This window comes from Dendrobates tinctorius, unplaced genomic scaffold (assembly GCF_039654945.1).
Source record: "Dendrobates tinctorius isolate UK_male_01 unplaced genomic scaffold, ASM3965494v1 ptg000672c, whole genome shotgun sequence".
NCBI lineage: Eukaryota > Metazoa > Chordata > Amphibia > Anura > Dendrobatidae > Dendrobates > Dendrobates tinctorius.
In genome coordinates this window covers 1-136,720 of record NW_027362320.1, presented here as the reverse complement: position 1 = coordinate 136,720, position 136,720 = coordinate 1, and the positions used below count along the sequence as shown (strand labels likewise).

Sequence of the window (136,720 nt, the reverse complement as noted above, 5' to 3'; positions counted from 1 at the left end):
TTTTTTACCCATTCAAATGAATGGTACTGTACACCGCAGCTAAAACTGCTGCGTGTCTGTAGCGGCCAATCCGCAGCGTGTGCACACAGCCTTAAAGCAAGACCTTTCATTTAGGGAGGGTAGTAGAGGGGGCGGTGTAGGAGCAGTGCTCCTCTGGCCTCTTTCCTAGTACTGAAGCGCGTTTGACCGTGAGGGGAGGGTGGCCTAACAAAAAAGGGGTTGGCCTATGCAAATTAAAAGCGCGTGGAGTGGAATCCTGGGGGGAAAAAAAAAAAAAAAAAAACAGCCGCCTGCGCTTTTGTTATGCGCCCAGACTTGGTTTGAATGTCTTCCTCAGGGTGGTGTCTGTGTCATTCTCCACAATGGGTGCCTGTCTTAAGCCCTGTGGCCTTGCAAGCGGCAAACCATTTCTGGTTATCGCTTCTCGGCCTTTTGGCTAAGATCAAGTGTAGTATCTGTTCTTATCAGTTTAATATCTGATACGTCCCCTATCTGGGGACCATATATTAAATGGATTTTTAGAACAGGGAGATGGAAAAAGAGCTTGCTCACTTCACTCCACGTATCAGCCCAGTATGGCAGTTTCTCTGGGAATGGTGCACTCACTCTCTTAAGCGGTTTCCAAAGACAGATTGAATTGAAATCGGGATAAGCAAGTAGTGTTTTCAAAGCATGATTTGAATGCTTTTTTCCAATGTCGCCGCTCTGCAATTAGTTTTTCTTGGTCCAAGTTGCACATTTCCAATTCCTTAGCCTTGATTTAACTTGACCAACTCTTCTACTACTACTACTACTACTACTACTCTTATTCACCGCTATATGGGAGGCATTGCACTGTATTCAATGTGTCCGTAAAATAACGATCTATCTTGGCCTTTGCTGTTTGGTAGGTATAGGTGTGACAAGCTGCAGTAATGTGTTTGGCTTTGGATAGCTACATTTCTGCACACCCACCTGCTACAAGGCCTGCAGCCCCTTCGCCTCAGAACTTCCCCAGTCTTAATTCAAGCATTCAATTCCTACCACATCCCTCATGCAATGATATGTCGCTTCATTTTTGAAACATTGTCCCCCTCTTGTGGCCTTCCAACTTTGAAATTTACTGTTCAATTTTGAATTAATTCATATATGAATAAAATGGAAAAGCAACGATTTATCTGGCGAGTTATTTGAATGTTCTGCCTACGTCCACCTGTCTGACAGACGGACGGTATTCTAGTGGCTTGTAGCAGCAGCAGCAGCAGCTAGGTGCGCTGCTTGCCTGCAGTAAATAGGATGTGTCCATCCATGGAACACTGTGATAGGAATCATGCCATTCATAGCACACAATGCTTGGATGTGTTCGACCACGTCTCACAATGGGACCACGTGTCACAATGGGCAGCCCACAGTCTGTAGCAGCTGCGCAGTAGTATTCAGCTTCAGTCTGCTGAGTGAGCCTGAGCAGACAGGTGGGCCATGCTCGCCTCCTGGTTACAATATCTGGCACCAGGAGAGTTAGGCCACGTTCACACGCTGCGGATTCCGCTGCGGATTAATCCGCACGGATTTAGCAAAAACCGCAGATAATCCGCAGGTCCAAAGACCTGCGGATTATCTGCGGTTTTGCCTGCGGTTTGGTCCTGCGGATTCACTATCTCCACAATGGTGGAGATAGGAACCCGCAGCGTTTTCCACAGAAAGAATTGACATGCAATTCTTTCTGCGGATTCAAAACCGCAGCAAATCCGCGCGGTTTTTTCCGCAGCGTCGGCACAGCGTTTTTTTTTACCCATTCAAATGAATGGTACTGTACACCGCAGCTAAAACTGCTGCGTGTCTGTAGCGGCCAATCCGCAGCGTGTGCACACAGCCTTAAAGCAAGACCTTTCATTTAGGGAGGGTAGTAGAGGGGGCGGTGTAGGAGCAGTGCTCCTCTGGCCTCTTTCCTAGTACTGAAGCGCGTTTGACCGTGAGGGGAGGGTGGCCTAACAAAAAAGGGGTTGGCCTATGCAAATTAAAAGCGCGTGGAGTGGAATCCTGGGGGGAAAAAAAAAAAAAAAAAAACAGCCGCCTGCGCTTTTGTTATGCGCCCAGACTTGGTTTGAATGTCTTCCTCAGGGTGGTGTCTGTGTCATTCTCCACAATGGGTGCCTGTCTTAAGCCCTGTGGCCTTGCAAGCGGCAAACCATTTCTGGTTATCGCTTCTCGGCCTTTTGGCTAAGATCAAGTGTAGTATCTGTTCTTATCAGTTTAATATCTGATACGTCCCCTATCTGGGGACCATATATTAAATGGATTTTTAGAACAGGGAGATGGAAAAAGAGCTTGCTCACTTCACTCCACGTATCAGCCCAGTATGGCAGTTTCTCTGGGAATGGTGCACTCACTCTCTTAAGCGGTTTCCAAAGACAGATTGAATTGAAATCGGGATAAGCAAGTAGTGTTTTCAAAGCATGATTTGAATGCTTTTTTCCAATGTCGCCGCTCTGCAATTAGTTTTTCTTGGTCCAAGTTGCACATTTCCAATTCCTTAGCCTTGATTTAACTTGACCAACTCTTCTACTACTACTACTACTACTACTACTCTTATTCACCGCTATATGGGAGGCATTGCACTGTATTCAATGTGTCCGTAAAATAACGATCTATCTTGGCCTTTGCTGTTTGGTAGGTATAGGTGTGACAAGCTGCAGTAATGTGTTTGGCTTTGGATAGCTACATTTCTGCACACCCACCTGCTACAAGGCCTGCAGCCCCTTCGCCTCAGAACTTCCCCAGTCTTAATTCAAGCATTCAATTCCTACCACATCCCTCATGCAATGATATGTCGCTTCATTTTTGAAACATTGTCCCCCTCTTGTGGCCTTCCAACTTTGAAATTTACTGTTCAATTTTGAATTAATTCATATATGAATAAAATGGAAAAGCAACGATTTATCTGGCGAGTTATTTGAATGTTCTGCCTACGTCCACCTGTCTGACAGACGGACGGTATTCTAGTGGCTTGTAGCAGCAGCAGCAGCAGCTAGGTGCGCTGCTTGCCTGCAGTAAATAGGATGTGTCCATCCATGGAACACTGTGATAGGAATCATGCCATTCATAGCACACAATGCTTGGATGTGTTCGACCACGTCTCACAATGGGACCACGTGTCACAATGGGCAGCCCACAGTCTGTAGCAGCTGCGCAGTAGTATTCAGCTTCAGTCTGCTGAGTGAGCCTGAGCAGACAGGTGGGCCATGCTCGCCTCCTGGTTACAATATCTGGCACCAGGAGAGTTAGGCCACGTTCACACGCTGCGGATTCCGCTGCGGATTAATCCGCACGGATTTAGCAAAAACCGCAGATAATCCGCAGGTCCAAAGACCTGCGGATTATCTGCGGTTTTGCCTGCGGTTTGGTCCTGCGGATTCACTATCTCCACAATGGTGGAGATAGGAACCCGCAGCGTTTTCCACAGAAAGAATTGACATGCAATTCTTTCTGCGGATTCAAAACCGCAGCAAATCCGCGCGGTTTTTTCCGCAGCGTCGGCACAGCGTTTTTTTTTACCCATTCAAATGAATGGTACTGTACACCGCAGCTAAAACTGCTGCGTGTCTGTAGCGGCCAATCCGCAGCGTGTGCACACAGCCTTAAAGCAAGACCTTTCATTTAGGGAGGGTAGTAGAGGGGGCGGTGTAGGAGCAGTGCTCCTCTGGCCTCTTTCCTAGTACTGAAGCGCGTTTGACCGTGAGGGGAGGGTGGCCTAACAAAAAAGGGGTTGGCCTATGCAAATTAAAAGCGCGTGGAGTGGAATCCTGGGGGGAAAAAAAAAAAAAAAAAAACAGCCGCCTGCGCTTTTGTTATGCGCCCAGACTTGGTTTGAATGTCTTCCTCAGGGTGGTGTCTGTGTCATTCTCCACAATGGGTGCCTGTCTTAAGCCCTGTGGCCTTGCAAGCGGCAAACCATTTCTGGTTATCGCTTCTCGGCCTTTTGGCTAAGATCAAGTGCTTTATTGCAGGAGATCTTGGTCGAAGGGCACTCGGGTACCCCTCTCCTTGGCCTGGCGGGATCGTCCACTTCGGTGGGCTTCACCCGCCTGTTGCTATTGGGGGGAGGGCTTAGTCCCAGGGTAACGAGTTGCGATCCCCCAGCTCCCAGTTGGTTTTTGTCTACAAAACACTGGGAGCGCAGATTGCAAACGCTTGCAATTTGCAAACCCTGTTGCGTACCATGGAGGTTGACCCCAACCTCGTGCCTCCTTATGCGAGGCTAAAAAATACCATTAGGGTCCACTTTAATGCAGGTGGCTCAGACACCAGGAATTTGGGATATGTAGTCCAGGACGTGCTCGGAACCCTCCTCCACGTCCAGAGGAAAGAGATTTTATCCATACAGGACTATCCCCGACGAGGGGATTATGATATAACATTCACGGAAGAAGGTATTTTTAGAGATGTATTGGCGAGAGTTAGACGTGTGGAGGATAGTCCTGTTCTGAAAGGAATACAAATTGTAGAGCACGTCCTGGATGAGGTAAAGCTGGTAATTGTTAAAGTTTTTTCACCATTTGTATCTGCCCCAGAAATTATGTCCTTTTTAGCAGTATACTTTAAGAGCGTAAAATGTATTGGCAAAATACTTAATGAATTCAATATATGGACATCGAAATGGAAATTCTTGGTAACATGTATCAGAGATCCAAATATTCCAGGTGGTGTGCGGCTCCCCCCAGCCCGTTTTAAAATTGGACAAACAAATGGGGATTTTTTCTTTTCTGGGATGCCGGTATACTGCAGAAATTGTGGACGCTACGGCCATTCAAAAGAGAATTGTCTTGTCTCCTGTAGGAACTGTGCTAGCGAAAACCATGAGACGAAGGAATGCCCAAAGGAAAAAAAATGTAGTTTCTGCCAGACTCCAGGTCATTTTTATTTTTCTTGCCCCCACAGGTTTCGGGAAGACGAGCAGAAGGAGAAGTCCAAGACATCCTGGCAAAAACCAAAAGATCAGACCACCCCTCAGGAGGAGGAACAACAACCTGGAGCCTCTGGAGGGACGAAGGGCGCAACACAGAGTGACAACTCTCCAGAGTCTATGACAGGTAACCCACCAGTTTCCAAATCTTGGCTGCAGGAGCAGCGGCAGTCCAAGAGGATGGCTGAGAAAGAACAGAGGGGTATGGTTGCTAAGACCAAGAGGGACAGGCCAAAGGTCGACACCGAGGCACATACCCAGCCTGGGTCTCCTAAGGCAGAGGGCGCGGAGTGGACAGTGGTGGTTTCGCAGAAAAAGAAAAAAAAGGGTGAGTCTGAGGAGGTGGCAGGTGGGGACCGGATGGACACATCTCCGGAAGGGGGTGTGGACACTGGGCCCCCAGAGGTCTTGGTCCCTGCTGTAACGGCGGTTGGGGGCCGGGATCTTGCTGCCTCTGAAGACTCAGAGGCTCTGCCTTGTGCGCAACCTCCCCCTATAAGACGACCTTCTAAAGGTCAAACAGGGGCGGCGGAGCCCCTTGGAGACCCACCTGATGAGGATTTAAATGGCCAGCCAATGGAGACCCAGCAGGTTCTGCCAGTACCCTCCCCGAGCTATGTGGCTGTAGCGTCGGGTCTTTCTAAAAGTGGTAATCTTTCCTCCTCCTCGGATACACTGCTGACGGTATCATCGGATGAAGAGGGAGGCGAAAGCCCAGTGGTCTGATCAGGTTTGTTGGATAGGTAACTCCGTTGCTCTAAAAAATTTAAACAAACTTCCTATACTTTTAATGATGGCTGAACTCAAGGGCATTTCCTTCAATGTGAGAGGCATAAAATCTAAAACAAGGAGAATTGCTCTTTTTAATTTTCTTACATGTTTTACTGCATCTGTTTTATTTTTGCAGGAATGCAATATCCCACATGAAATTTCATACAAAAAATATAAGGATGAGTGGAAGTGTGGGCCATCTGTCTGGTCCGGATCTAATGCTACGGGATCAGCAGGGGTCGCCATACTTTTTAAAGGGAACGTTTTAATAGATTTTATTCAAGAAATTTTACCAGGTCGTATTTTATTAGTTAAGGCTTTTATTAATGGTATTAAATGGCAGTTTTTAAATTTTTATGGCTCTCCAGAAAAAAATGAAAGAGCCGAAATGCTTGATCTTTTACCATTATTTATTAATAACTCTGAACCTTTTATCTTAGCAGGCGATTTTAATTGTATTTTTAAAGGTGAAAACCGGCGTTCCAGCTCTGTCAGCAGGAACTACGATAAAACCTCAGGTATGCTGCATGATATAGTGACAGATGCTAAGCTAATTGATATATATAAAGAGTGTAATAGAGGCAGCCCGGAGGAAGCCGGTTTCACCTGGAGCAATTCTAATTGTAGCTCTAGAATTGATTTTATCTTCGGTTCAGATAAAACAATACCTGCAAAATGTGAAGTTTTAACTAATTTATTTTCAGACCATAAACTTTTATCTTTTAGCATAAAAGTAAATGAAAACAAAAAATGTGGTAAGAAAAGCTGGAAAATGAACGTGTCCCTTTTAACTGACCCGCAGATTTTATCAGATTTTACCGAGTTTTATAGAAAATGTAAAAAAGAAAGAAGTCCAAATATTTCTATAAGTGTATGGTGGGACAGAATGAAAGTTAAAATAAGGAATTTTTTTATTAAAAAGAGTCTTTTTAAAGCCAAAGAAAAATATGAAGAATATAGAATTTTAAATACCCGCTTACAAATGTTATTTAAACTTAGAGATAATGGGATAGATGTGCAACATGATATTTCAACCTTAAAAGAAGAGATTTCAAAATGGCTAGAACAAAAAGGGAAAGAGATAATTTTCCGTTCTAGAATACAGCACATAGAAGAAAATGAAAAATGTTCTAGATATTTTTTTAGGAAAAATAAAAAAGAAAAAGTAATAATTGACTATATAGATGGAGAAAATAATATAAAACAGATGTTGGGGAAAGTTGAGGTTTTTTTTACTACTCTTTTCAATGAAAAAATTATAGATGAAAAACTAATGGAAGACTCCCTGCAAGAAATAACAGCTGTTTTAGATCCCTCATCACAAGAATTTTTATTACACCCATTAACAGAACAAGAGATTTTAAAAACCATAAAAAGTTTTAAAAAAGGCAAAGTCCCCGGTTCTGATGGTATCCCAATTGAATTTTATGTATGTTTTTATGATATTTTAAAAGATGATTTGTTTTATTTGTTTACTGAAGTTTTTACCAGTAAGGTTTTATTAAATTCTTGGAAGAAAGGTGAAGTCTCCCTTTTGTATAAAAAAGGCGATAAATCAAAATTAGAAAACTGGAGACCGATAACACTCCTAAATTGTGATTATAAAATAATGGCTAAAATCTGTGCAAATCGTCTAAAAGGAGTCATCAGCAATATTATACATTCTAATCAAGTGTGTGGGGTGCCGGGGCGTAGTATATGGGATAATCTGAATTTAGTGAAAGACTGTATTGAGGATGTGAAAGATCGAAAGGGGAAAATGGCGATTTTATCTATCGACTTTGAAAAAGCATTTGATCGTGTCTCACATTTTTATCTTTTTAAAGTTTTAGAAAAAATGGGCATACCGGAAGGTTTTTTATTTTCTCTTAAAGCATTTTACAAAGATTGTACAAGTAAGATTTTAGTTAATGGTTTTAAGACACAAGATATACCCTTAAAGTCTGGGGTAAAGCAGGGATGCCCCCTGTCCCCCCTACTTTTTATTTGTGCGCTGGAACCGATGTTATGTGCATTACGCCGAAATAACCAGATATGTGGAATACCTTTGCCTGGAAGCGGTGGTTTGGAGGCTAAGGTCGTAGGTTACATGGATGATGTAGCAGTTTTATGTCGTGATGCTCCATCCCTGACGAAAGCCCTTCATCAAGTGCAAACTTTCTGCTCAGCCTCTGGTTTTAAAATTAATTTTAACAAATGTAATATTTTAAGTGTTGGGGGGATGGTTTTACATGATGTACCCGTTGACATAACTGAATCCATTACCATTTTAGGTGTATTATTCACGGAAAAAAATGATGGATATAATAGTTGGGAAGCAATTACTCAGAAAATAAATACGAAAATATGTATGTGGAACATGAGAAAACTTACGATGGAGGGTAAAGTATTGATTTTAAAAATGGTGATTTTACCACTGTTACTGTATCTCAGTATGGTTTTCCCCCCACCGGTTAATGTTTTGAAAAAGATAACTAAAACTTGTTTTACTTTCTTTTGGAACTCAAAAATGGAGAAGCTGAAAAGAGAAATTGTGATGAAAGCAAAACCGAAAGGTGGTAAAGATTTCCCAGATTTTAATAGGTTTCTTTTAATCCATTTTTTCGTTTACTGTTTTAATGCCTTTTTTAAGACCCACTATTGGTCCTTTTTTATGCGTTTTAATACTGGTTTTTTTATGAGGAATCTTGGATGGTATAAAGTTAATTTATCTGCTCCCTATGCTTTTAACTTGCCAGCGCATTATATGATTTTAAGGAAAATAGTGTCGGATTTTAATTTAGGGAATAAGAAAATAGAGGAATTAAAAGACAGTAAAAAACTAATTAAAGAGATACGAAAAAATGAGGAAATATGCAATATTGAAAGATATGATGATGAAGAATCTACATCTATCTGGAAAATGATTAATGGTTTTAATCTTTTTAATGTACAGAGAGATCTGGCTTGGAGTTGCGCGCACAGCTGTCTTCCTTGCCGGGCATTCCAATACAGAAGAGGATTTGTGAGGTCTGCCATCTGCCCAAGAGTCGGATGCCAGGATGAGGAAACAGTGGAACATCTATTGTGGTCATGTAAATTTGCTAAAGACCTCTGGAGAAGACTGCTCCCCCTGCTGGAAAGAGTGGCAGACCTCAAGGACTTTAATTATAAAACGGTGCTATATGGACTTATGGAATGCCCCACCATGGACCAGCAAATAATGGCTTGGAAGACAGTCAACTGCGCCAAGTCAGCTCTCTGGAAAGCACGAAATATTGCTGTTTTTAATCAAGATGCTTTTTCAGTGGACAATGTTTTAGAACTTTGCTTATGTGATATGTACACCTACTATTTAATGGACAAAAAACAAAATGTACATGTATCCAAAAAATGGCTTGTCGACCAATGGAACCTGATAATTTGATGTGATCTCCCCTTTGAATTGTATAAGTTTCATTGATTTATTTTGAATTATATTTGTTTTAATCTTTGTAATCTGTTAAAATTTTAAATAAACGGTTTTATCCCTATGTTGGGGATAGCCAAATTAAAAAAAAAAAAATCTGTTCTTATCAGTTTAATATCTGATACGTCCCCTATCTGGGGACCATATATTAAATGGATTTTTAGAACAGGGAGATGGAAAAAGAGCTTGCTCACTTCACTCCACGTATCAGCCCAGTATGGCAGTTTCTCTGGGAATGGTGCACTCACTCTCTTAAGCGGTTTCCAAAGACAGATTGAATTGAAATCGGGATAAGCAAGTAGTGTTTTCAAAGCATGATTTGAATGCTTTTTTCCAATGTCGCCGCTCTGCAATTAGTTTTTCTTGGTCCAAGTTGCACATTTCCAATTCCTTAGCCTTGATTTAACTTGACCAACTCTTCTACTACTACTACTACTACTACTACTCTTATTCACCGCTATATGGGAGGCATTGCACTGTATTCAATGTGTCCGTAAAATAACGATCTATCTTGGCCTTTGCTGTTTGGTAGGTATAGGTGTGACAAGCTGCAGTAATGTGTTTGGCTTTGGATAGCTACATTTCTGCACACCCACCTGCTACAAGGCCTGCAGCCCCTTCGCCTCAGAACTTCCCCAGTCTTAATTCAAGCATTCAATTCCTACCACATCCCTCATGCAATGATATGTCGCTTCATTTTTGAAACATTGTCCCCCTCTTGTGGCCTTCCAACTTTGAAATTTACTGTTCAATTTTGAATTAATTCATATATGAATAAAATGGAAAAGCAACGATTTATCTGGCGAGTTATTTGAATGTTCTGCCTACGTCCACCTGTCTGACAGACGGACGGTATTCTAGTGGCTTGTAGCAGCAGCAGCAGCAGCTAGGTGCGCTGCTTGCCTGCAGTAAATAGGATGTGTCCATCCATGGAACACTGTGATAGGAATCATGCCATTCATAGCACACAATGCTTGGATGTGTTCGACCACGTCTCACAATGGGACCACGTGTCACAATGGGCAGCCCACAGTCTGTAGCAGCTGCGCAGTAGTATTCAGCTTCAGTCTGCTGAGTGAGCCTGAGCAGACAGGTGGGCCATGCTCGCCTCCTGGTTACAATATCTGGCACCAGGAGAGTTAGGCCACGTTCACACGCTGCGGATTCCGCTGCGGATTAATCCGCACGGATTTAGCAAAAACCGCAGATAATCCGCAGGTCCAAAGACCTGCGGATTATCTGCGGTTTTGCCTGCGGTTTGGTCCTGCGGATTCACTATCTCCACAATGGTGGAGATAGGAACCCGCAGCGTTTTCCACAGAAAGAATTGACATGCAATTCTTTCTGCGGATTCAAAACCGCAGCAAATCCGCGCGGTTTTTTCCGCAGCGTCGGCACAGCGTTTTTTTTTACCCATTCAAATGAATGGTACTGTACACCGCAGCTAAAACTGCTGCGTGTCTGTAGCGGCCAATCCGCAGCGTGTGCACACAGCCTTAAAGCAAGACCTTTCATTTAGGGAGGGTAGTAGAGGGGGCGGTGTAGGAGCAGTGCTCCTCTGGCCTCTTTCCTAGTACTGAAGCGCGTTTGACCGTGAGGGGAGGGTGGCCTAACAAAAAAGGGGTTGGCCTATGCAAATTAAAAGCGCGTGGAGTGGAATCCTGGGGGGAAAAAAAAAAAAAAAAAAACAGCCGCCTGCGCTTTTGTTATGCGCCCAGACTTGGTTTGAATGTCTTCCTCAGGGTGGTGTCTGTGTCATTCTCCACAATGGGTGCCTGTCTTAAGCCCTGTGGCCTTGCAAGCGGCAAACCATTTCTGGTTATCGCTTCTCGGCCTTTTGGCTAAGATCAAGTGTAGTATCTGTTCTTATCAGTTTAATATCTGATACGTCCCCTATCTGGGGACCATATATTAAATGGATTTTTAGAACAGGGAGATGGAAAAAGAGCTTGCTCACTTCACTCCACGTATCAGCCCAGTATGGCAGTTTCTCTGGGAATGGTGCACTCACTCTCTTAAGCGGTTTCCAAAGACAGATTGAATTGAAATCGGGATAAGCAAGTAGTGTTTTCAAAGCATGATTTGAATGCTTTTTTCCAATGTCGCCGCTCTGCAATTAGTTTTTCTTGGTCCAAGTTGCACATTTCCAATTCCTTAGCCTTGATTTAACTTGACCAACTCTTCTACTACTACTACTACTACTACTACTCTTATTCACCGCTATATGGGAGGCATTGCACTGTATTCAATGTGTCCGTAAAATAACGATCTATCTTGGCCTTTGCTGTTTGGTAGGTATAGGTGTGACAAGCTGCAGTAATGTGTTTGGCTTTGGATAGCTACATTTCTGCACACCCACCTGCTACAAGGCCTGCAGCCCCTTCGCCTCAGAACTTCCCCAGTCTTAATTCAAGCATTCAATTCCTACCACATCCCTCATGCAATGATATGTCGCTTCATTTTTGAAACATTGTCCCCCTCTTGTGGCCTTCCAACTTTGAAATTTACTGTTCAATTTTGAATTAATTCATATATGAATAAAATGGAAAAGCAACGATTTATCTGGCGAGTTATTTGAATGTTCTGCCTACGTCCACCTGTCTGACAGACGGACGGTATTCTAGTGGCTTGTAGCAGCAGCAGCAGCAGCTAGGTGCGCTGCTTGCCTGCAGTAAATAGGATGTGTCCATCCATGGAACACTGTGATAGGAATCATGCCATTCATAGCACACAATGCTTGGATGTGTTCGACCACGTCTCACAATGGGACCACGTGTCACAATGGGCAGCCCACAGTCTGTAGCAGCTGCGCAGTAGTATTCAGCTTCAGTCTGCTGAGTGAGCCTGAGCAGACAGGTGGGCCATGCTCGCCTCCTGGTTACAATATCTGGCACCAGGAGAGTTAGGCCACGTTCACACGCTGCGGATTCCGCTGCGGATTAATCCGCACGGATTTAGCAAAAACCGCAGATAATCCGCAGGTCCAAAGACCTGCGGATTATCTGCGGTTTTGCCTGCGGTTTGGTCCTGCGGATTCACTATCTCCACAATGGTGGAGATAGGAACCCGCAGCGTTTTCCACAGAAAGAATTGACATGCAATTCTTTCTGCGGATTCAAAACCGCAGCAAATCCGCGCGGTTTTTTCCGCAGCGTCGGCACAGCGTTTTTTTTTACCCATTCAAATGAATGGTACTGTACACCGCAGCTAAAACTGCTGCGTGTCTGTAGCGGCCAATCCGCAGCGTGTGCACACAGCCTTAAAGCAAGACCTTTCATTTAGGGAGGGTAGTAGAGGGGGCGGTGTAGGAGCAGTGCTCCTCTGGCCTCTTTCCTAGTACTGAAGCGCGTTTGACCGTGAGGGGAGGGTGGCCTAACAAAAAAGGGGTTGGCCTATGCAAATTAAAAGCGCGTGGAGTGGAATCCTGGGGGGAAAAAAAAAAAAAAAAAAACAGCCGCCTGCGCTTTTGTTATGCGCCCAGACTTGGTTTGAATGTCTTCCTCAGGGTGGTGTCTGTGTCATTCTCCACAATGGGTGCCTGTCTTAAGCCCTGTGGCCTTGCAAGCGGCAAACCATTTCTGGTTATCGCTTCTCGGCCTTTTGGCTAAGATCAAGTGTAGTATCTGTTCTTATCAGTTTAATATCTGATACGTCCCCTATCTGGGGACCATATATTAAATGGATTTTTAGAACAGGGAGATGGAAAAAGAGCTTGCTCACTTCACTCCACGTATCAGCCCAGTATGGCAGTTTCTCTGGGAATGGTGCACTCACTCTCTTAAGCGGTTTCCAAAGACAGATTGAATTGAAATCGGGATAAGCAAGTAGTGTTTTCAAAGCATGATTTGAATGCTTTTTTCCAATGTCGCCGCTCTGCAATTAGTTTTTCTTGGTCCAAGTTGCACATTTCCAATTCCTTAGCCTTGATTTAACTTGACCAACTCTTCTACTACTACTACTACTACTACTACTCTTATTCACCGCTATATGGGAGGCATTGCACTGTATTCAATGTGTCCGTAAAATAACGATCTATCTTGGCCTTTGCTGTTTGGTAGGTATAGGTGTGACAAGCTGCAGTAATGTGTTTGGCTTTGGATAGCTACATTTCTGCACACCCACCTGCTACAAGGCCTGCAGCCCCTTCGCCTCAGAACTTCCCCAGTCTTAATTCAAGCATTCAATTCCTACCACATCCCTCATGCAATGATATGTCGCTTCATTTTTGAAACATTGTCCCCCTCTTGTGGCCTTCCAACTTTGAAATTTACTGTTCAATTTTGAATTAATTCATATATGAATAAAATGGAAAAGCAACGATTTATCTGGCGAGTTATTTGAATGTTCTGCCTACGTCCACCTGTCTGACAGACGGACGGTATTCTAGTGGCTTGTAGCAGCAGCAGCAGCAGCTAGGTGCGCTGCTTGCCTGCAGTAAATAGGATGTGTCCATCCATGGAACACTGTGATAGGAATCATGCCATTCATAGCACACAATGCTTGGATGTGTTCGACCACGTCTCACAATGGGACCACGTGTCACAATGGGCAGCCCACAGTCTGTAGCAGCTGCGCAGTAGTATTCAGCTTCAGTCTGCTGAGTGAGCCTGAGCAGACAGGTGGGCCATGCTCGCCTCCTGGTTACAATATCTGGCACCAGGAGAGTTAGGCCACGTTCACACGCTGCGGATTCCGCTGCGGATTAATCCGCACGGATTTAGCAAAAACCGCAGATAATCCGCAGGTCCAAAGACCTGCGGATTATCTGCGGTTTTGCCTGCGGTTTGGTCCTGCGGATTCACTATCTCCACAATGGTGGAGATAGGAACCCGCAGCGTTTTCCACAGAAAGAATTGACATGCAATTCTTTCTGCGGATTCAAAACCGCAGCAAATCCGCGCGGTTTTTTCCGCAGCGTCGGCACAGCGTTTTTTTTTACCCATTCAAATGAATGGTACTGTACACCGCAGCTAAAACTGCTGCGTGTCTGTAGCGGCCAATCCGCAGCGTGTGCACACAGCCTTAAAGCAAGACCTTTCATTTAGGGAGGGTAGTAGAGGGGGCGGTGTAGGAGCAGTGCTCCTCTGGCCTCTTTCCTAGTACTGAAGCGCGTTTGACCGTGAGGGGAGGGTGGCCTAACAAAAAAGGGGTTGGCCTATGCAAATTAAAAGCGCGTGGAGTGGAATCCTGGGGGGAAAAAAAAAAAAAAAAAAACAGCCGCCTGCGCTTTTGTTATGCGCCCAGACTTGGTTTGAATGTCTTCCTCAGGGTGGTGTCTGTGTCATTCTCCACAATGGGTGCCTGTCTTAAGCCCTGTGGCCTTGCAAGCGGCAAACCATTTCTGGTTATCGCTTCTCGGCCTTTTGGCTAAGATCAAGTGTAGTATCTGTTCTTATCAGTTTAATATCTGATACGTCCCCTATCTGGGGACCATATATTAAATGGATTTTTAGAACAGGGAGATGGAAAAAGAGCTTGCTCACTTCACTCCACGTATCAGCCCAGTATGGCAGTTTCTCTGGGAATGGTGCACTCACTCTCTTAAGCGGTTTCCAAAGACAGATTGAATTGAAATCGGGATAAGCAAGTAGTGTTTTCAAAGCATGATTTGAATGCTTTTTTCCAATGTCGCCGCTCTGCAATTAGTTTTTCTTGGTCCAAGTTGCACATTTCCAATTCCTTAGCCTTGATTTAACTTGACCAACTCTTCTACTACTACTACTACTACTACTACTCTTATTCACCGCTATATGGGAGGCATTGCACTGTATTCAATGTGTCCGTAAAATAACGATCTATCTTGGCCTTTGCTGTTTGGTAGGTATAGGTGTGACAAGCTGCAGTAATGTGTTTGGCTTTGGATAGCTACATTTCTGCACACCCACCTGCTACAAGGCCTGCAGCCCCTTCGCCTCAGAACTTCCCCAGTCTTAATTCAAGCATTCAATTCCTACCACATCCCTCATGCAATGATATGTCGCTTCATTTTTGAAACATTGTCCCCCTCTTGTGGCCTTCCAACTTTGAAATTTACTGTTCAATTTTGAATTAATTCATATATGAATAAAATGGAAAAGCAACGATTTATCTGGCGAGTTATTTGAATGTTCTGCCTACGTCCACCTGTCTGACAGACGGACGGTATTCTAGTGGCTTGTAGCAGCAGCAGCAGCAGCTAGGTGCGCTGCTTGCCTGCAGTAAATAGGATGTGTCCATCCATGGAACACTGTGATAGGAATCATGCCATTCATAGCACACAATGCTTGGATGTGTTCGACCACGTCTCACAATGGGACCACGTGTCACAATGGGCAGCCCACAGTCTGTAGCAGCTGCGCAGTAGTATTCAGCTTCAGTCTGCTGAGTGAGCCTGAGCAGACAGGTGGGCCATGCTCGCCTCCTGGTTACAATATCTGGCACCAGGAGAGTTAGGCCACGTTCACACGCTGCGGATTCCGCTGCGGATTAATCCGCACGGATTTAGCAAAAACCGCAGATAATCCGCAGGTCCAAAGACCTGCGGATTATCTGCGGTTTTGCCTGCGGTTTGGTCCTGCGGATTCACTATCTCCACAATGGTGGAGATAGGAACCCGCAGCGTTTTCCACAGAAAGAATTGACATGCAATTCTTTCTGCGGATTCAAAACCGCAGCAAATCCGCGCGGTTTTTTCCGCAGCGTCGGCACAGCGTTTTTTTTTACCCATTCAAATGAATGGTACTGTACACCGCAGCTAAAACTGCTGCGTGTCTGTAGCGGCCAATCCGCAGCGTGTGCACACAGCCTTAAAGCAAGACCTTTCATTTAGGGAGGGTAGTAGAGGGGGCGGTGTAGGAGCAGTGCTCCTCTGGCCTCTTTCCTAGTACTGAAGCGCGTTTGACCGTGAGGGGAGGGTGGCCTAACAAAAAAGGGGTTGGCCTATGCAAATTAAAAGCGCGTGGAGTGGAATCCTGGGGGGAAAAAAAAAAAAAAAAAAACAGCCGCCTGCGCTTTTGTTATGCGCCCAGACTTGGTTTGAATGTCTTCCTCAGGGTGGTGTCTGTGTCATTCTCCACAATGGGTGCCTGTCTTAAGCCCTGTGGCCTTGCAAGCGGCAAACCATTTCTGGTTATCGCTTCTCGGCCTTTTGGCTAAGATCAAGTGTAGTATCTGTTCTTATCAGTTTAATATCTGATACGTCCCCTATCTGGGGACCATATATTAAATGGATTTTTAGAACAGGGAGATGGAAAAAGAGCTTGCTCACTTCACTCCACGTATCAGCCCAGTATGGCAGTTTCTCTGGGAATGGTGCACTCACTCTCTTAAGCGGTTTCCAAAGACAGATTGAATTGAAATCGGGATAAGCAAGTAGTGTTTTCAAAGCATGATTTGAATGCTTTTTTCCAATGTCGCCGCTCTGCAATTAGTTTTTCTTGGTCCAAGTTGCACATTTCCAATTCCTTAGCCTTGATTTAACTTGACCAACTCTTCTACTACTACTACTACTACTACTACTCTTATTCACCGCTATATGGGAGGCATTGCACTGTATTCAATGTGTCCGTAAAATAACGATCTATCTTGGCCTTTGCTGTTTGGTAGGTATAGGTGTGACAAGCTGCAGTAATGTGTTTGGCTTTGGATAGCTACATTTCTGCACACCCACCTGCTACAAGGCCTGCAGCCCCTTCGCCTCAGAACTTCCCCAGTCTTAATTCAAGCATTCAATTCCTACCACATCCCTCATGCAATGATATGTCGCTTCATTTTTGAAACATTGTCCCCCTCTTGTGGCCTTCCAACTTTGAAATTTACTGTTCAATTTTGAATTAATTCATATATGAATAAAATGGAAAAGCAACGATTTATCTGGCGAGTTATTTGAATGTTCTGCCTACGTCCACCTGTCTGACAGACGGACGGTATTCTAGTGGCTTGTAGCAGCAGCAGCAGCAGCTAGGTGCGCTGCTTGCCTGCAGTAAATAGGATGTGTCCATCCATGGAACACTGTGATAGGAATCATGCCATTCATAGCACACAATGCTTGGATGTGTTCGACCACGTCTCACAATGGGACCACGTGTCACAATGGGCAGCCCACAGTCTGTAGCAGCTGCGCAGTAGTATTCAGCTTCAGTCTGCTGAGTGAGCCTGAGCAGACAGGTGGGCCATGCTCGCCTCCTGGTTACAATATCTGGCACCAGGAGAGTTAGGCCACGTTCACACGCTGCGGATTCCGCTGCGGATTAATCCGCACGGATTTAGCAAAAACCGCAGATAATCCGCAGGTCCAAAGACCTGCGGATTATCTGCGGTTTTGCCTGCGGTTTGGTCCTGCGGATTCACTATCTCCACAATGGTGGAGATAGGAACCCGCAGCGTTTTCCACAGAAAGAATTGACATGCAATTCTTTCTGCGGATTCAAAACCGCAGCAAATCCGCGCGGTTTTTTCCGCAGCGTCGGCACAGCGTTTTTTTTTACCCATTCAAATGAATGGTACTGTACACCGCAGCTAAAACTGCTGCGTGTCTGTAGCGGCCAATCCGCAGCGTGTGCACACAGCCTTAAAGCAAGACCTTTCATTTAGGGAGGGTAGTAGAGGGGGCGGTGTAGGAGCAGTGCTCCTCTGGCCTCTTTCCTAGTACTGAAGCGCGTTTGACCGTGAGGGGAGGGTGGCCTAACAAAAAAGGGGTTGGCCTATGCAAATTAAAAGCGCGTGGAGTGGAATCCTGGGGGGAAAAAAAAAAAAAAAAAAACAGCCGCCTGCGCTTTTGTTATGCGCCCAGACTTGGTTTGAATGTCTTCCTCAGGGTGGTGTCTGTGTCATTCTCCACAATGGGTGCCTGTCTTAAGCCCTGTGGCCTTGCAAGCGGCAAACCATTTCTGGTTATCGCTTCTCGGCCTTTTGGCTAAGATCAAGTGTAGTATCTGTTCTTATCAGTTTAATATCTGATACGTCCCCTATCTGGGGACCATATATTAAATGGATTTTTAGAACAGGGAGATGGAAAAAGAGCTTGCTCACTTCACTCCACGTATCAGCCCAGTATGGCAGTTTCTCTGGGAATGGTGCACTCACTCTCTTAAGCGGTTTCCAAAGACAGATTGAATTGAAATCGGGATAAGCAAGTAGTGTTTTCAAAGCATGATTTGAATGCTTTTTTCCAATGTCGCCGCTCTGCAATTAGTTTTTCTTGGTCCAAGTTGCACATTTCCAATTCCTTAGCCTTGATTTAACTTGACCAACTCTTCTACTACTACTACTACTACTACTACTCTTATTCACCGCTATATGGGAGGCATTGCACTGTATTCAATGTGTCCGTAAAATAACGATCTATCTTGGCCTTTGCTGTTTGGTAGGTATAGGTGTGACAAGCTGCAGTAATGTGTTTGGCTTTGGATAGCTACATTTCTGCACACCCACCTGCTACAAGGCCTGCAGCCCCTTCGCCTCAGAACTTCCCCAGTCTTAATTCAAGCATTCAATTCCTACCACATCCCTCATGCAATGATATGTCGCTTCATTTTTGAAACATTGTCCCCCTCTTGTGGCCTTCCAACTTTGAAATTTACTGTTCAATTTTGAATTAATTCATATATGAATAAAATGGAAAAGCAACGATTTATCTGGCGAGTTATTTGAATGTTCTGCCTACGTCCACCTGTCTGACAGACGGACGGTATTCTAGTGGCTTGTAGCAGCAGCAGCAGCAGCTAGGTGCGCTGCTTGCCTGCAGTAAATAGGATGTGTCCATCCATGGAACACTGTGATAGGAATCATGCCATTCATAGCACACAATGCTTGGATGTGTTCGACCACGTCTCACAATGGGACCACGTGTCACAATGGGCAGCCCACAGTCTGTAGCAGCTGCGCAGTAGTATTCAGCTTCAGTCTGCTGAGTGAGCCTGAGCAGACAGGTGGGCCATGCTCGCCTCCTGGTTACAATATCTGGCACCAGGAGAGTTAGGCCACGTTCACACGCTGCGGATTCCGCTGCGGATTAATCCGCACGGATTTAGCAAAAACCGCAGATAATCCGCAGGTCCAAAGACCTGCGGATTATCTGCGGTTTTGCCTGCGGTTTGGTCCTGCGGATTCACTATCTCCACAATGGTGGAGATAGGAACCCGCAGCGTTTTCCACAGAAAGAATTGACATGCAATTCTTTCTGCGGATTCAAAACCGCAGCAAATCCGCGCGGTTTTTTCCGCAGCGTCGGCACAGCGTTTTTTTTTACCCATTCAAATGAATGGTACTGTACACCGCAGCTAAAACTGCTGCGTGTCTGTAGCGGCCAATCCGCAGCGTGTGCACACAGCCTTAAAGCAAGACCTTTCATTTAGGGAGGGTAGTAGAGGGGGCGGTGTAGGAGCAGTGCTCCTCTGGCCTCTTTCCTAGTACTGAAGCGCGTTTGACCGTGAGGGGAGGGTGGCCTAACAAAAAAGGGGTTGGCCTATGCAAATTAAAAGCGCGTGGAGTGGAATCCTGGGGGGAAAAAAAAAAAAAAAAAAACAGCCGCCTGCGCTTTTGTTATGCGCCCAGACTTGGTTTGAATGTCTTCCTCAGGGTGGTGTCTGTGTCATTCTCCACAATAGGTGCCTGTCTTAAGCCCTGTGGCCTTGCAAGCGGCAAACCATTTCTGGTTATCGCTTCTCGGCCTTTTGGCTGCGATCTTGTGTCGCAGTCAGAGGGTGCGAGTTTTCCTGGAGTGATCCAGGGGTTTTTTGGCAGCGTGCTGCTGAATTTCTACTGCGGTACCCGTATCGGCAGTCTGGACTGAGGATGTTCATCAAGAATACGATCCGTGTGGTGGTGGAAGGCGGTGAGAAGAACAATGTTGTGTTCGTCGTTCGTGACCTGCTGGAGGGAAAGGCTGGAGCCCATCGGGAGGATATCTACAGCGTCAATGAGTTCCGGAGTCAAGGTACTTATGACGTCACCTTTGTGAATGAGGGATGCTGTTTGACTGTCTTTGAATGGCTCAGGAGTCATGATGGTGATCCATGCCTGGAGGGAGTGCAGGTGGAGCCCCTGTTTGGGCTCATGGAAAAAGTGGTGACTGTGACGGTGTATAACCCCTACACAGAAGTAGGACTACTGGAGCAGTTCCTGGCACGATATTGCGAGCAGGTGAAGGGAGGGGAGAAGCAGAGAAATGTCTTGGGCATCTTCAACTGCAAGTACGTGTTTCGGGTGAAATTGAAGAAAGACCCAAGTTGTTTGGGAGGTTTCACCCACCCCCCAGCGAACTTTTCAGTGGCGGGCCATAGGGGCTTCCTGTCATACCAAGGGCAACCCCTATACTGCAGGAAGTGCTTTGAGTTCGGGCACTTGCAGAGTATGTGCTCTAAAGATCTTGTTTGCCGCAATTGTAAACAGGAGGGTCATGTGGCGGCTAGGTGCCCAATGCCACGTGAGTGTGACGGATGTGGCAGTGCAGAGCATCTGTATAAGGACTGTCCATATGGTAGGCCAAGGAGGCCAACTAGGGAGGAGGAGGAAAGGAAAAAGCGTGAGGAGGAGAGGAGGAGGGAGGAGGAAAAGAAGAGAGAGGAGGAGGTTAAGCGGGAGAAGGAGAGGAAGGAAGGCGAGACTGCTGCGCTGCAAAGCGCTGTGATGACTCCACTCTCTGCTACTGAGAGACGGAGGGAGAAGCGGCAGGAGGATAAAAAGCGTCAGGAGGAAAAGGAGGACAAAGAATTTTGGAAGGCCGCAAGGCGAGAGGAGCGTTTAATGCAAAAAAGAATGGGGGGTAAGGAAGGGGTCTCCAAATCGTCGTCAGAGTGTCTGATGGATTTTGACATCGCTGAGGCAGAGGAGGAGGCTGAGGATTTGATTCCTGATTCTGATCCGAGGAAGATTGGTGCCTTCTCCTCGGAAGAGGACTCAGGAGGAGGGTTAAAGTGTTACAGGGAGGGTGGTGGGGAAATCAGTGACATTGAGGTTATGGAAGAAGGAGTGCCCCAGAGGAAGGCTGGGCAGAAGAAGGCACGTTTGGAGGAGTATATGGAGGCCAGCGGCTCTGAGAGCTGCTCGGCGCAGATGGTGGAGGAGGACACTGGCGGTACTGGTTAAGTACGTTTTACTTTTCCAGTGACCATTGTGTTTTTTCTTTTTCTGTGAATATTTAGTATTGCTTTAAGCAATGGCTAGCTGTTTTTTTTGTTTGTTTTATGTAATGTGTGTAAAGTTATATCTGTATTTTGTTTTTCTGTATAAGGTTTTTTCTTGCTTATCTGTCCTTTTTGGATAAGTGATTTTTTTTATGTTTCTTGGTTGGCGTTTATTATGGGTTTTGTAATCCTGTCACAAAATGTGAGGGTTTTCAAAAATAAGTTGCGGCGTGCGGCCATCTTTGATTTTTTTGCAGCACAAAATGCAGACATTTATTGTTTGCAGGAGTGTGGGATTGTGGATGGTGTGAATGGGAGTGAATGGCCTCATGGTGCGTCTGTGTGGTCGGGGAGTGCATGTAATAAAAATGACGGTGTTGGTTTTTTGGTGAAGGGGCGTAATGTGAGTTTGTGTGACTATATGGTGATTGAGGTAGGAAGATGTGTATTAGCAAACTTTGAGTTTAAGAATACTCGTTTTTGTGTTATTAATGTGTATGCTCCTGTGGAAAAGCAGGAACGCAAAGCTTTATTTGAAAAAATTAAGTTTTTTATTCCAGGAAGAGTGCCTGTTGTGATTGTGGGTGATATGAATTGTGATGTGGGAAGTGTGAATGTGGATGTGTCAGGGAAAGTGTTAATGGATATGGTGAGTGATTTTGGTTTGAGGGATATGCAACATGAGTGTAAAATATCCCCATTGTTAAATACGTTTTTTTCTGAGAGTGGGAGGGTAGCGTCCAGACTGGATTATTGTTTTGTTTCAAAAAACCTGATTCCAGGTAGTTACACACAGGAGAGGGTGCTTTTCTCTGATCATGTGTGTATGAAGTGTGGAGTGGATTTGCATACTAATGAGGTGGCTGGGAAAGGTGTGTGGAAGCTGAATGTGAGCTTGCTGGAGGGGGTGGAGGTGAGAGAGGAGTATGAGAGGCATTATAAGCAGTGGTGTGAGTGCAGGGGTGAATTCAGTACTGTGTGTGAATGGTGGGATTGGGTTAAATGGAAAACCAAGGCGTTTTTTAAAAAACTTGGTTACAAGTGTGCAGCTGCTAAGAGGAAAAGATTTGCTGGTTTGAATGCAAGATTGGGTGTGTTATATAAGTTAAGAGAGGCAGGGATGGATGTGAGTGAAGATTTGTTGAGAGTGAGAAAAGAAGTGAATGAGTTTTTGTTAGAGAGAGGGAGGAGTATTGTGTATAGGGCCAAAATAGAGAACTTGGAGAAGGATGAGAAGTGTTCTCGGTTTTTTTTCAAGAAAGTTTTTGGAAAAAGACAGAGCATGAGTGTTTTGAATGGAGTGGATGGAAATGAAGTGAGTGGTGCAGACTTGTGTGAGGAAGTGGCAAAATTTTATGATGACTTGTACTCAGTGAAATGGAGGGATGAAGGTTTGGAGAGTGATGTGCTGAGTGTTTTGGAAAATAGTTTGAATGAGATAGAAAGGGAGAGTTTGATGGGTGATGTGACGTGTGAAGAAATATGGAAGGTGGTGTGTAGTATGGCGCTGAATAAAACGCCGGGGGAGGATGGGCTCCCAGTGGAATTTTATCGTGGGATGTGGGATGTGATTGGGAAGGATTTTGTGGATGTATGTAAGTATATGTGGGCAAATGCAGAGGTGGCGAATGGCATGCGTGCAGGAGTGGTCGTGTTGCTACCAAAAAAAGGTGATCTGAAAAACCTAAGAAATTGGAGGCCAATCACTTTGCTTAATTGTGATTATAAGATCTATGCGAAGCTTTTGGCCAGCAGGATGCGTGATGTGGTTGGGAGTGTGGTGGGTGAGGAGCAGTGTTGTGCGGTGCCTGGAAGACGGATACATGAGGGTGTGTGCATGCTGAGAGATTGTTTGTGGGACTGCATGAGCCGTAAGAAGGGGGTGTATGTGTTGAGTTTGGATTTTGAAAAGGCGTATGATAGGTTAGCGCATGGATTTCTTTTTAGAGTGTTAGTGAAGATGGGTTTTCCAGCTGAGTTTGTTGAGAGAGTGAGAAGCTTGTATAAAAATATTTATAGTTGTGTTTTGTTGAATGGGAATGTGGGGAGGAGAGTGAATGTGTTTTCTGGTGTACGGCAGGGGTGTCCATTGTCCCCTGTCGTGTTCATTTGCGCGATTGAGCCGCTGTTGTGTATGTTAAGGAAAGATAAGGTGATTAGGGGGGTGCAAGTGCCGGGGGGTGGGGGGAGGGAATGGAAGGTGAGTGGCTACATGGACGATGTGTGTGTATTGTGTGATTCAGAGTGTTCGGTGCGGCGTGTGAAGTTGTTGGTATCCTTTTTTTGTGGAGCATCTGCTTTTAAAGTGAATTGGGAGAAGAGTGAGTGTAAAAATTTTGGGGGGAGGATTTTGAGCAATGATGTTGGGGTGAATGTGGTGAGTGGACCAATAAAAGTGCTTGGTGTGAAATTCTCTGAGAAGTTGGATGGAGAAGAAAGCTGGGTGGATGTGAGAGAAAGAGTGGAGTGTAAGTTAAATTTTTGGAGAATGAGAGATCTTACGTTTTTTGGTAAAATTTTAGTTATTAAGAGTGTTGTGTTACCAATTTTTTTGTATGTTGCGGTGGTTTTTCCACCAGGGTATATGTGTGTTAGAAGATTAAATAGGATTTTGTTTGTGTTTTTTTGGGGGTCAAGTATGGAGCGTGCAAGGAGAGAGATTGTGATGAAGAGAATGGATAAGGGGGGGCTGGGTTTCCCCAATTTGAATGTATTTTTTGGTGTTAATATTATGGTGTTTGTATTGGGTCTGATTAGGATGGATGGGAAGTATGCATGTATGTGCAGGTATTTGTTTGGAAGTTTTTTGTTTCGTTTGAAGTGGCGGGAGAGGGATTTAAGGTGCCCAGTGGCTTTTGAGGTGCCTGTGTGGTATGTGTGGGTTTACAAATTTTTGGTGACGTATGAGCTGTGTGATGTGGATGTGAGGTTGCTAGAGAAAAAGAAATCTGTATATAGGATGATTGAGTGTAGAGAGGTGGAATGTGGTATCAATATGGTGAGAGGACGTGATGTGCAGAAAGTATGGAAGAAGGTACGTACAAATGGAATGACAAATAGACAGAGTGAGATTGTGTGGCAGTCATTGCATGGGGTGTTACCGGTGAGAGAGTTCCAGAGAAATAGGGGTTTGGTGAGAAGTGAGGTGTGTCCAAGGAGTGGATGTGGTGGGAGAGAGAGTGTGGTGCATTTGTTTTGGAATTGTCAGTATGCTAGAAATGTGATTGCAGGTATTGGCCCATTGTGTAAAGAGTTGTGTGATGTGAGTTTTTTGAGTTTTGAGCTTTTCATGTTTGGTTTGGGTTTGTGTGGGGAGAAGGAGAGAGTGTTGTGGTTGATGCTTGCATGTATAAAAGAGGTGTTGTGGGATGTGCGGAATGTGTATGTGTTTAAGAGGAAGGAGATTGAGGTTAAAAATTGCTTAAAAATTGTTTTGGGAAAAATGTATTTTTGTTTTGTGTGTGATAAGAGGAAGAGGGGGGAGGAGGACGCAGAAGGAATTTGGAAAGTCAAAAAGTGGAAACATCTTGTTAATGTGTCTTGAGTTTTTGTTTTATGGTTGTAAATAAAGTTTGTTTTTCCAATGATGATGGGAACAGCTGCTGCACGAAGTAAGTGGAGAAATGCTGTTGGGGAGTCGAGTTCTTCATAGTTTGGGTTTCCTGACTGTGGAACTTCCCATCTGAGGGAAAAAAAAAAAAAAAAAAAAAAAAAAAAAAATCTGTTCTTATCAGTTTAATATCTGATACGTCCCCTATCTGGGGACCATATATTAAATGGATTTTTAGAACAGGGAGATGGAAAAAGAGCTTGCTCACTTCACTCCACGTATCAGCCCAGTATGGCAGTTTCTCTGGGAATGGTGCACTCACTCTCTTAAGCGGTTTCCAAAGACAGATTGAATTGAAATCGGGATAAGCAAGTAGTGTTTTCAAAGCATGATTTGAATGCTTTTTTCCAATGTCGCCGCTCTGCAATTAGTTTTTCTTGGTCCAAGTTGCACATTTCCAATTCCTTAGCCTTGATTTAACTTGACCAACTCTTCTACTACTACTACTACTACTACTACTCTTATTCACCGCTATATGGGAGGCATTGCACTGTATTCAATGTGTCCGTAAAATAACGATCTATCTTGGCCTTTGCTGTTTGGTAGGTATAGGTGTGACAAGCTGCAGTAATGTGTTTGGCTTTGGATAGCTACATTTCTGCACACCCACCTGCTACAAGGCCTGCAGCCCCTTCGCCTCAGAACTTCCCCAGTCTTAATTCAAGCATTCAATTCCTACCACATCCCTCATGCAATGATATGTCGCTTCATTTTTGAAACATTGTCCCCCTCTTGTGGCCTTCCAACTTTGAAATTTACTGTTCAATTTTGAATTAATTCATATATGAATAAAATGGAAAAGCAACGATTTATCTGGCGAGTTATTTGAATGTTCTGCCTACGTCCACCTGTCTGACAGACGGACGGTATTCTAGTGGCTTGTAGCAGCAGCAGCAGCAGCTAGGTGCGCTGCTTGCCTGCAGTAAATAGGATGTGTCCATCCATGGAACACTGTGATAGGAATCATGCCATTCATAGCACACAATGCTTGGATGTGTTCGACCACGTCTCACAATGGGACCACGTGTCACAATGGGCAGCCCACAGTCTGTAGCAGCTGCGCAGTAGTATTCAGCTTCAGTCTGCTGAGTGAGCCTGAGCAGACAGGTGGGCCATGCTCGCCTCCTGGTTACAATATCTGGCACCAGGAGAGTTAGGCCACGTTCACACGCTGCGGATTCCGCTGCGGATTAATCCGCACGGATTTAGCAAAAACCGCAGATAATCCGCAGGTCCAAAGACCTGCGGATTATCTGCGGTTTTGCCTGCGGTTTGGTCCTGCGGATTCACTATCTCCACAATGGTGGAGATAGGAACCCGCAGCGTTTTCCACAGAAAGAATTGACATGCAATTCTTTCTGCGGATTCAAAACCGCAGCAAATCCGCGCGGTTTTTTCCGCAGCGTCGGCACAGCGTTTTTTTTTACCCATTCAAATGAATGGTACTGTACACCGCAGCTAAAACTGCTGCGTGTCTGTAGCGGCCAATCCGCAGCGTGTGCACACAGCCTTAAAGCAAGACCTTTCATTTAGGGAGGGTAGTAGAGGGGGCGGTGTAGGAGCAGTGCTCCTCTGGCCTCTTTCCTAGTACTGAAGCGCGTTTGACCGTGAGGGGAGGGTGGCCTAACAAAAAAGGGGTTGGCCTATGCAAATTAAAAGCGCGTGGAGTGGAATCCTGGGGGGAAAAAAAAAAAAAAAAAAACAGCCGCCTGCGCTTTTGTTATGCGCCCAGACTTGGTTTGAATGTCTTCCTCAGGGTGGTGTCTGTGTCATTCTCCACAATGGGTGCCTGTCTTAAGCCCTGTGGCCTTGCAAGCGGCAAACCATTTCTGGTTATCGCTTCTCGGCCTTTTGGCTAAGATCAAGTGTAGTATCTGTTCTTATCAGTTTAATATCTGATACGTCCCCTATCTGGGGACCATATATTAAATGGATTTTTAGAACAGGGAGATGGAAAAAGAGCTTGCTCACTTCACTCCACGTATCAGCCCAGTATGGCAGTTTCTCTGGGAATGGTGCACTCACTCTCTTAAGCGGTTTCCAAAGACAGATTGAATTGAAATCGGGATAAGCAAGTAGTGTTTTCAAAGCATGATTTGAATGCTTTTTTCCAATGTCGCCGCTCTGCAATTAGTTTTTCTTGGTCCAAGTTGCACATTTCCAATTCCTTAGCCTTGATTTAACTTGACCAACTCTTCTACTACTACTACTACTACTACTACTCTTATTCACCGCTATATGGGAGGCATTGCACTGTATTCAATGTGTCCGTAAAATAACGATCTATCTTGGCCTTTGCTGTTTGGTAGGTATAGGTGTGACAAGCTGCAGTAATGTGTTTGGCTTTGGATAGCTACATTTCTGCACACCCACCTGCTACAAGGCCTGCAGCCCCTTCGCCTCAGAACTTCCCCAGTCTTAATTCAAGCATTCAATTCCTACCACATCCCTCATGCAATGATATGTCGCTTCATTTTTGAAACATTGTCCCCCTCTTGTGGCCTTCCAACTTTGAAATTTACTGTTCAATTTTGAATTAATTCATATATGAATAAAATGGAAAAGCAACGATTTATCTGGCGAGTTATTTGAATGTTCTGCCTACGTCCACCTGTCTGACAGACGGACGGTATTCTAGTGGCTTGTAGCAGCAGCAGCAGCAGCTAGGTGCGCTGCTTGCCTGCAGTAAATAGGATGTGTCCATCCATGGAACACTGTGATAGGAATCATGCCATTCATAGCACACAATGCTTGGATGTGTTCGACCACGTCTCACAATGGGACCACGTGTCACAATGGGCAGCCCACAGTCTGTAGCAGCTGCGCAGTAGTATTCAGCTTCAGTCTGCTGAGTGAGCCTGAGCAGACAGGTGGGCCATGCTCGCCTCCTGGTTACAATATCTGGCACCAGGAGAGTTAGGCCACGTTCACACGCTGCGGATTCCGCTGCGGATTAATCCGCACGGATTTAGCAAAAACCGCAGATAATCCGCAGGTCCAAAGACCTGCGGATTATCTGCGGTTTTGCCTGCGGTTTGGTCCTGCGGATTCACTATCTCCACAATGGTGGAGATAGGAACCCGCAGCGTTTTCCACAGAAAGAATTGACATGCAATTCTTTCTGCGGATTCAAAACCGCAGCAAATCCGCGCGGTTTTTTCCGCAGCGTCGGCACAGCGTTTTTTTTTACCCATTCAAATGAATGGTACTGTACACCGCAGCTAAAACTGCTGCGTGTCTGTAGCGGCCAATCCGCAGCGTGTGCACACAGCCTTAAAGCAAGACCTTTCATTTAGGGAGGGTAGTAGAGGGGGCGGTGTAGGAGCAGTGCTCCTCTGGCCTCTTTCCTAGTACTGAAGCGCGTTTGACCGTGAGGGGAGGGTGGCCTAACAAAAAAGGGGTTGGCCTATGCAAATTAAAAGCGCGTGGAGTGGAATCCTGGGGGGAAAAAAAAAAAAAAAAAAACAGCCGCCTGCGCTTTTGTTATGCGCCCAGACTTGGTTTGAATGTCTTCCTCAGGGTGGTGTCTGTGTCATTCTCCACAATGGGTGCCTGTCTTAAGCCCTGTGGCCTTGCAAGCGGCAAACCATTTCTGGTTATCGCTTCTCGGCCTTTTGGCTAAGATCAAGTGTAGTATCTGTTCTTATCAGTTTAATATCTGATACGTCCCCTATCTGGGGACCATATATTAAATGGATTTTTAGAACAGGGAGATGGAAAAAGAGCTTGCTCACTTCACTCCACGTATCAGCCCAGTATGGCAGTTTCTCTGGGAATGGTGCACTCACTCTCTTAAGCGGTTTCCAAAGACAGATTGAATTGAAATCGGGATAAGCAAGTAGTGTTTTCAAAGCATGATTTGAATGCTTTTTTCCAATGTCGCCGCTCTGCAATTAGTTTTTCTTGGTCCAAGTTGCACATTTCCAATTCCTTAGCCTTGATTTAACTTGACCAACTCTTCTACTACTACTACTACTACTACTACTCTTATTCACCGCTATATGGGAGGCATTGCACTGTATTCAATGTGTCCGTAAAATAACGATCTATCTTGGCCTTTGCTGTTTGGTAGGTATAGGTGTGACAAGCTGCAGTAATGTGTTTGGCTTTGGATAGCTACATTTCTGCACACCCACCTGCTACAAGGCCTGCAGCCCCTTCGCCTCAGAACTTCCCCAGTCTTAATTCAAGCATTCAATTCCTACCACATCCCTCATGCAATGATATGTCGCTTCATTTTTGAAACATTGTCCCCCTCTTGTGGCCTTCCAACTTTGAAATTTACTGTTCAATTTTGAATTAATTCATATATGAATAAAATGGAAAAGCAACGATTTATCTGGCGAGTTATTTGAATGTTCTGCCTACGTCCACCTGTCTGACAGACGGACGGTATTCTAGTGGCTTGTAGCAGCAGCAGCAGCAGCTAGGTGCGCTGCTTGCCTGCAGTAAATAGGATGTGTCCATCCATGGAACACTGTGATAGGAATCATGCCATTCATAGCACACAATGCTTGGATGTGTTCGACCACGTCTCACAATGGGACCACGTGTCACAATGGGCAGCCCACAGTCTGTAGCAGCTGCGCAGTAGTATTCAGCTTCAGTCTGCTGAGTGAGCCTGAGCAGACAGGTGGGCCATGCTCGCCTCCTGGTTACAATATCTGGCACCAGGAGAGTTAGGCCACGTTCACACGCTGCGGATTCCGCTGCGGATTAATCCGCACGGATTTAGCAAAAACCGCAGATAATCCGCAGGTCCAAAGACCTGCGGATTATCTGCGGTTTTGCCTGCGGTTTGGTCCTGCGGATTCACTATCTCCACAATGGTGGAGATAGGAACCCGCAGCGTTTTCCACAGAAAGAATTGACATGCAATTCTTTCTGCGGATTCAAAACCGCAGCAAATCCGCGCGGTTTTTTCCGCAGCGTCGGCACAGCGTTTTTTTTTACCCATTCAAATGAATGGTACTGTACACCGCAGCTAAAACTGCTGCGTGTCTGTAGCGGCCAATCCGCAGCGTGTGCACACAGCCTTAAAGCAAGACCTTTCATTTAGGGAGGGTAGTAGAGGGGGCGGTGTAGGAGCAGTGCTCCTCTGGCCTCTTTCCTAGTACTGAAGCGCGTTTGACCGTGAGGGGAGGGTGGCCTAACAAAAAAGGGGTTGGCCTATGCAAATTAAAAGCGCGTGGAGTGGAATCCTGGGGGGAAAAAAAAAAAAAAAAAAACAGCCGCCTGCGCTTTTGTTATGCGCCCAGACTTGGTTTGAATGTCTTCCTCAGGGTGGTGTCTGTGTCATTCTCCACAATGGGTGCCTGTCTTAAGCCCTGTGGCCTTGCAAGCGGCAAACCATTTCTGGTTATCGCTTCTCGGCCTTTTGGCTAAGATCAAGTGTAGTATCTGTTCTTATCAGTTTAATATCTGATACGTCCCCTATCTGGGGACCATATATTAAATGGATTTTTAGAACAGGGAGATGGAAAAAGAGCTTGCTCACTTCACTCCACGTATCAGCCCAGTATGGCAGTTTCTCTGGGAATGGTGCACTCACTCTCTTAAGCGGTTTCCAAAGACAGATTGAATTGAAATCGGGATAAGCAAGTAGTGTTTTCAAAGCATGATTTGAATGCTTTTTTCCAATGTCGCCGCTCTGCAATTAGTTTTTCTTGGTCCAAGTTGCACATTTCCAATTCCTTAGCCTTGATTTAACTTGACCAACTCTTCTACTACTACTACTACTACTACTACTCTTATTCACCGCTATATGGGAGGCATTGCACTGTATTCAATGTGTCCGTAAAATAACGATCTATCTTGGCCTTTGCTGTTTGGTAGGTATAGGTGTGACAAGCTGCAGTAATGTGTTTGGCTTTGGATAGCTACATTTCTGCACACCCACCTGCTACAAGGCCTGCAGCCCCTTCGCCTCAGAACTTCCCCAGTCTTAATTCAAGCATTCAATTCCTACCACATCCCTCATGCAATGATATGTCGCTTCATTTTTGAAACATTGTCCCCCTCTTGTGGCCTTCCAACTTTGAAATTTACTGTTCAATTTTGAATTAATTCATATATGAATAAAATGGAAAAGCAACGATTTATCTGGCGAGTTATTTGAATGTTCTGCCTACGTCCACCTGTCTGACAGACGGACGGTATTCTAGTGGCTTGTAGCAGCAGCAGCAGCAGCTAGGTGCGCTGCTTGCCTGCAGTAAATAGGATGTGTCCATCCATGGAACACTGTGATAGGAATCATGCCATTCATAGCACACAATGCTTGGATGTGTTCGACCACGTCTCACAATGGGACCACGTGTCACAATGGGCAGCCCACAGTCTGTAGCAGCTGCGCAGTAGTATTCAGCTTCAGTCTGCTGAGTGAGCCTGAGCAGACAGGTGGGCCATGCTCGCCTCCTGGTTACAATATCTGGCACCAGGAGAGTTAGGCCACGTTCACACGCTGCGGATTCCGCTGCGGATTAATCCGCACGGATTTAGCAAAAACCGCAGATAATCCGCAGGTCCAAAGACCTGCGGATTATCTGCGGTTTTGCCTGCGGTTTGGTCCTGCGGATTCACTATCTCCACAATGGTGGAGATAGGAACCCGCAGCGTTTTCCACAGAAAGAATTGACATGCAATTCTTTCTGCGGATTCAAAACCGCAGCAAATCCGCGCGGTTTTTTCCGCAGCGTCGGCACAGCGTTTTTTTTTACCCATTCAAATGAATGGTACTGTACACCGCAGCTAAAACTGCTGCGTGTCTGTAGCGGCCAATCCGCAGCGTGTGCACACAGCCTTAAAGCAAGACCTTTCATTTAGGGAGGGTAGTAGAGGGGGCGGTGTAGGAGCAGTGCTCCTCTGGCCTCTTTCCTAGTACTGAAGCGCGTTTGACCGTGAGGGGAGGGTGGCCTAACAAAAAAGGGGTTGGCCTATGCAAATTAAAAGCGCGTGGAGTGGAATCCTGGGGGGAAAAAAAAAAAAAAAAAAACAGCCGCCTGCGCTTTTGTTATGCGCCCAGACTTGGTTTGAATGTCTTCCTCAGGGTGGTGTCTGTGTCATTCTCCACAATGGGTGCCTGTCTTAAGCCCTGTGGCCTTGCAAGCGGCAAACCATTTCTGGTTATCGCTTCTCGGCCTTTTGGCTAAGATCAAGTGTAGTATCTGTTCTTATCAGTTTAATATCTGATACGTCCCCTATCTGGGGACCATATATTAAATGGATTTTTAGAACAGGGAGATGGAAAAAGAGCTTGCTCACTTCACTCCACGTATCAGCCCAGTATGGCAGTTTCTCTGGGAATGGTGCACTCACTCTCTTAAGCGGTTTCCAAAGACAGATTGAATTGAAATCGGGATAAGCAAGTAGTGTTTTCAAAGCATGATTTGAATGCTTTTTTCCAATGTCGCCGCTCTGCAATTAGTTTTTCTTGGTCCAAGTTGCACATTTCCAATTCCTTAGCCTTGATTTAACTTGACCAACTCTTCTACTACTACTACTACTACTACTACTCTTATTCACCGCTATATGGGAGGCATTGCACTGTATTCAATGTGTCCGTAAAATAACGATCTATCTTGGCCTTTGCTGTTTGGTAGGTATAGGTGTGACAAGCTGCAGTAATGTGTTTGGCTTTGGATAGCTACATTTCTGCACACCCACCTGCTACAAGGCCTGCAGCCCCTTCGCCTCAGAACTTCCCCAGTCTTAATTCAAGCATTCAATTCCTACCACATCCCTCATGCAATGATATGTCGCTTCATTTTTGAAACATTGTCCCCCTCTTGTGGCCTTCCAACTTTGAAATTTACTGTTCAATTTTGAATTAATTCATATATGAATAAAATGGAAAAGCAACGATTTATCTGGCGAGTTATTTGAATGTTCTGCCTACGTCCACCTGTCTGACAGACGGACGGTATTCTAGTGGCTTGTAGCAGCAGCAGCAGCAGCTAGGTGCGCTGCTTGCCTGCAGTAAATAGGATGTGTCCATCCATGGAACACTGTGATAGGAATCATGCCATTCATAGCACACAATGCTTGGATGTGTTCGACCACGTCTCACAATGGGACCACGTGTCACAATGGGCAGCCCACAGTCTGTAGCAGCTGCGCAGTAGTATTCAGCTTCAGTCTGCTGAGTGAGCCTGAGCAGACAGGTGGGCCATGCTCGCCTCCTGGTTACAATATCTGGCACCAGGAGAGTTAGGCCACGTTCACACGCTGCGGATTCCGCTGCGGATTAATCCGCACGGATTTAGCAAAAACCGCAGATAATCCGCAGGTCCAAAGACCTGCGGATTATCTGCGGTTTTGCCTGCGGTTTGGTCCTGCGGATTCACTATCTCCACAATGGTGGAGATAGGAACCCGCAGCGTTTTCCACAGAAAGAATTGACATGCAATTCTTTCTGCGGATTCAAAACCGCAGCAAATCCGCGCGGTTTTTTCCGCAGCGTCGGCACAGCGTTTTTTTTTACCCATTCAAATGAATGGTACTGTACACCGCAGCTAAAACTGCTGCGTGTCTGTAGCGGCCAATCCGCAGCGTGTGCACACAGCCTTAAAGCAAGACCTTTCATTTAGGGAGGGTAGTAGAGGGGGCGGTGTAGGAGCAGTGCTCCTCTGGCCTCTTTCCTAGTACTGAAGCGCGTTTGACCGTGAGGGGAGGGTGGCCTAACAAAAAAGGGGTTGGCCTATGCAAATTAAAAGCGCGTGGAGTGGAATCCTGGGGGGAAAAAAAAAAAAAAAAAAACAGCCGCCTGCGCTTTTGTTATGCGCCCAGACTTGGTTTGAATGTCTTCCTCAGGGTGGTGTCTGTGTCATTCTCCACAATGGGTGCCTGTCTTAAGCCCTGTGGCCTTGCAAGCGGCAAACCATTTCTGGTTATCGCTTCTCGGCCTTTTGGCTAAGATCAAGTGCTTTATTGCAGGAGATCTTGGTCGAAGGGCACTCGGGTACCCCTCTCCTTGGCCTGGCGGGATCGTCCACTTCGGTGGGCTTCACCCGCCTGTTGCTATTGGGGGGAGGGCTTAGTCCCAGGGTAACGAGTTGCGATCCCCCAGCTCCCAGTTGGTTTTTGTCTACAAAACACTGGGAGCGCAGATTGCAAACGCTTGCAATTTGCAAACCCTGTTGCGTACCATGGAGGTTGACCCCAACCTCGTGCCTCCTTATGCGAGGCTAAAAAATACCATTAGGGTCCACTTTAATGCAGGTGGCTCAGACACCAGGAATTTGGGATATGTAGTCCAGGACGTGCTCGGAACCCTCCTCCACGTCCAGAGGAAAGAGATTTTATCCATACAGGACTATCCCCGACGAGGGGATTATGATATAACATTCACGGAAGAAGGTATTTTTAGAGATGTATTGGCGAGAGTTAGACGTGTGGAGGATAGTTCTGTTCTGAAAGGAATACAAATTGTAGAGCACGTCCTGGATGAGGTAAAGCTGGTAATTGTTAAAGTTTTTTCACCATTTGTATCTGCCCCAGAAATTATGTCTTTTTTAGCAGTATACTTTAAGAGCGTAAAATGTATTGGCAAAATACTTAATGAATTCAATATATGGACATCGAAATGGAAATTCTTGGTAACATGTATCAGAGATCCAAATATTCCAGGTGGTGTGCGGCTCCCCCCAGCCCGTTTTAAAATTGGACAAACAAATGGGGATTTTTTCTTTTCTGGGATGCCGGTATACTGCAGAAATTGTGGACGCTACGGCCATTCAAAAGAGAATTGTCTTGTCTCCTGTAGGAACTGTGCTAGCGAAAACCATGAGACGAAGGAATGCCCAAAGGAAAAAAAATGTAGTTTCTGCCAGACTCCAGGTCATTTTTATTTTTCTTGCCCCCACAGGTTTCGGGAAGACGAGCAGAAGGAGAAGTCCAAGACATCCTGGCAAAAACCAAAAGATCAGACCACCCCTCAGGAGGAGGAACAACAACCTGGAGCCTCTGGAGGGACGAAGGGCGCAACACAGAGTGACAACTCTCCAGAGTCTATGACAGGTAACCCACCAGTTTCCAAATCTTGGCTGCAGGAGCAGCGGCAGTCCAAGAGGATGGCTGAGAAAGAACAGAGGGGTATGGTTGCTAAGACCAAGAGGGACAGGCCAAAGGTCGACACCGAGGCACATACCCAGCCTGGGTCTCCTAAGGCAGAGGGCGCGGAGTGGACAGTGGTGGTTTCGCAGAAAAAGAAAAAAAAGGGTGAGTCTGAGGAGGTGGCAGGTGGGGACCGGATGGACACATCTCCGGAAGGGGGTGTGGACACTGGGCCCCCAGAGGTCTTGGTCCCTGCTGTAACGGCGGTTGGGGGCCGGGATCTTGCTGCCTCTGAAGACTCAGAGGCTCTGCCTTGTGCGCAACCTCCCCCTATAAGACGACCTTCTAAAGGTCAAACAGGGGCGGCGGAGCCCCTTGGAGACCCACCTGATGAGGATTTAAATGGCCAGCCAATGGAGACCCAGCAGGTTCTGCCAGTACCCTCCCCGAGCTATGTGGCTGTAGCGTCGGGTCTTTCTAAAAGTGGTAATCTTTCCTCCTCCTCGGATACACTGCTGACGGTATCATCGGATGAAGAGGGAGGCGAAAGCCCAGTGGTCTGATCAGGTTTGTTGGATAGGTAACTCCGTTGCTCTAGAAAATTTAAACAAACTTCCTATACTTTTAATGATGGCTGAACTCAAAGGCATTTCCTTCAATGTGAGAGGCATAAAATCTAAAACAAGGAGAATTGCTCTTTTTAATTTTCTTACATGTTTTACTGCATCTGTTTTATTTTTGCAGGAATGCAATATCCCACACGAAATTTCATACAAAAAATATAAGGATGAGTGGAAGTGTGGGCCATCTGTCTGGTCCGGATCTAATGCTACGGGATCAGCAGGGGTCGCCATACTTTTTAAAGGGAACGTTTTAATAGATTTTATTCAAGAAATTTTACCAGGTCGTATTTTATTAGTTAAGGCTTTTATTAATGGTATTAAATGGCAGTTTTTAAATTTTTATGGCTCTCCAGAAAAAAATGAAAGAGCCGAAATGCTTGATCTTTTACCATTATTTATTAATAACTCTGAACCTTTTATCTTAGCAGGCGATTTTAATTGTATTTTTAAAGGTGAAAACCGGCGTTCCAGCTCTGTCAGCAGGAACTACGATAAAACCTCAGGTATGCTGCATGATATAGTGACAGATGCTAAGCTAATTGATATATATAAAGAGTGTAATAGAGGCAGCCCGGAGGAAGCCGGTTTCACCTGGAGCAATTCTAATTGTAGCTCTAGAATTGATTTTATCTTCGGTTCAGATAAAACAATACCTGCAAAATGTGAAGTTTTAACTAATTTATTTTCAGACCATAAACTTTTATCTTTTAGCATAAAAGTAAATGAAAACAAAAAATGTGGTAAGAAAAGCTGGAAAATGAACGTGTCCCTTTTAACTGACCCGCAGATTTTATCAGATTTTACCGAGTTTTATAGAAAATGTAAAAAAGAAAGAAGTCCAAATATTTCTATAAGTGTATGGTGGGACAGAATGAAAGTTAAAATAAGGAATTTTTTTATTAAAAAGGGTCTTTTTAAAGCCAAAGAAAAATATGAAGAATATAGAATTTTAAATACCCGCTTACAAATGTTATTTAAACTTAGAGATAATGGGATAGATGTGCAACATGATGTTTCAACCTTAAAAGAAGAGATTTCAAAATGGCTAGAACAAAAAGGGAAAGAGATAATTTTCCGTTCTAGAATACAGCACATAGAAGAAAATGAAAAATGTTCTAGATATTTTTTTAGGAAAAATAAAAAAGAAAAAGTAATAATTGACTATATAGATGGAGAAAATAATATAAAACAGATGTTGGGGAAAGTTGAGGTTTTTTTTACTACTCTTTTTAATGAAAAAATTATAGATGAAAAACTAATGGAAGACTCCCTGCAAGAAATAACAGCTGTTTTAGATCCCTCATCACAAGAGTTTTTATTACACCCATTAACAGAACAAGAGATTTTAAAAACCATAAAAAGTTTTAAAAAAGGCAAAGTCCCCGGTTCTGATGGTATCCCAATTGAATTTTATGTATGTTTTTATGATATTTTAAAAGATGATTTGTTTTATTTGTTTACTGAAGTTTTTACCAGTAAGGTTTTATTAAATTCTTGGAAGAAAGGTGAAGTCTCCCTTTTGTATAAAAAAGGCGATAAATCAAAATTAGAAAACTGGAGACCGATAACACTCCTAAATTGTGATTATAAAATAATGGCTAAAATCTGTGCAAATCGTCTAAAAGGAGTCATCAGTAACATTATACATTCTAATCAAGTGTGTGGGGTGCCGGGGCGTAGTATATGGGATAATCTGAATTTAGTGAAAGACTGTATTGAGGATGTGAAAGATCGAAAGGGGAAAATGGCGATTTTATCTATCGACTTTGAAAAAGCATTTGATCGTGTCTCACATTTTTATCTTTTTAAAGTTTTAGAAAAAATGGGCATACCGGAAGGTTTTTTATTTTCTCTTAAAGCATTTTACAAAGATTGTACAAGTAAGATTTTAGTTAATGGTTTTAAGACACAAGATATACCCTTAAAGTCTGGGGTAAAGCAGGGATGCCCCCTGTCCCCCCTACTTTTTATTTGTGCGCTGGAACCGATGTTATGTGCATTACGCCGAAATAACCAGATATGTGGAATACCTTTGCCTGGAAGCGGTGGTTTGGAGGCTAAGGTCGTAGGTTACATGGATGATGTAGCAGTTTTATGTCGTGATGCTCCATCCCTGACGAAAGCCCTCCATCAAGTGCAAACTTTCTGCTCAGCCTCTGGTTTTAAAATTAATTTTAACAAATGTAATATTTTAAGTGTTGGGGGGATGGTTTTACATGATGTACCCGTTGACATAACTGAATCCATTACCATTTTAGGTGTATTATTCACGGAAAAAAATGATGGATATAATAGTTGGGAAGCAATTACACAGAAAGTAAATACGAAAATATGTATGTGGAACATGAGAAAACTTACGATGGAGGGTAAAGTATTGATTTTAAAAATGGTGATTTTACCACTGTTACTGTATCTCAGTATGGTTTTCCCCCCACCGGTTAATGTTTTGAAAAAGATAACTAAAACTTGTTTTACTTTCTTTTGGAACTCAAAAATGGAGAAGCTGAAAAGAGAAATTGTGATGAAAGCAAAACCGAAAGGTGGTAAAGATTTCCCAGATTTTAATAGGTTTCTTTTAATCCATTTTTTCGTTTACTGTTTTAATGCCTTTTTTAAGACCCACTATTGGTCCTTTTTTATGCGTTTTAATACTGGTTTTTTTATGAGGAATCTTGGATGGTATAAAGTTAATTTATCTGCTCCCTATGCTTTTAACTTGCCAGCGCATTATATGATTTTAAGGAAAATAGTGTCGGATTTTAATTTAGGGAATAAGAAAATAGAGGAATTAAAAGACAGTAAAAAACTAATTAAAGAGATACGAAAAAATGAGGAAATATGCAATATTGAAAGATATGATGATGAAGAATCTACATCTATCTGGAAAATGATTAATGGTTTTAATCTTTTTAATATACAGAGAGATCTGGCTTGGAGTTGCGCGCACAGCTGTCTTCCTTGCCGGGCATTCCAATACAGAAGAGGATTTGTGAGGTCTGCCATCTGCCCAAGAGTCGGATGCCAGGATGAGGAAACAGTGGAACATCTATTGTGGTCATGTAAATTTGCTAAAGACCTCTGGAGAAGACTGCTCCCCCTGCTGGAAAGAGTGGCAGACCTCAAGGACTTTAATTATAAAACGGTGCTATATGGACTTATGGAATGCCCCACCATGGACCAGCAAATAATGGCTTGGAAGACAGTCAACTGCGCCAAGTCAGCTCTCTGGAAAGCACGAAATATTGCTGTTTTTAATCAAGATGCTTTTTCAGTGGACAATGTTTTAGAACTTTGCTTATGTGATATGTACACCTACTATTTAATGGACAAAAAACAAAATGTACATGTATCCAAAAAATGGCTTGTCGACCAATGGAACCTGATAATTTGATATGATCTCCTTTTTGAATTGTATAAGTTTCATTGATTTATTTTGAATTATATTTGTTTTAATCTTTGTAATCTGTTAAAATTTTAAATAAACGGTTTTATCCCTATGTTGGGGATAGCCAAATTAAAAAAAATCTGTTCTTATCAGTTTAATATCTGATACGTCCCCTATCTGGGGACCATATATTAAATGGATTTTTAGAACAGGGAGATGGAAAAAGAGCTTGCTCACTTCACTCCACGTATCAGCCCAGTATGGCAGTTTCTCTGGGAATGGTGCACTCACTCTCTTAAGCGGTTTCCAAAGACAGATTGAATTGAAATCGGGATAAGCAAGTAGTGTTTTCAAAGCATGATTTGAATGCTTTTTTCCAATGTCGCCGCTCTGCAATTAGTTTTTCTTGGTCCAAGTTGCACATTTCCAATTCCTTAGCCTTGATTTAACTTGACCAACTCTTCTACTACTACTACTACTACTACTACTACTCTTATTCACCGCTATATGGGAGGCATTGCACTGTATTCAATGTGTCCGTAAAATAACGATCTATCTTGGCCTTTGCTGTTTGGTAGGTATAGGTGTGACAAGCTGCAGTAATGTGTTTGGCTTTGGATAGCTACATTTCTGCACACCCACCTGCTACAAGGCCTGCAGCCCCTTCGCCTCAGAACTTCCCCAGTCTTAATTCAAGCATTCAATTCCTACCACATCCCTCATGCAATGATATGTCGCTTCATTTTTGAAACATTGTCCCCCTCTTGTGGCCTTCCAACTTTGAAATTTACTGTTCAATTTTGAATTAATTCATATATGAATAAAATGGAAAAGCAACGATTTATCTGGCGAGTTATTTGAATGTTCTGCCTACGTCCACCTGTCTGACAGACGGACGGTATTCTAGTGGCTTGTAGCAGCAGCAGCAGCAGCTAGGTGCGCTGCTTGCCTGCAGTAAATAGGATGTGTCCATCCATGGAACACTGTGATAGGAATCATGCCATTCATAGCACACAATGCTTGGATGTGTTCGACCACGTCTCACAATGGGACCACGTGTCACAATGGGCAGCCCACAGTCTGTAGCAGCTGCGCAGTAGTATTCAGCTTCAGTCTGCTGAGTGAGCCTGAGCAGACAGGTGGGCCATGCTCGCCTCCTGGTTACAATATCTGGCACCAGGAGAGTTAGGCCACGTTCACACGCTGCGGATTCCGCTGCGGATTAATCCGCACGGATTTAGCAAAAACCGCAGATAATCCGCAGGTCCAAAGACCTGCGGATTATCTGCGGTTTTGCCTGCGGTTTGGTCCTGCGGATTCACTATCTCCACAATGGTGGAGATAGGAACCCGCAGCGTTTTCCACAGAAAGAATTGACATGCAATTCTTTCTGCGGATTCAAAACCGCAGCAAATCCGCGCGGTTTTTTCCGCAGCGTCGGCACAGCGTTTTTTTTTACCCATTCAAATGAATGGTACTGTACACCGCAGCTAAAACTGCTGCGTGTCTGTAGCGGCCAATCCGCAGCGTGTGCACACAGCCTTAAAGCAAGACCTTTCATTTAGGGAGGGTAGTAGAGGGGGCGGTGTAGGAGCAGTGCTCCTCTGGCCTCTTTCCTAGTACTGAAGCGCGTTTGACCGTGAGGGGAGGGTGGCCTAACAAAAAAGGGGTTGGCCTATGCAAATTAAAAGCGCGTGGAGTGGAATCCTGGGGGGAAAAAAAAAAAAAAAAAAACAGCCGCCTGCGCTTTTGTTATGCGCCCAGACTTGGTTTGAATGTCTTCCTCAGGGTGGTGTCTGTGTCATTCTCCACAATGGGTGCCTGTCTTAAGCCCTGTGGCCTTGCAAGCGGCAAACCATTTCTGGTTATCGCTTCTCGGCCTTTTGGCTAAGATCAAGTGTAGTATCTGTTCTTATCAGTTTAATATCTGATACGTCCCCTATCTGGGGACCATATATTAAATGGATTTTTAGAACAGGGAGATGGAAAAAGAGCTTGCTCACTTCACTCCACGTATCAGCCCAGTATGGCAGTTTCTCTGGGAATGGTGCACTCACTCTCTTAAGCGGTTTCCAAAGACAGATTGAATTGAAATCGGGATAAGCAAGTAGTGTTTTCAAAGCATGATTTGAATGCTTTTTTCCAATGTCGCCGCTCTGCAATTAGTTTTTCTTGGTCCAAGTTGCACATTTCCAATTCCTTAGCCTTGATTTAACTTGACCAACTCTTCTACTACTACTACTACTACTACTACTCTTATTCACCGCTATATGGGAGGCATTGCACTGTATTCAATGTGTCCGTAAAATAACGATCTATCTTGGCCTTTGCTGTTTGGTAGGTATAGGTGTGACAAGCTGCAGTAATGTGTTTGGCTTTGGATAGCTACATTTCTGCACACCCACCTGCTACAAGGCCTGCAGCCCCTTCGCCTCAGAACTTCCCCAGTCTTAATTCAAGCATTCAATTCCTACCACATCCCTCATGCAATGATATGTCGCTTCATTTTTGAAACATTGTCCCCCTCTTGTGGCCTTCCAACTTTGAAATTTACTGTTCAATTTTGAATTAATTCATATATGAATAAAATGGAAAAGCAACGATTTATCTGGCGAGTTATTTGAATGTTCTGCCTACGTCCACCTGTCTGACAGACGGACGGTATTCTAGTGGCTTGTAGCAGCAGCAGCAGCAGCTAGGTGCGCTGCTTGCCTGCAGTAAATAGGATGTGTCCATCCATGGAACACTGTGATAGGAATCATGCCATTCATAGCACACAATGCTTGGATGTGTTCGACCACGTCTCACAATGGGACCACGTGTCACAATGGGCAGCCCACAGTCTGTAGCAGCTGCGCAGTAGTATTCAGCTTCAGTCTGCTGAGTGAGCCTGAGCAGACAGGTGGGCCATGCTCGCCTCCTGGTTACAATATCTGGCACCAGGAGAGTTAGGCCACGTTCACACGCTGCGGATTCCGCTGCGGATTAATCCGCACGGATTTAGCAAAAACCGCAGATAATCCGCAGGTCCAAAGACCTGCGGATTATCTGCGGTTTTGCCTGCGGTTTGGTCCTGCGGATTCACTATCTCCACAATGGTGGAGATAGGAACCCGCAGCGTTTTCCACAGAAAGAATTGACATGCAATTCTTTCTGCGGATTCAAAACCGCAGCAAATCCGCGCGGTTTTTTCCGCAGCGTCGGCACAGCGTTTTTTTTTACCCATTCAAATGAATGGTACTGTACACCGCAGCTAAAACTGCTGCGTGTCTGTAGCGGCCAATCCGCAGCGTGTGCACACAGCCTTAAAGCAAGACCTTTCATTTAGGGAGGGTAGTAGAGGGGGCGGTGTAGGAGCAGTGCTCCTCTGGCCTCTTTCCTAGTACTGAAGCGCGTTTGACCGTGAGGGGAGGGTGGCCTAACAAAAAAGGGGTTGGCCTATGCAAATTAAAAGCGCGTGGAGTGGAATCCTGGGGGGAAAAAAAAAAAAAAAAAAACAGCCGCCTGCGCTTTTGTTATGCGCCCAGACTTGGTTTGAATGTCTTCCTCAGGGTGGTGTCTGTGTCATTCTCCACAATGGGTGCCTGTCTTAAGCCCTGTGGCCTTGCAAGCGGCAAACCATTTCTGGTTATCGCTTCTCGGCCTTTTGGCTAAGATCAAGTGTAGTATCTGTTCTTATCAGTTTAATATCTGATACGTCCCCTATCTGGGGACCATATATTAAATGGATTTTTAGAACAGGGAGATGGAAAAAGAGCTTGCTCACTTCACTCCACGTATCAGCCCAGTATGGCAGTTTCTCTGGGAATGGTGCACTCACTCTCTTAAGCGGTTTCCAAAGACAGATTGAATTGAAATCGGGATAAGCAAGTAGTGTTTTCAAAGCATGATTTGAATGCTTTTTTCCAATGTCGCCGCTCTGCAATTAGTTTTTCTTGGTCCAAGTTGCACATTTCCAATTCCTTAGCCTTGATTTAACTTGACCAACTCTTCTACTACTACTACTACTACTACTACTCTTATTCACCGCTATATGGGAGGCATTGCACTGTATTCAATGTGTCCGTAAAATAACGATCTATCTTGGCCTTTGCTGTTTGGTAGGTATAGGTGTGACAAGCTGCAGTAATGTGTTTGGCTTTGGATAGCTACATTTCTGCACACCCACCTGCTACAAGGCCTGCAGCCCCTTCGCCTCAGAACTTCCCCAGTCTTAATTCAAGCATTCAATTCCTACCACATCCCTCATGCAATGATATGTCGCTTCATTTTTGAAACATTGTCCCCCTCTTGTGGCCTTCCAACTTTGAAATTTACTGTTCAATTTTGAATTAATTCATATATGAATAAAATGGAAAAGCAACGATTTATCTGGCGAGTTATTTGAATGTTCTGCCTACGTCCACCTGTCTGACAGACGGACGGTATTCTAGTGGCTTGTAGCAGCAGCAGCAGCAGCTAGGTGCGCTGCTTGCCTGCAGTAAATAGGATGTGTCCATCCATGGAACACTGTGATAGGAATCATGCCATTCATAGCACACAATGCTTGGATGTGTTCGACCACGTCTCACAATGGGACCACGTGTCACAATGGGCAGCCCACAGTCTGTAGCAGCTGCGCAGTAGTATTCAGCTTCAGTCTGCTGAGTGAGCCTGAGCAGACAGGTGGGCCATGCTCGCCTCCTGGTTACAATATCTGGCACCAGGAGAGTTAGGCCACGTTCACACGCTGCGGATTCCGCTGCGGATTAATCCGCACGGATTTAGCAAAAACCGCAGATAATCCGCAGGTCCAAAGACCTGCGGATTATCTGCGGTTTTGCCTGCGGTTTGGTCCTGCGGATTCACTATCTCCACAATGGTGGAGATAGGAACCCGCAGCGTTTTCCACAGAAAGAATTGACATGCAATTCTTTCTGCGGATTCAAAACCGCAGCAAATCCGCGCGGTTTTTTCCGCAGCGTCGGCACAGCGTTTTTTTTTACCCATTCAAATGAATGGTACTGTACACCGCAGCTAAAACTGCTGCGTGTCTGTAGCGGCCAATCCGCAGCGTGTGCACACAGCCTTAAAGCAAGACCTTTCATTTAGGGAGGGTAGTAGAGGGGGCGGTGTAGGAGCAGTGCTCCTCTGGCCTCTTTCCTAGTACTGAAGCGCGTTTGACCGTGAGGGGAGGGTGGCCTAACAAAAAAGGGGTTGGCCTATGCAAATTAAAAGCGCGTGGAGTGGAATCCTGGGGGGAAAAAAAAAAAAAAAAAAACAGCCGCCTGCGCTTTTGTTATGCGCCCAGACTTGGTTTGAATGTCTTCCTCAGGGTGGTGTCTGTGTCATTCTCCACAATGGGTGCCTGTCTTAAGCCCTGTGGCCTTGCAAGCGGCAAACCATTTCTGGTTATCGCTTCTCGGCCTTTTGGCTAAGATCAAGTGTAGTATCTGTTCTTATCAGTTTAATATCTGATACGTCCCCTATCTGGGGACCATATATTAAATGGATTTTTAGAACAGGGAGATGGAAAAAGAGCTTGCTCACTTCACTCCACGTATCAGCCCAGTATGGCAGTTTCTCTGGGAATGGTGCACTCACTCTCTTAAGCGGTTTCCAAAGACAGATTGAATTGAAATCGGGATAAGCAAGTAGTGTTTTCAAAGCATGATTTGAATGCTTTTTTCCAATGTCGCCGCTCTGCAATTAGTTTTTCTTGGTCCAAGTTGCACATTTCCAATTCCTTAGCCTTGATTTAACTTGACCAACTCTTCTACTACTACTACTACTACTACTACTCTTATTCACCGCTATATGGGAGGCATTGCACTGTATTCAATGTGTCCGTAAAATAACGATCTATCTTGGCCTTTGCTGTTTGGTAGGTATAGGTGTGACAAGCTGCAGTAATGTGTTTGGCTTTGGATAGCTACATTTCTGCACACCCACCTGCTACAAGGCCTGCAGCCCCTTCGCCTCAGAACTTCCCCAGTCTTAATTCAAGCATTCAATTCCTACCACATCCCTCATGCAATGATATGTCGCTTCATTTTTGAAACATTGTCCCCCTCTTGTGGCCTTCCAACTTTGAAATTTACTGTTCAATTTTGAATTAATTCATATATGAATAAAATGGAAAAGCAACGATTTATCTGGCGAGTTATTTGAATGTTCTGCCTACGTCCACCTGTCTGACAGACGGACGGTATTCTAGTGGCTTGTAGCAGCAGCAGCAGCAGCTAGGTGCGCTGCTTGCCTGCAGTAAATAGGATGTGTCCATCCATGGAACACTGTGATAGGAATCATGCCATTCATAGCACACAATGCTTGGATGTGTTCGACCACGTCTCACAATGGGACCACGTGTCACAATGGGCAGCCCACAGTCTGTAGCAGCTGCGCAGTAGTATTCAGCTTCAGTCTGCTGAGTGAGCCTGAGCAGACAGGTGGGCCATGCTCGCCTCCTGGTTACAATATCTGGCACCAGGAGAGTTAGGCCACGTTCACACGCTGCGGATTCCGCTGCGGATTAATCCGCACGGATTTAGCAAAAACCGCAGATAATCCGCAGGTCCAAAGACCTGCGGATTATCTGCGGTTTTGCCTGCGGTTTGGTCCTGCGGATTCACTATCTCCACAATGGTGGAGATAGGAACCCGCAGCGTTTTCCACAGAAAGAATTGACATGCAATTCTTTCTGCGGATTCAAAACCGCAGCAAATCCGCGCGGTTTTTTCCGCAGCGTCGGCACAGCGTTTTTTTTTACCCATTCAAATGAATGGTACTGTACACCGCAGCTAAAACTGCTGCGTGTCTGTAGCGGCCAATCCGCAGCGTGTGCACACAGCCTTAAAGCAAGACCTTTCATTTAGGGAGGGTAGTAGAGGGGGCGGTGTAGGAGCAGTGCTCCTCTGGCCTCTTTCCTAGTACTGAAGCGCGTTTGACCGTGAGGGGAGGGTGGCCTAACAAAAAAGGGGTTGGCCTATGCAAATTAAAAGCGCGTGGAGTGGAATCCTGGGGGGAAAAAAAAAAAAAAAAAAACAGCCGCCTGCGCTTTTGTTATGCGCCCAGACTTGGTTTGAATGTCTTCCTCAGGGTGGTGTCTGTGTCATTCTCCACAATGGGTGCCTGTCTTAAGCCCTGTGGCCTTGCAAGCGGCAAACCATTTCTGGTTATCGCTTCTCGGCCTTTTGGCTAAGATCAAGTGTAGTATCTGTTCTTATCAGTTTAATATCTGATACGTCCCCTATCTGGGGACCATATATTAAATGGATTTTTAGAACAGGGAGATGGAAAAAGAGCTTGCTCACTTCACTCCACGTATCAGCCCAGTATGGCAGTTTCTCTGGGAATGGTGCACTCACTCTCTTAAGCGGTTTCCAAAGACAGATTGAATTGAAATCGGGATAAGCAAGTAGTGTTTTCAAAGCATGATTTGAATGCTTTTTTCCAATGTCGCCGCTCTGCAATTAGTTTTTCTTGGTCCAAGTTGCACATTTCCAATTCCTTAGCCTTGATTTAACTTGACCAACTCTTCTACTACTACTACTACTACTACTACTCTTATTCACCGCTATATGGGAGGCATTGCACTGTATTCAATGTGTCCGTAAAATAACGATCTATCTTGGCCTTTGCTGTTTGGTAGGTATAGGTGTGACAAGCTGCAGTAATGTGTTTGGCTTTGGATAGCTACATTTCTGCACACCCACCTGCTACAAGGCCTGCAGCCCCTTCGCCTCAGAACTTCCCCAGTCTTAATTCAAGCATTCAATTCCTACCACATCCCTCATGCAATGATATGTCGCTTCATTTTTGAAACATTGTCCCCCTCTTGTGGCCTTCCAACTTTGAAATTTACTGTTCAATTTTGAATTAATTCATATATGAATAAAATGGAAAAGCAACGATTTATCTGGCGAGTTATTTGAATGTTCTGCCTACGTCCACCTGTCTGACAGACGGACGGTATTCTAGTGGCTTGTAGCAGCAGCAGCAGCAGCTAGGTGCGCTGCTTGCCTGCAGTAAATAGGATGTGTCCATCCATGGAACACTGTGATAGGAATCATGCCATTCATAGCACACAATGCTTGGATGTGTTCGACCACGTCTCACAATGGGACCACGTGTCACAATGGGCAGCCCACAGTCTGTAGCAGCTGCGCAGTAGTATTCAGCTTCAGTCTGCTGAGTGAGCCTGAGCAGACAGGTGGGCCATGCTCGCCTCCTGGTTACAATATCTGGCACCAGGAGAGTTAGGCCACGTTCACACGCTGCGGATTCCGCTGCGGATTAATCCGCACGGATTTAGCAAAAACCGCAGATAATCCGCAGGTCCAAAGACCTGCGGATTATCTGCGGTTTTGCCTGCGGTTTGGTCCTGCGGATTCACTATCTCCACAATGGTGGAGATAGGAACCCGCAGCGTTTTCCACAGAAAGAATTGACATGCAATTCTTTCTGCGGATTCAAAACCGCAGCAAATCCGCGCGGTTTTTTCCGCAGCGTCGGCACAGCGTTTTTTTTTACCCATTCAAATGAATGGTACTGTACACCGCAGCTAAAACTGCTGCGTGTCTGTAGCGGCCAATCCGCAGCGTGTGCACACAGCCTTAAAGCAAGACCTTTCATTTAGGGAGGGTAGTAGAGGGGGCGGTGTAGGAGCAGTGCTCCTCTGGCCTCTTTCCTAGTACTGAAGCGCGTTTGACCGTGAGGGGAGGGTGGCCTAACAAAAAAGGGGTTGGCCTATGCAAATTAAAAGCGCGTGGAGTGGAATCCTGGGGGGAAAAAAAAAAAAAAAAAAACAGCCGCCTGCGCTTTTGTTATGCGCCCAGACTTGGTTTGAATGTCTTCCTCAGGGTGGTGTCTGTGTCATTCTCCACAATGGGTGCCTGTCTTAAGCCCTGTGGCCTTGCAAGCGGCAAACCATTTCTGGTTATCGCTTCTCGGCCTTTTGGCTAAGATCAAGTGTAGTATCTGTTCTTATCAGTTTAATATCTGATACGTCCCCTATCTGGGGACCATATATTAAATGGATTTTTAGAACAGGGAGATGGAAAAAGAGCTTGCTCACTTCACTCCACGTATCAGCCCAGTATGGCAGTTTCTCTGGGAATGGTGCACTCACTCTCTTAAGCGGTTTCCAAAGACAGATTGAATTGAAATCGGGATAAGCAAGTAGTGTTTTCAAAGCATGATTTGAATGCTTTTTTCCAATGTCGCCGCTCTGCAATTAGTTTTTCTTGGTCCAAGTTGCACATTTCCAATTCCTTAGCCTTGATTTAACTTGACCAACTCTTCTACTACTACTACTACTACTACTACTCTTATTCACCGCTATATGGGAGGCATTGCACTGTATTCAATGTGTCCGTAAAATAACGATCTATCTTGGCCTTTGCTGTTTGGTAGGTATAGGTGTGACAAGCTGCAGTAATGTGTTTGGCTTTGGATAGCTACATTTCTGCACACCCACCTGCTACAAGGCCTGCAGCCCCTTCGCCTCAGAACTTCCCCAGTCTTAATTCAAGCATTCAATTCCTACCACATCCCTCATGCAATGATATGTCGCTTCATTTTTGAAACATTGTCCCCCTCTTGTGGCCTTCCAACTTTGAAATTTACTGTTCAATTTTGAATTAATTCATATATGAATAAAATGGAAAAGCAACGATTTATCTGGCGAGTTATTTGAATGTTCTGCCTACGTCCACCTGTCTGACAGACGGACGGTATTCTAGTGGCTTGTAGCAGCAGCAGCAGCAGCTAGGTGCGCTGCTTGCCTGCAGTAAATAGGATGTGTCCATCCATGGAACACTGTGATAGGAATCATGCCATTCATAGCACACAATGCTTGGATGTGTTCGACCACGTCTCACAATGGGACCACGTGTCACAATGGGCAGCCCACAGTCTGTAGCAGCTGCGCAGTAGTATTCAGCTTCAGTCTGCTGAGTGAGCCTGAGCAGACAGGTGGGCCATGCTCGCCTCCTGGTTACAATATCTGGCACCAGGAGAGTTAGGCCACGTTCACACGCTGCGGATTCCGCTGCGGATTAATCCGCACGGATTTAGCAAAAACCGCAGATAATCCGCAGGTCCAAAGACCTGCGGATTATCTGCGGTTTTGCCTGCGGTTTGGTCCTGCGGATTCACTATCTCCACAATGGTGGAGATAGGAACCCGCAGCGTTTTCCACAGAAAGAATTGACATGCAATTCTTTCTGCGGATTCAAAACCGCAGCAAATCCGCGCGGTTTTTTCCGCAGCGTCGGCACAGCGTTTTTTTTTACCCATTCAAATGAATGGTACTGTACACCGCAGCTAAAACTGCTGCGTGTCTGTAGCGGCCAATCCGCAGCGTGTGCACACAGCCTTAAAGCAAGACCTTTCATTTAGGGAGGGTAGTAGAGGGGGCGGTGTAGGAGCAGTGCTCCTCTGGCCTCTTTCCTAGTACTGAAGCGCGTTTGACCGTGAGGGGAGGGTGGCCTAACAAAAAAGGGGTTGGCCTATGCAAATTAAAAGCGCGTGGAGTGGAATCCTGGGGGGAAAAAAAAAAAAAAAAAAACAGCCGCCTGCGCTTTTGTTATGCGCCCAGACTTGGTTTGAATGTCTTCCTCAGGGTGGTGTCTGTGTCATTCTCCACAATGGGTGCCTGTCTTAAGCCCTGTGGCCTTGCAAGCGGCAAACCATTTCTGGTTATCGCTTCTCGGCCTTTTGGCTAAGATCAAGTGTAGTATCTGTTCTTATCAGTTTAATATCTGATACGTCCCCTATCTGGGGACCATATATTAAATGGATTTTTAGAACAGGGAGATGGAAAAAGAGCTTGCTCACTTCACTCCACGTATCAGCCCAGTATGGCAGTTTCTCTGGGAATGGTGCACTCACTCTCTTAAGCGGTTTCCAAAGACAGATTGAATTGAAATCGGGATAAGCAAGTAGTGTTTTCAAAGCATGATTTGAATGCTTTTTTCCAATGTCGCCGCTCTGCAATTAGTTTTTCTTGGTCCAAGTTGCACATTTCCAATTCCTTAGCCTTGATTTAACTTGACCAACTCTTCTACTACTACTACTACTACTACTACTCTTATTCACCGCTATATGGGAGGCATTGCACTGTATTCAATGTGTCCGTAAAATAACGATCTATCTTGGCCTTTGCTGTTTGGTAGGTATAGGTGTGACAAGCTGCAGTAATGTGTTTGGCTTTGGATAGCTACATTTCTGCACACCCACCTGCTACAAGGCCTGCAGCCCCTTCGCCTCAGAACTTCCCCAGTCTTAATTCAAGCATTCAATTCCTACCACATCCCTCATGCAATGATATGTCGCTTCATTTTTGAAACATTGTCCCCCTCTTGTGGCCTTCCAACTTTGAAATTTACTGTTCAATTTTGAATTAATTCATATATGAATAAAATGGAAAAGCAACGATTTATCTGGCGAGTTATTTGAATGTTCTGCCTACGTCCACCTGTCTGACAGACGGACGGTATTCTAGTGGCTTGTAGCAGCAGCAGCAGCAGCTAGGTGCGCTGCTTGCCTGCAGTAAATAGGATGTGTCCATCCATGGAACACTGTGATAGGAATCATGCCATTCATAGCACACAATGCTTGGATGTGTTCGACCACGTCTCACAATGGGACCACGTGTCACAATGGGCAGCCCACAGTCTGTAGCAGCTGCGCAGTAGTATTCAGCTTCAGTCTGCTGAGTGAGCCTGAGCAGACAGGTGGGCCATGCTCGCCTCCTGGTTACAATATCTGGCACCAGGAGAGTTAGGCCACGTTCACACGCTGCGGATTCCGCTGCGGATTAATCCGCACGGATTTAGCAAAAACCGCAGATAATCCGCAGGTCCAAAGACCTGCGGATTATCTGCGGTTTTGCCTGCGGTTTGGTCCTGTGGAGATAGGAACCCGCAGCGTTTTCCACAGAAAGAATTGACATGCAATTCTTTCTGCGGATTCAAAACCGCAGCAAATCCGCGCGGTTTTTTCCGCAGCGTCGGCACAGCGTTTTTTTTTACCCATTCAAATGAATGGTACTGTACACCGCAGCTAAAACTGCTGCGTGTCTGTAGCGGCCAATCCGCAGCGTGTGCACACAGCCTTAAAGCAAGACCTTTCATTTAGGGAGGGTAGTAGAGGGGGCGGTGTAGGAGCAGTGCTCCTCTGGCCTCTTTCCTAGTACTGAAGCGCGTTTGACCGTGAGGGGAGGGTGGCCTAACAAAAAAGGGGTTGGCCTATGCAAATTAAAAGCGCGTGGAGTGGAATCCTGGGGGGAAAAAAAAAAAAAAAAAAACAGCCGCCTGCGCTTTTGTTATGCGCCCAGACTTGGTTTGAATGTCTTCCTCAGGGTGGTGTCTGTGTCATTCTCCACAATGGGTGCCTGTCTTAAGCCCTGTGGCCTTGCAAGCGGCAAACCATTTCTGGTTATCGCTTCTCGGCCTTTTGGCTAAGATCAAGTGCTTTATTGCAGGAGATCTTGGTCGAAGGGCACTCGGGTACCCCTCTCCTTGGCCTGGCGGGATCGTCCACTTCGGTGGGCTTCACCCGCCTGTTGCTATTGGGGGGAGGGCTTAGTCCCAGGGTAACGAGTTGCGATCCCCCAGCTCCCAGTTGGTTTTTGTCTACAAAACACTGGGAGCGCAGATTGCAAACGCTTGCAATTTGCAAACCCTGTTGCGTACCATGGAGGTTGACCCCAACCTCGTGCCTCCTTATGCGAGGCTAAAAAATACCATTAGGGTCCACTTTAATGCAGGTGGCTCAGACACCAGGAATTTGGGATATGTAGTCCAGGACGTGCTCGGAACCCTCCTCCACGTCCAGAGGAAAGAGATTTTATCCATACAGGACTATCCCCGACGAGGGGATTATGATATAACATTCACGGAAGAAGGTATTTTTAGAGATGTATTGGCGAGAGTTAGACGTGTGGAGGATAGTTCTGTTCTGAAAGGAATACAAATTGTAGAGCACGTCCTGGATGAGGTAAAGCTGGTAATTGTTAAAGTTTTTTCACCATTTGTATCTGCCCCAGAAATTATGTCTTTTTTAGCAGTATACTTTAAGAGCGTAAAATGTATTGGCAAAATACTTAATGAATTCAATATATGGACATCGAAATGGAAATTCTTGGTAACATGTATCAGAGATCCAAATATTCCAGGTGGTGTGCGGCTCCCCCCAGCCCGTTTTAAAATTGGACAAACAAATGGGGATTTTTTCTTTTCTGGGATGCCGGTATACTGCAGAAATTGTGGACGCTACGGCCATTCAAAAGAGAATTGTCTTGTCTCCTGTAGGAACTGTGCTAGCGAAAACCATGAGACGAAGGAATGCCCAAAGGAAAAAAAATGTAGTTTCTGCCAGACTCCAGGTCATTTTTATTTTTCTTGCCCCCACAGGTTTCGGGAAGACGAGCAGAAGGAGAAGTCCAAGACATCCTGGCAAAAACCAAAAGATCAGACCACCCCTCAGGAGGAGGAACAACAACCTGGAGCCTCTGGAGGGACGAAGGGCGCAACACAGAGTGACAACTCTCCAGAGTCTATGACAGGTAACCCACCAGTTTCCAAATCTTGGCTGCAGGAGCAGCGGCAGTCCAAGAGGATGGCTGAGAAAGAACAGAGGGGTATGGTTGCTAAGACCAAGAGGGACAGGCCAAAGGTCGACACCGAGGCACATACCCAGCCTGGGTCTCCTAAGGCAGAGGGCGCGGAGTGGACAGTGGTGGTTTCGCAGAAAAAGAAAAAAAAGGGTGAGTCTGAGGAGGTGGCAGGTGGGGACCGGATGGACACATCTCCGGAAGGGGGTGTGGACACTGGGCCCCCAGAGGTCTTGGTCCCTGCTGTAACGGCGGTTGGGGGCCGGGATCTTGCTGCCTCTGAAGACTCAGAGGCTCTGCCTTGTGCGCAACCTCCCCCTATAAGACGACCTTCTAAAGGTCAAACAGGGGCGGCGGAGCCCCTTGGAGACCCACCTGATGAGGATTTAAATGGCCAGCCAATGGAGACCCAGCAGGTTCTGCCAGTACCCTCCCCGAGCTATGTGGCTGTAGCGTCGGGTCTTTCTAAAAGTGGTAATCTTTCCTCCTCCTCGGATACACTGCTGACGGTATCATCGGATGAAGAGGGAGGCGAAAGCCCAGTGGTCTGATCAGGTTTGTTGGATAGGTAACTCCGTTGCTCTAGAAAATTTAAACAAACTTCCTATACTTTTAATGATGGCTGAACTCAAAGGCATTTCCTTCAATGTGAGAGGCATAAAATCTAAAACAAGGAGAATTGCTCTTTTTAATTTTCTTACATGTTTTACTGCATCTGTTTTATTTTTGCAGGAATGCAATATCCCACACGAAATTTCATACAAAAAATATAAGGATGAGTGGAAGTGTGGGCCATCTGTCTGGTCCGGATCTAATGCTACGGGATCAGCAGGGGTCGCCATACTTTTTAAAGGGAACGTTTTAATAGATTTTATTCAAGAAATTTTACCAGGTCGTATTTTATTAGTTAAGGCTTTTATTAATGGTATTAAATGGCAGTTTTTAAATTTTTATGGCTCTCCAGAAAAAAATGAAAGAGCCGAAATGCTTGATCTTTTACCATTATTTATTAATAACTCTGAACCTTTTATCTTAGCAGGCGATTTTAATTGTATTTTTAAAGGTGAAAACCGGCGTTCCAGCTCTGTCAGCAGGAACTACGATAAAACCTCAGGTATGCTGCATGATATAGTGACAGATGCTAAGCTAATTGATATATATAAAGAGTGTAATAGAGGCAGCCCGGAGGAAGCCGGTTTCACCTGGAGCAATTCTAATTGTAGCTCTAGAATTGATTTTATCTTCGGTTCAGATAAAACAATACCTGCAAAATGTGAAGTTTTAACTAATTTATTTTCAGACCATAAACTTTTATCTTTTAGCATAAAAGTAAATGAAAACAAAAAATGTGGTAAGAAAAGCTGGAAAATGAACGTGTCCCTTTTAACTGACCCGCAGATTTTATCAGATTTTACCGAGTTTTATAGAAAATGTAAAAAAGAAAGAAGTCCAAATATTTCTATAAGTGTATGGTGGGACAGAATGAAAGTTAAAATAAGGAATTTTTTTATTAAAAAGGGTCTTTTTAAAGCCAAAGAAAAATATGAAGAATATAGAATTTTAAATACCCGCTTACAAATGTTATTTAAACTTAGAGATAATGGGATAGATGTGCAACATGATGTTTCAACCTTAAAAGAAGAGATTTCAAAATGGCTAGAACAAAAAGGGAAAGAGATAATTTTCCGTTCTAGAATACAGCACATAGAAGAAAATGAAAAATGTTCTAGATATTTTTTTAGGAAAAATAAAAAAGAAAAAGTAATAATTGACTATATAGATGGAGAAAATAATATAAAACAGATGTTGGGGAAAGTTGAGGTTTTTTTTACTACTCTTTTTAATGAAAAAATTATAGATGAAAAACTAATGGAAGACTCCCTGCAAGAAATAACAGCTGTTTTAGATCCCTCATCACAAGAGTTTTTATTACACCCATTAACAGAACAAGAGATTTTAAAAACCATAAAAAGTTTTAAAAAAGGCAAAGTCCCCGGTTCTGATGGTATCCCAATTGAATTTTATGTATGTTTTTATGATATTTTAAAAGATGATTTGTTTTATTTGTTTACTGAAGTTTTTACCAGTAAGGTTTTATTAAATTCTTGGAAGAAAGGTGAAGTCTCCCTTTTGTATAAAAAAGGCGATAAATCAAAATTAGAAAACTGGAGACCGATAACACTCCTAAATTGTGATTATAAAATAATGGCTAAAATCTGTGCAAATCGTCTAAAAGGAGTCATCAGTAACATTATACATTCTAATCAAGTGTGTGGGGTGCCGGGGCGTAGTATATGGGATAATCTGAATTTAGTGAAAGACTGTATTGAGGATGTGAAAGATCGAAAGGGGAAAATGGCGATTTTATCTATCGACTTTGAAAAAGCATTTGATCGTGTCTCACATTTTTATCTTTTTAAAGTTTTAGAAAAAATGGGCATACCGGAAGGTTTTTTATTTTCTCTTAAAGCATTTTACAAAGATTGTACAAGTAAGATTTTAGTTAATGGTTTTAAGACACAAGATATACCCTTAAAGTCTGGGGTAAAGCAGGGATGCCCCCTGTCCCCCCTACTTTTTATTTGTGCGCTGGAACCGATGTTATGTGCATTACGCCGAAATAACCAGATATGTGGAATACCTTTGCCTGGAAGCGGTGGTTTGGAGGCTAAGGTCGTAGGTTACATGGATGATGTAGCAGTTTTATGTCGTGATGCTCCATCCCTGACGAAAGCCCTCCATCAAGTGCAAACTTTCTGCTCAGCCTCTGGTTTTAAAATTAATTTTAACAAATGTAATATTTTAAGTGTTGGGGGGATGGTTTTACATGATGTACCCGTTGACATAACTGAATCCATTACCATTTTAGGTGTATTATTCACGGAAAAAAATGATGGATATAATAGTTGGGAAGCAATTACACAGAAAGTAAATACGAAAATATGTATGTGGAACATGAGAAAACTTACGATGGAGGGTAAAGTATTGATTTTAAAAATGGTGATTTTACCACTGTTACTGTATCTCAGTATGGTTTTCCCCCCACCGGTTAATGTTTTGAAAAAGATAACTAAAACTTGTTTTACTTTCTTTTGGAACTCAAAAATGGAGAAGCTGAAAAGAGAAATTGTGATGAAAGCAAAACCGAAAGGTGGTAAAGATTTCCCAGATTTTAATAGGTTTCTTTTAATCCATTTTTTCGTTTACTGTTTTAATGCCTTTTTTAAGACCCACTATTGGTCCTTTTTTATGCGTTTTAATACTGGTTTTTTTATGAGGAATCTTGGATGGTATAAAGTTAATTTATCTGCTCCCTATGCTTTTAACTTGCCAGCGCATTATATGATTTTAAGGAAAATAGTGTCGGATTTTAATTTAGGGAATAAGAAAATAGAGGAATTAAAAGACAGTAAAAAACTAATTAAAGAGATACGAAAAAATGAGGAAATATGCAATATTGAAAGATATGATGATGAAGAATCTACATCTATCTGGAAAATGATTAATGGTTTTAATCTTTTTAATATACAGAGAGATCTGGCTTGGAGTTGCGCGCACAGCTGTCTTCCTTGCCGGGCATTCCAATACAGAAGAGGATTTGTGAGGTCTGCCATCTGCCCAAGAGTCGGATGCCAGGATGAGGAAACAGTGGAACATCTATTGTGGTCATGTAAATTTGCTAAAGACCTCTGGAGAAGACTGCTCCCCCTGCTGGAAAGAGTGGCAGACCTCAAGGACTTTAATTATAAAACGGTGCTATATGGACTTATGGAATGCCCCACCATGGACCAGCAAATAATGGCTTGGAAGACAGTCAACTGCGCCAAGTCAGCTCTCTGGAAAGCACGAAATATTGCTGTTTTTAATCAAGATGCTTTTTCAGTGGACAATGTTTTAGAACTTTGCTTATGTGATATGTACACCTACTATTTAATGGACAAAAAACAAAATGTACATGTATCCAAAAAATGGCTTGTCGACCAATGGAACCTGATAATTTGATATGATCTCCTTTTTGAATTGTATAAGTTTCATTGATTTATTTTGAATTATATTTGTTTTAATCTTTGTAATCTGTTAAAATTTTAAATAAACGGTTTTATCCCTATGTTGGGGATAGCCAAATTAAAAAAAATCTGTTCTTATCAGTTTAATATCTGATACGTCCCCTATCTGGGGACCATATATTAAATGGATTTTTAGAACAGGGAGATGGAAAAAGAGCTTGCTCACTTCACTCCACGTATCAGCCCAGTATGGCAGTTTCTCTGGGAATGGTGCACTCACTCTCTTAAGCGGTTTCCAAAGACAGATTGAATTGAAATCGGGATAAGCAAGTAGTGTTTTCAAAGCATGATTTGAATGCTTTTTTCCAATGTCGCCGCTCTGCAATTAGTTTTTCTTGGTCCAAGTTGCACATTTCCAATTCCTTAGCCTTGATTTAACTTGACCAACTCTTCTACTACTACTACTACTACTACTACTCTTATTCACCGCTATATGGGAGGCATTGCACTGTATTCAATGTGTCCGTAAAATAACGATCTATCTTGGCCTTTGCTGTTTGGTAGGTATAGGTGTGACAAGCTGCAGTAATGTGTTTGGCTTTGGATAGCTACATTTCTGCACACCCACCTGCTACAAGGCCTGCAGCCCCTTCGCCTCAGAACTTCCCCAGTCTTAATTCAAGCATTCAATTCCTACCACATCCCTCATGCAATGATATGTCGCTTCATTTTTGAAACATTGTCCCCCTCTTGTGGCCTTCCAACTTTGAAATTTACTGTTCAATTTTGAATTAATTCATATATGAATAAAATGGAAAAGCAACGATTTATCTGGCGAGTTATTTGAATGTTCTGCCTACGTCCACCTGTCTGACAGACGGACGGTATTCTAGTGGCTTGTAGCAGCAGCAGCAGCAGCTAGGTGCGCTGCTTGCCTGCAGTAAATAGGATGTGTCCATCCATGGAACACTGTGATAGGAATCATGCCATTCATAGCACACAATGCTTGGATGTGTTCGACCACGTCTCACAATGGGACCACGTGTCACAATGGGCAGCCCACAGTCTGTAGCAGCTGCGCAGTAGTATTCAGCTTCAGTCTGCTGAGTGAGCCTGAGCAGACAGGTGGGCCATGCTCGCCTCCTGGTTACAATATCTGGCACCAGGAGAGTTAGGCCACGTTCACACGCTGCGGATTCCGCTGCGGATTAATCCGCACGGATTTAGCAAAAACCGCAGATAATCCGCAGGTCCAAAGACCTGCGGATTATCTGCGGTTTTGCCTGCGGTTTGGTCCTGCGGATTCACTATCTCCACAATGGTGGAGATAGGAACCCGCAGCGTTTTCCACAGAAAGAATTGACATGCAATTCTTTCTGCGGATTCAAAACCGCAGCAAATCCGCGCGGTTTTTTCCGCAGCGTCGGCACAGCGTTTTTTTTTACCCATTCAAATGAATGGTACTGTACACCGCAGCTAAAACTGCTGCGTGTCTGTAGCGGCCAATCCGCAGCGTGTGCACACAGCCTTAAAGCAAGACCTTTCATTTAGGGAGGGTAGTAGAGGGGGCGGTGTAGGAGCAGTGCTCCTCTGGCCTCTTTCCTAGTACTGAAGCGCGTTTGACCGTGAGGGGAGGGTGGCCTAACAAAAAAGGGGTTGGCCTATGCAAATTAAAAGCGCGTGGAGTGGAATCCTGGGGGGAAAAAAAAAAAAAAAAAAACAGCCGCCTGCGCTTTTGTTATGCGCCCAGACTTGGTTTGAATGTCTTCCTCAGGGTGGTGTCTGTGTCATTCTCCACAATGGGTGCCTGTCTTAAGCCCTGTGGCCTTGCAAGCGGCAAACCATTTCTGGTTATCGCTTCTCGGCCTTTTGGCTAAGATCAAGTGTAGTATCTGTTCTTATCAGTTTAATATCTGATACGTCCCCTATCTGGGGACCATATATTAAATGGATTTTTAGAACAGGGAGATGGAAAAAGAGCTTGCTCACTTCACTCCACGTATCAGCCCAGTATGGCAGTTTCTCTGGGAATGGTGCACTCACTCTCTTAAGCGGTTTCCAAAGACAGATTGAATTGAAATCGGGATAAGCAAGTAGTGTTTTCAAAGCATGATTTGAATGCTTTTTTCCAATGTCGCCGCTCTGCAATTAGTTTTTCTTGGTCCAAGTTGCACATTTCCAATTCCTTAGCCTTGATTTAACTTGACCAACTCTTCTACTACTACTACTACTACTACTACTCTTATTCACCGCTATATGGGAGGCATTGCACTGTATTCAATGTGTCCGTAAAATAACGATCTATCTTGGCCTTTGCTGTTTGGTAGGTATAGGTGTGACAAGCTGCAGTAATGTGTTTGGCTTTGGATAGCTACATTTCTGCACACCCACCTGCTACAAGGCCTGCAGCCCCTTCGCCTCAGAACTTCCCCAGTCTTAATTCAAGCATTCAATTCCTACCACATCCCTCATGCAATGATATGTCGCTTCATTTTTGAAACATTGTCCCCCTCTTGTGGCCTTCCAACTTTGAAATTTACTGTTCAATTTTGAATTAATTCATATATGAATAAAATGGAAAAGCAACGATTTATCTGGCGAGTTATTTGAATGTTCTGCCTACGTCCACCTGTCTGACAGACGGACGGTATTCTAGTGGCTTGTAGCAGCAGCAGCAGCAGCTAGGTGCGCTGCTTGCCTGCAGTAAATAGGATGTGTCCATCCATGGAACACTGTGATAGGAATCATGCCATTCATAGCACACAATGCTTGGATGTGTTCGACCACGTCTCACAATGGGACCACGTGTCACAATGGGCAGCCCACAGTCTGTAGCAGCTGCGCAGTAGTATTCAGCTTCAGTCTGCTGAGTGAGCCTGAGCAGACAGGTGGGCCATGCTCGCCTCCTGGTTACAATATCTGGCACCAGGAGAGTTAGGCCACGTTCACACGCTGCGGATTCCGCTGCGGATTAATCCGCACGGATTTAGCAAAAACCGCAGATAATCCGCAGGTCCAAAGACCTGCGGATTATCTGCGGTTTTGCCTGCGGTTTGGTCCTGCGGATTCACTATCTCCACAATGGTGGAGATAGGAACCCGCAGCGTTTTCCACAGAAAGAATTGACATGCAATTCTTTCTGCGGATTCAAAACCGCAGCAAATCCGCGCGGTTTTTTCCGCAGCGTCGGCACAGCGTTTTTTTTTACCCATTCAAATGAATGGTACTGTACACCGCAGCTAAAACTGCTGCGTGTCTGTAGCGGCCAATCCGCAGCGTGTGCACACAGCCTTAAAGCAAGACCTTTCATTTAGGGAGGGTAGTAGAGGGGGCGGTGTAGGAGCAGTGCTCCTCTGGCCTCTTTCCTAGTACTGAAGCGCGTTTGACCGTGAGGGGAGGGTGGCCTAACAAAAAAGGGGTTGGCCTATGCAAATTAAAAGCGCGTGGAGTGGAATCCTGGGGGGAAAAAAAAAAAAAAAAAAACAGCCGCCTGCGCTTTTGTTATGCGCCCAGACTTGGTTTGAATGTCTTCCTCAGGGTGGTGTCTGTGTCATTCTCCACAATGGGTGCCTGTCTTAAGCCCTGTGGCCTTGCAAGCGGCAAACCATTTCTGGTTATCGCTTCTCGGCCTTTTGGCTAAGATCAAGTGTAGTATCTGTTCTTATCAGTTTAATATCTGATACGTCCCCTATCTGGGGACCATATATTAAATGGATTTTTAGAACAGGGAGATGGAAAAAGAGCTTGCTCACTTCACTCCACGTATCAGCCCAGTATGGCAGTTTCTCTGGGAATGGTGCACTCACTCTCTTAAGCGGTTTCCAAAGACAGATTGAATTGAAATCGGGATAAGCAAGTAGTGTTTTCAAAGCATGATTTGAATGCTTTTTTCCAATGTCGCCGCTCTGCAATTAGTTTTTCTTGGTCCAAGTTGCACATTTCCAATTCCTTAGCCTTGATTTAACTTGACCAACTCTTCTACTACTACTACTACTACTACTACTACTCTTATTCACCGCTATATGGGAGGCATTGCACTGTATTCAATGTGTCCGTAAAATAACGATCTATCTTGGCCTTTGCTGTTTGGTAGGTATAGGTGTGACAAGCTGCAGTAATGTGTTTGGCTTTGGATAGCTACATTTCTGCACACCCACCTGCTACAAGGCCTGCAGCCCCTTCGCCTCAGAACTTCCCCAGTCTTAATTCAAGCATTCAATTCCTACCACATCCCTCATGCAATGATATGTCGCTTCATTTTTGAAACATTGTCCCCCTCTTGTGGCCTTCCAACTTTGAAATTTACTGTTCAATTTTGAATTAATTCATATATGAATAAAATGGAAAAGCAACGATTTATCTGGCGAGTTATTTGAATGTTCTGCCTACGTCCACCTGTCTGACAGACGGACGGTATTCTAGTGGCTTGTAGCAGCAGCAGCAGCAGCTAGGTGCGCTGCTTGCCTGCAGTAAATAGGATGTGTCCATCCATGGAACACTGTGATAGGAATCATGCCATTCATAGCACACAATGCTTGGATGTGTTCGACCACGTCTCACAATGGGACCACGTGTCACAATGGGCAGCCCACAGTCTGTAGCAGCTGCGCAGTAGTATTCAGCTTCAGTCTGCTGAGTGAGCCTGAGCAGACAGGTGGGCCATGCTCGCCTCCTGGTTACAATATCTGGCACCAGGAGAGTTAGGCCACGTTCACACGCTGCGGATTCCGCTGCGGATTAATCCGCACGGATTTAGCAAAAACCGCAGATAATCCGCAGGTCCAAAGACCTGCGGATTATCTGCGGTTTTGCCTGCGGTTTGGTCCTGCGGATTCACTATCTCCACAATGGTGGAGATAGGAACCCGCAGCGTTTTCCACAGAAAGAATTGACATGCAATTCTTTCTGCGGATTCAAAACCGCAGCAAATCCGCGCGGTTTTTTCCGCAGCGTCGGCACAGCGTTTTTTTTTACCCATTCAAATGAATGGTACTGTACACCGCAGCTAAAACTGCTGCGTGTCTGTAGCGGCCAATCCGCAGCGTGTGCACACAGCCTTAAAGCAAGACCTTTCATTTAGGGAGGGTAGTAGAGGGGGCGGTGTAGGAGCAGTGCTCCTCTGGCCTCTTTCCTAGTACTGAAGCGCGTTTGACCGTGAGGGGAGGGTGGCCTAACAAAAAAGGGGTTGGCCTATGCAAATTAAAAGCGCGTGGAGTGGAATCCTGGGGGGAAAAAAAAAAAAAAAAAAACAGCCGCCTGCGCTTTTGTTATGCGCCCAGACTTGGTTTGAATGTCTTCCTCAGGGTGGTGTCTGTGTCATTCTCCACAATGGGTGCCTGTCTTAAGCCCTGTGGCCTTGCAAGCGGCAAACCATTTCTGGTTATCGCTTCTCGGCCTTTTGGCTAAGATCAAGTGTAGTATCTGTTCTTATCAGTTTAATATCTGATACGTCCCCTATCTGGGGACCATATATTAAATGGATTTTTAGAACAGGGAGATGGAAAAAGAGCTTGCTCACTTCACTCCACGTATCAGCCCAGTATGGCAGTTTCTCTGGGAATGGTGCACTCACTCTCTTAAGCGGTTTCCAAAGACAGATTGAATTGAAATCGGGATAAGCAAGTAGTGTTTTCAAAGCATGATTTGAATGCTTTTTTCCAATGTCGCCGCTCTGCAATTAGTTTTTCTTGGTCCAAGTTGCACATTTCCAATTCCTTAGCCTTGATTTAACTTGACCAACTCTTCTACTACTACTACTACTACTACTACTCTTATTCACCGCTATATGGGAGGCATTGCACTGTATTCAATGTGTCCGTAAAATAACGATCTATCTTGGCCTTTGCTGTTTGGTAGGTATAGGTGTGACAAGCTGCAGTAATGTGTTTGGCTTTGGATAGCTACATTTCTGCACACCCACCTGCTACAAGGCCTGCAGCCCCTTCGCCTCAGAACTTCCCCAGTCTTAATTCAAGCATTCAATTCCTACCACATCCCTCATGCAATGATATGTCGCTTCATTTTTGAAACATTGTCCCCCTCTTGTGGCCTTCCAACTTTGAAATTTACTGTTCAATTTTGAATTAATTCATATATGAATAAAATGGAAAAGCAACGATTTATCTGGCGAGTTATTTGAATGTTCTGCCTACGTCCACCTGTCTGACAGACGGACGGTATTCTAGTGGCTTGTAGCAGCAGCAGCAGCAGCTAGGTGCGCTGCTTGCCTGCAGTAAATAGGATGTGTCCATCCATGGAACACTGTGATAGGAATCATGCCATTCATAGCACACAATGCTTGGATGTGTTCGACCACGTCTCACAATGGGACCACGTGTCACAATGGGCAGCCCACAGTCTGTAGCAGCTGCGCAGTAGTATTCAGCTTCAGTCTGCTGAGTGAGCCTGAGCAGACAGGTGGGCCATGCTCGCCTCCTGGTTACAATATCTGGCACCAGGAGAGTTAGGCCACGTTCACACGCTGCGGATTCCGCTGCGGATTAATCCGCACGGATTTAGCAAAAACCGCAGATAATCCGCAGGTCCAAAGACCTGCGGATTATCTGCGGTTTTGCCTGCGGTTTGGTCCTGCGGATTCACTATCTCCACAATGGTGGAGATAGGAACCCGCAGCGTTTTCCACAGAAAGAATTGACATGCAATTCTTTCTGCGGATTCAAAACCGCAGCAAATCCGCGCGGTTTTTTCCGCAGCGTCGGCACAGCGTTTTTTTTTACCCATTCAAATGAATGGTACTGTACACCGCAGCTAAAACTGCTGCGTGTCTGTAGCGGCCAATCCGCAGCGTGTGCACACAGCCTTAAAGCAAGACCTTTCATTTAGGGAGGGTAGTAGAGGGGGCGGTGTAGGAGCAGTGCTCCTCTGGCCTCTTTCCTAGTACTGAAGCGCGTTTGACCGTGAGGGGAGGGTGGCCTAACAAAAAAGGGGTTGGCCTATGCAAATTAAAAGCGCGTGGAGTGGAATCCTGGGGGGAAAAAAAAAAAAAAAAAAACAGCCGCCTGCGCTTTTGTTATGCGCCCAGACTTGGTTTGAATGTCTTCCTCAGGGTGGTGTCTGTGTCATTCTCCACAATGGGTGCCTGTCTTAAGCCCTGTGGCCTTGCAAGCGGCAAACCATTTCTGGTTATCGCTTCTCGGCCTTTTGGCTAAGATCAAGTGTAGTATCTGTTCTTATCAGTTTAATATCTGATACGTCCCCTATCTGGGGACCATATATTAAATGGATTTTTAGAACAGGGAGATGGAAAAAGAGCTTGCTCACTTCACTCCACGTATCAGCCCAGTATGGCAGTTTCTCTGGGAATGGTGCACTCACTCTCTTAAGCGGTTTCCAAAGACAGATTGAATTGAAATCGGGATAAGCAAGTAGTGTTTTCAAAGCATGATTTGAATGCTTTTTTCCAATGTCGCCGCTCTGCAATTAGTTTTTCTTGGTCCAAGTTGCACATTTCCAATTCCTTAGCCTTGATTTAACTTGACCAACTCTTCTACTACTACTACTACTACTACTACTCTTATTCACCGCTATATGGGAGGCATTGCACTGTATTCAATGTGTCCGTAAAATAACGATCTATCTTGGCCTTTGCTGTTTGGTAGGTATAGGTGTGACAAGCTGCAGTAATGTGTTTGGCTTTGGATAGCTACATTTCTGCACACCCACCTGCTACAAGGCCTGCAGCCCCTTCGCCTCAGAACTTCCCCAGTCTTAATTCAAGCATTCAATTCCTACCACATCCCTCATGCAATGATATGTCGCTTCATTTTTGAAACATTGTCCCCCTCTTGTGGCCTTCCAACTTTGAAATTTACTGTTCAATTTTGAATTAATTCATATATGAATAAAATGGAAAAGCAACGATTTATCTGGCGAGTTATTTGAATGTTCTGCCTACGTCCACCTGTCTGACAGACGGACGGTATTCTAGTGGCTTGTAGCAGCAGCAGCAGCAGCTAGGTGCGCTGCTTGCCTGCAGTAAATAGGATGTGTCCATCCATGGAACACTGTGATAGGAATCATGCCATTCATAGCACACAATGCTTGGATGTGTTCGACCACGTCTCACAATGGGACCACGTGTCACAATGGGCAGCCCACAGTCTGTAGCAGCTGCGCAGTAGTATTCAGCTTCAGTCTGCTGAGTGAGCCTGAGCAGACAGGTGGGCCATGCTCGCCTCCTGGTTACAATATCTGGCACCAGGAGAGTTAGGCCACGTTCACACGCTGCGGATTCCGCTGCGGATTAATCCGCACGGATTTAGCAAAAACCGCAGATAATCCGCAGGTCCAAAGACCTGCGGATTATCTGCGGTTTTGCCTGCGGTTTGGTCCTGCGGATTCACTATCTCCACAATGGTGGAGATAGGAACCCGCAGCGTTTTCCACAGAAAGAATTGACATGCAATTCTTTCTGCGGATTCAAAACCGCAGCAAATCCGCGCGGTTTTTTCCGCAGCGTCGGCACAGCGTTTTTTTTTACCCATTCAAATGAATGGTACTGTACACCGCAGCTAAAACTGCTGCGTGTCTGTAGCGGCCAATCCGCAGCGTGTGCACACAGCCTTAAAGCAAGACCTTTCATTTAGGGAGGGTAGTAGAGGGGGCGGTGTAGGAGCAGTGCTCCTCTGGCCTCTTTCCTAGTACTGAAGCGCGTTTGACCGTGAGGGGAGGGTGGCCTAACAAAAAAGGGGTTGGCCTATGCAAATTAAAAGCGCGTGGAGTGGAATCCTGGGGGGAAAAAAAAAAAAAAAAAAACAGCCGCCTGCGCTTTTGTTATGCGCCCAGACTTGGTTTGAATGTCTTCCTCAGGGTGGTGTCTGTGTCATTCTCCACAATGGGTGCCTGTCTTAAGCCCTGTGGCCTTGCAAGCGGCAAACCATTTCTGGTTATCGCTTCTCGGCCTTTTGGCTGCGATCTTGTGTCGCAGTCAGAGGGTGCGAGTTTTCCTGGAGTGATCCAGGGGTTTTTTGGCAGCGTGCTGCTGAATTTCTACTGCGGTACCCGTATCGGCAGTCTGGACTGAGGATGTTCATCAAGAATACGATCCGTGTGGTGGTGGAAGGCGGTGAGAAGAACAATGTTGTGTTCGTCGTTCGTGACCTGCTGGAGGGAAAGGCTGGAGCCCATCGGGAGGATATCTACAGCGTCAATGAGTTCCGGAGTCAAGGTACTTATGACGTCACCTTTGTGAATGAGGGATGCTGTTTGACTGTCTTTGAATGGCTCAGGAGTCATGATGGTGATCCATGCCTGGAGGGAGTGCAGGTGGAGCCCCTGTTTGGGCTCATGGAAAAAGTGGTGACTGTGACGGTGTATAACCCCTACACAGAAGTAGGACTACTGGAGCAGTTCCTGGCACGATATTGCGAGCAGGTGAAGGGAGGGGAGAAGCAGAGAAATGTCTTGGGCATCTTCAACTGCAAGTACGTGTTTCGGGTGAAATTGAAGAAAGACCCAAGTTGTTTGGGAGGTTTCACCCACCCCCCAGCGAACTTTTCAGTGGCGGGCCATAGGGGCTTCCTGTCATACCAAGGGCAACCCCTATACTGCAGGAAGTGCTTTGAGTTCGGGCACTTGCAGAGTATGTGCTCTAAAGATCTTGTTTGCCGCAATTGTAAACAGGAGGGTCATGTGGCGGCTAGGTGCCCAATGCCACGTGAGTGTGACGGATGTGGCAGTGCAGAGCATCTGTATAAGGACTGTCCATATGGTAGGCCAAGGAGGCCAACTAGGGAGGAGGAGGAAAGGAAAAAGCGTGAGGAGGAGAGGAGGAGGGAGGAGGAAAAGAAGAGAGAGGAGGAGGTTAAGCGGGAGAAGGAGAGGAAGGAAGGCGAGACTGCTGCGCTGCAAAGCGCTGTGATGACTCCACTCTCTGCTACTGAGAGACGGAGGGAGAAGCGGCAGGAGGATAAAAAGCGTCAGGAGGAAAAGGAGGACAAAGAATTTTGGAAGGCCGCAAGGCGAGAGGAGCGTTTAATGCAAAAAAGAATGGGGGGTAAGGAAGGGGTCTCCAAATCGTCGTCAGAGTGTCTGATGGATTTTGACATCGCTGAGGCAGAGGAGGAGGCTGAGGATTTGATTCCTGATTCTGATCCGAGGAAGATTGGTGCCTTCTCCTCGGAAGAGGACTCAGGAGGAGGGTTAAAGTGTTACAGGGAGGGTGGTGGGGAAATCAGTGACATTGAGGTTATGGAAGAAGGAGTGCCCCAGAGGAAGGCTGGGCAGAAGAAGGCACGTTTGGAGGAGTATATGGAGGCCAGCGGCTCTGAGAGCTGCTCGGCGCAGATGGTGGAGGAGGACACTGGCGGTACTGGTTAAGTACGTTTTACTTTTCCAGTGACCATTGTGTTTTTTCTTTTTCTGTGAATATTTAGTATTGCTTTAAGCAATGGCTAGCTGTTTTTTTTGTTTGTTTTATGTAATGTGTGTAAAGTTATATCTGTATTTTGTTTTTCTGTATAAGGTTTTTTCTTGCTTATCTGTCCTTTTTGGATAAGTGATTTTTTTTATGTTTCTTGGTTGGCGTTTATTATGGGTTTTGTAATCCTGTCACAAAATGTGAGGGTTTTCAAAAATAAGTTGCGGCGTGCGGCCATCTTTGATTTTTTTGCAGCACAAAATGCAGACATTTATTGTTTGCAGGAGTGTGGGATTGTGGATGGTGTGAATGGGAGTGAATGGCCTCATGGTGCGTCTGTGTGGTCGGGGAGTGCATGTAATAAAAATGACGGTGTTGGTTTTTTGGTGAAGGGGCGTAATGTGAGTTTGTGTGACTATATGGTGATTGAGGTAGGAAGATGTGTATTAGCAAACTTTGAGTTTAAGAATACTCGTTTTTGTGTTATTAATGTGTATGCTCCTGTGGAAAAGCAGGAACGCAAAGCTTTATTTGAAAAAATTAAGTTTTTTATTCCAGGAAGAGTGCCTGTTGTGATTGTGGGTGATATGAATTGTGATGTGGGAAGTGTGAATGTGGATGTGTCAGGGAAAGTGTTAATGGATATGGTGAGTGATTTTGGTTTGAGGGATATGCAACATGAGTGTAAAATATCCCCATTGTTAAATACGTTTTTTTCTGAGAGTGGGAGGGTAGCGTCCAGACTGGATTATTGTTTTGTTTCAAAAAACCTGATTCCAGGTAGTTACACACAGGAGAGGGTGCTTTTCTCTGATCATGTGTGTATGAAGTGTGGAGTGGATTTGCATACTAATGAGGTGGCTGGGAAAGGTGTGTGGAAGCTGAATGTGAGCTTGCTGGAGGGGGTGGAGGTGAGAGAGGAGTATGAGAGGCATTATAAGCAGTGGTGTGAGTGCAGGGGTGAATTCAGTACTGTGTGTGAATGGTGGGATTGGGTTAAATGGAAAACCAAGGCGTTTTTTAAAAAACTTGGTTACAAGTGTGCAGCTGCTAAGAGGAAAAGATTTGCTGGTTTGAATGCAAGATTGGGTGTGTTATATAAGTTAAGAGAGGCAGGGATGGATGTGAGTGAAGATTTGTTGAGAGTGAGAAAAGAAGTGAATGAGTTTTTGTTAGAGAGAGGGAGGAGTATTGTGTATAGGGCCAAAATAGAGAACTTGGAGAAGGATGAGAAGTGTTCTCGGTTTTTTTTCAAGAAAGTTTTTGGAAAAAGACAGAGCATGAGTGTTTTGAATGGAGTGGATGGAAATGAAGTGAGTGGTGCAGACTTGTGTGAGGAAGTGGCAAAATTTTATGATGACTTGTACTCAGTGAAATGGAGGGATGAAGGTTTGGAGAGTGATGTGCTGAGTGTTTTGGAAAATAGTTTGAATGAGATAGAAAGGGAGAGTTTGATGGGTGATGTGACGTGTGAAGAAATATGGAAGGTGGTGTGTAGTATGGCGCTGAATAAAACGCCGGGGGAGGATGGGCTCCCAGTGGAATTTTATCGTGGGATGTGGGATGTGATTGGGAAGGATTTTGTGGATGTATGTAAGTATATGTGGGCAAATGCAGAGGTGGCGAATGGCATGCGTGCAGGAGTGGTCGTGTTGCTACCAAAAAAAGGTGATCTGAAAAACCTAAAAAATTGGAGGCCAATCACTTTGCTTAATTGTGATTATAAGATCTATGCGAAGCTTTTGGCCAGCAGGATGCGTGATGTGGTTGGGAGTGTGGTGGGTGAGGAGCAGTGTTGTGCGGTGCCTGGAAGACGGATACATGAGGGTGTGTGCATGCTGAGAGATTGTTTGTGGGACTGCATGAGCCGTAAGAAGGGGGTGTATGTGTTGAGTTTGGATTTTGAAAAGGCGTATGATAGGTTAGCGCATGGATTTCTTTTTAGAGTGTTAGTGAAGATGGGTTTTCCAGCTGAGTTTGTTGAGAGAGTGAGAAGCTTGTATAAAAATATTTATAGTTGTGTTTTGTTGAATGGGAATGTGGGGAGGAGAGTGAATGTGTTTTCTGGTGTACGGCAGGGGTGTCCATTGTCCCCTGTCGTGTTCATTTGCGCGATTGAGCCGCTGTTGTGTATGTTAAGGAAAGATAAGGTGATTAGGGGGGTGCAAGTGCCGGGGGGTGGGGGGAGGGAATGGAAGGTGAGTGGCTACATGGACGATGTGTGTGTATTGTGTGATTCAGAGTGTTCGGTGCGGCGTGTGAAGTTGTTGGTATCCTTTTTTTGTGGAGCATCTGCTTTTAAAGTGAATTGGGAGAAGAGTGAGTGTAAAAATTTTGGGGGGAGGATTTTGAGCAATGATGTTGGGGTGAATGTGGTGAGTGGACCAATAAAAGTGCTTGGTGTGAAATTCTCTGAGAAGTTGGATGGAGAAGAAAGCTGGGTGGATGTGAGAGAAAGAGTGGAGTGTAAGTTAAATTTTTGGAGAATGAGAGATCTTACGTTTTTTGGTAAAATTTTAGTTATTAAGAGTGTTGTGTTACCAATTTTTTTGTATGTTGCGGTGGTTTTTCCACCAGGGTATATGTGTGTTAGAAGATTAAATAGGATTTTGTTTGTGTTTTTTTGGGGGTCAAGTATGGAGCGTGCAAGGAGAGAGATTGTGATGAAGAGAATGGATAAGGGGGGGCTGGGTTTCCCCAATTTGAATGTATTTTTTGGTGTTAATATTATGGTGTTTGTATTGGGTCTGATTAGGATGGATGGGAAGTATGCATGTATGTGCAGGTATTTGTTTGGAAGTTTTTTGTTTCGTTTGAAGTGGCGGGAGAGGGATTTAAGGTGCCCAGTGGCTTTTGAGGTGCCTGTGTGGTATGTGTGGGTTTACAAATTTTTGGTGACGTATGAGCTGTGTGATGTGGATGTGAGGTTGCTAGAGAAAAAGAAATCTGTATATAGGATGATTGAGTGTAGAGAGGTGGAATGTGGTATCAATATGGTGAGAGGACGTGATGTGCAGAAAGTATGGAAGAAGGTACGTACAAATGGAATGACAAATAGACAGAGTGAGATTGTGTGGCAGTCATTGCATGGGGTGTTACCGGTGAGAGAGTTCCAGAGAAATAGGGGTTTGGTGAGAAGTGAGGTGTGTCCAAGGAGTGGATGTGGTGGGAGAGAGAGTGTGGTGCATTTGTTTTGGAATTGTCAGTATGCTAGAAATGTGATTGCAGGTATTGGCCCATTGTGTAAAGAGTTGTGTGATGTGAGTTTTTTGAGTTTTGAGCTTTTCATGTTTGGTTTGGGTTTGTGTGGGGAGAAGGAGAGAGTGTTGTGGTTGATGCTTGCATGTATAAAAGAGGTGTTGTGGGATGTGCGGAATGTGTATGTGTTTAAGAGGAAGGAGATTGAGGTTAAAAATTGCTTAAAAATTGTTTTGGGAAAAATGTATTTTTGTTTTGTGTGTGATAAGAGGAAGAGGGGGGAGGAGGACGCAGAAGGAATTTGGAAAGTCAAAAAGTGGAAACATCTTGTTAATGTGTCTTGAGTTTTTGTTTTATGGTTGTAAATAAAGTTTGTTTTTCCAATGATGATGGGAACAGCTGCTGCACGAAGTAAGTGGAGAAATGCTGTTGGGGAGTCGAGTTCTTCATAGTTTGGGTTTCCTGACTGTGGAACTTCCCATCTGAGGGAAAAAAAAAAAAAAAAAAAAAAAAATCTGTTCTTATCAGTTTAATATCTGATACGTCCCCTATCTGGGGACCATATATTAAATGGATTTTTAGAACAGGGAGATGGAAAAAGAGCTTGCTCACTTCACTCCACGTATCAGCCCAGTATGGCAGTTTCTCTGGGAATGGTGCACTCACTCTCTTAAGCGGTTTCCAAAGACAGATTGAATTGAAATCGGGATAAGCAAGTAGTGTTTTCAAAGCATGATTTGAATGCTTTTTTCCAATGTCGCCGCTCTGCAATTAGTTTTTCTTGGTCCAAGTTGCACATTTCCAATTCCTTAGCCTTGATTTAACTTGACCAACTCTTCTACTACTACTACTACTACTACTACTCTTATTCACCGCTATATGGGAGGCATTGCACTGTATTCAATGTGTCCGTAAAATAACGATCTATCTTGGCCTTTGCTGTTTGGTAGGTATAGGTGTGACAAGCTGCAGTAATGTGTTTGGCTTTGGATAGCTACATTTCTGCACACCCACCTGCTACAAGGCCTGCAGCCCCTTCGCCTCAGAACTTCCCCAGTCTTAATTCAAGCATTCAATTCCTACCACATCCCTCATGCAATGATATGTCGCTTCATTTTTGAAACATTGTCCCCCTCTTGTGGCCTTCCAACTTTGAAATTTACTGTTCAATTTTGAATTAATTCATATATGAATAAAATGGAAAAGCAACGATTTATCTGGCGAGTTATTTGAATGTTCTGCCTACGTCCACCTGTCTGACAGACGGACGGTATTCTAGTGGCTTGTAGCAGCAGCAGCAGCAGCTAGGTGCGCTGCTTGCCTGCAGTAAATAGGATGTGTCCATCCATGGAACACTGTGATAGGAATCATGCCATTCATAGCACACAATGCTTGGATGTGTTCGACCACGTCTCACAATGGGACCACGTGTCACAATGGGCAGCCCACAGTCTGTAGCAGCTGCGCAGTAGTATTCAGCTTCAGTCTGCTGAGTGAGCCTGAGCAGACAGGTGGGCCATGCTCGCCTCCTGGTTACAATATCTGGCACCAGGAGAGTTAGGCCACGTTCACACGCTGCGGATTCCGCTGCGGATTAATCCGCACGGATTTAGCAAAAACCGCAGATAATCCGCAGGTCCAAAGACCTGCGGATTATCTGCGGTTTTGCCTGCGGTTTGGTCCTGCGGATTCACTATCTCCACAATGGTGGAGATAGGAACCCGCAGCGTTTTCCACAGAAAGAATTGACATGCAATTCTTTCTGCGGATTCAAAACCGCAGCAAATCCGCGCGGTTTTTTCCGCAGCGTCGGCACAGCGTTTTTTTTTACCCATTCAAATGAATGGTACTGTACACCGCAGCTAAAACTGCTGCGTGTCTGTAGCGGCCAATCCGCAGCGTGTGCACACAGCCTTAAAGCAAGACCTTTCATTTAGGGAGGGTAGTAGAGGGGGCGGTGTAGGAGCAGTGCTCCTCTGGCCTCTTTCCTAGTACTGAAGCGCGTTTGACCGTGAGGGGAGGGTGGCCTAACAAAAAAGGGGTTGGCCTATGCAAATTAAAAGCGCGTGGAGTGGAATCCTGGGGGGAAAAAAAAAAAAAAAAAAACAGCCGCCTGCGCTTTTGTTATGCGCCCAGACTTGGTTTGAATGTCTTCCTCAGGGTGGTGTCTGTGTCATTCTCCACAATGGGTGCCTGTCTTAAGCCCTGTGGCCTTGCAAGCGGCAAACCATTTCTGGTTATCGCTTCTCGGCCTTTTGGCTAAGATCAAGTGTAGTATCTGTTCTTATCAGTTTAATATCTGATACGTCCCCTATCTGGGGACCATATATTAAATGGATTTTTAGAACAGGGAGATGGAAAAAGAGCTTGCTCACTTCACTCCACGTATCAGCCCAGTATGGCAGTTTCTCTGGGAATGGTGCACTCACTCTCTTAAGCGGTTTCCAAAGACAGATTGAATTGAAATCGGGATAAGCAAGTAGTGTTTTCAAAGCATGATTTGAATGCTTTTTTCCAATGTCGCCGCTCTGCAATTAGTTTTTCTTGGTCCAAGTTGCACATTTCCAATTCCTTAGCCTTGATTTAACTTGACCAACTCTTCTACTACTACTACTACTACTACTACTCTTATTCACCGCTATATGGGAGGCATTGCACTGTATTCAATGTGTCCGTAAAATAACGATCTATCTTGGCCTTTGCTGTTTGGTAGGTATAGGTGTGACAAGCTGCAGTAATGTGTTTGGCTTTGGATAGCTACATTTCTGCACACCCACCTGCTACAAGGCCTGCAGCCCCTTCGCCTCAGAACTTCCCCAGTCTTAATTCAAGCATTCAATTCCTACCACATCCCTCATGCAATGATATGTCGCTTCATTTTTGAAACATTGTCCCCCTCTTGTGGCCTTCCAACTTTGAAATTTACTGTTCAATTTTGAATTAATTCATATATGAATAAAATGGAAAAGCAACGATTTATCTGGCGAGTTATTTGAATGTTCTGCCTACGTCCACCTGTCTGACAGACGGACGGTATTCTAGTGGCTTGTAGCAGCAGCAGCAGCAGCTAGGTGCGCTGCTTGCCTGCAGTAAATAGGATGTGTCCATCCATGGAACACTGTGATAGGAATCATGCCATTCATAGCACACAATGCTTGGATGTGTTCGACCACGTCTCACAATGGGACCACGTGTCACAATGGGCAGCCCACAGTCTGTAGCAGCTGCGCAGTAGTATTCAGCTTCAGTCTGCTGAGTGAGCCTGAGCAGACAGGTGGGCCATGCTCGCCTCCTGGTTACAATATCTGGCACCAGGAGAGTTAGGCCACGTTCACACGCTGCGGATTCCGCTGCGGATTAATCCGCACGGATTTAGCAAAAACCGCAGATAATCCGCAGGTCCAAAGACCTGCGGATTATCTGCGGTTTTGCCTGCGGTTTGGTCCTGCGGATTCACTATCTCCACAATGGTGGAGATAGGAACCCGCAGCGTTTTCCACAGAAAGAATTGACATGCAATTCTTTCTGCGGATTCAAAACCGCAGCAAATCCGCGCGGTTTTTTCCGCAGCGTCGGCACAGCGTTTTTTTTTACCCATTCAAATGAATGGTACTGTACACCGCAGCTAAAACTGCTGCGTGTCTGTAGCGGCCAATCCGCAGCGTGTGCACACAGCCTTAAAGCAAGACCTTTCATTTAGGGAGGGTAGTAGAGGGGGCGGTGTAGGAGCAGTGCTCCTCTGGCCTCTTTCCTAGTACTGAAGCGCGTTTGACCGTGAGGGGAGGGTGGCCTAACAAAAAAGGGGTTGGCCTATGCAAATTAAAAGCGCGTGGAGTGGAATCCTGGGGGGAAAAAAAAAAAAAAAAAAACAGCCGCCTGCGCTTTTGTTATGCGCCCAGACTTGGTTTGAATGTCTTCCTCAGGGTGGTGTCTGTGTCATTCTCCACAATGGGTGCCTGTCTTAAGCCCTGTGGCCTTGCAAGCGGCAAACCATTTCTGGTTATCGCTTCTCGGCCTTTTGGCTAAGATCAAGTGCTTTATTGCAGGAGATCTTGGTCGAAGGGCACTCGGGTACCCCTCTCCTTGGCCTGGCGGGATCGTCCACTTCGGTGGGCTTCACCCGCCTGTTGCTATTGGGGGGAGGGCTTAGTCCCAGGGTAACGAGTTGCGATCCCCCAGCTCCCAGTTGGTTTTTGTCTACAAAACACTGGGAGCGCAGATTGCAAACGCTTGCAATTTGCAAACCCTGTTGCGTACCATGGAGGTTGACCCCAACCTCGTGCCTCCTTATGCGAGGCTAAAAAATACCATTAGGGTCCACTTTAATGCAGGTGGCTCAGACACCAGGAATTTGGGATATGTAGTCCAGGACGTGCTCGGAACCCTCCTCCACGTCCAGAGGAAAGAGATTTTATCCATACAGGACTATCCCCGACGAGGGGATTATGATATAACATTCACGGAAGAAGGTATTTTTAGAGATGTATTGGCGAGAGTTAGACGTGTGGAGGATAGTTCTGTTCTGAAAGGAATACAAATTGTAGAGCACGTCCTGGATGAGGTAAAGCTGGTAATTGTTAAAGTTTTTTCACCATTTGTATCTGCCCCAGAAATTATGTCTTTTTTAGCAGTATACTTTAAGAGCGTAAAATGTATTGGCAAAATACTTAATGAATTCAATATATGGACATCGAAATGGAAATTCTTGGTAACATGTATCAGAGATCCAAATATTCCAGGTGGTGTGCGGCTCCCCCCAGCCCGTTTTAAAATTGGACAAACAAATGGGGATTTTTTCTTTTCTGGGATGCCGGTATACTGCAGAAATTGTGGACGCTACGGCCATTCAAAAGAGAATTGTCTTGTCTCCTGTAGGAACTGTGCTAGCGAAAACCATGAGACGAAGGAATGCCCAAAGGAAAAAAAATGTAGTTTCTGCCAGACTCCAGGTCATTTTTATTTTTCTTGCCCCCACAGGTTTCGGGAAGACGAGCAGAAGGAGAAGTCCAAGACATCCTGGCAAAAACCAAAAGATCAGACCACCCCTCAGGAGGAGGAACAACAACCTGGAGCCTCTGGAGGGACGAAGGGCGCAACACAGAGTGACAACTCTCCAGAGTCTATGACAGGTAACCCACCAGTTTCCAAATCTTGGCTGCAGGAGCAGCGGCAGTCCAAGAGGATGGCTGAGAAAGAACAGAGGGGTATGGTTGCTAAGACCAAGAGGGACAGGCCAAAGGTCGACACCGAGGCACATACCCAGCCTGGGTCTCCTAAGGCAGAGGGCGCGGAGTGGACAGTGGTGGTTTCGCAGAAAAAGAAAAAAAAGGGTGAGTCTGAGGAGGTGGCAGGTGGGGACCGGATGGACACATCTCCGGAAGGGGGTGTGGACACTGGGCCCCCAGAGGTCTTGGTCCCTGCTGTAACGGCGGTTGGGGGCCGGGATCTTGCTGCCTCTGAAGACTCAGAGGCTCTGCCTTGTGCGCAACCTCCCCCTATAAGACGACCTTCTAAAGGTCAAACAGGGGCGGCGGAGCCCCTTGGAGACCCACCTGATGAGGATTTAAATGGCCAGCCAATGGAGACCCAGCAGGTTCTGCCAGTACCCTCCCCGAGCTATGTGGCTGTAGCGTCGGGTCTTTCTAAAAGTGGTAATCTTTCCTCCTCCTCGGATACACTGCTGACGGTATCATCGGATGAAGAGGGAGGCGAAAGCCCAGTGGTCTGATCAGGTTTGTTGGATAGGTAACTCCGTTGCTCTAGAAAATTTAAACAAACTTCCTATACTTTTAATGATGGCTGAACTCAAAGGCATTTCCTTCAATGTGAGAGGCATAAAATCTAAAACAAGGAGAATTGCTCTTTTTAATTTTCTTACATGTTTTACTGCATCTGTTTTATTTTTGCAGGAATGCAATATCCCACACGAAATTTCATACAAAAAATATAAGGATGAGTGGAAGTGTGGGCCATCTGTCTGGTCCGGATCTAATGCTACGGGATCAGCAGGGGTCGCCATACTTTTTAAAGGGAACGTTTTAATAGATTTTATTCAAGAAATTTTACCAGGTCGTATTTTATTAGTTAAGGCTTTTATTAATGGTATTAAATGGCAGTTTTTAAATTTTTATGGCTCTCCAGAAAAAAATGAAAGAGCCGAAATGCTTGATCTTTTACCATTATTTATTAATAACTCTGAACCTTTTATCTTAGCAGGCGATTTTAATTGTATTTTTAAAGGTGAAAACCGGCGTTCCAGCTCTGTCAGCAGGAACTACGATAAAACCTCAGGTATGCTGCATGATATAGTGACAGATGCTAAGCTAATTGATATATATAAAGAGTGTAATAGAGGCAGCCCGGAGGAAGCCGGTTTCACCTGGAGCAATTCTAATTGTAGCTCTAGAATTGATTTTATCTTCGGTTCAGATAAAACAATACCTGCAAAATGTGAAGTTTTAACTAATTTATTTTCAGACCATAAACTTTTATCTTTTAGCATAAAAGTAAATGAAAACAAAAAATGTGGTAAGAAAAGCTGGAAAATGAACGTGTCCCTTTTAACTGACCCGCAGATTTTATCAGATTTTACCGAGTTTTATAGAAAATGTAAAAAAGAAAGAAGTTCAAATATTTCTATAAGTGTATGGTGGGACAGAATGAAAGTTAAAATAAGGAATTTTTTTATTAAAAAGGGTCTTTTTAAAGCCAAAGAAAAATATGAAGAATATAGAATTTTAAATACCCGCTTACAAATGTTATTTAAACTTAGAGATAATGGGATAGATGTGCAACATGATGTTTCAACCTTAAAAGAAGAGATTTCAAAATGGCTAGAACAAAAAGGGAAAGAGATAATTTTCCGTTCTAGAATACAGCACATAGAAGAAAATGAAAAATGTTCTAGATATTTTTTTAGGAAAAATAAAAAAGAAAAAGTAATAATTGACTATATAGATGGAGAAAATAATATAAAACAGATGTTGGGGAAAGTTGAGGTTTTTTTTACTACTCTTTTTAATGAAAAAATTATAGATGAAAAACTAATGGAAGACTCCCTGCAAGAAATAACAGCTGTTTTAGATCCCTCATCACAAGAGTTTTTATTACACCCATTAACAGAACAAGAGATTTTAAAAACCATAAAAAGTTTTAAAAAAGGCAAAGTCCCCGGTTCTGATGGTATCCCAATTGAATTTTATGTATGTTTTTATGATATTTTAAAAGATGATTTGTTTTATTTGTTTACTGAAGTTTTTACCAGTAAGGTTTTATTAAATTCTTGGAAGAAAGGTGAAGTCTCCCTTTTGTATAAAAAAGGCGATAAATCAAAATTAGAAAACTGGAGACCGATAACACTCCTAAATTGTGATTATAAAATAATGGCTAAAATCTGTGCAAATCGTCTAAAAGGAGTCATCAGTAACATTATACATTCTAATCAAGTGTGTGGGGTGCCGGGGCGTAGTATATGGGATAATCTGAATTTAGTGAAAGACTGTATTGAGGATGTGAAAGATCGAAAGGGGAAAATGGCGATTTTATCTATCGACTTTGAAAAAGCATTTGATCGTGTCTCACATTTTTATCTTTTTAAAGTTTTAGAAAAAATGGGCATACCGGAAGGTTTTTTATTTTCTCTTAAAGCATTTTACAAAGATTGTACAAGTAAGATTTTAGTTAATGGTTTTAAGACACAAGATATACCCTTAAAGTCTGGGGTAAAGCAGGGATGCCCCCTGTCCCCCCTACTTTTTATTTGTGCGCTGGAACCGATGTTATGTGCATTACGCCGAAATAACCAGATATGTGGAATACCTTTGCCTGGAAGCGGTGGTTTGGAGGCTAAGGTCGTAGGTTACATGGATGATGTAGCAGTTTTATGTCGTGATGCTCCATCCCTGACGAAAGCCCTCCATCAAGTGCAAACTTTCTGCTCAGCCTCTGGTTTTAAAATTAATTTTAACAAATGTAATATTTTAAGTGTTGGGGGGATGGTTTTACATGATGTACCCGTTGACATAACTGAATCCATTACCATTTTAGGTGTATTATTCACGGAAAAAAATGATGGATATAATAGTTGGGAAGCAATTACACAGAAAGTAAATACGAAAATATGTATGTGGAACATGAGAAAACTTACGATGGAGGGTAAAGTATTGATTTTAAAAATGGTGATTTTACCACTGTTACTGTATCTCAGTATGGTTTTCCCCCCACCGGTTAATGTTTTGAAAAAGATAACTAAAACTTGTTTTACTTTCTTTTGGAACTCAAAAATGGAGAAGCTGAAAAGAGAAATTGTGATGAAAGCAAAACCGAAAGGTGGTAAAGATTTCCCAGATTTTAATAGGTTTCTTTTAATCCATTTTTTCGTTTACTGTTTTAATGCCTTTTTTAAGACCCACTATTGGTCCTTTTTTATGCGTTTTAATACTGGTTTTTTTATGAGGAATCTTGGATGGTATAAAGTTAATTTATCTGCTCCCTATGCTTTTAACTTGCCAGCGCATTATATGATTTTAAGGAAAATAGTGTTGGATTTTAATTTAGGGAATAAGAAAATAGAGGAATTAAAAGACAGTAAAAAACTAATTAAAGAGATACGAAAAAATGAGGAAATATGCAATATTGAAAGATATGATGATGAAGAATCTACATCTATCTGGAAAATGATTAATGGTTTTAATCTTTTTAATATACAGAGAGATCTGGCTTGGAGTTGCGCGCACAGCTGTCTTCCTTGCCGGGCATTCCAATACAGAAGAGGATTTGTGAGGTCTGCCATCTGCCCAAGAGTCGGATGCCAGGGTGAGGAAACAGTGGAACATCTATTGTGGTCATGTAAATTTGCTAAAGACCTCTGGAGAAGACTGCTCCCCCTGCTGGAAAGAGTGGCAGACCTCAAGGACTTTAATTATAAAACGGTGCTATATGGACTTATGGAATGCCCCACCATGGACCAGCAAATAATGGCTTGGAAGACAGTCAACTGCGCCAAGTCAGCTCTCTGGAAAGCACGAAATATTGCTGTTTTTAATCAAGATGCTTTTTCAGTGGACAATGTTTTAGAACTCTGCTTATGTGATATGTACACCTACTATTTAATAGACAAAAAACAAAATGTACATGTATCCAAAAAATGGCTTGTCGACCAATGGAACCTGATAATTTGATATGATCTCCTTTTTGAATTGTATAAGTTTCATTGATTTATTTTGAATTATATTTGTTTTAATCTTTGTAATCTGTTAAAATTTTAAATAAACGGTTTTATCCCTATGTTGGGGATAGCCAAATTAAAAAAAAAAAAATCTGTTCTTATCAGTTTAATATCTGATACGTCCCCTATCTGGGGACCATATATTAAATGGATTTTTAGAACAGGGAGATGGAAAAAGAGCTTGCTCACTTCACTCCACGTATCAGCCCAGTATGGCAGTTTCTCTGGGAATGGTGCACTCACTCTCTTAAGCGGTTTCCAAAGACAGATTGAATTGAAATCGGGATAAGCAAGTAGTGTTTTCAAAGCATGATTTGAATGCTTTTTTCCAATGTCGCCGCTCTGCAATTAGTTTTTCTTGGTCCAAGTTGCACATTTCCAATTCCTTAGCCTTGATTTAACTTGACCAACTCTTCTACTACTACTACTACTACTACTACTCTTATTCACCGCTATATGGGAGGCATTGCACTGTATTCAATGTGTCCGTAAAATAACGATCTATCTTGGCCTTTGCTGTTTGGTAGGTATAGGTGTGACAAGCTGCAGTAATGTGTTTGGCTTTGGATAGCTACATTTCTGCACACCCACCTGCTACAAGGCCTGCAGCCCCTTCGCCTCAGAACTTCCCCAGTCTTAATTCAAGCATTCAATTCCTACCACATCCCTCATGCAATGATATGTCGCTTCATTTTTGAAACATTGTCCCCCTCTTGTGGCCTTCCAACTTTGAAATTTACTGTTCAATTTTGAATTAATTCATATATGAATAAAATGGAAAAGCAACGATTTATCTGGCGAGTTATTTGAATGTTCTGCCTACGTCCACCTGTCTGACAGACGGACGGTATTCTAGTGGCTTGTAGCAGCAGCAGCAGCAGCTAGGTGCGCTGCTTGCCTGCAGTAAATAGGATGTGTCCATCCATGGAACACTGTGATAGGAATCATGCCATTCATAGCACACAATGCTTGGATGTGTTCGACCACGTCTCACAATGGGACCACGTGTCACAATGGGCAGCCCACAGTCTGTAGCAGCTGCGCAGTAGTATTCAGCTTCAGTCTGCTGAGTGAGCCTGAGCAGACAGGTGGGCCATGCTCGCCTCCTGGTTACAATATCTGGCACCAGGAGAGTTAGGCCACGTTCACACGCTGCGGATTCCGCTGCGGATTAATCCGCACGGATTTAGCAAAAACCGCAGATAATCCGCAGGTCCAAAGACCTGCGGATTATCTGCGGTTTTGCCTGCGGTTTGGTCCTGCGGATTCACTATCTCCACAATGGTGGAGATAGGAACCCGCAGCGTTTTCCACAGAAAGAATTGACATGCAATTCTTTCTGCGGATTCAAAACCGCAGCAAATCCGCGCGGTTTTTTCCGCAGCGTCGGCACAGCGTTTTTTTTTACCCATTCAAATGAATGGTACTGTACACCGCAGCTAAAACTGCTGCGTGTCTGTAGCGGCCAATCCGCAGCGTGTGCACACAGCCTTAAAGCAAGACCTTTCATTTAGGGAGGGTAGTAGAGGGGGCGGTGTAGGAGCAGTGCTCCTCTGGCCTCTTTCCTAGTACTGAAGCGCGTTTGACCGTGAGGGGAGGGTGGCCTAACAAAAAAGGGGTTGGCCTATGCAAATTAAAAGCGCGTGGAGTGGAATCCTGGGGGGAAAAAAAAAAAAAAAAAAACAGCCGCCTGCGCTTTTGTTATGCGCCCAGACTTGGTTTGAATGTCTTCCTCAGGGTGGTGTCTGTGTCATTCTCCACAATGGGTGCCTGTCTTAAGCCCTGTGGCCTTGCAAGCGGCAAACCATTTCTGGTTATCGCTTCTCGGCCTTTTGGCTAAGATCAAGTGTAGTATCTGTTCTTATCAGTTTAATATCTGATACGTCCCCTATCTGGGGACCATATATTAAATGGATTTTTAGAACAGGGAGATGGAAAAAGAGCTTGCTCACTTCACTCCACGTATCAGCCCAGTATGGCAGTTTCTCTGGGAATGGTGCACTCACTCTCTTAAGCGGTTTCCAAAGACAGATTGAATTGAAATCGGGATAAGCAAGTAGTGTTTTCAAAGCATGATTTGAATGCTTTTTTCCAATGTCGCCGCTCTGCAATTAGTTTTTCTTGGTCCAAGTTGCACATTTCCAATTCCTTAGCCTTGATTTAACTTGACCAACTCTTCTACTACTACTACTACTACTACTACTCTTATTCACCGCTATATGGGAGGCATTGCACTGTATTCAATGTGTCCGTAAAATAACGATCTATCTTGGCCTTTGCTGTTTGGTAGGTATAGGTGTGACAAGCTGCAGTAATGTGTTTGGCTTTGGATAGCTACATTTCTGCACACCCACCTGCTACAAGGCCTGCAGCCCCTTCGCCTCAGAACTTCCCCAGTCTTAATTCAAGCATTCAATTCCTACCACATCCCTCATGCAATGATATGTCGCTTCATTTTTGAAACATTGTCCCCCTCTTGTGGCCTTCCAACTTTGAAATTTACTGTTCAATTTTGAATTAATTCATATATGAATAAAATGGAAAAGCAACGATTTATCTGGCGAGTTATTTGAATGTTCTGCCTACGTCCACCTGTCTGACAGACGGACGGTATTCTAGTGGCTTGTAGCAGCAGCAGCAGCAGCTAGGTGCGCTGCTTGCCTGCAGTAAATAGGATGTGTCCATCCATGGAACACTGTGATAGGAATCATGCCATTCATAGCACACAATGCTTGGATGTGTTCGACCACGTCTCACAATGGGACCACGTGTCACAATGGGCAGCCCACAGTCTGTAGCAGCTGCGCAGTAGTATTCAGCTTCAGTCTGCTGAGTGAGCCTGAGCAGACAGGTGGGCCATGCTCGCCTCCTGGTTACAATATCTGGCACCAGGAGAGTTAGGCCACGTTCACACGCTGCGGATTCCGCTGCGGATTAATCCGCACGGATTTAGCAAAAACCGCAGATAATCCGCAGGTCCAAAGACCTGCGGATTATCTGCGGTTTTGCCTGCGGTTTGGTCCTGCGGATTCACTATCTCCACAATGGTGGAGATAGGAACCCGCAGCGTTTTCCACAGAAAGAATTGACATGCAATTCTTTCTGCGGATTCAAAACCGCAGCAAATCCGCGCGGTTTTTTCCGCAGCGTCGGCACAGCGTTTTTTTTTTACCCATTCAAATGAATGGTACTGTACACCGCAGCTAAAACTGCTGCGTGTCTGTAGCGGCCAATCCGCAGCGTGTGCACACAGCCTTAAAGCAAGACCTTTCATTTAGGGAGGGTAGTAGAGGGGGCGGTGTAGGAGCAGTGCTCCTCTGGCCTCTTTCCTAGTACTGAAGCGCGTTTGACCGTGAGGGGAGGGTGGCCTAACAAAAAAGGGGTTGGCCTATGCAAATTAAAAGCGCGTGGAGTGGAATCCTGGGGGGAAAAAAAAAAAAAAAAAAACAGCCGCCTGCGCTTTTGTTATGCGCCCAGACTTGGTTTGAATGTCTTCCTCAGGGTGGTGTCTGTGTCATTCTCCACAATGGGTGCCTGTCTTAAGCCCTGTGGCCTTGCAAGCGGCAAACCATTTCTGGTTATCGCTTCTCGGCCTTTTGGCTAAGATCAAGTGCTTTATTGCAGGAGATCTTGGTCGAAGGGCACTCGGGTACCCCTCTCCTTGGCCTGGCGGGATCGTCCACTTCGGTGGGCTTCACCCGCCTGTTGCTATTGGGGGGAGGGCTTAGTCCCAGGGTAACGAGTTGCGATCCCCCAGCTCCCAGTTGGTTTTTGTCTACAAAACACTGGGAGCGCAGATTGCAAACGCTTGCAATTTGCAAACCCTGTTGCGTACCATGGAGGTTGACCCCAACCTCGTGCCTCCTTATGCGAGGCTAAAAAATACCATTAGGGTCCACTTTAATGCAGGTGGCTCAGACACCAGGAATTTGGGATATGTAGTCCAGGACGTGCTCGGAACCCTCCTCCACGTCCAGAGGAAAGAGATTTTATCCATACAGGACTATCCCCGACGAGGGGATTATGATATAACATTCACGGAAGAAGGTATTTTTAGAGATGTATTGGCGAGAGTTAGACGTGTGGAGGATAGTTCTGTTCTGAAAGGAATACAAATTGTAGAGCACGTCCTGGATGAGGTAAAGCTGGTAATTGTTAAAGTTTTTTCACCATTTGTATCTGCCCCAGAAATTATGTCTTTTTTAGCAGTATACTTTAAGAGCGTAAAATGTATTGGCAAAATACTTAATGAATTCAATATATGGACATCGAAATGGAAATTCTTGGTAACATGTATCAGAGATCCAAATATTCCAGGTGGTGTGCGGCTCCCCCCAGCCCGTTTTAAAATTGGACAAACAAATGGGGATTTTTTCTTTTCTGGGATGCCGGTATACTGCAGAAATTGTGGACGCTACGGCCATTCAAAAGAGAATTGTCTTGTCTCCTGTAGGAACTGTGCTAGCGAAAACCATGAGACGAAGGAATGCCCAAAGGAAAAAAAATGTAGTTTCTGCCAGACTCCAGGTCATTTTTATTTTTCTTGCCCCCACAGGTTTCGGGAAGACGAGCAGAAGGAGAAGTCCAAGACATCCTGGCAAAAACCAAAAGATCAGACCACCCCTCAGGAGGAGGAACAACAACCTGGAGCCTCTGGAGGGACGAAGGGCGCAACACAGAGTGACAACTCTCCAGAGTCTATGACAGGTAACCCACCAGTTTCCAAATCTTGGCTGCAGGAGCAGCGGCAGTCCAAGAGGATGGCTGAGAAAGAACAGAGGGGTATGGTTGCTAAGACCAAGAGGGACAGGCCAAAGGTCGACACCGAGGCACATACCCAGCCTGGGTCTCCTAAGGCAGAGGGCGCGGAGTGGACAGTGGTGGTTTCGCAGAAAAAGAAAAAAAAGGGTGAGTCTGAGGAGGTGGCAGGTGGGGACCGGATGGACACATCTCCGGAAGGGGGTGTGGACACTGGGCCCCCAGAGGTCTTGGTCCCTGCTGTAACGGCGGTTGGGGGCCGGGATCTTGCTGCCTCTGAAGACTCAGAGGCTCTGCCTTGTGCGCAACCTCCCCCTATAAGACGACCTTCTAAAGGTCAAACAGGGGCGGCGGAGCCCCTTGGAGACCCACCTGATGAGGATTTAAATGGCCAGCCAATGGAGACCCAGCAGGTTCTGCCAGTACCCTCCCCGAGCTATGTGGCTGTAGCGTCGGGTCTTTCTAAAAGTGGTAATCTTTCCTCCTCCTCGGATACACTGCTGACGGTATCATCGGATGAAGAGGGAGGCGAAAGCCCAGTGGTCTGATCAGGTTTGTTGGATAGGTAACTCCGTTGCTCTAGAAAATTTAAACAAACTTCCTATACTTTTAATGATGGCTGAACTCAAAGGCATTTCCTTCAATGTGAGAGGCATAAAATCTAAAACAAGGAGAATTGCTCTTTTTAATTTTCTTACATGTTTTACTGCATCTGTTTTATTTTTGCAGGAATGCAATATCCCACACGAAATTTCATACAAAAAATATAAGGATGAGTGGAAGTGTGGGCCATCTGTCTGGTCCGGATCTAATGCTACGGGATCAGCAGGGGTCGCCATACTTTTTAAAGGGAACGTTTTAATAGATTTTATTCAAGAAATTTTACCAGGTCGTATTTTATTAGTTAAGGCTTTTATTAATGGTATTAAATGGCAGTTTTTAAATTTTTATGGCTCTCCAGAAAAAAATGAAAGAGCCGAAATGCTTGATCTTTTACCATTATTTATTAATAACTCTGAACCTTTTATCTTAGCAGGCGATTTTAATTGTATTTTTAAAGGTGAAAACCGGCGTTCCAGCTCTGTCAGCAGGAACTACGATAAAACCTCAGGTATGCTGCATGATATAGTGACAGATGCTAAGCTAATTGATATATATAAAGAGTGTAATAGAGGCAGCCCGGAGGAAGCCGGTTTCACCTGGAGCAATTCTAATTGTAGCTCTAGAATTGATTTTATCTTCGGTTCAGATAAAACAATACCTGCAAAATGTGAAGTTTTAACTAATTTATTTTCAGACCATAAACTTTTATCTTTTAGCATAAAAGTAAATGAAAACAAAAAATGTGGTAAGAAAAGCTGGAAAATGAACGTGTCCCTTTTAACTGACCCGCAGATTTTATCAGATTTTACCGAGTTTTATAGAAAATGTAAAAAAGAAAGAAGTCCAAATATTTCTATAAGTGTATGGTGGGACAGAATGAAAGTTAAAATAAGGAATTTTTTTATTAAAAAGGGTCTTTTTAAAGCCAAAGAAAAATATGAAGAATATAGAATTTTAAATACCCGCTTACAAATGTTATTTAAACTTAGAGATAATGGGATAGATGTGCAACATGATGTTTCAACCTTAAAAGAAGAGATTTCAAAATGGCTAGAACAAAAAGGGAAAGAGATAATTTTCCGTTCTAGAATACAGCACATAGAAGAAAATGAAAAATGTTCTAGATATTTTTTTAGGAAAAATAAAAAAGAAAAAGTAATAATTGACTATATAGATGGAGAAAATAATATAAAACAGATGTTGGGGAAAGTTGAGGTTTTTTTTACTACTCTTTTTAATGAAAAAATTATAGATGAAAAACTAATGGAAGACTCCCTGCAAGAAATAACAGCTGTTTTAGATCCCTCATCACAAGAGTTTTTATTACACCCATTAACAGAACAAGAGATTTTAAAAACCATAAAAAGTTTTAAAAAAGGCAAAGTCCCCGGTTCTGATGGTATCCCAATTGAATTTTATGTATGTTTTTATGATATTTTAAAAGATGATTTGTTTTATTTGTTTACTGAAGTTTTTACCAGTAAGGTTTTATTAAATTCTTGGAAGAAAGGTGAAGTCTCCCTTTTGTATAAAAAAGGCGATAAATCAAAATTAGAAAACTGGAGACCGATAACACTCCTAAATTGTGATTATAAAATAATGGCTAAAATCTGTGCAAATCGTCTAAAAGGAGTCATCAGTAACATTATACATTCTAATCAAGTGTGTGGGGTGCCGGGGCGTAGTATATGGGATAATCTGAATTTAGTGAAAGACTGTATTGAGGATGTGAAAGATCGAAAGGGGAAAATGGCGATTTTATCTATCGACTTTGAAAAAGCATTTGATCGTGTCTCACATTTTTATCTTTTTAAAGTTTTAGAAAAAATGGGCATACCGGAAGGTTTTTTATTTTCTCTTAAAGCATTTTACAAAGATTGTACAAGTAAGATTTTAGTTAATGGTTTTAAGACACAAGATATACCCTTAAAGTCTGGGGTAAAGCAGGGATGCCCCCTGTCCCCCCTACTTTTTATTTGTGCGCTGGAACCGATGTTATGTGCATTACGCCGAAATAACCAGATATGTGGAATACCTTTGCCTGGAAGCGGTGGTTTGGAGGCTAAGGTCGTAGGTTACATGGATGATGTAGCAGTTTTATGTCGTGATGCTCCATCCCTGACGAAAGCCCTCCATCAAGTGCAAACTTTCTGCTCAGCCTCTGGTTTTAAAATTAATTTTAACAAATGTAATATTTTAAGTGTTGGGGGGATGGTTTTACATGATGTACCCGTTGACATAACTGAATCCATTACCATTTTAGGTGTATTATTCACGGAAAAAAATGATGGATATAATAGTTGGGAAGCAATTACACAGAAAGTAAATACGAAAATATGTATGTGGAACATGAGAAAACTTACGATGGAGGGTAAAGTATTGATTTTAAAAATGGTGATTTTACCACTGTTACTGTATCTCAGTATGGTTTTCCCCCCACCGGTTAATGTTTTGAAAAAGATAACTAAAACTTGTTTTACTTTCTTTTGGAACTCAAAAATGGAGAAGCTGAAAAGAGAAATTGTGATGAAAGCAAAACCGAAAGGTGGTAAAGATTTCCCAGATTTTAATAGGTTTCTTTTAATCCATTTTTTCGTTTACTGTTTTAATGCCTTTTTTAAGACCCACTATTGGTCCTTTTTTATGCGTTTTAATACTGGTTTTTTTATGAGGAATCTTGGATGGTATAAAGTTAATTTATCTGCTCCCTATGCTTTTAACTTGCCAGCGCATTATATGATTTTAAGGAAAATAGTGTTGGATTTTAATTTAGGGAATAAGAAAATAGAGGAATTAAAAGACAGTAAAAAACTAATTAAAGAGATACGAAAAAATGAGGAAATATGCAATATTGAAAGATATGATGATGAAGAATCTACATCTATCTGGAAAATGATTAATGGTTTTAATCTTTTTAATATACAGAGAGATCTGGCTTGGAGTTGCGCGCACAGCTGTCTTCCTTGCCGGGCATTCCAATACAGAAGAGGATTTGTGAGGTCTGCCATCTGCCCAAGAGTCGGATGCCAGGGTGAGGAAACAGTGGAACATCTATTGTGGTCATGTAAATTTGCTAAAGACCTCTGGAGAAGACTGCTCCCCCTGCTGGAAAGAGTGGCAGACCTCAAGGACTTTAATTATAAAACGGTGCTATATGGACTTATGGAATGCCCCACCATGGACCAGCAAATAATGGCTTGGAAGACAGTCAACTGCGCCAAGTCAGCTCTCTGGAAAGCACGAAATATTGCTGTTTTTAATCAAGATGCTTTTTCAGTGGACAATGTTTTAGAACTCTGCTTATGTGATATGTACACCTACTATTTAATAGACAAAAAACAAAATGTACATGTATCCAAAAAATGGCTTGTCGACCAATGGAACCTGATAATTTGATATGATCTCCTTTTTGAATTGTATAAGTTTCATTGATTTATTTTGAATTATATTTGTTTTAATCTTTGTAATCTGTTAAAATTTTAAATAAACGGTTTTATCCCTATGTTGGGGATAGCCAAATTAAAAAAAAATCTGTTCTTATCAGTTTAATATCTGATACGTCCCCTATCTGGGGACCATATATTAAATGGATTTTTAGAACAGGGAGATGGAAAAAGAGCTTGCTCACTTCACTCCACGTATCAGCCCAGTATGGCAGTTTCTCTGGGAATGGTGCACTCACTCTCTTAAGCGGTTTCCAAAGACAGATTGAATTGAAATCGGGATAAGCAAGTAGTGTTTTCAAAGCATGATTTGAATGCTTTTTTCCAATGTCGCCGCTCTGCAATTAGTTTTTCTTGGTCCAAGTTGCACATTTCCAATTCCTTAGCCTTGATTTAACTTGACCAACTCTTCTACTACTACTACTACTACTACTACTCTTATTCACCGCTATATGGGAGGCATTGCACTGTATTCAATGTGTCCGTAAAATAACGATCTATCTTGGCCTTTGCTGTTTGGTAGGTATAGGTGTGACAAGCTGCAGTAATGTGTTTGGCTTTGGATAGCTACATTTCTGCACACCCACCTGCTACAAGGCCTGCAGCCCCTTCGCCTCAGAACTTCCCCAGTCTTAATTCAAGCATTCAATTCCTACCACATCCCTCATGCAATGATATGTCGCTTCATTTTTGAAACATTGTCCCCCTCTTGTGGCCTTCCAACTTTGAAATTTACTGTTCAATTTTGAATTAATTCATATATGAATAAAATGGAAAAGCAACGATTTATCTGGCGAGTTATTTGAATGTTCTGCCTACGTCCACCTGTCTGACAGACGGACGGTATTCTAGTGGCTTGTAGCAGCAGCAGCAGCAGCTAGGTGCGCTGCTTGCCTGCAGTAAATAGGATGTGTCCATCCATGGAACACTGTGATAGGAATCATGCCATTCATAGCACACAATGCTTGGATGTGTTCGACCACGTCTCACAATGGGACCACGTGTCACAATGGGCAGCCCACAGTCTGTAGCAGCTGCGCAGTAGTATTCAGCTTCAGTCTGCTGAGTGAGCCTGAGCAGACAGGTGGGCCATGCTCGCCTCCTGGTTACAATATCTGGCACCAGGAGAGTTAGGCCACGTTCACACGCTGCGGATTCCGCTGCGGATTAATCCGCACGGATTTAGCAAAAACCGCAGATAATCCGCAGGTCCAAAGACCTGCGGATTATCTGCGGTTTTGCCTGCGGTTTGGTCCTGCGGATTCACTATCTCCACAATGGTGGAGATAGGAACCCGCAGCGTTTTCCACAGAAAGAATTGACATGCAATTCTTTCTGCGGATTCAAAACCGCAGCAAATCCGCGCGTTTTTTTCCGCAGCGTCGGCACAGCGTTTTTTTTTACCCATTCAAATGAATGGTACTGTACACCGCAGCTAAAACTGCTGCGTGTCTGTAGCGGCCAATCCGCAGCGTGTGCACACAGCCTTAAAGCAAGACCTTTCATTTAGGGAGGGTAGTAGAGGGGGCGGTGTAGGAGCAGTGCTCCTCTGGCCTCTTTCCTAGTACTGAAGCGCGTTTGACCGTGAGGGGAGGGTGGCCTAACAAAAAAGGGGTTGGCCTATGCAAATTAAAAGCGCGTGGAGTGGAATCCTGGGGGGAAAAAAAAAAAAAAAAAAACAGCCGCCTGCGCTTTTGTTATGCGCCCAGACTTGGTTTGAATGTCTTCCTCAGGGTGGTGTCTGTGTCATTCTCCACAATGGGTGCCTGTCTTAAGCCCTGTGGCCTTGCAAGCGGCAAACCATTTCTGGTTATCGCTTCTCGGCCTTTTGGCTGCGATCTTGTGTCGCAGTCAGAGGGTGCGAGTTTTCCTGGAGTGATCCAGGGGTTTTTTGGCAGCGTGCTGCTGAATTTCTACTGCGGTACCCGTATCGGCAGTCTGGACTGAGGATGTTCATCAAGAATACGATCCGTGTGGTGGTGGAAGGCGGTGAGAAGAACAATGTTGTGTTCGTCGTTCGTGACCTGCTGGAGGGAAAGGCTGGAGCCCATCGGGAGGATATCTACAGCGTCAATGAGTTCCGGAGTCAAGGTACTTATGACGTCACCTTTGTGAATGAGGGATGCTGTTTGACTGTCTTTGAATGGCTCAGGAGTCATGATGGTGATCCATGCCTGGAGGGAGTGCAGGTGGAGCCCCTGTTTGGGCTCATGGAAAAAGTGGTGACTGTGACGGTGTATAACCCCTACACAGAAGTAGGACTACTGGAGCAGTTCCTGGCACGATATTGCGAGCAGGTGAAGGGAGGGGAGAAGCAGAGAAATGTCTTGGGCATCTTCAACTGCAAGTACGTGTTTCGGGTGAAATTGAAGAAAGACCCAAGTTGTTTGGGAGGTTTCACCCACCCCCCAGCGAACTTTTCAGTGGCGGGCCATAGGGGCTTCCTGTCATACCAAGGGCAACCCCTATACTGCAGGAAGTGTTTTGAGTTCGGGCACTTGCAGAGTATGTGCTCTAAAGATCTTGTTTGCCGCAATTGTAAACAGGAGGGTCATGTGGCGGCTAGGTGCCCAATGCCACGTGAGTGTGACGGATGTGGCAGTGCAGAGCATCTGTATAAGGACTGTCCATATGGTAGGCCAAGGAGGCCAACTAGGGAGGAGGAGGAAAGGAAAAAGCGTGAGGAGGAGAGGAGGAGGGAGGAGGAAAAGAAGAGAGAGGAGGAGGTTAAGCGGGAGAAGGAGAGGAAGGAAGGCGAGACTGCTGCGCTGCAAAGCGCTGTGATGACTCCACTCTCTGCTACTGAGAGACGGAGGGAGAAGCGGCAGGAGGATAAAAAGCGTCAGGAGGAAAAGGAGGACAAAGAATTTTGGAAGGCCGCAAGGCGAGAGGAGCGTTTAATGCAAAAAAGAATGGGGGGTAAGGAAGGGGTCTCCAAATCGTCGTCAGAGTGTCTGATGGATTTTGACATCGCTGAGGCAGAGGAGGAGGCTGAGGATTTGATTCCTGATTCTGATCCAAGGAAGATTGGTGCCTTCTCCTCGGAAGAGGACTCAGGAGGAGGGTTAAAGTGTCACAGGGAGGGTGGTGGGGAAATCAGTGACATTGAGGTTATGGAAGAAGGAGTGCCCCAGAGGAAGGCTGGGCAGAAGAAGGCACGTTTGGAGGAGTATATGGAGGCCAGCGGCTCTGAGAGCTGCTCGGCGCAGATGGTGGAGGAGGACACTGGCGGTACTGGTTAAGTACGTTTTACTTTTCCAGTGACCATTGTGTTTTTTCTTTTTCTGTGAATATTTAGTATTGCTTTAAGCAATGGCTAGCTGTTTTTTTGTTTGTTTTATGTAATGTGTGTAATGTTATATCTGTATTTTGTTTTTCTGTATAAGGTTTTTTCTTGCTTATCTGTCCTTTTTGGATAAGTGATTTTTTTTATGTTTCTTGGTTGGCGTTTATTATGGGTTTTGTAATCCTGTCACAAAATGTGAGGGTTTTCAAAAATAAGTTGCGGCGTGCGGCCATCTTTGATTTTTTTGCAGCACAAAATGCAGACATTTATTGTTTGCAGGAGTGTGGGATTGTGGATGGTGTGAATGGGAGTGAATGGCCTCATGGTGCGTCTGTGTGGTCGGGGAGTGCATGTAATAAAAATGACGGTGTTGGTTTTTTGGTGAAGGGGCGTAATGTGAGTTTGTGTGACTATATGGTGATTGAGGTAGGAAGATGTGTATTAGCAAACTTTGAGTTTAAGAATATTCGTTTTTGTGTTATTAATGTGTATGCTCCTGTGGAAAAGCAGGAACGCAAAGCTTTATTTGAAAAAATTAAGTTTTTTATTCCAGGAAGAGTGCCTGTTGTGATTGTGGGTGATATGAATTGTGATGTGGGAAGTGTGAATGTGGATGTGTCAGGGAAAGTGTTAATGGATATGGTGAGTGATTTTGGTTTGAGGGATATGCAACATGAGTGTAAAATATCCCCATTGTTAAATACGTTTTTTTCTGAGAGTGGGAGGGTAGCGTCCAGACTGGATTATTGTTTTGTTTCAAAAAACCTGATTCCAGGTAGTTACACACAGGAGAGGGTGCTTTTCTCCGATCATGTGTGTATGAAGTGTGGAGTGGACTTGCATACTAATGAGGTGGCTGGGAAAGGTGTGTGGAAGCTGAATGTGAGCTTGCTGGAGGGGGTGGAGGTGAGAGAGGAGTATGAGAGGCATTATAAGCAGTGGTGTGAGTGCAGGGGTGAATTCAGTACTGTGTGTGAATGGTGGGATTGGGTTAAATGGAAAACCAAGGCGTTTTTTAAAAAACTTGGTTACAAGTGTGCAGCTGCTAAGAGGAAAAGATTTGCTGGTTTGAATGCAAGATTGGGTGTGTTATATAAGTTAAGAGAGGCAGGGATGGATGTGAGTGAAGATTTGTTGAGAGTGAGAAAAGAAGTGAATGAGTTTTTGTTAGAGAGAGGGAGGAGTATTGTGTATAGGGCCAAAATAGAGAACTTGGAGAAGGATGAGAAGTGTTCTCGGTTTTTTTTCAAGAAAGTTTTTGGAAAAAGACAGAGCATGAGTGTTTTGAATGGAGTGGATGGAAATGAAGTGAGTGGTGCAGACTTGTGTGAGGAAGTGGCAAAATTTTATGATGACTTGTACTCAGTGAAATGGAGGGATGAAGGTTTGGAGAGTGATGTGCTGAGTGTTTTGGAAAATAGTTTGAATGAGATAGAAAGGGAGAGTTTGATGGGTGATGTGACGTGTGAAGAAATATGGAAGGTGGTGTGTAGTATGGCGCTGAATAAAACGCCGGGGGAGGATGGGCTCCCAGTGGAATTTTATCGTGGGATGTGGGATGTGATTGGGAAGGATTTTGTGGATGTATGTAAGTATATGTGGGCAAATGCAGAGGTGGCGAATGGCATGCGTGCAGGAGTGGTCGTGTTGCTACCAAAAAAAGGTGATCTGAAAAACCTAAAAAATTGGAGGCCAATCACTTTGCTTAATTGTGATTATAAGATCTATGCGAAGCTTTTGGCCAGCAGGATGCGTGATGTGGTTGGGAGTGTGGTGGGTGAGGAGCAGTGTTGTGCGGTGCCTGGAAGACGGATACATGAGGGTGTGTGCATGCTGAGAGATTGTTTGTGGGACTGCATGAGCCGTAAGAAAGGGGTGTATGTGTTGAGTTTGGATTTTGAAAAGGCGTATGATAGGTTAGCGCATGGATTTCTTTTTAGAGTGTTAGTGAAGATGGGTTTTCCAGCTGAGTTTGTTGAGAGAGTGAGAAGCTTGTATAAAAATATTTATAGTTGTGTTTTGTTGAATGGGAATGTGGGGAGGAGAGTGAATGTGTTTTCTGGTGTACGGCAGGGGTGTCCATTGTCCCCTGTCGTGTTCATTTGCGCGATTGAGCCGCTGTTGTGTATGTTAAGGAAAGATAAGGTGATTAGGGGGGTGCAAGTGCCGGGGGGTGGGGGGAGGGAATGGAAGGTGAGTGGCTACATGGACGATGTGTGTGTATTGTGTGATTCAGAGTGTTCGGTGCGGCGTGTGAAGTTGTTGGTATCCTTTTTTTGTGGAGCATCTGCTTTTAAAGTGAATTGGGAGAAGAGTGAGTGTAAAAATTTTGGGGGGAGGATTTTGAGCAATGATGTTGGGGTGAATGTGGTGAGTGGACCAATAAAAGTGCTTGGTGTGAAATTCTCTGAGAAGTTGGATGGAGAGGAAAGCTGGGTGGATGTGAGAGAAAGAGTGGAGTGTAAGTTAAATTTTTGGAGAATGAGAGATCTTACGTTTTTTGGTAAAATTTTAGTTATTAAGAGTGTTGTGTTACCAATTTTTTTGTATGTTGCGGTGGTTTTTCCACCAGGGTATATGTGTGTTAGAAGATTAAATAGGATTTTGTTTGTGTTTTTTTGGGGGTCAAGTATGGAGCGTGCAAGGAGAGAGATTGTGATGAAGAGAATGGATAAGGGGGGGCTGGGTTTCCCCAATTTGAATGTATTTTTTGGTGTGAATATTATGGTGTTTGTATTGGGTCTGATTAGGATGGATGGGAAGTATGCATGTATGTGCAGGTATTTGTTTGGAAGTTTTTTGTTTCGTTTGAAGTGGCGGGAGAGGGATTTAAGGTGCCCAGTGGCTTTTGAGGTGCCTGTGTGGTATGTGTGGGTTTACAAATTTTTGGTGACGTATGAGCTGTGTGATGTGGATGTGAGGTTGCTAGAGAAAAAGAAATCTGTATATAGGATGATTGAGTGTAGAGAGGTGGAATGTGGTATCAATATGGTGAGAGGACGTGATGTGCAGAAAGTATGGAAGAAGGTACGTACAAATGGAATGACAAATAGACAGAGTGAGATTGTGTGGCAGTCATTGCATGGGGTGTTACCGGTGAGAGAGTTCCAGAGAAATAGGGGTTTGGTGAGAAGTGAGGTGTGTCCAAGGAGTGGATGTGGTGGGAGAGAGAGTGTGGTGCATTTGTTTTGGAATTGTCAGTATGCTAGAAATGTGATTGCAGGTATTGGCCCGTTGTGTAAAGAGTTGTGTGATGTGAGTTTTTTGAGTTTTGAGCTTTTCATGTTTGGTTTGGGTTTGTGTGGGGAGAAGGAGAGAGTGTTGTGGTTGATGCTTGCATGTATAAAAGAGGTGTTGTGGGATGTGCGGAATGTGTATGTGTTTAAGAGGAAGGAGATTGAGGTTAAAAATTGCTTAAAAATTGTTTTGGGAAAAATGTATTTTTGTTTTGTGTGTGATAAGAGGAAGAGGGGGGAGGAGGACGCAGAAGGAATTTGGAAAGTCAAAAAGTGGAAACATCTTGTTAATGTGTCTTGAGTTTTTGTTTTATGGTTGTAAATAAAGTTTGTTTTTCCAATGATGATGGGAACAGCTGCTGCACGAAGTAAGTGGAGAAATGCTGTTGGGGAGTCGAGTTCTTCATAGTTTGGGTTTCCTGACTGTGGAACTTCCCATCTGAGGGAAAAAAAAAAAAAAAAAAAAAAAAAAAAAAAAAAAAAAAAAAAAAAAAAATCTGTTCTTATCAGTTTAATATCTGATACGTCCCCTATCTGGGGACCATATATTAAATGGATTTTTAGAACAGGGAGATGGAAAAAGAGCTTGCTCACTTCACTCCACGTATCAGCCCAGTATGGCAGTTTCTCTGGGAATGGTGCACTCACTCTCTTAAGCGGTTTCCAAAGACAGATTGAATTGAAATCGGGATAAGCAAGTAGTGTTTTCAAAGCATGATTTGAATGCTTTTTTCCAATGTCGCCGCTCTGCAATTAGTTTTTCTTGGTCCAAGTTGCACATTTCCAATTCCTTAGCCTTGATTTAACTTGACCAACTCTTCTACTACTACTACTACTACTACTACTCTTATTCACCGCTATATGGGAGGCATTGCACTGTATTCAATGTGTCCGTAAAATAACGATCTATCTTGGCCTTTGCTGTTTGGTAGGTATAGGTGTGACAAGCTGCAGTAATGTGTTTGGCTTTGGATAGCTACATTTCTGCACACCCACCTGCTACAAGGCCTGCAGCCCCTTCGCCTCAGAACTTCCCCAGTCTTAATTCAAGCATTCAATTCCTACCACATCCCTCATGCAATGATATGTCGCTTCATTTTTGAAACATTGTCCCCCTCTTGTGGCCTTCCAACTTTGAAATTTACTGTTCAATTTTGAATTAATTCATATATGAATAAAATGGAAAAGCAACGATTTATCTGGCGAGTTATTTGAATGTTCTGCCTACGTCCACCTGTCTGACAGACGGACGGTATTCTAGTGGCTTGTAGCAGCAGCAGCAGCAGCTAGGTGCGCTGCTTGCCTGCAGTAAATAGGATGTGTCCATCCATGGAACACTGTGATAGGAATCATGCCATTCATAGCACACAATGCTTGGATGTGTTCGACCACGTCTCACAATGGGACCACGTGTCACAATGGGCAGCCCACAGTCTGTAGCAGCTGCGCAGTAGTATTCAGCTTCAGTCTGCTGAGTGAGCCTGAGCAGACAGGTGGGCCATGCTCGCCTCCTGGTTACAATATCTGGCACCAGGAGAGTTAGGCCACGTTCACACGCTGCGGATTCCGCTGCGGATTAATCCGCACGGATTTAGCAAAAACCGCAGATAATCCGCAGGTCCAAAGACCTGCGGATTATCTGCGGTTTTGCCTGCGGTTTGGTCCTGCGGATTCACTATCTCCACAATGGTGGAGATAGGAACCCGCAGCGTTTTCCACAGAAAGAATTGACATGCAATTCTTTCTGCGGATTCAAAACCGCAGCAAATCCGCGCGGTTTTTTCCGCAGCGTCGGCACAGCGTTTTTTTTTACCCATTCAAATGAATGGTACTGTACACCGCAGCTAAAACTGCTGCGTGTCTGTAGCGGCCAATCCGCAGCGTGTGCACACAGCCTTAAAGCAAGACCTTTCATTTAGGGAGGGTAGTAGAGGGGGCGGTGTAGGAGCAGTGCTCCTCTGGCCTCTTTCCTAGTACTGAAGCGCGTTTGACCGTGAGGGGAGGGTGGCCTAACAAAAAAGGGGTTGGCCTATGCAAATTAAAAGCGCGTGGAGTGGAATCCTGGGGGGAAAAAAAAAAAAAAAAAAACAGCCGCCTGCGCTTTTGTTATGCGCCCAGACTTGGTTTGAATGTCTTCCTCAGGGTGGTGTCTGTGTCATTCTCCACAATGGGTGCCTGTCTTAAGCCCTGTGGCCTTGCAAGCGGCAAACCATTTCTGGTTATCGCTTCTCGGCCTTTTGGCTAAGATCAAGTGTAGTATCTGTTCTTATCAGTTTAATATCTGATACGTCCCCTATCTGGGGACCATATATTAAATGGATTTTTAGAACAGGGAGATGGAAAAAGAGCTTGCTCACTTCACTCCACGTATCAGCCCAGTATGGCAGTTTCTCTGGGAATGGTGCACTCACTCTCTTAAGCGGTTTCCAAAGACAGATTGAATTGAAATCGGGATAAGCAAGTAGTGTTTTCAAAGCATGATTTGAATGCTTTTTTCCAATGTCGCCGCTCTGCAATTAGTTTTTCTTGGTCCAAGTTGCACATTTCCAATTCCTTAGCCTTGATTTAACTTGACCAACTCTTCTACTACTACTACTACTACTACTACTCTTATTCACCGCTATATGGGAGGCATTGCACTGTATTCAATGTGTCCGTAAAATAACGATCTATCTTGGCCTTTGCTGTTTGGTAGGTATAGGTGTGACAAGCTGCAGTAATGTGTTTGGCTTTGGATAGCTACATTTCTGCACACCCACCTGCTACAAGGCCTGCAGCCCCTTCGCCTCAGAACTTCCCCAGTCTTAATTCAAGCATTCAATTCCTACCACATCCCTCATGCAATGATATGTCGCTTCATTTTTGAAACATTGTCCCCCTCTTGTGGCCTTCCAACTTTGAAATTTACTGTTCAATTTTGAATTAATTCATATATGAATAAAATGGAAAAGCAACGATTTATCTGGCGAGTTATTTGAATGTTCTGCCTACGTCCACCTGTCTGACAGACGGACGGTATTCTAGTGGCTTGTAGCAGCAGCAGCAGCAGCTAGGTGCGCTGCTTGCCTGCAGTAAATAGGATGTGTCCATCCATGGAACACTGTGATAGGAATCATGCCATTCATAGCACACAATGCTTGGATGTGTTCGACCACGTCTCACAATGGGACCACGTGTCACAATGGGCAGCCCACAGTCTGTAGCAGCTGCGCAGTAGTATTCAGCTTCAGTCTGCTGAGTGAGCCTGAGCAGACAGGTGGGCCATGCTCGCCTCCTGGTTACAATATCTGGCACCAGGAGAGTTAGGCCACGTTCACACGCTGCGGATTCCGCTGCGGATTAATCCGCACGGATTTAGCAAAAACCGCAGATAATCCGCAGGTCCAAAGACCTGCGGATTATCTGCGGTTTTGCCTGCGGTTTGGTCCTGCGGATTCACTATCTCCACAATGGTGGAGATAGGAACCCGCAGCGTTTTCCACAGAAAGAATTGACATGCAATTCTTTCTGCGGATTCAAAACCGCAGCAAATCCGCGCGGTTTTTTCCGCAGCGTCGGCACAGCGTTTTTTTTTACCCATTCAAATGAATGGTACTGTACACCGCAGCTAAAACTGCTGCGTGTCTGTAGCGGCCAATCCGCAGCGTGTGCACACAGCCTTAAAGCAAGACCTTTCATTTAGGGAGGGTAGTAGAGGGGGCGGTGTAGGAGCAGTGCTCCTCTGGCCTCTTTCCTAGTACTGAAGCGCGTTTGACCGTGAGGGGAGGGTGGCCTAACAAAAAAGGGGTTGGCCTATGCAAATTAAAAGCGCGTGGAGTGGAATCCTGGGGGGAAAAAAAAAAAAAAAAAAACAGCCGCCTGCGCTTTTGTTATGCGCCCAGACTTGGTTTGAATGTCTTCCTCAGGGTGGTGTCTGTGTCATTCTCCACAATGGGTGCCTGTCTTAAGCCCTGTGGCCTTGCAAGCGGCAAACCATTTCTGGTTATCGCTTCTCGGCCTTTTGGCTAAGATCAAGTGTAGTATCTGTTCTTATCAGTTTAATATCTGATACGTCCCCTATCTGGGGACCATATATTAAATGGATTTTTAGAACAGGGAGATGGAAAAAGAGCTTGCTCACTTCACTCCACGTATCAGCCCAGTATGGCAGTTTCTCTGGGAATGGTGCACTCACTCTCTTAAGCGGTTTCCAAAGACAGATTGAATTGAAATCGGGATAAGCAAGTAGTGTTTTCAAAGCATGATTTGAATGCTTTTTTCCAATGTCGCCGCTCTGCAATTAGTTTTTCTTGGTCCAAGTTGCACATTTCCAATTCCTTAGCCTTGATTTAACTTGACCAACTCTTCTACTACTACTACTACTACTACTACTCTTATTCACCGCTATATGGGAGGCATTGCACTGTATTCAATGTGTCCGTAAAATAACGATCTATCTTGGCCTTTGCTGTTTGGTAGGTATAGGTGTGACAAGCTGCAGTAATGTGTTTGGCTTTGGATAGCTACATTTCTGCACACCCACCTGCTACAAGGCCTGCAGCCCCTTCGCCTCAGAACTTCCCCAGTCTTAATTCAAGCATTCAATTCCTACCACATCCCTCATGCAATGATATGTCGCTTCATTTTTGAAACATTGTCCCCCTCTTGTGGCCTTCCAACTTTGAAATTTACTGTTCAATTTTGAATTAATTCATATATGAATAAAATGGAAAAGCAACGATTTATCTGGCGAGTTATTTGAATGTTCTGCCTACGTCCACCTGTCTGACAGACGGACGGTATTCTAGTGGCTTGTAGCAGCAGCAGCAGCAGCTAGGTGCGCTGCTTGCCTGCAGTAAATAGGATGTGTCCATCCATGGAACACTGTGATAGGAATCATGCCATTCATAGCACACAATGCTTGGATGTGTTCGACCACGTCTCACAATGGGACCACGTGTCACAATGGGCAGCCCACAGTCTGTAGCAGCTGCGCAGTAGTATTCAGCTTCAGTCTGCTGAGTGAGCCTGAGCAGACAGGTGGGCCATGCTCGCCTCCTGGTTACAATATCTGGCACCAGGAGAGTTAGGCCACGTTCACACGCTGCGGATTCCGCTGCGGATTAATCCGCACGGATTTAGCAAAAACCGCAGATAATCCGCAGGTCCAAAGACCTGCGGATTATCTGCGGTTTTGCCTGCGGTTTGGTCCTGCGGATTCACTATCTCCACAATGGTGGAGATAGGAACCCGCAGCGTTTTCCACAGAAAGAATTGACATGCAATTCTTTCTGCGGATTCAAAACCGCAGCAAATCCGCGCGGTTTTTTCCGCAGCGTCGGCACAGCGTTTTTTTTTACCCATTCAAATGAATGGTACTGTACACCGCAGCTAAAACTGCTGCGTGTCTGTAGCGGCCAATCCGCAGCGTGTGCACACAGCCTTAAAGCAAGACCTTTCATTTAGGGAGGGTAGTAGAGGGGGCGGTGTAGGAGCAGTGCTCCTCTGGCCTCTTTCCTAGTACTGAAGCGCGTTTGACCGTGAGGGGAGGGTGGCCTAACAAAAAAGGGGTTGGCCTATGCAAATTAAAAGCGCGTGGAGTGGAATCCTGGGGGGAAAAAAAAAAAAAAAAAAACAGCCGCCTGCGCTTTTGTTATGCGCCCAGACTTGGTTTGAATGTCTTCCTCAGGGTGGTGTCTGTGTCATTCTCCACAATGGGTGCCTGTCTTAAGCCCTGTGGCCTTGCAAGCGGCAAACCATTTCTGGTTATCGCTTCTCGGCCTTTTGGCTAAGATCAAGTGTAGTATCTGTTCTTATCAGTTTAATATCTGATACGTCCCCTATCTGGGGACCATATATTAAATGGATTTTTAGAACAGGGAGATGGAAAAAGAGCTTGCTCACTTCACTCCACGTATCAGCCCAGTATGGCAGTTTCTCTGGGAATGGTGCACTCACTCTCTTAAGCGGTTTCCAAAGACAGATTGAATTGAAATCGGGATAAGCAAGTAGTGTTTTCAAAGCATGATTTGAATGCTTTTTTCCAATGTCGCCGCTCTGCAATTAGTTTTTCTTGGTCCAAGTTGCACATTTCCAATTCCTTAGCCTTGATTTAACTTGACCAACTCTTCTACTACTACTACTACTACTACTACTCTTATTCACCGCTATATGGGAGGCATTGCACTGTATTCAATGTGTCCGTAAAATAACGATCTATCTTGGCCTTTGCTGTTTGGTAGGTATAGGTGTGACAAGCTGCAGTAATGTGTTTGGCTTTGGATAGCTACATTTCTGCACACCCACCTGCTACAAGGCCTGCAGCCCCTTCGCCTCAGAACTTCCCCAGTCTTAATTCAAGCATTCAATTCCTACCACATCCCTCATGCAATGATATGTCGCTTCATTTTTGAAACATTGTCCCCCTCTTGTGGCCTTCCAACTTTGAAATTTACTGTTCAATTTTGAATTAATTCATATATGAATAAAATGGAAAAGCAACGATTTATCTGGCGAGTTATTTGAATGTTCTGCCTACGTCCACCTGTCTGACAGACGGACGGTATTCTAGTGGCTTGTAGCAGCAGCAGCAGCAGCTAGGTGCGCTGCTTGCCTGCAGTAAATAGGATGTGTCCATCCATGGAACACTGTGATAGGAATCATGCCATTCATAGCACACAATGCTTGGATGTGTTCGACCACGTCTCACAATGGGACCACGTGTCACAATGGGCAGCCCACAGTCTGTAGCAGCTGCGCAGTAGTATTCAGCTTCAGTCTGCTGAGTGAGCCTGAGCAGACAGGTGGGCCATGCTCGCCTCCTGGTTACAATATCTGGCACCAGGAGAGTTAGGCCACGTTCACACGCTGCGGATTCCGCTGCGGATTAATCCGCACGGATTTAGCAAAAACCGCAGATAATCCGCAGGTCCAAAGACCTGCGGATTATCTGCGGTTTTGCCTGCGGTTTGGTCCTGCGGATTCACTATCTCCACAATGGTGGAGATAGGAACCCGCAGCGTTTTCCACAGAAAGAATTGACATGCAATTCTTTCTGCGGATTCAAAACCGCAGCAAATCCGCGCGGTTTTTTCCGCAGCGTCGGCACAGCGTTTTTTTTTACCCATTCAAATGAATGGTACTGTACACCGCAGCTAAAACTGCTGCGTGTCTGTAGCGGCCAATCCGCAGCGTGTGCACACAGCCTTAAAGCAAGACCTTTCATTTAGGGAGGGTAGTAGAGGGGGCGGTGTAGGAGCAGTGCTCCTCTGGCCTCTTTCCTAGTACTGAAGCGCGTTTGACCGTGAGGGGAGGGTGGCCTAACAAAAAAGGGGTTGGCCTATGCAAATTAAAAGCGCGTGGAGTGGAATCCTGGGGGGAAAAAAAAAAAAAAAAAAACAGCCGCCTGCGCTTTTGTTATGCGCCCAGACTTGGTTTGAATGTCTTCCTCAGGGTGGTGTCTGTGTCATTCTCCACAATGGGTGCCTGTCTTAAGCCCTGTGGCCTTGCAAGCGGCAAACCATTTCTGGTTATCGCTTCTCGGCCTTTTGGCTAAGATCAAGTGTAGTATCTGTTCTTATCAGTTTAATATCTGATACGTCCCCTATCTGGGGACCATATATTAAATGGATTTTTAGAACAGGGAGATGGAAAAAGAGCTTGCTCACTTCACTCCACGTATCAGCCCAGTATGGCAGTTTCTCTGGGAATGGTGCACTCACTCTCTTAAGCGGTTTCCAAAGACAGATTGAATTGAAATCGGGATAAGCAAGTAGTGTTTTCAAAGCATGATTTGAATGCTTTTTTCCAATGTCGCCGCTCTGCAATTAGTTTTTCTTGGTCCAAGTTGCACATTTCCAATTCCTTAGCCTTGATTTAACTTGACCAACTCTTCTACTACTACTACTACTACTACTACTCTTATTCACCGCTATATGGGAGGCATTGCACTGTATTCAATGTGTCCGTAAAATAACGATCTATCTTGGCCTTTGCTGTTTGGTAGGTATAGGTGTGACAAGCTGCAGTAATGTGTTTGGCTTTGGATAGCTACATTTCTGCACACCCACCTGCTACAAGGCCTGCAGCCCCTTCGCCTCAGAACTTCCCCAGTCTTAATTCAAGCATTCAATTCCTACCACATCCCTCATGCAATGATATGTCGCTTCATTTTTGAAACATTGTCCCCCTCTTGTGGCCTTCCAACTTTGAAATTTACTGTTCAATTTTGAATTAATTCATATATGAATAAAATGGAAAAGCAACGATTTATCTGGCGAGTTATTTGAATGTTCTGCCTACGTCCACCTGTCTGACAGACGGACGGTATTCTAGTGGCTTGTAGCAGCAGCAGCAGCAGCTAGGTGCGCTGCTTGCCTGCAGTAAATAGGATGTGTCCATCCATGGAACACTGTGATAGGAATCATGCCATTCATAGCACACAATGCTTGGATGTGTTCGACCACGTCTCACAATGGGACCACGTGTCACAATGGGCAGCCCACAGTCTGTAGCAGCTGCGCAGTAGTATTCAGCTTCAGTCTGCTGAGTGAGCCTGAGCAGACAGGTGGGCCATGCTCGCCTCCTGGTTACAATATCTGGCACCAGGAGAGTTAGGCCACGTTCACACGCTGCGGATTCCGCTGCGGATTAATCCGCACGGATTTAGCAAAAACCGCAGATAATCCGCAGGTCCAAAGACCTGCGGATTATCTGCGGTTTTGCCTGCGGTTTGGTCCTGCGGATTCACTATCTCCACAATGGTGGAGATAGGAACCCGCAGCGTTTTCCACAGAAAGAATTGACATGCAATTCTTTCTGCGGATTCAAAACCGCAGCAAATCCGCGCGGTTTTTTCCGCAGCGTCGGCACAGCGTTTTTTTTTACCCATTCAAATGAATGGTACTGTACACCGCAGCTAAAACTGCTGCGTGTCTGTAGCGGCCAATCCGCAGCGTGTGCACACAGCCTTAAAGCAAGACCTTTCATTTAGGGAGGGTAGTAGAGGGGGCGGTGTAGGAGCAGTGCTCCTCTGGCCTCTTTCCTAGTACTGAAGCGCGTTTGACCGTGAGGGGAGGGTGGCCTAACAAAAAAGGGGTTGGCCTATGCAAATTAAAAGCGCGTGGAGTGGAATCCTGGGGGGAAAAAAAAAAAAAAAAAAACAGCCGCCTGCGCTTTTGTTATGCGCCCAGACTTGGTTTGAATGTCTTCCTCAGGGTGGTGTCTGTGTCATTCTCCACAATGGGTGCCTGTCTTAAGCCCTGTGGCCTTGCAAGCGGCAAACCATTTCTGGTTATCGCTTCTCGGCCTTTTGGCTAAGATCAAGTGTAGTATCTGTTCTTATCAGTTTAATATCTGATACGTCCCCTATCTGGGGACCATATATTAAATGGATTTTTAGAACAGGGAGATGGAAAAAGAGCTTGCTCACTTCACTCCACGTATCAGCCCAGTATGGCAGTTTCTCTGGGAATGGTGCACTCACTCTCTTAAGCGGTTTCCAAAGACAGATTGAATTGAAATCGGGATAAGCAAGTAGTGTTTTCAAAGCATGATTTGAATGCTTTTTTCCAATGTCGCCGCTCTGCAATTAGTTTTTCTTGGTCCAAGTTGCACATTTCCAATTCCTTAGCCTTGATTTAACTTGACCAACTCTTCTACTACTACTACTACTACTACTACTCTTATTCACCGCTATATGGGAGGCATTGCACTGTATTCAATGTGTCCGTAAAATAACGATCTATCTTGGCCTTTGCTGTTTGGTAGGTATAGGTGTGACAAGCTGCAGTAATGTGTTTGGCTTTGGATAGCTACATTTCTGCACACCCACCTGCTACAAGGCCTGCAGCCCCTTCGCCTCAGAACTTCCCCAGTCTTAATTCAAGCATTCAATTCCTACCACATCCCTCATGCAATGATATGTCGCTTCATTTTTGAAACATTGTCCCCCTCTTGTGGCCTTCCAACTTTGAAATTTACTGTTCAATTTTGAATTAATTCATATATGAATAAAATGGAAAAGCAACGATTTATCTGGCGAGTTATTTGAATGTTCTGCCTACGTCCACCTGTCTGACAGACGGACGGTATTCTAGTGGCTTGTAGCAGCAGCAGCAGCAGCTAGGTGCGCTGCTTGCCTGCAGTAAATAGGATGTGTCCATCCATGGAACACTGTGATAGGAATCATGCCATTCATAGCACACAATGCTTGGATGTGTTCGACCACGTCTCACAATGGGACCACGTGTCACAATGGGCAGCCCACAGTCTGTAGCAGCTGCGCAGTAGTATTCAGCTTCAGTCTGCTGAGTGAGCCTGAGCAGACAGGTGGGCCATGCTCGCCTCCTGGTTACAATATCTGGCACCAGGAGAGTTAGGCCACGTTCACACGCTGCGGATTCCGCTGCGGATTAATCCGCACGGATTTAGCAAAAACCGCAGATAATCCGCAGGTCCAAAGACCTGCGGATTATCTGCGGTTTTGCCTGCGGTTTGGTCCTGCGGATTCACTATCTCCACAATGGTGGAGATAGGAACCCGCAGCGTTTTCCACAGAAAGAATTGACATGCAATTCTTTCTGCGGATTCAAAACCGCAGCAAATCCGCGCGGTTTTTTCCGCAGCGTCGGCACAGCGTTTTTTTTTACCCATTCAAATGAATGGTACTGTACACCGCAGCTAAAACTGCTGCGTGTCTGTAGCGGCCAATCCGCAGCGTGTGCACACAGCCTTAAAGCAAGACCTTTCATTTAGGGAGGGTAGTAGAGGGGGCGGTGTAGGAGCAGTGCTCCTCTGGCCTCTTTCCTAGTACTGAAGCGCGTTTGACCGTGAGGGGAGGGTGGCCTAACAAAAAAGGGGTTGGCCTATGCAAATTAAAAGCGCGTGGAGTGGAATCCTGGGGGGAAAAAAAAAAAAAAAAAAACAGCCGCCTGCGCTTTTGTTATGCGCCCAGACTTGGTTTGAATGTCTTCCTCAGGGTGGTGTCTGTGTCATTCTCCACAATGGGTGCCTGTCTTAAGCCCTGTGGCCTTGCAAGCGGCAAACCATTTCTGGTTATCGCTTCTCGGCCTTTTGGCTAAGATCAAGTGTAGTATCTGTTCTTATCAGTTTAATATCTGATACGTCCCCTATCTGGGGACCATATATTAAATGGATTTTTAGAACAGGGAGATGGAAAAAGAGCTTGCTCACTTCACTCCACGTATCAGCCCAGTATGGCAGTTTCTCTGGGAATGGTGCACTCACTCTCTTAAGCGGTTTCCAAAGACAGATTGAATTGAAATCGGGATAAGCAAGTAGTGTTTTCAAAGCATGATTTGAATGCTTTTTTCCAATGTCGCCGCTCTGCAATTAGTTTTTCTTGGTCCAAGTTGCACATTTCCAATTCCTTAGCCTTGATTTAACTTGACCAACTCTTCTACTACTACTACTACTACTACTACTCTTATTCACCGCTATATGGGAGGCATTGCACTGTATTCAATGTGTCCGTAAAATAACGATCTATCTTGGCCTTTGCTGTTTGGTAGGTATAGGTGTGACAAGCTGCAGTAATGTGTTTGGCTTTGGATAGCTACATTTCTGCACACCCACCTGCTACAAGGCCTGCAGCCCCTTCGCCTCAGAACTTCCCCAGTCTTAATTCAAGCATTCAATTCCTACCACATCCCTCATGCAATGATATGTCGCTTCATTTTTGAAACATTGTCCCCCTCTTGTGGCCTTCCAACTTTGAAATTTACTGTTCAATTTTGAATTAATTCATATATGAATAAAATGGAAAAGCAACGATTTATCTGGCGAGTTATTTGAATGTTCTGCCTACGTCCACCTGTCTGACAGACGGACGGTATTCTAGTGGCTTGTAGCAGCAGCAGCAGCAGCTAGGTGCGCTGCTTGCCTGCAGTAAATAGGATGTGTCCATCCATGGAACACTGTGATAGGAATCATGCCATTCATAGCACACAATGCTTGGATGTGTTCGACCACGTCTCACAATGGGACCACGTGTCACAATGGGCAGCCCACAGTCTGTAGCAGCTGCGCAGTAGTATTCAGCTTCAGTCTGCTGAGTGAGCCTGAGCAGACAGGTGGGCCATGCTCGCCTCCTGGTTACAATATCTGGCACCAGGAGAGTTAGGCCACGTTCACACGCTGCGGATTCCGCTGCGGATTAATCCGCACGGATTTAGCAAAAACCGCAGATAATCCGCAGGTCCAAAGACCTGCGGATTATCTGCGGTTTTGCCTGCGGTTTGGTCCTGCGGATTCACTATCTCCACAATGGTGGAGATAGGAACCCGCAGCGTTTTCCACAGAAAGAATTGACATGCAATTCTTTCTGCGGATTCAAAACCGCAGCAAATCCGCGCGGTTTTTTCCGCAGCGTCGGCACAGCGTTTTTTTTTACCCATTCAAATGAATGGTACTGTACACCGCAGCTAAAACTGCTGCGTGTCTGTAGCGGCCAATCCGCAGCGTGTGCACACAGCCTTAAAGCAAGACCTTTCATTTAGGGAGGGTAGTAGAGGGGGCGGTGTAGGAGCAGTGCTCCTCTGGCCTCTTTCCTAGTACTGAAGCGCGTTTGACCGTGAGGGGAGGGTGGCCTAACAAAAAAGGGGTTGGCCTATGCAAATTAAAAGCGCGTGGAGTGGAATCCTGGGGGGAAAAAAAAAAAAAAAAAAACAGCCGCCTGCGCTTTTGTTATGCGCCCAGACTTGGTTTGAATGTCTTCCTCAGGGTGGTGTCTGTGTCATTCTCCACAATGGGTGCCTGTCTTAAGCCCTGTGGCCTTGCAAGCGGCAAACCATTTCTGGTTATCGCTTCTCGGCCTTTTGGCTAAGATCAAGTGTAGTATCTGTTCTTATCAGTTTAATATCTGATACGTCCCCTATCTGGGGACCATATATTAAATGGATTTTTAGAACAGGGAGATGGAAAAAGAGCTTGCTCACTTCACTCCACGTATCAGCCCAGTATGGCAGTTTCTCTGGGAATGGTGCACTCACTCTCTTAAGCGGTTTCCAAAGACAGATTGAATTGAAATCGGGATAAGCAAGTAGTGTTTTCAAAGCATGATTTGAATGCTTTTTTCCAATGTCGCCGCTCTGCAATTAGTTTTTCTTGGTCCAAGTTGCACATTTCCAATTCCTTAGCCTTGATTTAACTTGACCAACTCTTCTACTACTACTACTACTACTACTACTCTTATTCACCGCTATATGGGAGGCATTGCACTGTATTCAATGTGTCCGTAAAATAACGATCTATCTTGGCCTTTGCTGTTTGGTAGGTATAGGTGTGACAAGCTGCAGTAATGTGTTTGGCTTTGGATAGCTACATTTCTGCACACCCACCTGCTACAAGGCCTGCAGCCCCTTCGCCTCAGAACTTCCCCAGTCTTAATTCAAGCATTCAATTCCTACCACATCCCTCATGCAATGATATGTCGCTTCATTTTTGAAACATTGTCCCCCTCTTGTGGCCTTCCAACTTTGAAATTTACTGTTCAATTTTGAATTAATTCATATATGAATAAAATGGAAAAGCAACGATTTATCTGGCGAGTTATTTGAATGTTCTGCCTACGTCCACCTGTCTGACAGACGGACGGTATTCTAGTGGCTTGTAGCAGCAGCAGCAGCAGCTAGGTGCGCTGCTTGCCTGCAGTAAATAGGATGTGTCCATCCATGGAACACTGTGATAGGAATCATGCCATTCATAGCACACAATGCTTGGATGTGTTCGACCACGTCTCACAATGGGACCACGTGTCACAATGGGCAGCCCACAGTCTGTAGCAGCTGCGCAGTAGTATTCAGCTTCAGTCTGCTGAGTGAGCCTGAGCAGACAGGTGGGCCATGCTCGCCTCCTGGTTACAATATCTGGCACCAGGAGAGTTAGGCCACGTTCACACGCTGCGGATTCCGCTGCGGATTAATCCGCACGGATTTAGCAAAAACCGCAGATAATCCGCAGGTCCAAAGACCTGCGGATTATCTGCGGTTTTGCCTGCGGTTTGGTCCTGCGGATTCACTATCTCCACAATGGTGGAGATAGGAACCCGCAGCGTTTTCCACAGAAAGAATTGACATGCAATTCTTTCTGCGGATTCAAAACCGCAGCAAATCCGCGCGGTTTTTTCCGCAGCGTCGGCACAGCGTTTTTTTTTACCCATTCAAATGAATGGTACTGTACACCGCAGCTAAAACTGCTGCGTGTCTGTAGCGGCCAATCCGCAGCGTGTGCACACAGCCTTAAAGCAAGACCTTTCATTTAGGGAGGGTAGTAGAGGGGGCGGTGTAGGAGCAGTGCTCCTCTGGCCTCTTTCCTAGTACTGAAGCGCGTTTGACCGTGAGGGGAGGGTGGCCTAACAAAAAAGGGGTTGGCCTATGCAAATTAAAAGCGCGTGGAGTGGAATCCTGGGGGGAAAAAAAAAAAAAAAAAAACAGCCGCCTGCGCTTTTGTTATGCGCCCAGACTTGGTTTGAATGTCTTCCTCAGGGTGGTGTCTGTGTCATTCTCCACAATGGGTGCCTGTCTTAAGCCCTGTGGCCTTGCAAGCGGCAAACCATTTCTGGTTATCGCTTCTCGGCCTTTTGGCTAAGATCAAGTGTAGTATCTGTTCTTATCAGTTTAATATCTGATACGTCCCCTATCTGGGGACCATATATTAAATGGATTTTTAGAACAGGGAGATGGAAAAAGAGCTTGCTCACTTCACTCCACGTATCAGCCCAGTATGGCAGTTTCTCTGGGAATGGTGCACTCACTCTCTTAAGCGGTTTCCAAAGACAGATTGAATTGAAATCGGGATAAGCAAGTAGTGTTTTCAAAGCATGATTTGAATGCTTTTTTCCAATGTCGCCGCTCTGCAATTAGTTTTTCTTGGTCCAAGTTGCACATTTCCAATTCCTTAGCCTTGATTTAACTTGACCAACTCTTCTACTACTACTACTACTACTACTACTCTTATTCACCGCTATATGGGAGGCATTGCACTGTATTCAATGTGTCCGTAAAATAACGATCTATCTTGGCCTTTGCTGTTTGGTAGGTATAGGTGTGACAAGCTGCAGTAATGTGTTTGGCTTTGGATAGCTACATTTCTGCACACCCACCTGCTACAAGGCCTGCAGCCCCTTCGCCTCAGAACTTCCCCAGTCTTAATTTAAGCATTCAATTCCTACCACATCCCTCATGCAATGATATGTCGCTTCATTTTTGAAACATTGTCCCCCTCTTGTGGCCTTCCAACTTTGAAATTTACTGTTCAATTTTGAATTAATTCATATATGAATAAAATGGAAAAGCAACGATTTATCTGGCGAGTTATTTGAATGTTCTGCCTACGTCCACCTGTCTGACAGACGGACGGTATTCTAGTGGCTTGTAGCAGCAGCAGCAGCAGCTAGGTGCGCTGCTTGCCTGCAGTAAATAGGATGTGTCCATCCATGGAACACTGTGATAGGAATCATGCCATTCATAGCACACAATGCTTGGATGTGTTCGACCACGTCTCACAATGGGACCACGTGTCACAATGGGCAGCCCACAGTCTGTAGCAGCTGCGCAGTAGTATTCAGCTTCAGTCTGCTGAGTGAGCCTGAGCAGACAGGTGGGCCATGCTCGCCTCCTGGTTACAATATCTGGCACCAGGAGAGTTAGGCCACGTTCACACGCTGCGGATTCCGCTGCGGATTAATCCGCACGGATTTAGCAAAAACCGCAGATAATCCGCAGGTCCAAAGACCTGCGGATTATCTGCGGTTTTGCCTGCGGTTTGGTCCTGCGGATTCACTATCTCCACAATGGTGGAGATAGGAACCCGCAGCGTTTTCCACAGAAAGAATTGACATGCAATTCTTTCTGCGGATTCAAAACCGCAGCAAATCCGCGCGGTTTTTTCCGCAGCGTCGGCACAGCGTTTTTTTTTACCCATTCAAATGAATGGTACTGTACACCGCAGCTAAAACTGCTGCGTGTCTGTAGCGGCCAATCCGCAGCGTGTGCACACAGCCTTAAAGCAAGACCTTTCATTTAGGGAGGGTAGTAGAGGGGGCGGTGTAGGAGCAGTGCTCCTCTGGCCTCTTTCCTAGTACTGAAGCGCGTTTGACCGTGAGGGGAGGGTGGCCTAACAAAAAAGGGGTTGGCCTATGCAAATTAAAAGCGCGTGGAGTGGAATCCTGGGGGGAAAAAAAAAAAAAAAAAAACAGCCGCCTGCGCTTTTGTTATGCGCCCAGACTTGGTTTGAATGTCTTCCTCAGGGTGGTGTCTGTGTCATTCTCCACAATGGGTGCCTGTCTTAAGCCCTGTGGCCTTGCAAGCGGCAAACCATTTCTGGTTATCGCTTCTCGGCCTTTTGGCTAAGATCAAGTGTAGTATCTGTTCTTATCAGTTTAATATCTGATACGTCCCCTATCTGGGGACCATATATTAAATGGATTTTTAGAACAGGGAGATGGAAAAAGAGCTTGCTCACTTCACTCCACGTATCAGCCCAGTATGGCAGTTTCTCTGGGAATGGTGCACTCACTCTCTTAAGCGGTTTCCAAAGACAGATTGAATTGAAATCGGGATAAGCAAGTAGTGTTTTCAAAGCATGATTTGAATGCTTTTTTCCAATGTCGCCGCTCTGCAATTAGTTTTTCTTGGTCCAAGTTGCACATTTCCAATTCCTTAGCCTTGATTTAACTTGACCAACTCTTCTACTACTACTACTACTACTACTACTCTTATTCACCGCTATATGGGAGGCATTGCACTGTATTCAATGTGTCCGTAAAATAACGATCTATCTTGGCCTTTGCTGTTTGGTAGGTATAGGTGTGACAAGCTGCAGTAATGTGTTTGGCTTTGGATAGCTACATTTCTGCACACCCACCTGCTACAAGGCCTGCAGCCCCTTCGCCTCAGAACTTCCCCAGTCTTAATTCAAGCATTCAATTCCTACCACATCCCTCATGCAATGATATGTCGCTTCATTTTTGAAACATTGTCCCCCTCTTGTGGCCTTCCAACTTTGAAATTTACTGTTCAATTTTGAATTAATTCATATATGAATAAAATGGAAAAGCAACGATTTATCTGGCGAGTTATTTGAATGTTCTGCCTACGTCCACCTGTCTGACAGACGGACGGTATTCTAGTGGCTTGTAGCAGCAGCAGCAGCAGCTAGGTGCGCTGCTTGCCTGCAGTAAATAGGATGTGTCCATCCATGGAACACTGTGATAGGAATCATGCCATTCATAGCACACAATGCTTGGATGTGTTCGACCACGTCTCACAATGGGACCACGTGTCACAATGGGCAGCCCACAGTCTGTAGCAGCTGCGCAGTAGTATTCAGCTTCAGTCTGCTGAGTGAGCCTGAGCAGACAGGTGGGCCATGCTCGCCTCCTGGTTACAATATCTGGCACCAGGAGAGTTAGGCCACGTTCACACGCTGCGGATTCCGCTGCGGATTAATCCGCACGGATTTAGCAAAAACCGCAGATAATCCGCAGGTCCAAAGACCTGCGGATTATCTGCGGTTTTGCCTGCGGTTTGGTCCTGCGGATTCACTATCTCCACAATGGTGGAGATAGGAACCCGCAGCGTTTTCCACAGAAAGAATTGACATGCAATTCTTTCTGCGGATTCAAAACCGCAGCAAATCCGCGCGGTTTTTTCCGCAGCGTCGGCACAGCGTTTTTTTTTACCCATTCAAATGAATGGTACTGTACACCGCAGCTAAAACTGCTGCGTGTCTGTAGCGGCCAATCCGCAGCGTGTGCACACAGCCTTAAAGCAAGACCTTTCATTTAGGGAGGGTAGTAGAGGGGGCGGTGTAGGAGCAGTGCTCCTCTGGCCTCTTTCCTAGTACTGAAGCGCGTTTGACCGTGAGGGGAGGGTGGCCTAACAAAAAAGGGGTTGGCCTATGCAAATTAAAAGCGCGTGGAGTGGAATCCTGGGGGGAAAAAAAAAAAAAAAAAAACAGCCGCCTGCGCTTTTGTTATGCGCCCAGACTTGGTTTGAATGTCTTCCTCAGGGTGGTGTCTGTGTCATTCTCCACAATGGGTGCCTGTCTTAAGCCCTGTGGCCTTGCAAGCGGCAAACCATTTCTGGTTATCGCTTCTCGGCCTTTTGGCTACGACCAAGTGTTGTGGCTGAAAGTCTCAAAAGCCTATCGCACCTTCGGCCTTGAGGCATCGGCAGTTTTACTGTCTTAAGCCTCATGCTGCTATAGGAGGTGTGCGTGCTGACGAGAACCAAGAAGGCGATCGACCTACCCGAATATGGCGATGGCGACATCGGCTACTCTCCGTTCTGCTGGAGCTGGCGATTTGAAGATCAAGAACTCCTTCAAGGTTGAAGTTGAAGAGCGAGCCCGTGACAAGTTCTCCCTGTCTTTCTTCGTGAGGAAGGTCCTGCTTGAGATCCTGCAGGTGAAAAGAGAAAACATTCTGGCACTTCAAGATGCTCCTGGACGCTTTGTTCTCACCCTGACCTCTGAAGTGGCATCTCAGAATCTTTACCATCAGATCAAGCTGAGACTGCAAGAGGAAGAGCTTAGAGGACTCCACTTTGTGACCCTCTGCCTGGCAGAAGAGAAATCTGTTGTGGTTCATATGAACAACCCTCATGTCCCTGAAGGAGATGTGGCAGCTTTTCTCTGGAACTATTGCTCTGAGGTCCACTTCTCTCACAAAATCATGAACTCAGAGAGATTGTGGACTGGAAAATATAAGTTCATCGTGAAGCTGAGAGAAGGTCTGGGAATTGGTGGACTGAATCATCCGCCTCAGAACTTCCTAATTGGCAGAGAGAGAGGAAGACTCTTCTATCCTGGGATGCCTATCTTCTGCAGGAAGTGTATGGACTTTGGGCACTCTTTCGAGAGCTGCAAGGAGGAGAACGCCCTTTGCAAAAAATGCTATCAGAAAGGACATGTCACTTTGAACTGCCCAAACCAGATGATCTGTAACATTTGTCGTGTTCCTGGACACTCTTTTAGGGATTGTCCATTGAGGAAAAATTTTACTTATGCAGATGCTACTCGAGGGGAACCCTCTATGAAGCGGGCAAATCCTGAGGAGCAGCAAGATAAGTCTAAAGACTCTTCCAGGGACCCATCCGGGAACCCTCCAGGGGACCCTCCTGGGGATAGCGTGGTTCCCAGGGACTGGTCGGAGATTCCAGATGGTCAGATGGTGGAGGAGGAACCTGCTGAGCCTGAAGTTGAAAGAGGAGAAGATCTGTCCAAGGAGGCAGGTGGTGAGGACGAAGAGGAGGACATGGACCTGGAGGTTTTGAGGAAAAGGAAAAAGGAGAAATCAGATTTGCAAAAAAAAGGGGAGAGCGCCAAAAAAAGACCTCCGGGGCGCATTAAAACATCCCTCCCTAAGTATTCACCTACCCGGATGATCCCAGTTCCTCTACCTGTAAACCCTTCTGACCCAGTAAACATCAAGGAGTACTCAGACACTGATGTCTCGGAGGGTCCTCCTACTCCTGTTGCTTTCATGACAGATACTGACTCAAGCTCTGCTTAAATGACCTATGGCTATGCTCAAAATTGCCTCACTGAATGTGAGGAGCTTAAAGGGCTCTGTCAAGAGAGCAGCTTTATTTTCATATTTGAAAACTTTAGATGCTGACATCTTTTTATTACAAGAATGCGGTATTGACCATGACCCTAACTATAACAAGCTAAGGGAAGATTGGGCGAACGGACCTTCCATTTGGTCCGGTGAAAATGGATCACGTGCTACTGGAGTTAGCATTCTGTTTAAAAACTATGACTTTAAAGTTATCTCATTCACGGAAGTTGAACCTGGGCGTGCACTAGTGGTAAATGTGAACTACGGTGGATCCGAGCTCAAGCTGATCAATATGTATGCATCTCCAATTAAAGAAGAAAGAGCCACTCTATTTGATAAAATAAAACTCTTTATACCTGGTTCTGAACCAACTGTGGTTGGTGGTGACTTCAATTGTATCCTGGCGGATGAAAATAGGACATCAGGTACTAGGAGAAAAGACAAGACAGAGAGGCAGTTAAAAAACCTGATTGAGGATACTTACCTGAAAGACGTCTGGAGAGAGAAGAATACTTCAGATCCAGGATACACTTGGGAGAACAATCTCATAAAATCAAGAATAGACTTTGTGCTGACATCACGAAGTGTCAAAGTTAATAATGTGGATCTAACAGGTAACATCTTTTCCGACCACAAAACTTTAATTGCTCACCTACAATTGCCCATTCTGGAGAAAGGGCGAGGAGTCTGGAAATTGAACACTCTACTGTTAGAAGATGAAAGCATAAAAGTGGATTTTTTGAATTTTTATAAAAAGCTACAAGGGAAAAAACGCAATTACAGAAAAATTTTAGAATGGTGGGAGTTTGTGAAGACTCAAATTAGACATTTTTTTCTCTCAGCTGGCAGAAAGAAGGCTAGACAGAAACAAAAATGGTTTAAAGACCTGAATACAAAATTGCAAACAGGGTACAAACTCAGAAATGCTGGGATAGATATGGAAGATGTAATTTTACAAGTCAAGGAAGACATCAGAAAAGCAATAGAACGGAAAGGCAAAGAAATAATTTTTAATGCAAAAGTAGAACATATGGAGAAGAATGAAACATGTTCCAGGTTCTTTTTTAAAAAATCTTTAGAACACAAAGAACTGATTAAAGAACTTGATGGTGAAACAACAAAAAATGGACTGTTGGACATAGCGCAAAAATTCTATCAAAACCTTTTTACTGAAAAGAAAATTGAGGAGGATTTTTTACCTGATGCTTTAAATTCACTGCAGAAACACCTAGAAAAGGAAGACCAAGACTTGTTAATTGAAGAGATCTGCGAAGCTGAACTAATAAGTGCAATTAAAAGTTTTTCTAGAGGGAAAACGCCGGGTACGGATGGTTTACCAATTGAATTTTATTTAACCTTTTGGGAGATTTTAAAAGATGACCTGTTTGAGATTTTTAAAGCCGCCTTTCAATGTGACAAATTGCCAGAGTCTTGGAGAAGTGGTGTGGTCAATTTACTTTTTAAAAAAGGAGAAAAGACGAATTTAGAGAACTGGAGACCAATCACGTTGCTCAACGTAGACTACAAAATCATGGCAAAAATTCTTGTTAATAGGATGAAGAAAGTGATTGAAAAGGTTGTGCATCCAGACCAGGTGTGTGGTGTGCCTGGTCGTACAATTGCTGAAAATCTAAATATCATACGGGACGCAATATGGTACCAGCAAGAGCGGAAGCAAAAGTTAGCTCTCCTGTCCTTGGATTTTCAGAAAGCATACGACAGAGTCTCTCATAAGTACTTATATTCTGTTTTAAAGAAAATGAAATTCCCGGATGTTTTCATTAAGCACATTGCACTTTTGTATGAAGAAAGTTTTAGCAAGATTTTAATTAATGGTTTCTTATCTGCAGAAGTTTTTGTACAGTCTGGCGTCAAACAAGGCTGCCCACTCTCGCCTCTGCTCTTTATCTGCGCAATCGAACCTTTATTGGCAATGCTGAGGAGAGAAAAGATGGTGAAAGGTGTACCTATACCAGGTGGAAATGGACTGAGTACTAAATCATTAGGGTACATGGATGATATCACAATCCTATGCGACTCAGAACAGTCGCTAAGAAGAGCAGTAAGGATTACTGATTTCTTTTGTCTAGCGTCTGCCTTTAAACTGAACTTGGAGAAGAGCGAATGTCTTGGCTTTGGTGATTGGTCCGATGCGCTGATTCCTCAGCTAAAAATCAGAAGTGACAAAATTAAAATCTTAGGCGTAGTGTTCACTAACAAGAATGATGGAGAAGAAAGCTGGCAGTTGGTGAAAGAGAGAGTACAGAAAAAGATAAGTCTATGGAAACTAAGAAAGTTATCAATGGAAGGGAAAAATCTAATTATTAAGTCTCTATTGTTACCAATAATGCTGTTTTTAAATATGGTGTACCCCCCGGATGACAGTACAGTGAAGTTTATGCAGAGACAAATTTTTCTGTTCGTGTGGGGATCTAAAATGGAGAAAGTGCGAAGAGAGATAATGTACAAACAACACAAGTATGGTGGAAAGAATATCCCAAATGTTAAAACATTTCTGTACCTAAAGTACTTTAGCTTCTGCTTAAAAGTGATCAATACAAGAACTCATTGGTCTTTTTATTTAAGGTATGCTGCTGGAGATATCTTCAGGAAGAGAAAGTGGATAAGTTTGTCACAAAATTCTCCAGTTTTAATTACACCACCAAAACAATATGTTCTGTTGGAGAAAACAATTAGACTTTTTAACTTACCTGAAATGGATGTTCAGACGCTGTCAAACTCAAGAAGATTGGCTTTAGAGATAAGAAGGAAGGAAACCATGTCTGCAGTTGTTAATTTCACATACAGCAAAAGTGGAAGAATTTGGAGAATGACTTATGCACCTTATTTAACAAATGAATATAAAGACTTGGCCTGGGCAATAGTGCAAGAATGTGTTCCTGTTAGGTTTTTTCAACATAGAAGGGGATTGTGCAATACTGCAAGATGTCCTAGGACAGGCTGTGTTGGAGAAGAAACTGTTTTACACACCTTTTGGAACTGTTACTATGCCCAAAATGTTTGGAAGGAAGTTGGAAGTCTTTTAAAGTTTGTTACTGGTCTTAAGTTCTTAAATCATGAAGTTGTTTTATATGGAAATTTTACATGTCAGTCCAAAGAAAAAGAACGAGTCATCTGGATAATGATAAATGGTATAAAAAGTGCGCTATGGAAAGTCCGAAATATATTGCTTTTTAAAAAGGATTACATAAGTGAAAATGAATGTATCAAACTAGCATTAAGTGAGATATACATCTATTACCTGTTAGATTTGAAGAGAATTGGGAAAAAACGAGCAAAGAGTCTATGGAACTTTCATCTGTGGAACCTTGTAACATGAACAGATTGAGAAACAAGAGAAATAAAAGAAAGAACAAAAAGTAAAAAAAAGAACAAATAAAAAAGAAAAAATCTGTTCTTATCAGTTTAATATCTGATACGTCCCCTATCTGGGGACCATATATTAAATGGATTTTTAGAACAGGGAGATGGAAAAAGAGCTTGCTCACTTCACTCCACGTATCAGCCCAGTATGGCAGTTTCTCTGGGAATGGTGCACTCACTCTCTTAAGCGGTTTCCAAAGACAGATTGAATTGAAATCGGGATAAGCAAGTAGTGTTTTCAAAGCATGATTTGAATGCTTTTTTCCAATGTCGCCGCTCTGCAATTAGTTTTTCTTGGTCCAAGTTGCACATTTCCAATTCCTTAGCCTTGATTTAACTTGACCAACTCTTCTACTACTACTACTACTACTACTACTCTTATTCACCGCTATATGGGAGGCATTGCACTGTATTCAATGTGTCCGTAAAATAACGATCTATCTTGGCCTTTGCTGTTTGGTAGGTATAGGTGTGACAAGCTGCAGTAATGTGTTTGGCTTTGGATAGCTACATTTCTGCACACCCACCTGCTACAAGGCCTGCAGCCCCTTCGCCTCAGAACTTCCCCAGTCTTAATTCAAGCATTCAATTCCTACCACATCCCTCATGCAATGATATGTCGCTTCATTTTTGAAACATTGTCCCCCTCTTGTGGCCTTCCAACTTTGAAATTTACTGTTCAATTTTGAATTAATTCATATATGAATAAAATGGAAAAGCAACGATTTATCTGGCGAGTTATTTGAATGTTCTGCCTACGTCCACCTGTCTGACAGACGGACGGTATTCTAGTGGCTTGTAGCAGCAGCAGCAGCAGCTAGGTGCGCTGCTTGCCTGCAGTAAATAGGATGTGTCCATCCATGGAACACTGTGATAGGAATCATGCCATTCATAGCACACAATGCTTGGATGTGTTCGACCACGTCTCACAATGGGACCACGTGTCACAATGGGCAGCCCACAGTCTGTAGCAGCTGCGCAGTAGTATTCAGCTTCAGTCTGCTGAGTGAGCCTGAGCAGACAGGTGGGCCATGCTCGCCTCCTGGTTACAATATCTGGCACCAGGAGAGTTAGGCCACGTTCACACGCTGCGGATTCCGCTGCGGATTAATCCGCACGGATTTAGCAAAAACCGCAGATAATCCGCAGGTCCAAAGACCTGCGGATTATCTGCGGTTTTGCCTGCGGTTTGGTCCTGCGGATTCACTATCTCCACAATGGTGGAGATAGGAACCCGCAGCGTTTTCCACAGAAAGAATTGACATGCAATTCTTTCTGCGGATTCAAAACCGCAGCAAATCCGCGCGGTTTTTTCCGCAGCGTCGGCACAGCGTTTTTTTTTACCCATTCAAATGAATGGTACTGTACACCGCAGCTAAAACTGCTGCGTGTCTGTAGCGGCCAATCCGCAGCGTGTGCACACAGCCTTAAAGCAAGACCTTTCATTTAGGGAGGGTAGTAGAGGGGGCGGTGTAGGAGCAGTGCTCCTCTGGCCTCTTTCCTAGTACTGAAGCGCGTTTGACCGTGAGGGGAGGGTGGCCTAACAAAAAAGGGGTTGGCCTATGCAAATTAAAAGCGCGTGGAGTGGAATCCTGGGGGGAAAAAAAAAAAAAAAAAAACAGCCGCCTGCGCTTTTGTTATGCGCCCAGACTTGGTTTGAATGTCTTCCTCAGGGTGGTGTCTGTGTCATTCTCCACAATGGGTGCCTGTCTTAAGCCCTGTGGCCTTGCAAGCGGCAAACCATTTCTGGTTATCGCTTCTCGGCCTTTTGGCTAAGATCAAGTGTAGTATCTGTTCTTATCAGTTTAATATCTGATACGTCCCCTATCTGGGGACCATATATTAAATGGATTTTTAGAACAGGGAGATGGAAAAAGAGCTTGCTCACTTCACTCCACGTATCAGCCCAGTATGGCAGTTTCTCTGGGAATGGTGCACTCACTCTCTTAAGCGGTTTCCAAAGACAGATTGAATTGAAATCGGGATAAGCAAGTAGTGTTTTCAAAGCATGATTTGAATGCTTTTTTCCAATGTCGCCGCTCTGCAATTAGTTTTTCTTGGTCCAAGTTGCACATTTCCAATTCCTTAGCCTTGATTTAACTTGACCAACTCTTCTACTACTACTACTACTACTACTACTACTCTTATTCACCGCTATATGGGAGGCATTGCACTGTATTCAATGTGTCCGTAAAATAACGATCTATCTTGGCCTTTGCTGTTTGGTAGGTATAGGTGTGACAAGCTGCAGTAATGTGTTTGGCTTTGGATAGCTACATTTCTGCACACCCACCTGCTACAAGGCCTGCAGCCCCTTCGCCTCAGAACTTCCCCAGTCTTAATTCAAGCATTCAATTCCTACCACATCCCTCATGCAATGATATGTCGCTTCATTTTTGAAACATTGTCCCCCTCTTGTGGCCTTCCAACTTTGAAATTTACTGTTCAATTTTGAATTAATTCATATATGAATAAAATGGAAAAGCAACGATTTATCTGGCGAGTTATTTGAATGTTCTGCCTACGTCCACCTGTCTGACAGACGGACGGTATTCTAGTGGCTTGTAGCAGCAGCAGCAGCAGCTAGGTGCGCTGCTTGCCTGCAGTAAATAGGATGTGTCCATCCATGGAACACTGTGATAGGAATCATGCCATTCATAGCACACAATGCTTGGATGTGTTCGACCACGTCTCACAATGGGACCACGTGTCACAATGGGCAGCCCACAGTCTGTAGCAGCTGCGCAGTAGTATTCAGCTTCAGTCTGCTGAGTGAGCCTGAGCAGACAGGTGGGCCATGCTCGCCTCCTGGTTACAATATCTGGCACCAGGAGAGTTAGGCCACGTTCACACGCTGCGGATTCCGCTGCGGATTAATCCGCACGGATTTAGCAAAAACCGCAGATAATCCGCAGGTCCAAAGACCTGCGGATTATCTGCGGTTTTGCCTGCGGTTTGGTCCTGCGGATTCACTATCTCCACAATGGTGGAGATAGGAACCCGCAGCGTTTTCCACAGAAAGAATTGACATGCAATTCTTTCTGCGGATTCAAAACCGCAGCAAATCCGCGCGGTTTTTTCCGCAGCGTCGGCACAGCGTTTTTTTTTACCCATTCAAATGAATGGTACTGTACACCGCAGCTAAAACTGCTGCGTGTCTGTAGCGGCCAATCCGCAGCGTGTGCACACAGCCTTAAAGCAAGACCTTTCATTTAGGGAGGGTAGTAGAGGGGGCGGTGTAGGAGCAGTGCTCCTCTGGCCTCTTTCCTAGTACTGAAGCGCGTTTGACCGTGAGGGGAGGGTGGCCTAACAAAAAAGGGGTTGGCCTATGCAAATTAAAAGCGCGTGGAGTGGAATCCTGGGGGGAAAAAAAAAAAAAAAAAAACAGCCGCCTGCGCTTTTGTTATGCGCCCAGACTTGGTTTGAATGTCTTCCTCAGGGTGGTGTCTGTGTCATTCTCCACAATGGGTGCCTGTCTTAAGCCCTGTGGCCTTGCAAGCGGCAAACCATTTCTGGTTATCGCTTCTCGGCCTTTTGGCTAAGATCAAGTGTAGTATCTGTTCTTATCAGTTTAATATCTGATACGTCCCCTATCTGGGGACCATATATTAAATGGATTTTTAGAACAGGGAGATGGAAAAAGAGCTTGCTCACTTCACTCCACGTATCAGCCCAGTATGGCAGTTTCTCTGGGAATGGTGCACTCACTCTCTTAAGCGGTTTCCAAAGACAGATTGAATTGAAATCGGGATAAGCAAGTAGTGTTTTCAAAGCATGATTTGAATGCTTTTTTCCAATGTCGCCGCTCTGCAATTAGTTTTTCTTGGTCCAAGTTGCACATTTCCAATTCCTTAGCCTTGATTTAACTTGACCAACTCTTCTACTACTACTACTACTACTACTACTCTTATTCACCGCTATATGGGAGGCATTGCACTGTATTCAATGTGTCCGTAAAATAACGATCTATCTTGGCCTTTGCTGTTTGGTAGGTATAGGTGTGACAAGCTGCAGTAATGTGTTTGGCTTTGGATAGCTACATTTCTGCACACCCACCTGCTACAAGGCCTGCAGCCCCTTCGCCTCAGAACTTCCCCAGTCTTAATTCAAGCATTCAATTCCTACCACATCCCTCATGCAATGATATGTCGCTTCATTTTTGAAACATTGTCCCCCTCTTGTGGCCTTCCAACTTTGAAATTTACTGTTCAATTTTGAATTAATTCATATATGAATAAAATGGAAAAGCAACGATTTATCTGGCGAGTTATTTGAATGTTCTGCCTACGTCCACCTGTCTGACAGACGGACGGTATTCTAGTGGCTTGTAGCAGCAGCAGCAGCAGCTAGGTGCGCTGCTTGCCTGCAGTAAATAGGATGTGTCCATCCATGGAACACTGTGATAGGAATCATGCCATTCATAGCACACAATGCTTGGATGTGTTCGACCACGTCTCACAATGGGACCACGTGTCACAATGGGCAGCCCACAGTCTGTAGCAGCTGCGCAGTAGTATTCAGCTTCAGTCTGCTGAGTGAGCCTGAGCAGACAGGTGGGCCATGCTCGCCTCCTGGTTACAATATCTGGCACCAGGAGAGTTAGGCCACGTTCACACGCTGCGGATTCCGCTGCGGATTAATCCGCACGGATTTAGCAAAAACCGCAGATAATCCGCAGGTCCAAAGACCTGCGGATTATCTGCGGTTTTGCCTGCGGTTTGGTCCTGCGGATTCACTATCTCCACAATGGTGGAGATAGGAACCCGCAGCGTTTTCCACAGAAAGAATTGACATGCAATTCTTTCTGCGGATTCAAAACCGCAGCAAATCCGCGCGGTTTTTTCCGCAGCGTCGGCACAGCGTTTTTTTTTACCCATTCAAATGAATGGTACTGTACACCGCAGCTAAAACTGCTGCGTGTCTGTAGCGGCCAATCCGCAGCGTGTGCACACAGCCTTAAAGCAAGACCTTTCATTTAGGGAGGGTAGTAGAGGGGGCGGTGTAGGAGCAGTGCTCCTCTGGCCTCTTTCCTAGTACTGAAGCGCGTTTGACCGTGAGGGGAGGGTGGCCTAACAAAAAAGGGGTTGGCCTATGCAAATTAAAAGCGCGTGGAGTGGAATCCTGGGGGGAAAAAAAAAAAAAAAAAAACAGCCGCCTGCGCTTTTGTTATGCGCCCAGACTTGGTTTGAATGTCTTCCTCAGGGTGGTGTCTGTGTCATTCTCCACAATGGGTGCCTGTCTTAAGCCCTGTGGCCTTGCAAGCGGCAAACCATTTCTGGTTATCGCTTCTCGGCCTTTTGGCTAAGATCAAGTGTAGTATCTGTTCTTATCAGTTTAATATCTGATACGTCCCCTATCTGGGGACCATATATTAAATGGATTTTTAGAACAGGGAGATGGAAAAAGAGCTTGCTCACTTCACTCCACGTATCAGCCCAGTATGGCAGTTTCTCTGGGAATGGTGCACTCACTCTCTTAAGCGGTTTCCAAAGACAGATTGAATTGAAATCGGGATAAGCAAGTAGTGTTTTCAAAGCATGATTTGAATGCTTTTTTCCAATGTCGCCGCTCTGCAATTAGTTTTTCTTGGTCCAAGTTGCACATTTCCAATTCCTTAGCCTTGATTTAACTTGACCAACTCTTCTACTACTACTACTACTACTACTACTCTTATTCACCGCTATATGGGAGGCATTGCACTGTATTCAATGTGTCCGTAAAATAACGATCTATCTTGGCCTTTGCTGTTTGGTAGGTATAGGTGTGACAAGCTGCAGTAATGTGTTTGGCTTTGGATAGCTACATTTCTGCACACCCACCTGCTACAAGGCCTGCAGCCCCTTCGCCTCAGAACTTCCCCAGTCTTAATTCAAGCATTCAATTCCTACCACATCCCTCATGCAATGATATGTCGCTTCATTTTTGAAACATTGTCCCCCTCTTGTGGCCTTCCAACTTTGAAATTTACTGTTCAATTTTGAATTAATTCATATATGAATAAAATGGAAAAGCAACGATTTATCTGGCGAGTTATTTGAATGTTCTGCCTACGTCCACCTGTCTGACAGACGGACGGTATTCTAGTGGCTTGTAGCAGCAGCAGCAGCAGCTAGGTGCGCTGCTTGCCTGCAGTAAATAGGATGTGTCCATCCATGGAACACTGTGATAGGAATCATGCCATTCATAGCACACAATGCTTGGATGTGTTCGACCACGTCTCACAATGGGACCACGTGTCACAATGGGCAGCCCACAGTCTGTAGCAGCTGCGCAGTAGTATTCAGCTTCAGTCTGCTGAGTGAGCCTGAGCAGACAGGTGGGCCATGCTCGCCTCCTGGTTACAATATCTGGCACCAGGAGAGTTAGGCCACGTTCACACGCTGCGGATTCCGCTGCGGATTAATCCGCACGGATTTAGCAAAAACCGCAGATAATCCGCAGGTCCAAAGACCTGCGGATTATCTGCGGTTTTGCCTGCGGTTTGGTCCTGCGGATTCACTATCTCCACAATGGTGGAGATAGGAACCCGCAGCGTTTTCCACAGAAAGAATTGACATGCAATTCTTTCTGCGGATTCAAAACCGCAGCAAATCCGCGCGGTTTTTTCCGCAGCGTCGGCACAGCGTTTTTTTTTACCCATTCAAATGAATGGTACTGTACACCGCAGCTAAAACTGCTGCGTGTCTGTAGCGGCCAATCCGCAGCGTGTGCACACAGCCTTAAAGCAAGACCTTTCATTTAGGGAGGGTAGTAGAGGGGGCGGTGTAGGAGCAGTGCTCCTCTGGCCTCTTTCCTAGTACTGAAGCGCGTTTGACCGTGAGGGGAGGGTGGCCTAACAAAAAAGGGGTTGGCCTATGCAAATTAAAAGCGCGTGGAGTGGAATCCTGGGGGGAAAAAAAAAAAAAAAAAAACAGCCGCCTGCGCTTTTGTTATGCGCCCAGACTTGGTTTGAATGTCTTCCTCAGGGTGGTGTCTGTGTCATTCTCCACAATGGGTGCCTGTCTTAAGCCCTGTGGCCTTGCAAGCGGCAAACCATTTCTGGTTATCGCTTCTCGGCCTTTTGGCTAAGATCAAGTGTAGTATCTGTTCTTATCAGTTTAATATCTGATACGTCCCCTATCTGGGGACCATATATTAAATGGATTTTTAGAACAGGGAGATGGAAAAAGAGCTTGCTCACTTCACTCCACGTATCAGCCCAGTATGGCAGTTTCTCTGGGAATGGTGCACTCACTCTCTTAAGCGGTTTCCAAAGACAGATTGAATTGAAATCGGGATAAGCAAGTAGTGTTTTCAAAGCATGATTTGAATGCTTTTTTCCAATGTCGCCGCTCTGCAATTAGTTTTTCTTGGTCCAAGTTGCACATTTCCAATTCCTTAGCCTTGATTTAACTTGACCAACTCTTCTACTACTACTACTACTACTACTACTCTTATTCACCGCTATATGGGAGGCATTGCACTGTATTCAATGTGTCCGTAAAATAACGATCTATCTTGGCCTTTGCTGTTTGGTAGGTATAGGTGTGACAAGCTGCAGTAATGTGTTTGGCTTTGGATAGCTACATTTCTGCACACCCACCTGCTACAAGGCCTGCAGCCCCTTCGCCTCAGAACTTCCCCAGTCTTAATTCAAGCATTCAATTCCTACCACATCCCTCATGCAATGATATGTCGCTTCATTTTTGAAACATTGTCCCCCTCTTGTGGCCTTCCAACTTTGAAATTTACTGTTCAATTTTGAATTAATTCATATATGAATAAAATGGAAAAGCAACGATTTATCTGGCGAGTTATTTGAATGTTCTGCCTACGTCCACCTGTCTGACAGACGGACGGTATTCTAGTGGCTTGTAGCAGCAGCAGCAGCAGCTAGGTGCGCTGCTTGCCTGCAGTAAATAGGATGTGTCCATCCATGGAACACTGTGATAGGAATCATGCCATTCATAGCACACAATGCTTGGATGTGTTCGACCACGTCTCACAATGGGACCACGTGTCACAATGGGCAGCCCACAGTCTGTAGCAGCTGCGCAGTAGTATTCAGCTTCAGTCTGCTGAGTGAGCCTGAGCAGACAGGTGGGCCATGCTCGCCTCCTGGTTACAATATCTGGCACCAGGAGAGTTAGGCCACGTTCACACGCTGCGGATTCCGCTGCGGATTAATCCGCACGGATTTAGCAAAAACCGCAGATAATCCGCAGGTCCAAAGACCTGCGGATTATCTGCGGTTTTGCCTGCGGTTTGGTCCTGCGGATTCACTATCTCCACAATGGTGGAGATAGGAACCCGCAGCGTTTTCCACAGAAAGAATTGACATGCAATTCTTTCTGCGGATTCAAAACCGCAGCAAATCCGCGCGGTTTTTTCCGCAGCGTCGGCACAGCGTTTTTTTTTACCCATTCAAATGAATGGTACTGTACACCGCAGCTAAAACTGCTGCGTGTCTGTAGCGGCCAATCCGCAGCGTGTGCACACAGCCTTAAAGCAAGACCTTTCATTTAGGGAGGGTAGTAGAGGGGGCGGTGTAGGAGCAGTGCTCCTCTGGCCTCTTTCCTAGTACTGAAGCGCGTTTGACCGTGAGGGGAGGGTGGCCTAACAAAAAAGGGGTTGGCCTATGCAAATTAAAAGCGCGTGGAGTGGAATCCTGGGGGGAAAAAAAAAAAAAAAAAAACAGCCGCCTGCGCTTTTGTTATGCGCCCAGACTTGGTTTGAATGTCTTCCTCAGGGTGGTGTCTGTGTCATTCTCCACAATGGGTGCCTGTCTTAAGCCCTGTGGCCTTGCAAGCGGCAAACCATTTCTGGTTATCGCTTCTCGGCCTTTTGGCTAAGATCAAGTGTAGTATCTGTTCTTATCAGTTTAATATCTGATACGTCCCCTATCTGGGGACCATATATTAAATGGATTTTTAGAACAGGGAGATGGAAAAAGAGCTTGCTCACTTCACTCCACGTATCAGCCCAGTATGGCAGTTTCTCTGGGAATGGTGCACTCACTCTCTTAAGCGGTTTCCAAAGACAGATTGAATTGAAATCGGGATAAGCAAGTAGTGTTTTCAAAGCATGATTTGAATGCTTTTTTCCAATGTCGCCGCTCTGCAATTAGTTTTTCTTGGTCCAAGTTGCACATTTCCAATTCCTTAGCCTTGATTTAACTTGACCAACTCTTCTACTACTACTACTACTACTACTACTCTTATTCACCGCTATATGGGAGGCATTGCACTGTATTCAATGTGTCCGTAAAATAACGATCTATCTTGGCCTTTGCTGTTTGGTAGGTATAGGTGTGACAAGCTGCAGTAATGTGTTTGGCTTTGGATAGCTACATTTCTGCACACCCACCTGCTACAAGGCCTGCAGCCCCTTCGCCTCAGAACTTCCCCAGTCTTAATTCAAGCATTCAATTCCTACCACATCCCTCATGCAATGATATGTCGCTTCATTTTTGAAACATTGTCCCCCTCTTGTGGCCTTCCAACTTTGAAATTTACTGTTCAATTTTGAATTAATTCATATATGAATAAAATGGAAAAGCAACGATTTATCTGGCGAGTTATTTGAATGTTCTGCCTACGTCCACCTGTCTGACAGACGGACGGTATTCTAGTGGCTTGTAGCAGCAGCAGCAGCAGCTAGGTGCGCTGCTTGCCTGCAGTAAATAGGATGTGTCCATCCATGGAACACTGTGATAGGAATCATGCCATTCATAGCACACAATGCTTGGATGTGTTCGACCACGTCTCACAATGGGACCACGTGTCACAATGGGCAGCCCACAGTCTGTAGCAGCTGCGCAGTAGTATTCAGCTTCAGTCTGCTGAGTGAGCCTGAGCAGACAGGTGGGCCATGCTCGCCTCCTGGTTACAATATCTGGCACCAGGAGAGTTAGGCCACGTTCACACGCTGCGGATTCCGCTGCGGATTAATCCGCACGGATTTAGCAAAAACCGCAGATAATCCGCAGGTCCAAAGACCTGCGGATTATCTGCGGTTTTGCCTGCGGTTTGGTCCTGCGGATTCACTATCTCCACAATGGTGGAGATAGGAACCCGCAGCGTTTTCCACAGAAAGAATTGACATGCAATTCTTTCTGCGGATTCAAAACCGCAGCAAATCCGCGCGGTTTTTTCCGCAGCGTCGGCACAGCGTTTTTTTTTACCCATTCAAATGAATGGTACTGTACACCGCAGCTAAAACTGCTGCGTGTCTGTAGCGGCCAATCCGCAGCGTGTGCACACAGCCTTAAAGCAAGACCTTTCATTTAGGGAGGGTAGTAGAGGGGGCGGTGTAGGAGCAGTGCTCCTCTGGCCTCTTTCCTAGTACTGAAGCGCGTTTGACCGTGAGGGGAGGGTGGCCTAACAAAAAAGGGGTTGGCCTATGCAAATTAAAAGCGCGTGGAGTGGAATCCTGGGGGGAAAAAAAAAAAAAAAAAAACAGCCGCCTGCGCTTTTGTTATGCGCCCAGACTTGGTTTGAATGTCTTCCTCAGGGTGGTGTCTGTGTCATTCTCCACAATGGGTGCCTGTCTTAAGCCCTGTGGCCTTGCAAGCGGCAAACCATTTCTGGTTATCGCTTCTCGGCCTTTTGGCTAAGATCAAGTGTAGTATCTGTTCTTATCAGTTTAATATCTGATACGTCCCCTATCTGGGGACCATATATTAAATGGATTTTTAGAACAGGGAGATGGAAAAAGAGCTTGCTCACTTCACTCCACGTATCAGCCCAGTATGGCAGTTTCTCTGGGAATGGTGCACTCACTCTCTTAAGCGGTTTCCAAAGACAGATTGAATTGAAATCGGGATAAGCAAGTAGTGTTTTCAAAGCATGATTTGAATGCTTTTTTCCAATGTCGCCGCTCTGCAATTAGTTTTTCTTGGTCCAAGTTGCACATTTCCAATTCCTTAGCCTTGATTTAACTTGACCAACTCTTCTACTACTACTACTACTACTACTACTCTTATTCACCGCTATATGGGAGGCATTGCACTGTATTCAATGTGTCCGTAAAATAACGATCTATCTTGGCCTTTGCTGTTTGGTAGGTATAGGTGTGACAAGCTGCAGTAATGTGTTTGGCTTTGGATAGCTACATTTCTGCACACCCACCTGCTACAAGGCCTGCAGCCCCTTCGCCTCAGAACTTCCCCAGTCTTAATTCAAGCATTCAATTCCTACCACATCCCTCATGCAATGATATGTCGCTTCATTTTTGAAACATTGTCCCCCTCTTGTGGCCTTCCAACTTTGAAATTTACTGTTCAATTTTGAATTAATTCATATATGAATAAAATGGAAAAGCAACGATTTATCTGGCGAGTTATTTGAATGTTCTGCCTACGTCCACCTGTCTGACAGACGGACGGTATTCTAGTGGCTTGTAGCAGCAGCAGCAGCAGCTAGGTGCGCTGCTTGCCTGCAGTAAATAGGATGTGTCCATCCATGGAACACTGTGATAGGAATCATGCCATTCATAGCACACAATGCTTGGATGTGTTCGACCACGTCTCACAATGGGACCACGTGTCACAATGGGCAGCCCACAGTCTGTAGCAGCTGCGCAGTAGTATTCAGCTTCAGTCTGCTGAGTGAGCCTGAGCAGACAGGTGGGCCATGCTCGCCTCCTGGTTACAATATCTGGCACCAGGAGAGTTAGGCCACGTTCACACGCTGCGGATTCCGCTGCGGATTAATCCGCACGGATTTAGCAAAAACCGCAGATAATCCGCAGGTCCAAAGACCTGCGGATTATCTGCGGTTTTGCCTGCGGTTTGGTCCTGCGGATTCACTATCTCCACAATGGTGGAGATAGGAACCCGCAGCGTTTTCCACAGAAAGAATTGACATGCAATTCTTTCTGCGGATTCAAAACCGCAGCAAATCCGCGCGGTTTTTTCCGCAGCGTCGGCACAGCGTTTTTTTTTACCCATTCAAATGAATGGTACTGTACACCGCAGCTAAAACTGCTGCGTGTCTGTAGCGGCCAATCCGCAGCGTGTGCACACAGCCTTAAAGCAAGACCTTTCATTTAGGGAGGGTAGTAGAGGGGGCGGTGTAGGAGCAGTGCTCCTCTGGCCTCTTTCCTAGTACTGAAGCGCGTTTGACCGTGAGGGGAGGGTGGCCTAACAAAAAAGGGGTTGGCCTATGCAAATTAAAAGCGCGTGGAGTGGAATCCTGGGGGGAAAAAAAAAAAAAAAAAAACAGCCGCCTGCGCTTTTGTTATGCGCCCAGACTTGGTTTGAATGTCTTCCTCAGGGTGGTGTCTGTGTCATTCTCCACAATGGGTGCCTGTCTTAAGCCCTGTGGCCTTGCAAGCGGCAAACCATTTCTGGTTATCGCTTCTCGGCCTTTTGGCTAAGATCAAGTGTAGTATCTGTTCTTATCAGTTTAATATCTGATACGTCCCCTATCTGGGGACCATATATTAAATGGATTTTTAGAACAGGGAGATGGAAAAAGAGCTTGCTCACTTCACTCCACGTATCAGCCCAGTATGGCAGTTTCTCTGGGAATGGTGCACTCACTCTCTTAAGCGGTTTCCAAAGACAGATTGAATTGAAATCGGGATAAGCAAGTAGTGTTTTCAAAGCATGATTTGAATGCTTTTTTCCAATGTCGCCGCTCTGCAATTAGTTTTTCTTGGTCCAAGTTGCACATTTCCAATTCCTTAGCCTTGATTTAACTTGACCAACTCTTCTACTACTACTACTACTACTACTACTCTTATTCACCGCTATATGGGAGGCATTGCACTGTATTCAATGTGTCCGTAAAATAACGATCTATCTTGGCCTTTGCTGTTTGGTAGGTATAGGTGTGACAAGCTGCAGTAATGTGTTTGGCTTTGGATAGCTACATTTCTGCACACCCACCTGCTACAAGGCCTGCAGCCCCTTCGCCTCAGAACTTCCCCAGTCTTAATTCAAGCATTCAATTCCTACCACATCCCTCATGCAATGATATGTCGCTTCATTTTTGAAACATTGTCCCCCTCTTGTGGCCTTCCAACTTTGAAATTTACTGTTCAATTTTGAATTAATTCATATATGAATAAAATGGAAAAGCAACGATTTATCTGGCGAGTTATTTGAATGTTCTGCCTACGTCCACCTGTCTGACAGACGGACGGTATTCTAGTGGCTTGTAGCAGCAGCAGCAGCAGCTAGGTGCGCTGCTTGCCTGCAGTAAATAGGATGTGTCCATCCATGGAACACTGTGATAGGAATCATGCCATTCATAGCACACAATGCTTGGATGTGTTCGACCACGTCTCACAATGGGACCACGTGTCACAATGGGCAGCCCACAGTCTGTAGCAGCTGCGCAGTAGTATTCAGCTTCAGTCTGCTGAGTGAGCCTGAGCAGACAGGTGGGCCATGCTCGCCTCCTGGTTACAATATCTGGCACCAGGAGAGTTAGGCCACGTTCACACGCTGCGGATTCCGCTGCGGATTAATCCGCACGGATTTAGCAAAAACCGCAGATAATCCGCAGGTCCAAAGACCTGCGGATTATCTGCGGTTTTGCCTGCGGTTTGGTCCTGCGGATTCACTATCTCCACAATGGTGGAGATAGGAACCCGCAGCGTTTTCCACAGAAAGAATTGACATGCAATTCTTTCTGCGGATTCAAAACCGCAGCAAATCCGCGCGGTTTTTTCCGCAGCGTCGGCACAGCGTTTTTTTTTACCCATTCAAATGAATGGTACTGTACACCGCAGCTAAAACTGCTGCGTGTCTGTAGCGGCCAATCCGCAGCGTGTGCACACAGCCTTAAAGCAAGACCTTTCATTTAGGGAGGGTAGTAGAGGGGGCGGTGTAGGAGCAGTGCTCCTCTGGCCTCTTTCCTAGTACTGAAGCGCGTTTGACCGTGAGGGGAGGGTGGCCTAACAAAAAAGGGGTTGGCCTATGCAAATTAAAAGCGCGTGGAGTGGAATCCTGGGGGGAAAAAAAAAAAAAAAAAAACAGCCGCCTGCGCTTTTGTTATGCGCCCAGACTTGGTTTGAATGTCTTCCTCAGGGTGGTGTCTGTGTCATTCTCCACAATGGGTGCCTGTCTTAAGCCCTGTGGCCTTGCAAGCGGCAAACCATTTCTGGTTATCGCTTCTCGGCCTTTTGGCTAAGATCAAGTGTAGTATCTGTTCTTATCAGTTTAATATCTGATACGTCCCCTATCTGGGGACCATATATTAAATGGATTTTTAGAACAGGGAGATGGAAAAAGAGCTTGCTCACTTCACTCCACGTATCAGCCCAGTATGGCAGTTTCTCTGGGAATGGTGCACTCACTCTCTTAAGCGGTTTCCAAAGACAGATTGAATTGAAATCGGGATAAGCAAGTAGTGTTTTCAAAGCATGATTTGAATGCTTTTTTCCAATGTCGCCGCTCTGCAATTAGTTTTTCTTGGTCCAAGTTGCACATTTCCAATTCCTTAGCCTTGATTTAACTTGACCAACTCTTCTACTACTACTACTACTACTACTACTCTTATTCACCGCTATATGGGAGGCATTGCACTGTATTCAATGTGTCCGTAAAATAACGATCTATCTTGGCCTTTGCTGTTTGGTAGGTATAGGTGTGACAAGCTGCAGTAATGTGTTTGGCTTTGGATAGCTACATTTCTGCACACCCACCTGCTACAAGGCCTGCAGCCCCTTCGCCTCAGAACTTCCCCAGTCTTAATTCAAGCATTCAATTCCTACCACATCCCTCATGCAATGATATGTCGCTTCATTTTTGAAACATTGTCCCCCTCTTGTGGCCTTCCAACTTTGAAATTTACTGTTCAATTTTGAATTAATTCATATATGAATAAAATGGAAAAGCAACGATTTATCTGGCGAGTTATTTGAATGTTCTGCCTACGTCCACCTGTCTGACAGACGGACGGTATTCTAGTGGCTTGTAGCAGCAGCAGCAGCAGCTAGGTGCGCTGCTTGCCTGCAGTAAATAGGATGTGTCCATCCATGGAACACTGTGATAGGAATCATGCCATTCATAGCACACAATGCTTGGATGTGTTCGACCACGTCTCACAATGGGACCACGTGTCACAATGGGCAGCCCACAGTCTGTAGCAGCTGCGCAGTAGTATTCAGCTTCAGTCTGCTGAGTGAGCCTGAGCAGACAGGTGGGCCATGCTCGCCTCCTGGTTACAATATCTGGCACCAGGAGAGTTAGGCCACGTTCACACGCTGCGGATTCCGCTGCGGATTAATCCGCACGGATTTAGCAAAAACCGCAGATAATCCGCAGGTCCAAAGACCTGCGGATTATCTGCGGTTTTGCCTGCGGTTTGGTCCTGCGGATTCACTATCTCCACAATGGTGGAGATAGGAACCCGCAGCGTTTTCCACAGAAAGAATTGACATGCAATTCTTTCTGCGGATTCAAAACCGCAGCAAATCCGCGCGGTTTTTTCCGCAGCGTCGGCACAGCGTTTTTTTTTACCCATTCAAATGAATGGTACTGTACACCGCAGCTAAAACTGCTGCGTGTCTGTAGCGGCCAATCCGCAGCGTGTGCACACAGCCTTAAAGCAAGACCTTTCATTTAGGGAGGGTAGTAGAGGGGGCGGTGTAGGAGCAGTGCTCCTCTGGCCTCTTTCCTAGTACTGAAGCGCGTTTGACCGTGAGGGGAGGGTGGCCTAACAAAAAAGGGGTTGGCCTATGCAAATTAAAAGCGCGTGGAGTGGAATCCTGGGGGGAAAAAAAAAAAAAAAAAAACAGCCGCCTGCGCTTTTGTTATGCGCCCAGACTTGGTTTGAATGTCTTCCTCAGGGTGGTGTCTGTGTCATTCTCCACAATGGGTGCCTGTCTTAAGCCCTGTGGCCTTGCAAGCGGCAAACCATTTCTGGTTATCGCTTCTCGGCCTTTTGGCTAAGATCAAGTGTAGTATCTGTTCTTATCAGTTTAATATCTGATACGTCCCCTATCTGGGGACCATATATTAAATGGATTTTTAGAACAGGGAGATGGAAAAAGAGCTTGCTCACTTCACTCCACGTATCAGCCCAGTATGGCAGTTTCTCTGGGAATGGTGCACTCACTCTCTTAAGCGGTTTCCAAAGACAGATTGAATTGAAATCGGGATAAGCAAGTAGTGTTTTCAAAGCATGATTTGAATGCTTTTTTCCAATGTCGCCGCTCTGCAATTAGTTTTTCTTGGTCCAAGTTGCACATTTCCAATTCCTTAGCCTTGATTTAACTTGACCAACTCTTCTACTACTACTACTACTACTACTACTCTTATTCACCGCTATATGGGAGGCATTGCACTGTATTCAATGTGTCCGTAAAATAACGATCTATCTTGGCCTTTGCTGTTTGGTAGGTATAGGTGTGACAAGCTGCAGTAATGTGTTTGGCTTTGGATAGCTACATTTCTGCACACCCACCTGCTACAAGGCCTGCAGCCCCTTCGCCTCAGAACTTCCCCAGTCTTAATTCAAGCATTCAATTCCTACCACATCCCTCATGCAATGATATGTCGCTTCATTTTTGAAACATTGTCCCCCTCTTGTGGCCTTCCAACTTTGAAATTTACTGTTCAATTTTGAATTAATTCATATATGAATAAAATGGAAAAGCAACGATTTATCTGGCGAGTTATTTGAATGTTCTGCCTACGTCCACCTGTCTGACAGACGGACGGTATTCTAGTGGCTTGTAGCAGCAGCAGCAGCAGCTAGGTGCGCTGCTTGCCTGCAGTAAATAGGATGTGTCCATCCATGGAACACTGTGATAGGAATCATGCCATTCATAGCACACAATGCTTGGATGTGTTCGACCACGTCTCACAATGGGACCACGTGTCACAATGGGCAGCCCACAGTCTGTAGCAGCTGCGCAGTAGTATTCAGCTTCAGTCTGCTGAGTGAGCCTGAGCAGACAGGTGGGCCATGCTCGCCTCCTGGTTACAATATCTGGCACCAGGAGAGTTAGGCCACGTTCACACGCTGCGGATTCCGCTGCGGATTAATCCGCACGGATTTAGCAAAAACCGCAGATAATCCGCAGGTCCAAAGACCTGCGGATTATCTGCGGTTTTGCCTGCGGTTTGGTCCTGCGGATTCACTATCTCCACAATGGTGGAGATAGGAACCCGCAGCGTTTTCCACAGAAAGAATTGACATGCAATTCTTTCTGCGGATTCAAAACCGCAGCAAATCCGCGCGGTTTTTTCCGCAGCGTCGGCACAGCGTTTTTTTTTACCCATTCAAATGAATGGTACTGTACACCGCAGCTAAAACTGCTGCGTGTCTGTAGCGGCCAATCCGCAGCGTGTGCACACAGCCTTAAAGCAAGACCTTTCATTTAGGGAGGGTAGTAGAGGGGGCGGTGTAGGAGCAGTGCTCCTCTGGCCTCTTTCCTAGTACTGAAGCGCGTTTGACCGTGAGGGGAGGGTGGCCTAACAAAAAAGGGGTTGGCCTATGCAAATTAAAAGCGCGTGGAGTGGAATCCTGGGGGGAAAAAAAAAAAAAAAAAAACAGCCGCCTGCGCTTTTGTTATGCGCCCAGACTTGGTTTGAATGTCTTCCTCAGGGTGGTGTCTGTGTCATTCTCCACAATGGGTGCCTGTCTTAAGCCCTGTGGCCTTGCAAGCGGCAAACCATTTCTGGTTATCGCTTCTCGGCCTTTTGGCTAAGATCAAGTGTAGTATCTGTTCTTATCAGTTTAATATCTGATACGTCCCCTATCTGGGGACCATATATTAAATGGATTTTTAGAACAGGGAGATGGAAAAAGAGCTTGCTCACTTCACTCCACGTATCAGCCCAGTATGGCAGTTTCTCTGGGAATGGTGCACTCACTCTCTTAAGCGGTTTCCAAAGACAGATTGAATTGAAATCGGGATAAGCAAGTAGTGTTTTCAAAGCATGATTTGAATGCTTTTTTCCAATGTCGCCGCTCTGCAATTAGTTTTTCTTGGTCCAAGTTGCACATTTCCAATTCCTTAGCCTTGATTTAACTTGACCAACTCTTCTACTACTACTACTACTACTACTACTCTTATTCACCGCTATATGGGAGGCATTGCACTGTATTCAATGTGTCCGTAAAATAACGATCTATCTTGGCCTTTGCTGTTTGGTAGGTATAGGTGTGACAAGCTGCAGTAATGTGTTTGGCTTTGGATAGCTACATTTCTGCACACCCACCTGCTACAAGGCCTGCAGCCCCTTCGCCTCAGAACTTCCCCAGTCTTAATTCAAGCATTCAATTCCTACCACATCCCTCATGCAATGATATGTCGCTTCATTTTTGAAACATTGTCCCCCTCTTGTGGCCTTCCAACTTTGAAATTTACTGTTCAATTTTGAATTAATTCATATATGAATAAAATGGAAAAGCAACGATTTATCTGGCGAGTTATTTGAATGTTCTGCCTACGTCCACCTGTCTGACAGACGGACGGTATTCTAGTGGCTTGTAGCAGCAGCAGCAGCAGCAGCTAGGTGCGCTGCTTGCCTGCAGTAAATAGGATGTGTCCATCCATGGAACACTGTGATAGGAATCATGCCATTCATAGCACACAATGCTTGGATGTGTTCGACCACGTCTCACAATGGGACCACGTGTCACAATGGGCAGCCCACAGTCTGTAGCAGCTGCGCAGTAGTATTCAGCTTCAGTCTGCTGAGTGAGCCTGAGCAGACAGGTGGGCCATGCTCGCCTCCTGGTTACAATATCTGGCACCAGGAGAGTTAGGCCACGTTCACACGCTGCGGATTCCGCTGCGGATTAATCCGCACGGATTTAGCAAAAACCGCAGATAATCCGCAGGTCCAAAGACCTGCGGATTATCTGCGGTTTTGCCTGCGGTTTGGTCCTGCGGATTCACTATCTCCACAATGGTGGAGATAGGAACCCGCAGCGTTTTCCACAGAAAGAATTGACATGCAATTCTTTCTGCGGATTCAAAACCGCAGCAAATCCGCGCGGTTTTTTCCGCAGCGTCGGCACAGCGTTTTTTTTTACCCATTCAAATGAATGGTACTGTACACCGCAGCTAAAACTGCTGCGTGTCTGTAGCGGCCAATCCGCAGCGTGTGCACACAGCCTTAAAGCAAGACCTTTCATTTAGGGAGGGTAGTAGAGGGGGCGGTGT

The 136,720-nt window shown here is 44.9% G+C and overlaps 3 protein-coding genes, 49 non-coding genes and 2 pseudogenes across 52 annotated transcripts; all 54 read left to right on the top strand.

The window, feature by feature from the left end:
* The first annotated feature begins 416 nt into the window (after positions 1 to 416).
* On the top strand, positions 417 to 607 carry LOC141079512 (U2 spliceosomal RNA). The gene has a single exon (XR_012228445.1). It is a non-coding gene; the product is annotated as a U2 spliceosomal RNA (small nuclear RNA).
* A 1,572-nt stretch (positions 608 to 2,179) lies between these two features.
* Positions 2,180 to 2,370, top strand: LOC141079511 (U2 spliceosomal RNA). Its single transcript, XR_012228444.1, has one exon. It is a non-coding gene; the product is annotated as a U2 spliceosomal RNA (small nuclear RNA).
* A 1,490-nt stretch (positions 2,371 to 3,860) lies between these two features.
* On the top strand, positions 3,861 to 9,233 carry LOC141079459 (uncharacterized). The gene is made up of 2 exons (XM_073565341.1): positions 3,861 to 6,231; positions 7,987 to 9,233. The coding sequence occupies exon 1, from the start codon at positions 4,199 to 4,201 to the stop codon at positions 5,666 to 5,668; it is 1,470 nt and encodes a 489-aa protein (XP_073421442.1). The 5' UTR covers positions 3,861 to 4,198; the 3' UTR covers positions 5,669 to 6,231; positions 7,987 to 9,233.
* Positions 9,219 to 9,410, top strand: LOC141079465 (U2 spliceosomal RNA). The gene has a single exon (XR_012228402.1). It is a non-coding gene; the product is annotated as a U2 spliceosomal RNA (small nuclear RNA).
* Positions 9,411 to 10,982: 1,572 nt separating this feature from the next.
* Positions 10,983 to 11,173, top strand: LOC141079510 (U2 spliceosomal RNA). Its single transcript, XR_012228443.1, has one exon. It is a non-coding gene; the product is annotated as a U2 spliceosomal RNA (small nuclear RNA).
* Positions 11,174 to 12,745: 1,572 nt separating this feature from the next.
* LOC141079509 (U2 spliceosomal RNA) lies at positions 12,746 to 12,936 on the top strand. Its single transcript, XR_012228442.1, has one exon. It is a non-coding gene; the product is annotated as a U2 spliceosomal RNA (small nuclear RNA).
* Positions 12,937 to 14,508: 1,572 nt separating this feature from the next.
* On the top strand, positions 14,509 to 14,699 carry LOC141079508 (U2 spliceosomal RNA). The gene has a single exon (XR_012228441.1). It is a non-coding gene; the product is annotated as a U2 spliceosomal RNA (small nuclear RNA).
* Positions 14,700 to 16,271: 1,572 nt separating this feature from the next.
* Positions 16,272 to 16,462, top strand: LOC141079506 (U2 spliceosomal RNA). Its single transcript, XR_012228440.1, has one exon. It is a non-coding gene; the product is annotated as a U2 spliceosomal RNA (small nuclear RNA).
* Positions 16,463 to 18,034: 1,572 nt separating this feature from the next.
* LOC141079505 (U2 spliceosomal RNA) lies at positions 18,035 to 18,225 on the top strand. The gene has a single exon (XR_012228439.1). It is a non-coding gene; the product is annotated as a U2 spliceosomal RNA (small nuclear RNA).
* A 6,715-nt stretch (positions 18,226 to 24,940) lies between these two features.
* Positions 24,941 to 25,138, top strand: LOC141079467 (U2 spliceosomal RNA). Its single transcript, XR_012228404.1, has one exon. It is a non-coding gene; the product is annotated as a U2 spliceosomal RNA (small nuclear RNA).
* Positions 25,139 to 26,710: 1,572 nt separating this feature from the next.
* Positions 26,711 to 26,901, top strand: LOC141079503 (U2 spliceosomal RNA). The gene has a single exon (XR_012228437.1). It is a non-coding gene; the product is annotated as a U2 spliceosomal RNA (small nuclear RNA).
* A 1,572-nt stretch (positions 26,902 to 28,473) lies between these two features.
* On the top strand, positions 28,474 to 28,664 carry LOC141079502 (U2 spliceosomal RNA). Its single transcript, XR_012228436.1, has one exon. It is a non-coding gene; the product is annotated as a U2 spliceosomal RNA (small nuclear RNA).
* A 1,572-nt stretch (positions 28,665 to 30,236) lies between these two features.
* LOC141079501 (U2 spliceosomal RNA) lies at positions 30,237 to 30,427 on the top strand. The gene has a single exon (XR_012228434.1). It is a non-coding gene; the product is annotated as a U2 spliceosomal RNA (small nuclear RNA).
* A 1,572-nt stretch (positions 30,428 to 31,999) lies between these two features.
* On the top strand, positions 32,000 to 32,190 carry LOC141079500 (U2 spliceosomal RNA). The gene has a single exon (XR_012228433.1). It is a non-coding gene; the product is annotated as a U2 spliceosomal RNA (small nuclear RNA).
* Positions 32,191 to 39,038: 6,848 nt separating this feature from the next.
* On the top strand, positions 39,039 to 39,225 carry LOC141079520 (U2 spliceosomal RNA). Its single transcript, XR_012228453.1, has one exon. It is a non-coding gene; the product is annotated as a U2 spliceosomal RNA (small nuclear RNA).
* A 1,575-nt stretch (positions 39,226 to 40,800) lies between these two features.
* On the top strand, positions 40,801 to 40,991 carry LOC141079499 (U2 spliceosomal RNA). Its single transcript, XR_012228432.1, has one exon. It is a non-coding gene; the product is annotated as a U2 spliceosomal RNA (small nuclear RNA).
* A 1,572-nt stretch (positions 40,992 to 42,563) lies between these two features.
* Positions 42,564 to 42,754, top strand: LOC141079498 (U2 spliceosomal RNA). The gene has a single exon (XR_012228431.1). It is a non-coding gene; the product is annotated as a U2 spliceosomal RNA (small nuclear RNA).
* Positions 42,755 to 44,326: 1,572 nt separating this feature from the next.
* Positions 44,327 to 44,517, top strand: LOC141079497 (U2 spliceosomal RNA). The gene has a single exon (XR_012228430.1). It is a non-coding gene; the product is annotated as a U2 spliceosomal RNA (small nuclear RNA).
* Positions 44,518 to 46,089: 1,572 nt separating this feature from the next.
* LOC141079495 (U2 spliceosomal RNA) lies at positions 46,090 to 46,280 on the top strand. Its single transcript, XR_012228429.1, has one exon. It is a non-coding gene; the product is annotated as a U2 spliceosomal RNA (small nuclear RNA).
* A 1,572-nt stretch (positions 46,281 to 47,852) lies between these two features.
* LOC141079494 (U2 spliceosomal RNA) lies at positions 47,853 to 48,043 on the top strand. Its single transcript, XR_012228428.1, has one exon. It is a non-coding gene; the product is annotated as a U2 spliceosomal RNA (small nuclear RNA).
* A 1,572-nt stretch (positions 48,044 to 49,615) lies between these two features.
* Positions 49,616 to 49,806, top strand: LOC141079493 (U2 spliceosomal RNA). Its single transcript, XR_012228427.1, has one exon. It is a non-coding gene; the product is annotated as a U2 spliceosomal RNA (small nuclear RNA).
* A 6,825-nt stretch (positions 49,807 to 56,631) lies between these two features.
* LOC141079519 (U2 spliceosomal RNA) lies at positions 56,632 to 56,818 on the top strand. The gene has a single exon (XR_012228452.1). It is a non-coding gene; the product is annotated as a U2 spliceosomal RNA (small nuclear RNA).
* Positions 56,819 to 58,390: 1,572 nt separating this feature from the next.
* LOC141079491 (U2 spliceosomal RNA) lies at positions 58,391 to 58,581 on the top strand. Its single transcript, XR_012228425.1, has one exon. It is a non-coding gene; the product is annotated as a U2 spliceosomal RNA (small nuclear RNA).
* A 1,572-nt stretch (positions 58,582 to 60,153) lies between these two features.
* On the top strand, positions 60,154 to 60,344 carry LOC141079490 (U2 spliceosomal RNA). Its single transcript, XR_012228424.1, has one exon. It is a non-coding gene; the product is annotated as a U2 spliceosomal RNA (small nuclear RNA).
* Positions 60,345 to 61,919: 1,575 nt separating this feature from the next.
* On the top strand, positions 61,920 to 62,110 carry LOC141079489 (U2 spliceosomal RNA). The gene has a single exon (XR_012228423.1). It is a non-coding gene; the product is annotated as a U2 spliceosomal RNA (small nuclear RNA).
* Positions 62,111 to 63,682: 1,572 nt separating this feature from the next.
* Positions 63,683 to 63,873, top strand: LOC141079488 (U2 spliceosomal RNA). Its single transcript, XR_012228422.1, has one exon. It is a non-coding gene; the product is annotated as a U2 spliceosomal RNA (small nuclear RNA).
* Positions 63,874 to 65,588: 1,715 nt separating this feature from the next.
* Positions 65,589 to 79,540, top strand: LOC141079460 (uncharacterized). Its single transcript, XM_073565342.1, has 3 exons — positions 65,589 to 65,724; positions 75,091 to 76,404; positions 78,160 to 79,540. Exons 2-3 carry the CDS (start codon positions 75,810 to 75,812, stop codon positions 79,290 to 79,292), a joined length of 1,728 nt encoding a protein of 575 aa, XP_073421443.1. The 5' UTR covers positions 65,589 to 65,724; positions 75,091 to 75,809; the 3' UTR covers positions 79,293 to 79,540.
* On the top strand, positions 70,589 to 70,780 carry LOC141079466 (U2 spliceosomal RNA). Its single transcript, XR_012228403.1, has one exon. It is a non-coding gene; the product is annotated as a U2 spliceosomal RNA (small nuclear RNA).
* On the top strand, positions 72,353 to 72,543 carry LOC141079487 (U2 spliceosomal RNA). The gene has a single exon (XR_012228421.1). It is a non-coding gene; the product is annotated as a U2 spliceosomal RNA (small nuclear RNA).
* LOC141079462 (U2 spliceosomal RNA) lies at positions 79,392 to 79,583 on the top strand. The gene has a single exon (XR_012228400.1). It is a non-coding gene; the product is annotated as a U2 spliceosomal RNA (small nuclear RNA).
* A 1,572-nt stretch (positions 79,584 to 81,155) lies between these two features.
* On the top strand, positions 81,156 to 81,346 carry LOC141079486 (U2 spliceosomal RNA). The gene has a single exon (XR_012228420.1). It is a non-coding gene; the product is annotated as a U2 spliceosomal RNA (small nuclear RNA).
* Positions 81,347 to 88,195: 6,849 nt separating this feature from the next.
* LOC141079521 (U2 spliceosomal RNA) lies at positions 88,196 to 88,383 on the top strand. Its single transcript, XR_012228454.1, has one exon. It is a non-coding gene; the product is annotated as a U2 spliceosomal RNA (small nuclear RNA).
* Positions 88,384 to 89,840: 1,457 nt separating this feature from the next.
* Positions 89,841 to 91,505, top strand: LOC141079458 (uncharacterized). The gene has a single exon (XM_073565339.1). The coding sequence runs from the start codon at positions 90,093 to 90,095 to the stop codon at positions 91,383 to 91,385; it is 1,293 nt and encodes a 430-aa protein (XP_073421440.1). The 5' UTR covers positions 89,841 to 90,092; the 3' UTR covers positions 91,386 to 91,505.
* Positions 91,506 to 95,143: 3,638 nt separating this feature from the next.
* Positions 95,144 to 95,314, top strand: LOC141079470 (U2 spliceosomal RNA; annotated as a pseudogene).
* A 1,572-nt stretch (positions 95,315 to 96,886) lies between these two features.
* On the top strand, positions 96,887 to 97,077 carry LOC141079485 (U2 spliceosomal RNA). Its single transcript, XR_012228419.1, has one exon. It is a non-coding gene; the product is annotated as a U2 spliceosomal RNA (small nuclear RNA).
* A 1,572-nt stretch (positions 97,078 to 98,649) lies between these two features.
* Positions 98,650 to 98,840, top strand: LOC141079484 (U2 spliceosomal RNA). Its single transcript, XR_012228418.1, has one exon. It is a non-coding gene; the product is annotated as a U2 spliceosomal RNA (small nuclear RNA).
* Positions 98,841 to 100,412: 1,572 nt separating this feature from the next.
* On the top strand, positions 100,413 to 100,603 carry LOC141079483 (U2 spliceosomal RNA). The gene has a single exon (XR_012228417.1). It is a non-coding gene; the product is annotated as a U2 spliceosomal RNA (small nuclear RNA).
* Positions 100,604 to 102,175: 1,572 nt separating this feature from the next.
* On the top strand, positions 102,176 to 102,366 carry LOC141079482 (U2 spliceosomal RNA). The gene has a single exon (XR_012228416.1). It is a non-coding gene; the product is annotated as a U2 spliceosomal RNA (small nuclear RNA).
* A 1,572-nt stretch (positions 102,367 to 103,938) lies between these two features.
* On the top strand, positions 103,939 to 104,129 carry LOC141079479 (U2 spliceosomal RNA). The gene has a single exon (XR_012228414.1). It is a non-coding gene; the product is annotated as a U2 spliceosomal RNA (small nuclear RNA).
* Positions 104,130 to 105,701: 1,572 nt separating this feature from the next.
* LOC141079478 (U2 spliceosomal RNA) lies at positions 105,702 to 105,892 on the top strand. Its single transcript, XR_012228413.1, has one exon. It is a non-coding gene; the product is annotated as a U2 spliceosomal RNA (small nuclear RNA).
* Positions 105,893 to 107,464: 1,572 nt separating this feature from the next.
* LOC141079477 (U2 spliceosomal RNA) lies at positions 107,465 to 107,655 on the top strand. The gene has a single exon (XR_012228412.1). It is a non-coding gene; the product is annotated as a U2 spliceosomal RNA (small nuclear RNA).
* Positions 107,656 to 109,227: 1,572 nt separating this feature from the next.
* On the top strand, positions 109,228 to 109,418 carry LOC141079476 (U2 spliceosomal RNA). The gene has a single exon (XR_012228411.1). It is a non-coding gene; the product is annotated as a U2 spliceosomal RNA (small nuclear RNA).
* A 1,572-nt stretch (positions 109,419 to 110,990) lies between these two features.
* On the top strand, positions 110,991 to 111,181 carry LOC141079475 (U2 spliceosomal RNA). Its single transcript, XR_012228410.1, has one exon. It is a non-coding gene; the product is annotated as a U2 spliceosomal RNA (small nuclear RNA).
* Positions 111,182 to 117,618: 6,437 nt separating this feature from the next.
* LOC141079468 (U2 spliceosomal RNA) lies at positions 117,619 to 117,790 on the top strand (annotated as a pseudogene).
* A 1,572-nt stretch (positions 117,791 to 119,362) lies between these two features.
* Positions 119,363 to 119,553, top strand: LOC141079474 (U2 spliceosomal RNA). Its single transcript, XR_012228409.1, has one exon. It is a non-coding gene; the product is annotated as a U2 spliceosomal RNA (small nuclear RNA).
* Positions 119,554 to 121,128: 1,575 nt separating this feature from the next.
* LOC141079473 (U2 spliceosomal RNA) lies at positions 121,129 to 121,319 on the top strand. Its single transcript, XR_012228408.1, has one exon. It is a non-coding gene; the product is annotated as a U2 spliceosomal RNA (small nuclear RNA).
* A 1,572-nt stretch (positions 121,320 to 122,891) lies between these two features.
* On the top strand, positions 122,892 to 123,082 carry LOC141079472 (U2 spliceosomal RNA). Its single transcript, XR_012228407.1, has one exon. It is a non-coding gene; the product is annotated as a U2 spliceosomal RNA (small nuclear RNA).
* A 1,572-nt stretch (positions 123,083 to 124,654) lies between these two features.
* LOC141079471 (U2 spliceosomal RNA) lies at positions 124,655 to 124,845 on the top strand. The gene has a single exon (XR_012228406.1). It is a non-coding gene; the product is annotated as a U2 spliceosomal RNA (small nuclear RNA).
* Positions 124,846 to 126,417: 1,572 nt separating this feature from the next.
* On the top strand, positions 126,418 to 126,608 carry LOC141079469 (U2 spliceosomal RNA). The gene has a single exon (XR_012228405.1). It is a non-coding gene; the product is annotated as a U2 spliceosomal RNA (small nuclear RNA).
* Positions 126,609 to 128,180: 1,572 nt separating this feature from the next.
* LOC141079516 (U2 spliceosomal RNA) lies at positions 128,181 to 128,371 on the top strand. Its single transcript, XR_012228449.1, has one exon. It is a non-coding gene; the product is annotated as a U2 spliceosomal RNA (small nuclear RNA).
* A 1,572-nt stretch (positions 128,372 to 129,943) lies between these two features.
* LOC141079504 (U2 spliceosomal RNA) lies at positions 129,944 to 130,134 on the top strand. The gene has a single exon (XR_012228438.1). It is a non-coding gene; the product is annotated as a U2 spliceosomal RNA (small nuclear RNA).
* A 1,572-nt stretch (positions 130,135 to 131,706) lies between these two features.
* Positions 131,707 to 131,897, top strand: LOC141079492 (U2 spliceosomal RNA). Its single transcript, XR_012228426.1, has one exon. It is a non-coding gene; the product is annotated as a U2 spliceosomal RNA (small nuclear RNA).
* Positions 131,898 to 133,469: 1,572 nt separating this feature from the next.
* Positions 133,470 to 133,660, top strand: LOC141079481 (U2 spliceosomal RNA). Its single transcript, XR_012228415.1, has one exon. It is a non-coding gene; the product is annotated as a U2 spliceosomal RNA (small nuclear RNA).
* Positions 133,661 to 135,232: 1,572 nt separating this feature from the next.
* On the top strand, positions 135,233 to 135,423 carry LOC141079461 (U2 spliceosomal RNA). Its single transcript, XR_012228399.1, has one exon. It is a non-coding gene; the product is annotated as a U2 spliceosomal RNA (small nuclear RNA).
* The last annotated feature ends 1,297 nt before the right edge of the window (positions 135,424 to 136,720 follow it).

Bases quoted from the DNA above. Each gene is read 5' to 3' on its own strand.
- LOC141079458 (XM_073565339.1), top strand. From the start codon at position 90,093: ATGTTCATCAAGAATACGATCCGTGTGGTGGTGGAAGGCGGTGAGAAG.
- LOC141079460 (XM_073565342.1), top strand. From the start codon at position 75,810: ATGAAGAGGGAGGCGAAAGCCCAGTGGTCTGATCAGGTTTGTTGGATA. The intron at 76,405-78,159 runs GTATGCTGCATG...TTACCATTTTAG, and splicing joins GAACTACGATAAAACCTCAG to GTGTATTATTCACGGAAAAA.
- LOC141079459 (XM_073565341.1), top strand. From the start codon at position 4,199: ATGGAGGTTGACCCCAACCTCGTGCCTCCTTATGCGAGGCTAAAAAAT.